Raw genomic sequence first — 110,317 nt, forward strand, 5'->3', positions numbered from 1 at the left:
TTAAAATCTCACAAATAAATTGTGCTCTGAGAGGAGAGGATATATTTCTGAGGTAAACAAAGTGCAAAGCATTTTGATGAAGCTGAAGGCTGGTGAGCACTCCTTGAGCAGAGGAGCCCTTTCAGACAAAGCCTCAGCAGCTCTCCTCTTTCTCTCCCCCCCAGTTGCTCTCCTGCATTTTTCTCCCATTAATTCCTCCTATGGACCCTCACCAACACACCACGGCTCGGGTTGTTCTCCTTGCCAGTGTCAACAGCAGAACAAGGGTGCAAGGTGGTCTGATGGTACCTGCTGCATAATGTTGGCCTAATGAAGGACCTTTGCTTATTAGATGGGAGGAGGGAGCCAGAAAAGTAAAAAGGGTTTTAATTAGCTCTCCAAGTCTCTAAGCCAAAGGAGAGCTTTCAAATCACATGCTGCATGCTGTTATTGTGAATGGTACCGTGCCTTGTTTCAGCCCTGTAGCAGCAGAGGGCATAATTGAACCAAGTCTGAATTTCCTGAGCTTTCCGATTGCTTTCAGATTTTCTTTCTGATAAGCGAAAAAATAAATTACTTTGCAAATGTAAGACAGAGAGACCCTCCCATCTCTCACGGATGATAACATCAGCCCTTTTCGTTAACTGGTAGCCCCGTGAGCTCCTCAAACAGAAAGTGCTGTGAAGGTGGCTGAGATTTGCTCTCATTAAGTCTGATCCCCTACAGAGACCCCTCAGGCTGGCAGCGCTGCCCCAAAGCATTGCAAGGCAGCTGAGGAGCTGGAACCCCTGCAGTGTCCAAGCATCTGGCTGCTGGTCCCTGAAACCATGGAGGGAAGAGAGTTGGCTGTTCCAAATGCCTTAATTTCCAGGTCAGCCTGGAAAAATGGTACAGAGAAAATCTGTGTGCACTTTCTAAAAACATCAAGGAAAAGCCCCCACTTCTGAGACAATTTTGAAAGAGATAATGGAAGGAAAAAAAAAAGGAAAAAAGGTAAATTCTTTGTTTCAAAGGGGGAGTTCTTTGCTTCTTTGCTTGCTCTCAAGCCCAGAGGAAGGCAAAGCTCCTGGGGATGCTTGGCTGGCTGGGAGCTGCACTGTGCTGATAAGAACCTCTCCAGCTCTGCTGGCAGCATGGTGTCCTTGTGCTGGGGGTCCCTGGCCCTCCTGCTCCCAGATTTGGCAAGGAGGAATGCAGGGAAAAAGAGAAAGCCAGCAGTACCACAGCACACGGGATGCTGCGACACACTGCCATTACCCGTGTCCCCTGATGAGGCAAGGAACCATGCATTGAGTCCAGCAGGTCTCACTGTCCTGACTTCTCACCTTTATTGAACTTTATGACATCATCTCCAAGTTTTCACAAGAGCCCTTTCTTAACCATCATTAATAATTTCCCTTGAGGACACCACAACTAGCAATCTGTTTATGTCCAACCCTGTTAGCTCCAGTTCCTCAGAGACTTTGGTACAAGTCACTGTTGAGTAGTTTAAAGAAATAAACTTTGGTAGAAGAAATGAGAAGTGCTTGGCTGCAAGTAGCTGACTGTGTGAGGAAGGAAAGACCCTGTTTGTCCCATGCCTAACCAGACATTGTCCCTTGGCTCAACGCTGCTGCCATCCCACCTCGTTCCTCCCCTCAGCTGCTAATTAGTTTTATTCTCCATGCTCTTCATACAAAGATAGTTCTGGTGTTATAAAAAGAGCTCTATATTTAAGCTCATATTCAGAGTTGATGCAATTTAGCACCATTCCTTTGCCTGCCAGCATCCAGCATGTTTGCACAATATAAGGGAGTTTCTTTACAGACAGCAAAGTATTAAGTCAGCAGTGTTGGCCCAGCTGGGAGGTGCGCTCTGAAAGCTACTGGGTAGCAGGTGGCAGGTTTGAAGCCTTCATCCTCAGCCAGACCATGGGCACTGACCATGGAGGCGTTCAAGGCCAAGTTGGATGGGGCCCTGGGCAGCCTGGACGGTGGGTGACAACCAGCCCACAGCATGGAGTTGGAGCTCAATGATCTTTGTGGTCCTTTCCAACCCAAGTCATTCTATGATTCTCCTGCACAGGAGCATGGAAATACCAAAATGGCGTGCAACACCAGCTCCACTCCCAGAGCCTGTACACACCACCTATGGACAAACACTTGACTCATTTCCTTTTCCTTCAAGTCTTCACAAAGTTATTCTTCATCAACAGACCATATATATGATGGTCACACACTCACCAGTTCAGCAAAGGTACTACGTTAGAGCATCTGTAGTGAAATACTGACCAATATTTCAGTGACGTATTGAAGTAATACCAGCTCAGCATCACCTCCAGCAGAAAACAAAGCGCTGAAATCACTCAAAGTGCTTCTGAACTGAGAAAATACGTCCCCAACGCTCTTAATACGTAGTGCAATGGTCTGTGGAGGTGACCAGTGGTGGAACACTAGACTGCCTGGAGGAGCTCGGTGCTGCGTGCCAGCCCTCCCTTAATAGGCACACGGCTGCTAACGACGCCCGGCGCTGGGGAGCGAGGGTCGGCTCTGCAAAAGGCGACGTGCGGCCCCATCCAGTGGCAGCTCGGCAGATTGCAGGGGACTGTGCTTCGGAAGGATGCCGAGCTATTCTGGTTACTCTTTTTTCCTATTGCAGCAGTCAGAGTGACCGGTGATAAGCTCTTTTGCAAATACAAAGCGTGCTGGCTATTTTCAGCAGCACGGATTTGAATGGTTGCATTTGCTAAGGGGGAAGCTTAGAAGATGGTAATTTTCTTTCCAACAGTGAGTTCAGTTAATTTTAAAAGTAGTGAATTGCTTTCTCTGAGAGTCACCGTTTATAATAGCAGATTTTCATGGGAAGTGTTGTCAGGTTTGTAAGATTCTGGTATAATATACATGCAATTATTGAGTGCAATGCAGAGAAATTTGGCTCAGATTGAAGTATGTGTCTGTGCCTCACACATGAGAGTACAGCTCCCTATGGGCTGCGAAGTGTGTTACAAATGATAGAGTTTGGGTGTAATGCTCAGTTTCAGCTCCAGCTGGGGGTGCAAACCAGCACATTCTCAGCCCTGCAGCTGTAACCCTCTCCCCAGAATGGTGCAACCTTGCAAATACAGTTTCTGGCTGTTGGAAGCAATGCAAAATGAAATGCAGATTATTGGATGCATTACACAAGCTACAGGCTTAGAAACTGCAAGTGCATATTTCAGCACTTGGACATTATCTCAGCAGTAAAGAGGAATGAAATCTTGCTGTTACTGGCACTGAAGTGTCGTACAGATCTTAGGACTTGCAGTGAGTTAACAAATATTTGAAATCTTGTTCTCTAATGCTGCCTATGTGGGTAGGGAAGAGTGGGGAACAGGCTCTGCTGCCAGGAAGTCCTATATCTCAGCTCAGCTCCATCTCAAGAGCTTTTAAGAAGGAGCAGACGGGACAGAAAGCAATGGGAAAGTCATGAGAAAGTCTACAAAACTTGCAGATGTGAAAAATTTCTACTGGCCCTTGCTGTTGCTCATGAGCTGTTCTTGCTCCACGTGCTGCTCTGCAGTGAGTAATGGAATGGCAGTTTGGCACTGCTCACAGGAACCTGTCCAGCTGGGAGCACTGCTCCATCACCCACCAGAGATCCCTGCTTTAACCTGAACCAACCCCAGCCCATTTGTGATTAACATCAGCACACCCCAAATCTTCCCACCAGATAGGTGCTTCCTTCCTGAGTACCTGAGAAGAGATTTGCAAGCAGTTCTGTGATTAAGTCTGCTGATTATTTTCTCTCCTCCTCACCTTCTGTTATGTTCATTTAAGGAAATATCAATCTAAAAATGACTTCTGTGCAAATGAATGCAGACACCTAAAGAAAAGACCAGCTGATCTGCATCTACCTCAGCTTGATGTATCCCACAAGGCAAAAAAGCTACAAGTGAAAATCAAAAATCTCACTTTTGCTCAAGATTGACCTCTGGATTCAGAGCACCACTTTTTGGAAGTACAGGGAGAGACCCCATATCATCACTCAGCTACAGAGACACTTGATGGAGATTAACAGAGGGCAGGTTAAACAGAGCAGGCCTGAAAGCAGTTCAGGCTCCAGCATTCCCCCAAGAAATTCAATACACTTCCAATAATCTGCTGAAAGGTCACTGAATAGTGAGTAATTCTGCAGGCAGCCGATAGCAAGATGATAGCATTGCTGGCACGCAGCCTACGCGCTCTCGCAGCTAACTCGCTAAGTGAGGCCATTTCCCCTGCAAGACAAAGCTTGGGCTAGAAATGCAGCCCTCTCACTGGGAGCTGGGATTTTTGCTTTAATTTCATGATAGAGGATCTCTGACTCCCCCAAGGCACCCAGCTGGATCCTGGAAAGAGAAAACTCACGGATGCGTAGACCTGACCACTGAGTCTCAGTGCATCTGAAATAGCAGCCAGAAAAATAATAGCATCACTGGGAAAGCCATTGGCCTGGAAGCAGAGGCCCTGTTTTGGGGTGCATTTGGGCAAAGAAAGGGGGAGGTACAGGAAGGCACTGGTGCCAGAGCACCAGACGCTGCACCCCGGAGTGCTGCATCCTCCAGTGAAGGGCTGTGGGGATGCTCTCCAACTCAGCACAGTGGATGGGCTGTATGTAAAACATTTGGGGTCAAATTCTTGGCCAGCATCAAAGACTTCTGCTCCTGAGGTCAGTTGTTGAACAAGGACCCATTTCAGTCTGAGGAAACAGCTGAGTTTTGTGTTGAGGCAGGAGAAAAAATGCAACTGCTTCTTTGCTCTAACAAACTCACTGTTCTTTACATTCCCAAGGATCTCAGACAAGACCTCTGATCTACTGTGATAAATAGAGCATGAAAATCAGGTTTGGGCTTCAATTTTATCCATGACGTTAGCTCTGCCTTCCATTTTTTCTCCTGCAGGGTAAAGTTCTAATGAAAAAGGCAAAAGTCGCTGTTAATAATCTGGGTATTATTTTTCCCTCCCTTTCTTCCAGACCTGAGTGTGGTGGATTTCAGAAAGAATGAGTCTGCAGCTTGGAGCTCTCCTGCAAGCCTTCACTGCTCTGCTGGCCAAGTCACCGCAACATCGGCATCTCCCAGCTGCAAGATCCTCCTCTTCCCAGTGCCCACACAGATCAGCCTAATGCCCAACTCCTCACCTCAAAATAAAATCCATAGGTCAAATTCTTTCCAGCCAGGAAGCTGTTTCTCAAAACAGGGGGCTTCCATGGGAATGCTCTGCCTCTGTTAGGTGAGCACTGATGTTGGAGGCCTCAGGTCTGCATCACTCACCCAGGATGCAGGTCATATCTCCCCAGCAGGGCAAGGGTTCTACAATCTTTTATATCAAGGCCAATAGGCCACGGGTATCCAGAGTGGGAGGTCATTGCAAGAAAGCACCTAGCTTTGAGTGTACTGGGAGCATTCCCAAACATACTCAACTTAGGTTAAAGCGGTAGGCAGCCTTATCCAAAGCTGCAGAAAGCCTGATGGACTTATCTTGCTGTGTGTTTTCCTGTATTCACTCATCTAAAGCAATGCGCAGCACAGGGGCGTCTCACTCTTGAAAGGGGCTGGCAGTGAGCGTGGGTGGAAGCGCGGCGTGGCTCCGATCGCGTTATCAATCATCCCACTGCGACATGGCTGTCGGTGCCACTCAAGTGGCTGCTTGACTGAGCGGCCCACATTTGCCAGGAAGACACATGGCCCAAGCAGCTGCTGAGCAGTCGGCTAAAGCAAATGCTGGGGGAAAGCAAAGCGTTCAGCCACTTTTCCTGAAGAACGACATTTAAATTTGATGACAGGCTGGGTTATTGCCCCCTAGTTTAATTGCATGGGCGTGGTGAGGTTCATCAAGGTTGGATTGCTGCCGGGTTGGGCTCCATCCTGAGGGATCATTTAGGAACATTTTTCAGAGGATTCTTTTGGAACAAATTTTGGGATCGCAGAATGGCTTGGGTTGGATAGAGACTTACGATCACCTAGTTCCAACCCCACTGCCATGGGCAGGATTGCTACCCATTAGACCAAGCCGCTGTGTGACTGCATGGTCTACTTGCCAGCTGTGGTCCTATTCATGCTCCTTTCAGCTCTGTTTTCTGTGGGAAACCTTGCTTGTTGCTAATGCTCCTCACCTCCCAAAAAGCTTTGAGATCCAGTGATGGCAAATGGTGTCTGTGAACAAGATGTTAGTGCAATTAGCCAGACTTGTTAAGTGCATCCTGGCAGGTAATGAGTACATGCCATGTGTCTGTACACTAATTCAGCAGCTTAGCAGTGTTGAAAAAAACAACAACAACAACAAAAAAAACCACTCCTGTTTTCTAAATACCTTCAGTTTTGAAGAAGGGAAGGAAGCCACGTCTGCCTTTGCAAAGAGATGCCATGTGAGCGGGAAGGTGAGAGATGCACTATTTCCATCTGTGGACATTTGGCATCCTCCACATGTAGACAGCCCAAGTGAGGGCTGTCCTGCAGCAAGCTTTGGCTCTGGAGGTACCATTCAAGTGATGAAAGCAGCCATCCTGTGGAAGCTGGGATGTCACTGGAGGCAGGTGGCAGAGCACCCATGTCCTGACCGTGGCCACAAGGACAGCAGGGCTAGAGCTGGGCTACAAAAATCCCCATGCCTGAAGGGTGAAGTGAAGTGCCCCAGCTCCTGCAGCCACCATGAGCTCCCTGCTGCCTTCTCTCACATGGCCCCTCATGGCAATGGCAGGAATCCCTCCTCTCCTTGCCTTTCTCGTTTGGGTTGAGCCCAGACGTAAATGTACAGCCCAAGTGTGAATCAACATCGTGATTCATCCTTCCTGCAATGTATCCTTTCACTGTGATTAAACAGCTATTCTGTAAGACATGAACTTCACTTAAGACTACATGGTTTATTTGGGTTTGGGAATACAGATGCGGTCCTGTTCAAACTGCCATGCCTGGGAGCCAATGACAGAATACAAAAATAGCTTATGCTGTCAGCATGGCTTTTTCTTATTTGTATTCTGAGTATCATCACTTTGGCAGGCACAGGAAGCTCTTCTTGTTTGCATTTTATTTTGCCTGCAGAAAATTTACAGTTCAAATGACTTCTCTATGCTTCATCAGACTAATCAGATGACAAATTGCTTGAGCTACAGAGAAGAGACCTCAGACAACAGAAAATATTAATGGAAGAAAAAATTAAATGCGTGCTTTTGGTAGGAGCGAAGATTTTGCTTCACAGAAATCTCGGTTTTCATGTTTTTTCATTCTATTGTAGCGCGGAGATTGGTGAAATGAAAATCAGATTATTTAATCTGATTACAAGGATCTACACGCTCATCGTCATTTTCTTCAGTGGCACAAAACCTCAAAAATGCCTTCTCTCCCTAACCAAAAGAAACAGTGATGTACTCTATTTATGCTGCACTTCCCACTTCCACTGAAGCCTTATAAAGCACTGAGAGAAACTTGTTTTGTGCTCATCTTCTTTATTGTTTTTGATGGCTTGCCGCTCCCCAGAAAGCGTGCTTTAACAAATACCCAAAGATCCATCCCCTGTTCAGCAGGGAGCGGGGAGATGGGTTGGGTTTTCTCTTCCTTGTGCTGGCTGACCTTGCCTGGAGTGACACAGAGCAAAAGCAATAGAGATACATTGCCCTAGTTTCCAATAGGAGCCTTACCACTGACTAAATGTCAGTTTTGGAGCTCTGAACTGCCCTTGAAAATAAGTTTACTCTCAGATTTCTGTGAAGAATTATTTTCTGTGCAAAGACTTTCTTCTGGTCTGGTGTTTATTTTTCAGGCAGAACTGTGGCACCATCTTCTGGATGACTCTTTAGACAATAAAAAATAACCCACCAAAGGCGAAGATGATTCTTTATCATCCCTAACAATGAGAACAGCTTGAATATTCATTGACTGCGCATTCCTGATTACGGCAGGCATTAAATCATTTAATTATGCCATCCATTTTGGAAACGCTAAGAGCTAGTCAAACTCTTGATTGCAGAATATTGTTGCAAGGGAATACAGATTTTGCTTCTCTAGGGATACTCCTGCCCAGAGTTCTGATGAGAGGTGTCCCATGGATTAAACACAGGGGCACAACTCTCCCTGATGTGAGGGAAAACCAAAGGAATAGGGCTGAAGGTTGGCTTCCATCTGACACAGTAGGTTTGAGCTTTCAGGGAAAAATCATTGATTAGGTTTCTATTCTCTCACCCCCAAATTAAACTATTAAACTCTAAAGCTGTATGGGGGGAGCACAGATCTCTGCTCCATTCCTCTCTCCTCAGAATAAAACTCAAGCTGTGTAATGGAGCACAGGAGGCAGCTGATTAAGGTCTACCTGTGCAAAGTAGCACCAAAGAAAGATTTGCATACCATGGTTATAAAATGCATCAGGGAAAACATATGCATAACATTATTAGGGAAACTGTACAATGAGCAATGAGGTCTACTTAAGCTACTCATTATCTCTGGTGTTATTTTGATGTCTTGCCTGAAACTGAAGTAAAAGGGAATTTCATTTGACATATAAGTGCTTTGCTCTTCAAAACCTCCAAAGAATGCAGGTCCAGATGTTGCACCAGTGATTAGAGAGGGACTGATAGTGTGGAAATGACATGCAGATGTATTTCAAATCTCTGTATCTTGATGATATCCAGCCATGTTTGGATCACCTCTCTCTTTCGCTTTTCTCACAAAAATGTGAATGACAGGGTCTGTCTGTAGAGATGCTGAGCAAGAAGCATTCATCTGTGCAAAATCAAGGGCTTATTCACAAAGGAGTGCATTCCTCCCACAGAACCATCTCTTCTGTCTAAGCAACCACACAGCCACCTATGGAGAAGGGAATGGAGGCCAAATAGTAAATCTGATAAATGTCCACTATGTACTAGATTTTCTGGGCAGGGCTTTCAAACAAAGCATTTTTGTACTCCATTCCTCCAGCTCCTAGCACATGACCAAGGCTGTAAATTACTCTAGAATACAAGTAATAAATTCCATCTCAGTTTTGCTCAGAGTTTAAGACAGCCAGCTTTGAAACTTGTATGCCCATGAAGATCAGGGCAAGGCTTTCCTTTATTCAGGAAGAAAAGATGAATCGTCCAACAGTGACTTTGGGTAGCATGAGAATGGCTTATCCACGTCCTGTGGAGGAGGCAGAGCAATGCTCCTGGTGAGAGCTGGGGTGCTCCACTGCCCAGGGGCTGCCCAATGGGAAAAAATAACTTTCTGCCACTGTGGCCAGCACCAGAGCTCATTATGGCAAGTGAACTGAAGTGACTGTGTTTGACTGAGTCAGGGGGCTGCTCTGTGGTGCCCACAGGTCTCAGGATTTAATCATGAGCCTTGCAGTATTTATTGTTATGGTGGCTCAAGGAACAATTCAAATAAAAAATGTTGATCCCTGCATATCCTAAATCTGACTGTCAAGCATCCTGGCTGTGTTTTAGCAAGTTGCGTTTTAATGTGCCAGATTAGTGGCTATGCATAATGAAACTGAGCTGCTGGAAAGTAAAGTAGGAGAGCAAGAAATGACAGCAGACCCCGAGGTCCCCGATGTGAAGCCAAGGTAAGTGCAAGAAGCTGATACAAAGCTGAGAAAAGGTGCAGACAGCCATGGCCTCGCTGTGCGGGAGCCATTTGTGGCTGCAGAAAATGACATCTGGTCTGGGATAATCTGCCTACGCATACAATGGCTTTATGCGAGGGAAACGCCACGGATCTCAGAGGACTTGTTCCAGATTTAGATCTGGGATCAGGAGGTTGACTGCAGCTCAGCTGAGGGCGGTTGCTCCAGAATTCCTGTCCTGGAGCACCTCAGAGCCACTGCCAGGCTCTGTGGGCAGCTGTGGGCACTGTGGACTGCTGCCTCATGCTGCACTGGGTCATACACAGCCAGGAGAACCCTCTGTTGGCTGAATGAACTGCCCCAAGGCAGAAATTTGGCTTTTTCCAACTTACTGACACACATCCATCCTACAGCAGTGAACTGCCTGGGGATGGTGCCCAAATTATAACCAATGGGATGAAAGTCATCCTCCAGAACTTGCATTTCAAAACCAGAGGTGGAAGACATCACCCTTGATCCTATAAGGGATACAGCTGTGCGGCCCCGGAATAGAGATGGCAACCATCCATGTTGTGTGTTGCCAGGCACACCGAAGCCAGGTGATGTCAATGTAAAAGAATTCTGAGGTCCCCAGACCAAGTTCCACATCTTCACCACAGCAGCAATAGGATCAGCAATTGGGGCAGCCTGGCTGCAACACATCTGAGTTAAATCTGGGAGGAGAGGAAGGGGATCGGATCAGGGAGCCTTCTGCTTTATTTACATAGCCTTCAAATCCAGATTATTGAACACTAACATGAGGATGCTCTACAGATCTGTGGGCTCATAAAGAAGTTCTGATATATACAGGTCATTGAAATGAACTACATGGACTTTATAAAGATCAAGACTGCTCTAGAAGTTGCTTCTGCCAAGGCAGATTTTGAGAAAAGCAGCGCAATGTCACTGCATTGCTTTTGCTGACAACAGCCTAAGGGAAAAGGAATCCTCTACTTTCTTCCCTATCTGCCCCTTCCTCTTCAGGCTTCCCAAATGCTCTCAGACAGCCTGAGCTCATCACTTCTCCCAGATAAGTTATTTCAGAAGCTCAAGCTCTGCTTCCCATCCCTTGACAGATTCTGCAAGAGCTGCCATAGCCCCCAGCTCCTTCCGCACCTGAAGAAATGTTCTTGCAAGACTTCAAGTGCTTCTGAAAACTACAGCAGAAAAGATAACTGAATAAAATCTAAGAGACAATAGGAAACAAAATATAAGGAGAAAGACAAAAAGAAGATGCTGGAATATTTCCTTCCGTTTTTTGTTAGGGTTTTTTTTTTTTTTTTTTTGGAAGGTCTCAAAGCTCAAGATTCTCTTATTTTTAAGAAAAAATGGCCTTCAGCAAGAAAAGAATGCAACATTCTCCTAAGAAGGACACAATAATAAATAGTACTGATGCAAGAGATGCTCAGCAAATGCAGACAGGCTTGGGGCCAACGTAGTGCCTAACTGTGCTGCTGCTTCAAGAGCATTACCTGCCTCTCCCCACAAATCCTCTGGCAGCCATTAGGGGCTATACATAGCCTTCTTCACCCAGCCGTAATTGACTTAATGATGCCTCTGGGAGGGGCTAATTCAATATAAACCTACTCTCCAGCAAAGCCCTTTATATCTCCTAATTGCAGCTCCTCAATGTTTTTGCTCTGGGCTTAGTCTTTCTAATTGGTCTTTTGCATATATTTGTATATAGGGTTTTTTAGGTTTGGGGTTTTTTTGTTTTTTTGTTTTTTTTGTAACTGTTAGCCTTCTATTTTAGTTTGCTTCTTGTTTCCTGTGCCTGGCAGTATCCCTTCACCATGTTTTTGTGTTATTGCTCCGTTCTGCAGGGCTCCCTTCCATTGCCTTTTCCAGCAAGGGAGAGGGTTTGTAAACTACAGGGTTTAGTGCTGTGCTCTTCTGTCCACCCACCACGTCCTAATGAGATTTCCCTGACAAGACCATCCAAGTAGGTCACAGACGTTACTGTCTAACACAACTGAGCTTTCACCAGTGAAACCTGCTGACTATTTCAAGCTGGCTAGGAGTATCCTGCTTGCTGCTCTGACCTTGCTGGACCTGAGTGGCAGATGATGCTTTGCCTCTCAATTTGACCTCATCTGTAGCTGAGCAGCAATTTTTGAGGAGCAGAAGCTCTTGCTGCTCTCCATAAGTGGTGGGGCATTGTCCCCCATCTCCAGGCTGTGGGTATGTGCAGAGTTACATGAATGTAACCTGGAGGGTGTTTGAGAAGTTTCCTGCCCTCTGCCTTTTCTATGACTATGTTACACAGCCAGCTGTGAAATTCCTTCCAGATTGTAGGGCTGTGCTGACGTGCATTGGGGGGTTTTAGTGAGTTTGGTTTCCTTTTTCCACTTTGTTCTTCAGGGGATTAGTATCTGCTGTGCACTGTAGGGCTTTACATCCCAGAGTAAGGAAGGGAAATAGATGCTTACCTGCTGAGAGAAGGAGAAAGGAAGTCTTTCTTGAGATGCGTGCCTACCTTATCCCTTCCCAAGGATGCAGATAGTATGTGTGTCCTTTACACCAGTACCTGGAGGCAAGGTTTCTTCATGGTATTTCTCATCCAATCATCATTCCTGGAGCTGGCAATGTGAATCCTTGGCAGCACCAAGGTGCCCTGGTGCTCCGATCCCTTGTCCTGGAAAGAGTTCTAATGTGAAACAGAGCAAGGTAGGCTCGGGGCTCCTGCTCTGTGTAATGTGGGGCTGGGGGCAGCTCAGGGTATGGTTTCTAAGCAGGGCAAGTACCTCAGAGCAGCCCTTGTTCATGGAGCCATATCTTCAAGTCAGTGCACTGACGTTTTCCCTCGTCCTTTAAGAAAGTACAGCACTTAAATCTTTTCTTTGGTATAAAGGATGCAAGGGGAAAGTAGGTCATATTTGAAGGATCCCAGCCCTGACAGTGTCCCTTTTAGAGCTCCAGACCCAGGTTTTTGGAGAGACAGGATCTGACTGCAGCGGTGCTCCTGTGTACCAAATCACTGTGAAGATGCTCAGGATAAATTGCAGTCCCATGCTTTCAAGGAAAGGGTTTGGTTGCCAGTGAAATAATTACAAAATGGAGCTATCCCTGCTCAGCTCCTCTGACACTGAGCTGGGTTTCACCAGGAAGCAGGGCTGTTTTTTACTTTTAAATAGTTTAAGCTAAATTAGCTGGAGCCTAATTACAGAATGCTTTTGATTAAAAAAGCAGACAATACTCTCTGGAAACTAGGATCAAAAATGACAAGACTTGATGTCAGTGAAGGATTAAGAAAGAAAAGAAAAATGACTGATTAATTTTTTAAAATCAGACAGAATTGCTCTTTGTGCACTGTGTGAAGGTTTCAGCACAGCAAAGCCTTTGGACTCAGCAAACCTGACTTTCAATAATGATTTTCAATCTAATTTCACATACGCAAGAGCAATCCAAAAGGAGACATCAAAGATGATTGCTATAGAGATCAGGAGAGAAGCCATGGTAAGTCTTGTGTGAGATCTAGGAATTGCATTAAGATAGTTTGATCTGTAGCCACTAATGCTTGTAAGTCAATATCAGCCATCCAACTAAACACTGGTGCTTGATTGAATCCCTATGCCTTTACGAGGTGCTCTGTAATTGCATACAATCCACACTGCAAATGACCCTTCTACCTGCTTACAGACTGTTACTGGGAAATAAAATGTTGATTCAACAAAACTAACTTCAAACAAGAATATTCTGTACTTTCAGCTTAACAGTGAGCAATGGTCAAGTTGCTTTATTAATTGGAATCCTGAAATCTTTTAATTATGTATCAGCAACATACTGAGGATGCCTTTTTCTAAACTGAAATGATGACACATGGATTTCTGTTTATGAACTTTTTTCAGGTTCTAAAGTTGGAATATACCCTAATACTGCGGCCTTTGAGTTCATTGACTTCCATGTGCTGAGAGGCATTGCTATCTGACCCTATCTGTGTGGGAATTTGAATCATAGAATCATTAAGGTTGGAAAAGACCACTAAGACCATCTAGTCCAACCATCAGCCTATCTCTACCATATCCCTCGATGCCACATCTCCATGATTCCATCATCTCTCTGAGCAGTTCGTGCCAGTTGAGAACTGAAGTTCCTTGGGAAACAAGTTTTTTAAGGATTATTAATGTGCAGGAGTGGATGCATAGAATTTGGAATCAGAGCAAGAGAGAGACCCATAGATGCTGGAAGATAGAGTAGAGCGAGCTGGCTGAAGTAGAGTGGTCTCTGCTGCTTCTCCCGCTGATCACCCATGTATGGTTTCTGGTCACTTGCATAATTCTTGGCTGTCCCAAGGCCTATAATTCATTGCCTGTTACTAAATTTTAGAGTGAAGACATCAAACAAATGAGACAAAGCCATGAAATGACTGGCAATTCCTGTTGGGATGAGTGTCTGCTCTCCCAGTGCCAGGAAAAGGTTAAAAGCTCCCCAGTGCAAAACACAGCCATGGGGGAAAATATTGTAACCTGCTCAAAGTGTCTGGTAGCTTTAAAAAATGAAGATCTAAGAGACAGTATCAAGCTCTCCCTTCCTGCAGATAACGTGTTGTGAACAAATTTGATGGAGACCCCGAGAGGATGAAATGACCCTCCAGAGTGTGGATCTTGGGAAGAGTGACAGGTAGAGTGTGAGACTGAGGCCTGGCTGGAGCTGAGAAATCTGGTGTGCTAAGCACCATATGGTCCTCCTCGCGCCTGTGTGAGACCTCATTTCCACACCCAACTGCTCACAAAAAAATGTAGTGCTGGTGCTATCACCAGTTGCCTTCAACTCCCTTCAAACCGGGTGACCCCACCGTCTGGCCTTGGCTGCTGAAGCTGGGGCAACCCGTGGCCATGGGCTCTGTGCTCCTGCATGTACAAGGAGAAATGTATTTTCAGCCTCCTGTCTTTTACACATACACATATATGTGTATTTGGCTTGCATTTAATGTCCAGCAGTCTAGCAGAATAAGAGATCATTTCCTACTGTTTCCCCACTGGCTTCAATCTTACAACCATCTGCTAAAGATGTCCCAAGCAATGATGAATACCTGCTGCATTTTTCAGTGACCTCCAATCCTTCGTGGCTTTTGCCACTCCCACCCACTGTGGTGGCAGCGGGGACAGGAGAGCATCACTAAGTCCATCCCTGGAGTTTAGCATCCCCTCTTACGATGGTCACTTCCCATGGGCAGCATTTAATCCTGAGAAGTGAGGAACTTCTACAAGAGGAGGCTCCCAGTGCAGTGAGCACACTCATGGTGTGAGGCCCTGTGCCCATAATACACTTCTGCTCTCCCCAGAGCATTTTCCATTCGCTATGATCTCTAATTGCACCTCTGTAGCATTTCTGGTAATGCATGCCAAGCACCAGCCATCCAGGTGTGAAAACAAGGAATGTGATTTAGCACAAAACCCAGCCTTGATGCATAACTTCTTGCTATTCCTCGGCTAATTGCAGATCTATCACATCTGCTGCTTTGAACATATGCTTCAGAGTTTTATTACACAGTACCAAAAAAGCGTGGATCTCTAAAACATCATTTGTAGAGCAAGGTTTGTACTGGGAGGCTCAAGAATCATCCCTGGAGGTGTTCAAGAACCACAGAGATGTGGCACTGAGGGACGTGGTCAGTGGGCATGGTGCGGGTGGGTTGGTGGTTGGACTTGGTGATTGCAGTGCTGTCTTCCAACCTTAGTGATTCTATGACTCTAACTGGAGAGGAGATGCTCTTCTAAGCTAACTGGGACTGTGTGTAGCAAGAGCAGCTGTGAAAGCCAGAGAGACACATTCTGCAGTATTGAAGTACAAATGCTAATAGCCATCTGGAAGCCTTGGTGGGCTAGGACATCGAGCGCTGGCTGTAAAATAAGGTTACTGCTGCTGTTCTGCAGGGATTTACAGCTGGGGGAGGCTGAGCACTGAGCAACCAGAACACAGCTGGAGTGGTGGAAAGGCAATGGGGAAGGCAGCACAAGGGGTTTCTTGTAGGTGCTGCAAGCTCAAGCCTATGGAGTTAGAGAGCAGCAGAAAAATCATCCAAACCCGATGGGAAAACCAACTGCAAGGAGAGTTTTCAGAGCACCTCCTATTTGTCTGAGGCTGATGATTTCTGAAAAAAAAACAAAACAAAAAAAAAACCATTAGTACTGCTAAAAACCTCATGGTTACAAGAAAACATGATTAATAGGAGGGTGAGTGAATAAGGCTTCCAGTGCTCTATGGCAGCCAATGGAGATTGTGCTTCTGTTTCTTCCAGAATATGCTTGCAATGAAATTAAGGAAAAAATCCCCACTGCTCAGTTATGCCTTTATTAGATGTTTTGGCATTCTTTTAGTCTTTGAGGAAACTTTCTGAACTATCACAGGACACCCACTGAAGCCTCCTACAGCACCAAACCACCCCCAGGCAGCAAAGAGAACTGCTGAGAAGCATTCCCAACAGAAATAATTGCTTTACTGTTTAAATAAAATAGCTGCTATAATGTTTGATAATGAAAATTCTCCATTTTTCTTTATTTTTTTTTTTTCTCCTAGAGAAAGGAGAGCTACAAGCTACAACATAAGGTAATAATATTAAATGTAACATTCTGACCCTAACCCTATTTTTGATAGGGGAAATGTTAATAATAATAATTTAAAAAGGTGAGTCCGCTCCCTGTGCCTTCACAGCCTGCAGCTGGGTTCCTTGTAGTTCTGTGGAGTCAAAGCTCCAAATTTTCTCCGTAGAATTCTAATTAAACTCACAGAACTTCATTCCCCGTCCCCCAACATACTTCTTGTTCACTCCTGGGTATATTTTTTTTTTAATAGAGCTTTATGCTGAATGAAGCTGATTGACTCATTAAGCTTCCACAGCTGCTCGGTTGATTAGGGGGAGTGAGAGCCTCAGGTGTTTCTCAGGTGATCTCTGGCCTACTTGGGTACGGCTCCTGTTGGGGTTGGGGTGGTAGAATGGGTGATGCTGTTTGCAGAACTGGGTTCTGAATCTGGCTGGATGTGTGCTGTCCCGTGGGTCTGTGCCCTCAGCACTTCCCAAAGCCTTTGCAGGATCACGACCCGGCCTCACCACGAACCTCTCACGGTGATGTTTCACAGCCACAGAGATCTGGAAGCGCTGCCAGCGTGCGGGGCCAACGCGAGCACGGATCGACACGGGGATGCGCCGCCCGGGAGTTTAGCATCGTTATTGAGGTTACGCCGTGAAACGAGGCCAGAACAGCGGCAACGCGAGACGGGAAAACGCTGCTCTGCTGTCAAGGAAATGCCACAAAAGCACGAGGGAGGGCGGGACAGCAGGCAGCTGCCGCGGGGGCCAGGGGGTGGCTGGGGGGGGGGGGGAAAGGAGGACGCGGGGCTCCAATGTGCCTAATGTTAGCAGCTCCTTGGTGGGCGGGGGGACGGGGAGGCAGGTTTTCTTTCTTTGTTTTGTTTTTTATTTATTCCCTTTTATTTTTATTTATTTTATTTATTCCCTTTATTTTATTTCCTTCATTTTATTTATTTCCATTATTTCACCCCTTCTTGTCTTTCTTCTATTTCTCCGTATCTTTAATTTAAATTCCCTATTCCCCCTTTCCCTTCCGAAGCAAATAAAAACACATCTCGAAGAACCAACTCCATCCTAAATGAACGGCGATGCTCCCGGAGCGTTCCCACGGCGCGGGGCGGCTCCGCGGGGCGGTGCGGGGGGCGCGGGGCCCCGCCCGGCTGCTCCGCCCGGCGTGCGCGGGGGCAGCGGCGCGCATCCCCGGCTGGAGGCTGGCGGGCGGCTCCGCTCCGCTCGGCTCCGCGGGGCTGCGGCGCCATGGAGGCGGTGGACCAGGTAGGACGCGCAGCTCCGCGGGTCGGGCGTAGGGGTTTGCGCGTTGCTGAGCGCTTCTCTCTGATTGCTTCTCTCTGCCCCGCAGCTCGCCTCCGCGGGGACTTTCCGCGTGGTGAAGGAGCCGCTGGCCTTCCTAAGGGTGTTGGAGTGGGTGAGTGCCGGGTGGGTCGCTGTGGGATTGGGGGCTTTTGATGGGAGAGGGGATGTTACCAAAGTGAGCCTCGCAGAACAGGTGGGAGACGGGCTGAGGATGGGGACCCGTTGTCCTGCGGTGATGGGATGGGATAGGGGGGTTGTGGGTGCCCCCCCAGCCTTGTGCAGGTTGGGAAGAAAAAAAAAAATCTCATTATGTATTTAGCAAACTTGTCTCTGGGCCGAGCGGGAAAGGAGGCAGATAATTGGTTTGCGGAGCAATGTCACTGTTTGTTGCTCTGATGCTCATTCGTAGTGAAGTCTGCAGGTCAAATGACATTCATCGCCAGTAGGTCTGCGGGAGGAGAGAGCTGCTCTGAACGGAAAGTTCAGAACATGTCATGGAGGATTAATCACATTCCCCTAACGCCGACTGGCTGGGGAATTATGTAAGCTGCATATTTTGGGGGGCACATCTGCGTGTGGGTGCCTTACCCACATACTGGCACCCGCTGTGCTCACCATAATGAAGGGCCGTTGAGGTGTGCTGGGGGTTGCTGACCCCCAGAGCCCTCTGTGTCCAGCAGAGCTGGGTGATGGGCACGTGGCTGCGGGCTTGGGATGAAGTGGTCCTGCACCTCAAGTGGAGTGACTTGTGTGCAATGCTCCCAGCATCCCAGCAGCTCTGCTCCTGCTTCCAGGAGAACTGGGGTGCTCAGGGGCTGAGCCCTGGGCTCTCCCTGCTGCTTGCTGTGAAAGCAATTGTGGAGCAGAACAGAGAGTGAAGCTATTTCCATGGCAAATCCCTGCTGGGAGTGTGGTGTCTTCACTATGTGCAGCTGTGCTGGTGGTGGCAGGGCAGTGAGCTCCAGGGGGGGCACGGGCTTTGACCTTGCAGGAAACTGTTCCCCACAGAGCATTGGCATCTCTGGGGGAGTATGCGGGAGCTCTTGGGCTCTTTCCTTGACAGTTGCACAGTTCTGTAACTTTTTCCAACTGCTGAATGTAAACCTGCCTTTACCGTGGTTGAAAACCACTTGTAAAAACTCTTCTGTTGCTCCATCTGCACATTGCTTGCTTGCATGTGTACGAATATACAGAAACAGAGCCCTCTGGCACTGCTGGGGGGGGGGGGGGGATCGATCCTTTGGAAATGGGCAAAAGATTGCAAAATGTATCAGAATTCAACATGGTCTGAGAAATGACTCCTTCAAATTTTGAATGTACATGTGAGTGGAATTAAGCATGCCTTAGTGTAAAGAGTAAGACTTTATCTATCAACTTTGTGGATTACCTGAATTCCAACTCTCCTCACTTCATCTTGCTGCTCCTATCCTTTTCCTCTCGCCATGCCTGCCAACTTTCCACCATCTCTGGTCCCAGTAAGTGTCTGTCTCTCCCTCTGACTCCTTTTTTCACTCCAGCTGTCATTTTGAACTCCAAAACAGACCCTAAGCTCTAGCAGATTCTGTGGCAGCTTTCACGTTCCCCGGCAGCATTGCAGCCTTCAGTGCACTTGATCAGAACAGTCAAATTTCACTGCTAATTGCTGGATTTACAGCTGTTTCATTTTGGGTGTTAAATGATGTGTGAGTGGGGTTTTTATGCAGAAAGTGCTGGTGACAGTGGAATTTATTAAAGCTGCTCTCGTTAACGCTGATGAGTTTCTCAGAGCTTTACAGTAATCGCCTATAGGAAGGTGTGACTGATGTTGTGTGATGACGTGACAGCTGAATCACAACACGCATGGAGCTTTAGGATATGGGAAAGCAACTGCAAGTGGTTTTACATCGTGTTCTTTTGGCTTATTTATCATCTAAAGGGAGGTGTTAATTTCTGCTTTTGGAAAACTTGTGCACTTTTTTTTTTTTTAATGCTTGTTTCCCAGAAAGCCAAATTCTGGATTTCTGAAGCTGTTAGGATGTAAGGGTGGGAAGGCTACAGTATGGGTGGCACATTGGGACCAAAAGATCCTCAGCTGGTCCAGGCAGGCCAAACCCTAACGTGTGCTCCCATCTTGTGATCTGTTTGGGTAGGTCCATGGAGGAGGTAGCACAGGGGTCTGTGTCTTTATTAATAAACCTACCTCTGCATTGTAAGCAATGCAAATACTTTCAAGTCTGGAGACAACCGGGATGGCTGTAGGTTCTCAGGCTGATAACTGCAGTCTGTCAGTGTGCAAGTTCCATGAGCTCACAGAGCTGTGTCTGGAGGAGCAGGCACTGGATTGGGTCTCTTGCAATCTTCTGCTTTGATTATTGCCAAGTGCTGTGAGAGAAGATGCTGAAATAGGGCTGATTCTTCTGAATATTCATGGTACGTTTTCATTTGTATTTCTCGCGTACTTTGCAATCTATTTCCAGGCAAGAAATTGCGTTTGGAGGCCATTAACAGACAACGTTGGCTCAGGCCCAGGAAAGGTTAGGAAAAGAAAAAAGTGACTTGTAGCAATTGAACACCAGAGTTGTGTTTTTTGGGGGAAGTTCAGAGCTCTACATTGGTTATAAATGGCGTGCTCACAGCATAGGGATCACAGTTCTGGGCTTGGAAAATTGCACACAGCTGTGCTAGATAGGCTCTGGGTGTTCCCAGTTCTGAGTCAACTCTTGTTTTGTGGCACATGTTGGGGAAAGCTGTTGAAGAGCTGATTGCTCTTCTGCCCCTTCGTCCCCCTGCTTGATCTTCACTTGAGACAAGGGGATGCTGCTGAAGTTTATTTCTCATAATTGTCTGCTGTGGCTCTGCAGTCCTCTGTGACCAGTTAACAGTGTCACAGCTTTGCCTGAGAAAGGACTCTCCTCAGTGTGCACCTGACAACAGTGACTAAGGAAAGATGAAAGAAATATATTTGCTTGTCACCCTGGATTAATTTCCATCACATGGATGTCTGGATGTGTTTGGATTGCTTTGACTGGGTCTGTGAAAAGTAAGCAGGAAAAGCAAGTTTGTCACTTGTGTTATATTTGTATCGTGGTTGTTGCTTCTCTGGAGCGAATCTACTGAAAAGCAGAACTTTGTGTGTCTACAAAGGAAGCACTTGATGTGCATGCCTCTATGGAGCCAGGGGTTACCTGCAAAAATATTTTGGTAAATGGCATCAGGCTAAGGTTTCAAGAGCCTTTCCCCTGTCTTCCTGTTGCTTACAGAACTGTACTGCTGCTCATCCCTTGTACATTGCAATGTGTGTTCCTGGGAGCCGTCTTAGAGCTGTGGTTTTCAGCTATTGTTGGTGTTGCAGGCTGAAAAGCACTTTTGGGGCTTTTCTTGAGGATGTCAACATTGGATGTTGACAATGAGATGCTTAATGAACCTGAATCTATCTGAAGAGTTGTTGTAATTCATGCTTTGTGCAGGAAAATTACATTCTGGTTTTTGCATGACTGCAGATAGTCACTGCACGTGATTTTGCTTTGGATGTACAAAAGGTTTCCAGAACAGTGCCTGGCATTTGGACAACAGATCCGCATTCATCTGTGATGGAAACTAGACATATGAACTGCCAGGAAGATTTCAAAACTATGTGCACGTGGACCAAACTAACCCTGCTCTGCTTCCTTGCCCTCATGATGTGATCTTTTGGCTCAGGAGCTAGGAAGAAAAGCCTGGCAAGAGCAAAGCTTGCTTTGTTTGCGTGGCCTCTGAAAGGGTTAGCAATCTTTCCCTGCAAACAGATGCATGCTTGGGAAGGCAAAGGAAATCTCAGTCTACAAAAACTGATGGGAAGTCTTATCTTTTGTCCTGATGCTGATTGCTCATCTGGCTGTGGTGCCCTTCTTTGGATTATATTTGCATGCATATGAATGGATGTAAGTAGCTGCATGCTTCCAATTGTGTCGTAGAAAATCTTAGATGTCATGCGTTGATGAAATAAATGATAAAACAGGTTACATGCACGAGGCATTGATTAATATTATGGTCCTGAAATTCTTTTCAAGTTGTTGGATCCACTTCATCACATTTGTTTGTGTTTGCATTTTGCCTAGCCAGAAGGTGGCTGTCTACTCTGGCATGGGCATAGAGTGGTCGGTAAGGAGTACTATAGGTGATGGAGTCGAGTGATCATGATGGAGTTTAATGCTTATGGACGGCTGGAGGGTTGGGTGTTTGCTCTTCTCTGTCCTTGGATTGAGAGAAAAGCCTTAAAATAATTTTTTTCCTGCCTACTGATGTTGCTTGTGTAACCTCAGGACCGCGTTCTGTTTTGGATCTGTTCATCTTGATGTGTAGGATATGCAAATATGTCAAGAAATGTATTGTTGATTTTTTTGATGTCGTCTTTGTGAAACAAGTACCTGATTGTTTTTGAAAACCTCATGCCAGCTACTATGTCAGGAATCTTGTATCCACAGCATCAGGTCAATACAAACGTGTGCTACTTAATGAAAAAATGTAAATCTGTTTATATGGTATTTTAGTACTACAAAGGTAATTACCATGTAACTAACCCTTGATGGGATGATTTTTTATAGGCAGCTTAGCTTAGCAGAGAAACACTCTGCATTTCACCACTCTGGAACAAGGGGATGTGAGCACCCAACTGAATGGACCCCCATGAGCTGGCTCCGTTGGTCCCTGTGGTTGGAGATACAACTTCTGGACACTTAGCAGGGCATCACTTGCTGCAGCCTCACTGAAGACAGATGTGAACCCATATCTCACCACTGGTGGGATTGGGGTGAAGGCGGCAGAAGCCCTCAGTGCGTGCACAGTATTTTACCTTGTGGTTTTAAAGTCTCAGCTTCTGGGAGTTTTGTGATTCTGAAACCTTTGGCTCTGATAAGCCATATGCTACCATATGGTCGTTGAAGAGAGATGGAAGCCCTGAAGACTGAAAACCCAGCAGACAAGCAAAGGAGCAGAAAATCTGTTCTGTGATCCCCTGTTTCCATGCAGACTGCATAGAGCTGGCTGTTCTGCACACTGCTCACATGCATGTTTTTTGTGCATGGTACAAATTCAGGAACAGGCAAAGAAGGAAGGAGAAAAGGTCAGTGATGCCCGACCACATTGCAAATAAAGAGTATCTTTCATCTGAGGCGTGCTTGCCATCTCTGCTTGGGCTCAAGCTATAATCATAGCAGAATCAATTTTAAAAGGTCACTTAACAACTCATTGAAGGCTTGATGATTCTTAGGCCAAGTCCAGGCTGAGTGGGACTGGGTATGCAGGAGTTACACTGGATTAGTGTGGCTGAGAAAGTGTGCTTTGGGAAGTGGGGGTTCTTTGGAGTGAGGAGCTCCATGGGCATCTCTGAGTGAACCTGAAGAAATCTCTTTATGGTAAGCCACCTTCCTGATGGCAGACTCAGCTGCTGTTATCTGAGTATGGCTGTTCCAAGCTGTAGGAATAAAGGATGAGAAGAGAAACTCATTAATGCTAAATTTGATTATATATGCAAACCAGGTTTCTATGAAAGGAAGAACAAAAATGATCTGACTTTCAAACTAGCAAGGAGATGCATGGAGATAGAGGGCTGTGTCATTAGACGTACACAGTTACAGGATCCTTGCCAGTTTTTATGAGGGAGAAGTTTCAGTCATCACTCCTGTAAATCAGCATCTGCATAATTGAAGCCCGGGGTGAAAGCCCTGCCTGTTGACATCTCTGGATTCCAGTGTTGCAGTCAGGGAGGAATGTGCTCATGACAAAGAGCTGCCATCCTTTGGATCTTGCAGTCCTCATGTGAACCTGGGCTCGTGTACCAGCTTCTCCTTGGGACCGAGTGAAAGCAATCAAGTGTTATGCTCCAGGAATACAGAGCAGCAAAGAGCATTTGTCTGTCTGCCCACCCAGCCTGGTATTTGGCCAGAGGGGTCTTTAAGGATGGTGATGGGTTGATGGTTGGATTGGATGGTATTAAGTGGTCTTTTCCAGCCTTAATGATTCTATGATTCTCTGATAATGGCTTTTGCTCTTGGGGGATCCAGCAGGTGCTGCAAAGAACATAGTAGAAAGGAACATGTGGAGGTGCTGCTTTTGAGGTGTTGGATCAAAGTGGCACATGTACTGCAAAGACACAGTTGCTAAGGTGACAGCTTGCTTTCTTTTTGGCAAAAGGAAAAGAATACTGAATATAGACCAACTGCCAGCTTTTGTACTATTTAATTTGCAGTTTCATCTTCTGGCTATTGCAGAAACTTCTGGAGTTGGTCTTTGGAAACTGTTTTCCCACTCAGAATACTGCACTTGCTCAGCTGGAAAAGCCAATAGTGCTGCTCGTTCTCAGTGAAATGCATAAGCCATGTAAAGTGATGGTGATTTCAATGAATATAACTACAGACACAAATCATGGCATTAAAAAAAGTTTGGCAATGGCATTCAGTCAGAGAAGTATTTTCAAAGAGCCATTTATAAAGACCAAAAATGTTGTGTTGCTTTATTAGCAGTCTGTGCTCATGTATGCATTCGCATCCCTGAGTGCACAGAGGATTGCTGCATCTGTGCATTTGCAAGTAGCTCAAAGCTAATCTTAGAGCACAGAGGGGTGAGAACCGGTGGTCACACTCAGGGTTGTGACTGTGATGGGAGGACCAAAATGCAGGCAGCAGACAGCTCAGTTACTGCCAGGGCTGAGTATTTTTATAATACTTCTTGGGGAGGAAGCTCAGCAAAGGATCGGACAAATGTGGACACTTGTCTACAGGGACTCTCTGTAGGAGCAGCCTTGTGCAGCATGGCTCAGTGCTGTGTCCCAGCAGTGGAGAGGAAAGCAGAAAGGTCCTACAATTGGGATTGGGGTCATCTCTTCACTAAGAGGTCCCAGTGGGCATGCCATTCACTCACAAGTACTAGAAGGCAGCACGTAGCCTCCCACATCTCTGTGCTAAGGAAGCAGGTGAAAAACTGTAGAGCTGCAAGATTTCACCAGCATTTTACAAATAATCAGATGATAACAGCCTTACTTTGTGCCAGCGGAGGTTCAGGTTGGATATTAGGAAAAATGTCTTCTCAGAAAGAGTGGTGAGGCACTGGCATAGGCTGCTCAGGGAGAGTGTAGAATCACTGATCCTGGAGGTGTTAAAGAACTGTGGAGATGTGGCACTGAAGGTAAAATAAATATATCTGACTGTCCTGCAAAACTCCTGCCTTGTCAACCCAATCCTTCTTCCTTGAGAAATACCAGAGTCTATTGCAAACAGCCTGAGTGAATATCTGTGGGAAGTGAATAGGCAGCTGTGTGCCTCTGCCACCTCAGCTGGTGGCTCTGGGTAACTGCTCTTCACGGTTCCATGAATTTCCAGCAGAAGTTTGTGATGTCTGCCCTCAGCTGATGTATGTGCTCTGCCCTCTGGTGTTACTCCTCAGGTGATGCGAATCCAAAGTATCCGGTTTGAAATGGTAATCCTCGGCTCCAGCCCTCTGACATTTGCGTGTTGGGTGCTCATATTGGCACCCCATACTTGGTATTGTAGAATCAGAGGATTGTAGAAACGTTAAGATTGGAAAGAACCTGAACAATCATCAAGTCCAACCGTCGACCCCTCACCACTGTGTCCACTAACCATGTCCTAAGTGCCACCTTCCTGATGCTGGATGAAATGTCTCCCTTGCCCATCTCGATGGAGTTAAGTTGGTTACTGAAAATGGTTTTTCAAAACCTCTTCAGTGCCAAATGCTGCAGCCGTAAGCCTGCAGCGCTTTGTGGATTGCTATCTCCCAGGGCAGCCTGCATGCTGGAGCAGAATTAGGTCCCACTTTGCAAGAACATGCCTGCCAGACGAATTAAACAATGGATGCTTTCCTAGTTAATTTTAACATTTTAATTAAATTCTTTGCTGCTGCGTGCCTTTGATCTCAGCAGGCTGATATACGTAGTGTCTTTTGTTGCATCCTAGCTGCATTTTATACCAAACTTACACATAGCTGCTGGGATGTATTTGAGTATGAATAAAAGTACAAAATCACATGCTGTTAGGTGAAGTGTGCATCACAACTCTCTTTGCTAATTGGCTACCAAAGGCATTACAGACTATGAGATTTTGTGGGCATTATTGGCGGTAGATGGATGGCTGCACCAGATGATCTTAGAGGTCTTTTCCAACCTTAATGGTTCTGTGATTATTGAGGAGTATTTTAGTGATGTCTCAGTAGAGCTTCTTTTTGAATGTAGCCTCTCTCTCTCTCTTTTTTTTTTTTTTTTTTTTTAAATATACTTCTGTAAATGGTAGTGCAAGAAATGGGTAGGAACATACAATGATTGAATGGCCAAGGTATTAAAGTCAGCTTCCTTCTGTTTTATAGCCTGGGGGCAGTGACTGAGGAGCTGTGGAGTAGTTGGGCTGTACCCAGGTGTCAGGCAAGCCTAGTCATCACTGCATCAAAGTTGTTTGTAGAGCTGGTTGGAGAACACGGTTTCATTTCAGGGGAGGAAAATCACTTCATATAAGGTTCCATTGGAAACTCCATATTTCTAGTGAGATCGTGAGAGAAGAAATATTTTTGCCAGAAGCCACAGTCTTTCAACTCAAAGCTCAATTGGAGGTTCAGGTTGGATATCAGGAAAAGGTTCTTTGCTGAGATGGTGGTTGGGCACTGGAACAGGCTTCTCTGGGAAGTGGTCATGGCACTGAACTTTCCAGAATTCAAAAGCATCTGGACAATGCTCTCAGACACATGGTCTGATTTTTGGATGGTCCTTTGTGGAGCCAGGAGTTGAATTTGATGATCCTTATGGGTCCCTCCCAACTCTTTCCTTTAAGAAGCGGTGACCAGGTCCTTGTTCTCCTCCTGCATCATGTTGTTATGCACCAGGCTTGCTTCTGGAGGAGCCAGAGCCACTTGCACCCTTGGCATTGGGACTTGCAGGGGAGGGTTAACATTTATGGAGCAGAGACGATAAATTTTTGGAAAAAAGTGAGCAAGTAAAAAGTGTAGAAAATCCTTTTGGTGGAAAACCTTCAGCTGTCAAGCACTGATTTTTCAGACAGCGTGCATATTGGCATTGTAGTTTATGCTTATACTTTGTGCAAGTGGCAGGAGGCTCTGTGCAATCAGAATCCATCCCAGTACCAGATCCATGCTGTCCCAGATTGTGGGGCCTTGGCAGGAAGCTGAGGCTGTGTCTCAGTGCCTGACATATGTGGGGACTCAGGATGGGTGCAGCAGAAGGTTGCCTGCCGCCACCAAGCATGATGCTGCAGTGCACTGTAAATGAGCTGCTTGCCTGTGCTGCTCCCTGCTTCTGGACCAGAGTATTTTTTTACTGAGGGAACCAAGTGCTGGCATGACTAGCTTTTTCTATTTTTTTTTTTTCTTCCCCCTTTCTTTCTTTTTCCTGTTTTCCCCATTTTTTTTCCATCCCTTCCATCATGATTTTCACAGTAGACTGACAGCAACAGGAGAGCAAGGACAGGCTTGGGGCAGAACTGCGCCAGCACAGCTTGTGCTGCTCAGCAGTGAAATAGAGAAGCTCTTTCTGCCACAGCATCCAAATGTTTCTTTAAAAAAAAAACAACTACAACAAAAAAAAAAAAACAACCCAACAACCACTTTTCCATCTTTTTGTTTCTGTGCTCATTAGCACTGGCCACCCGTGGATGTTGTATGGGTTGTTAATGCAGCTGAAGAAGCTCTGACAAAGCGCATAAATATTGTTTCCGCAGCTTAGCACCTAAAAAGTAGTGACTCAGCAATGATCTCATGGGACAAACAGTTCCCAGCTCTTCCCAGCTTGCAATGAGATCTGCACATCCCTGGGCTGCCGGAGGCAGGGTGCTGGGTACCCCACATCTGCATCTCTCCTGCACAGAGGCTGCTGGGTGTGAGGAGAAGAGGGCTCTCTTCAAAGAGATTTTCTGGGGGATTTTTACGCTCCATCCCGTGATGCGCTTTGGGATGCATTCAGCTTTCTCTTCTGAATAGGGCTCCAGATGATGGAAATAAATTATCATAAATTAGAATAGATTGCACTCTTCAGCATCTCTACATCTGTCATTATGTTTCTTTAACAGCTCAGTTTAACATTTATACACACTCTGACAGCAGCTACTGGTGTGTATGCTATAAATATTGGCTTGCATAAGACATTAATGGAGTTTAGGTAAACGTTTGATGACGCTGAGATTCTGTTCCATATGGTGGCATGAAGCAAAATCGAATTCAGTGTGCCATGTATAGCATGCTTGTGTTCCGTATGCACTGTCCTCCTGGCATTTTTATCCGTGTTCTGCACTACTAAGAAGTGCAGGTGCTTTCAAAGAGGAAAGTGGGTTTCTTGCAGTTGGTTCTGTTGTTTATCACCTGTGCTATTTGTGATGCTTGTTGGAAAAGACATCCATGATTGTCCATCCATCACCGCCATGCCCACTGTGTCCTTCTATGGATGGGAAGGAGCCAGGAAAAAGAGGTGTCTCAGAGAAGCAGCAGGCTGGAATTGGGCAAAGAGCTGTGGGATTCCTCTGCATTCAATGTGGGGAAGAAAACCTGTGGGATTTCCTGGCCAAGACAGAGTTTCATTAGTATTGCAATGGATCCCAAAGGCAGGGCACGGTCTTTGTGTGAAGGTTGATCATGACTGCTGAATGTGAAATTTGTGAATCTCAACAAAACTGTCACCAAAACCACGCTTGGCAGGAGGGTCTGCTGTGTGTTCTACTGACTACAGGAGGACAAATAGCTCAGACATCATAGCAAGAGGTAGGAAAAACTATATTCTGGTCCCTCTGGTGTGCCTTGCCATCATCCGATAGAGTTAGGATGTCTCCTGCAACTCCCTTTTTTCTTAAAACTTTTTTTGCTAATTGCAATACCTTCATTAGTGCAGCCTGATGATGTGGCTGTCTCCTTTACAGCATTTCTCTGATGTATCCTAGTTTTGAATTGGCGCTAAGGTATGCAGTGTTTTTTTGGCTCTGTTCTGCAAAGGGGCAGCTGCAGTACAGGAGCTGGACAGTCCAGATGTGGGATCCAGGAGAACATCTGGCTCAGACTGGCTCCCGGGCATGGCCACTTCGTTTGCTCCTGTGTAATGCAATGTAAGTAATGAAGCAACCTCAATGTACAAAGCAGGGTGATCTGAAGAATGCTCTTCACACTGTAAATTGCTGAAGGTCTTTATGATGCCAGTGAATTAAAAGTCCGAGTAGGAAAAAAACCCTGCAGTGCTGTAAGTTCAAGTCACTTCTTTCACAAGCTGCGAGTGGAGAGGGGAAGAGATCTGAATGGAAATGTATTTAAATTCTGTCTCTGGCAGAGTGCTGGGTTATTGCACAGAAAACAGTGTGCTCCCTGGCACGTAGAGAACTGGAGACATTTTTGTACAGACCAAATGGGTTTCCCTTGGTGGCATTGCCCCTTGTGATTGGGATTGTTAGGGAAATTTTCAGACCCTTGTAGGTTGCTTCTTTTAGAAGACTTTGCTTCAGGTGTTTCAGTGATGCACCTGTGTTTATTTGCATAGAGATGCTGCTCCCTCCCTGCTGGCTGGGCACCAAGCCCTCTTTCTTACCTTCTCTCAGGTTTCCAGGTTTTAGCATTGTTCTGCCTGGTTGCCTTGTCCTCCTGCCTCAGCCTTCCTGCTCTTGCTGCCTCCTGCAGAAAGAAATGTGTTTACAAAACTGTTCCCTGCCAAAGCAGCCTTGCCTGTGATTTTCCTCTGGGCAGCTAATTGTGTCTGAGCTCGGGGCTTGCATTTATGTCTCTTGAATGATGCCATAAAGAACTAAATAGTATTTAAAGAAAGGCAGTGTTTACGTTTGCTTGCTCTTAAAGACATTTTAACCCAGGCAACGTGATTTCATGGTGAGCTTTGCTCCATTGAGCCTTCTCCAAGCTGCAGGAGAAGATGAAGTCGGGGGGGCAGATTTAAAATGCTGAAATCTCCTTTTCTTTCTATTTCTTGTGTTTCTTTTCTGGGTCTTTTAGCTCTCTGAGATGTGTAATTTCAAACCTGGAGGCTCTCGGTGCAGCCCTTATCATGTAGTGATGGCAGGTTTCTCTGTGATGCCCTCATACGGAGGGTGGATTTGAGGAGGGGTGTTCTGTAGGTGGAAGTTCATGGAAATGAGACACATCCATCTTGAGAATATCTCCTTCTGGGGTTTATTTAATTAATTGCAATGTTTTGTTTCGCTCCGAACCAAGCTGTAGGGATACTCTTGGGTAGAAGGGAGGGAAAAGTGAGGCAGGGGCACAGGCTGCCTAGAGAAGTTGTGGGTTCCCTATCCCTGGAGGTGTTCAAGGCCAGGTTAGATGAGCAACCTGATCTGGTGTCTGATTTAGTGGTTGGGGGTTGGAGCTAGATAATTTTTGAGGTCACTTCCAATCCAAGCCATTTTATGATTCTGTGAAAGGAGCCCTTGTTCTGGATGGATTATTTGTTTTCAAATATACATGGTGTTCTCATAGAAAATGAGTCTATGTGCTGCTTTAATTAATCTGTCAAGTTTTATTTTTCACATATGACTGATGTTCATAAATCCTCAAACTATTTCTTTTAGGCTTTCTGTCCCCATTGTATAATGGAGATGACCCATTCCCAGCTCCAGCTGTCCTCCATATCTGGCCATAAGCCCCATTAGGGTAGGATGGGAGAAATGTTGCACTGTTTGCACTCAATCAGTGCTGGATCTCAAAGTTTAAAAATATCACAAGTGAAAAACATAAATGTGAGTCATACAGAAAACACCATTTCCAAGGAAGTATAAATATCAGAGAAACACAATCTTCAGATGTTTCCTCCTCCAAACAGGTATTCACATCCAAGATTTCTGTTTGAAGTGTTCAAAGACATTGGCTCCCTGCTGTCAGAGTGACCATTAGGTACAAGAGATGCCTATCAAGTATTGATAGCTAACATCTTCCTGGAGCTAAAATAGTCACAAAGGACTGGGTGAGCTTTGAATGAAGGGGGGAAAGTAGGGAAAGCTGCAGTTTCCCTTCTTGTGGCAGGATACTCCAGTGATCTCCATAAACACCCCTTCTGCAAAGGTTGGTCCTCACTTTGGACCTGAATGCTCAACTGCATCTCACACATTGAGTACTGCCCTCCAGGGCAGCACATCTGCATACTTTTGGGGAGCAAGTGTCCCACTTGCCTCTCAGCAGCTGGGAAATGAGGGTTTTGTATCAGCCAGGCTTGCTCTGATGCCAGCATGTGTTAAAGTGCATGTGCGTTTCCTTGTGTTTTTACAGGATTAATATTTTCAAGGCTTTTTGATAGAAAATTGCTGAAAATTATTTAAATCTAAGACATGCTGCAGAGATCAGAGAACTCTTATAAACTCTTGAATTAGTAATGTTGAATTAGACATGAGAAAATCCTTTTTGGCTTAAGTGGCGAATAGGCTTTTCTCAGAACTTTTTACGAGTTTAATATCTTCATTCATCCTTCTAATAAGTGTTACAGCTTTGGCTTTCCCTGTGTGTACATGCTCAGTGGATGCAGTTTAGCCAAACTGTACATCCCTAGGGCTACCAGGGAGCTCTAGAAACTTGTAACTTTTGTGGGGTCCCCCTCCATAGCAAGCTGCTGTGATAACTTGGTAAAGCAGTGCTCACCTTGGATGCACCAGCTGGATCCCATTTGCGTTGCCTTTCAGAGTCTAATCGGCAGCACGTGGAGCAGAGCCCAAGGCAGTGCTTTGCTGCCTGAGGTTGGTGCCTGAGGAACTGAAGGGATAAATACAGCGAGAATCTGCCTTTCCCTGTTCCCTTTGAGTGTGCACGTAAGTGTAAAGTGAGCCATGTTTGAAGAGACATCATGAAGTGAGCTTTCAAATATTTCCTTGAAGTTCTGTTAATTATTTCGCTGTAACGGTAAGGAACAAAGCAGAAGAATCAATATGCCTAATTATTACATCTAAATGCAAGAGAAATTAGCCAGCAAACTCTCCCTTCTCTGGGGAGGATTAATCTTCCTATGCTCTATTTCAAATGTCTTCCAGAAAAATGAAAGGCTTATCACCTAGGAAACATGCGGACCTAATCGCCCAGGTCTGGCACTTGGGTTTACAGCTGGTGAGGGGACTGGTACTGAGTTGGTCTTCTGACGTGCAAAATTAGATTGTTTTCTTGTGTTTAGCTGTTGTAGTAGGAGTTCTGAAGCTGAGCGATTTGAATGACAGATGCTAGTAGTGTGTGCGTTGTATTTAATCTGGAGATGTCCCCTGGCTCTGGATGCAGTGGTGGGCCCACTTGTCACCAAGGGGTGCCACAGGAAGGGTTGGGTTGGTCCTGGACCTGGCCCTGCTGATTAGCAGAGTTTTTCAGCACCAAAGTGCTGTATTGATGGAATCTTGTTTCTTCCTCCTTGAATTGGTCACCGAAATGAAATGACAAAAGTTTTTTCTGCTTACAAGGTTCAGTACTGCAGTGTATTCTGGTTCTAACTCCTTACGGTTGATGCGTACCAAGCCAATAATACTTGTGATATTTCTGTTCGGTTGATTACAATAATTTTAAGCTCTTACACAGATGTAAGATGATTTCAGATGGAGCATTTAAATGAATAAATTCATCTTGATGTAAAATATGTTCACCTCTGTCAGCCAGTAGAGTCTGATTTTCTTTTGACTTGTCTTTTGTCGTTTATTGTCTTGCTGTTCTGGTGGAAATCCTAGGCTGGAAGTACTAAGATGCATTTCCCTAGAATATGATCACATTCTTATATATGCAGATCATGTCTAGGAAGAGAAGGGTTAGGTTTATTCCTCGTTTGAAAACCCACCTCAGTTGAAAGAATGTTCAGCAGTTAAATGAAGTCTAAATAAATAAAAAATAATTTCAAAAGGGCAATTTCTTTTCATAACACTGAGGAAATCAGCCTTACAGTTCACAAGCTGAGATGGCAGCTGGCTGTAGGGAAATACTTCAGTCCATCAATTATTTTACATTTTTGTATTGCATTACTCATGGCAGTTTATTAATTAGTTTCTCTTTTGCACTCTTCCTTAAAAGGAAAAGATTTCAACCCATTACGTATCTCTGTGCACCATTCTCCCTTCCCAAATTGCTCTTTGAGTTGTGGGCAGTTCCCATCTTTCCTGGCTGTTGAGTGGATCAGCTGGGTGATGCTGACTGGAGGGCATGGGATGGGCCACTGATGCACCACCTGATCATGGGGTCATGGAAACCCTCTGAGGTAGGACCTATGTTACCAAAATAAATTGGGATTTTCTGCCAACTAATGGTTGGTGAGGCTTGCGCTAATGCTAGATCCTGCAGGATGATGCACTATGGAAGCCAATTAGCCTTTGCTGTGATAAGCTAGGCTTTGATTAAGCTTTTCAGGCTTTCTCATTGCAAGAAACACGTATTACTCATTGAACATGCAAGTGCATTTGCAGTGTGTAATTACAAAATTTTCTAAAAGAGCGACCTGTTTTAAACAGGGCTTTCATTTCATGCTTGTTCCTCAGTTGCACTTACCCACTCGTTCACACAGACTAATTCAGCAAATGTAATTGACTGGCTTTAGGAGTTAAAATATCCTGTTGTTAAGTGTTTTCTGCTTCAAATACCAAATATAATGAAGACCATTGTGGTGGATATGTAAGCTATCTGCAGCTGCTCAGAACACCTTACTCTGTGCAAGGAGCCTTTGGGGAGCAGTGGGCTGGCAGTGCTGACTTCTATTGATAGCATTGCCTATATTGGTTTGAGCCAATATAGGAGTGATCCTGCCCTGACAATGTTGAGAACAAATGCTTTTTCTGTAGCCATGGATAGGGATAGCTTTTATCCAGCTGAACGTGCGTCATGTTCCACTTGATGAGAATTAATTATCGATCCAGTTAGCCCCCAACCTGTTTAGATGAAACACAGATCACAGATGAAACAATGGAGTTAAAATTACTTTTGGCTGTGTATCATGTCTATAAACTTTGACACTTGGGATTTGGATTTTATGGTGTGCCTTCTGTCAGTGATAATGGATTGCAAAGAGCACCAGGAGGTTAACATATTTTCACACTCATAAGGAATACATTTTCTGTTTTACTTTCTTATATATGGCGTTGTTATCTGCGTGACAGGGTCGTGTTTCATACCTGGTCATACAAATTATGATAGCTCTTGTCAGGTCACCTTAGAGATTATACAAGCTTCTGTGTCTACATCTATGTTTGTATGTTGCAGCTTTAGAAAAATGTTTAGGAAATGGATTTTTTTCTTCCAGATCTAATTAATTGTTATGGTCTTCATGTGTAACATGAGCATTTCTATAGGCAAGTGTCTATGCTTCCCATTCGTGGTGCCTTTAGTTTGCTGCCTGACTAACCTGTGAAATTCCTACACAGAGTTATATACTGTGGCATGCTGATATGACCTAAGTTTGGCCTGCCTGGCATCTTCTGAAGTGAGTAATGGCCTTGTTCCTGCTTTTCGTTGTTGCTGAGGGAACCAAGAGCTGGTGGGTTCAAGAAGGGCATGGTGGGAAGGCAGCAGCACATCTTTCACTTGTGGGGCTTTGCTCTCTCAGCCCATCAGTTCTTCCTGCTCGTCTTCTGGATGCTTCCAGGGTTCCAGCTAATGGTCACAGAACAGGCTTCTCTTCTGGCTCAGAAATCACGTGTCTACCCTTCTCCAAATTAGCAGTTTTCAGGTGTCCCGCAGGACACTCAGCCTAAAATAATCTGAACGTTTCTCCTGCTTTATTTTGCTTGCCAGCTTTCGTGCAGGCTCCAGTGAGGCATCAATCTGAACATTACTGTCCTTCATTTAAACGAAATTCCATCTGTGGTAGAAATTTTTCTAAGTGAAGGTTCCAGGATTGATGTTTGATTGTTAATTGTCTGAATTGTGATTTGAATTCTGCAGCATTTGGCTGCAGAATTTTGTTGTTTTTTTTTTAATCTTAGGAATTGTTTTTTTTGTGGTTTTTTTTTTTTTCATTCTATCAATAGTAACTGCAAACTTGAGCATATGCTGCAAAAAGCACGGAGGCAAAGCATTCAGATACAGAGAGAACACAAGTGCCTTTTTAATCTGAGAAAATTAGCAGAAGGAATTCAACTTCCAGCAAACTGTGGCTTCCGATCCGCAAGCTAAAATCTGCATATTAGTCACCAGTTATTTTTCCAGATTTCCAGTTCATTCTGTTTTCTTATTTAAAGATGCTGCAATTCTCTTTCAGCCCTTTCAGACTCTGTTTCATAACTAGTTTACTTGGTGCAGGGGGAGGGAGGAGGAAACCAGCATCGTCACCACCACCGTTATTATAGCTCACATCTGGCAGGTCGTGGTTTGTATCTGCCTCTGACCAACAAAGATGCCAAACTGCTTTTTAGTCAGGAGGAAGTCTAAGGAAGAATACATTGTTCTTTTGTGACCAAATTCTGTAGAAGTGAGATTTTGCCTCAAGGGGAGATGTTGTCTTATGATACATACACACACCAAACAACCAAGATGAAGTTATTAAATCCAAACCCACCATCATGTGTGTTTTTTTTTTTACTCAGCGCCATCCTAAATTTACCTGAAAAGTTCTTTGCCTCCGTAACAAAGAGGAAAGGGTAGGCTGGGAGCAGAAGACAGCTTCAGCATGGGGCATTTTGATGTATGCAGTGCCTATTTCCCCATTGATTTAGCTGGTGAGCAGAAAACTGTCCCGCTATATTATCTATTTTTTTCCACCCAAAGGATCATCCATGCTTGTGTTATCCAGTGTCCATTTTTCTTCCTTATGCTGCTCTCCTTTGTCCCATTTTTCCCCGCTGTGGACCTGATCAAGGCCTGGAGATGTATGTGCATAGGTCCATCACTCATGGGAAAGACTTCTCTGGCTGGAACAAGACTCCCTACCAAGCATGAACCAGGGCTCTTATTTTGTCCTTCAACCTGTTACAGAGAAACTTAGGGATTTTCCCACCTATGCTGGCTGATGCAGGAGTGGAAGAGAGTCTGTGCTTTTAGGTTAACCACTGAAAACCGTTTTTTATCCCCATGAAATACGATAGGGCCGTTAAAGCAGAACGTTTGCTGTAATTTTATATGTGTACACATAAAGACCATAAAGCGAAACAAACCTTATCAATTTGATGGTACTCATTATTCCAGAGCAATATCTTTTACGGAGTCCTTCTACCCCATTGCTAGATCATTTGTATTTTCTCTTTAAATTTGCTTGAACGTGTTCTGTCTTTTGGAGGGACATTTTCTCCACTTAAAACACTGTCTGTTGTCTGATATTTTTCTTGTTGTGGCAAATGCTTAGAAGTGAAATGCTGACCTCGTGGTGGATGAGGATAAATGTCTGATTGCATTGCCTTTGATGACGTAGTTCTGTATGGAAAATGTATTCTGCTTATTTTCTGTCAGGACCAAGTGATATGCTCATTCAAAAATTTTCCTTCTCAATGCCATGCCATTAATAAAGACTGTTTTATAATACCTAGAGCATTGTCTGCTTTGTGTTTATTCTTTTTTTTTTTTTTTTTCAGCATGACCTTCATATTGGATTTATCTGTTATTAGGCTGACAGCGTTCTATGGTGTTGTACTGCTGTATGTGCTAACAGTGTTTGGCTGTAAATTGACAGTTGCTGTGATGCATTTATGTGGAGGCAGTGGGTGATTTCCTTATTCCAAGACACCATTCTTCTAAAAAGAACTTAACAAGTGGGAGCTGACCTAAACTCAGCTAATGTGCCAGTGGATGCACCTGCAAAAAGTTGTGGTGATGAGGTGGCACTCAGTCACAGCATCACCGTAGATTGCTGTGACCATCGTCCTGATTTTGCAGCAGAGCACACATAAAAAAAAGTGATTTTTGTGTGGATAAATGTTGACATTTCTTGACATCGATGAGACAATGATAGACTGTACATGTGCGTCACCTGAACAGGATAATTAAGTTCTGGAGCAGGCATAGCTGTGATACTGCCGTGCTGATGCATCTCTGGGAAATAGTTGGGTGCTATAGAAGTTGGACCCTGTTCAAAAATAAGCTCAGAGTTGTTTCTCTAGGTAAGGATGACACGTGTTTCCATCTGCTCACTGATTGTTACCATCGCAGCAAAGGCCGTGATTGCAGTCTGTGTTCCTCCAGGAACATGTTTAGTGCAGATATACCCTCTGAAGATTTATCTATCAGAAATATTTTCCTCTCGTTTCACTGTTATTTTTTATTATTTTTTTTTAAGTGAAAGCTTGTAAAACATGGGCAAAATGTAGAGCTGAAAGGAAGAGAAGCCAGGAATACTAAAGAGAGAGAGAGAGCTTGCTTGAAAGTGTTGGCCAAGCAGCTGTTCGTGCCTCCTATTTAGCATGAATGGAAGACATAGCCCTGATTAAAAATGGTAGGTAGCAGCTGCACAGCCTGGGCTAAGGATTACCAGATGGTTAACTGTGATTGACTTGTCTCCATGGAGCTCAGTGGGGAGGGAGGAATGGAATATCTGAAATGTGATGAACATGCTAGGTACACAATTTTTTTTTTAACTTTTTTTTTTTTTATAATGAATGTGCCAGATTTGTTTACATGCTTCTTGAATAAAATATGGCTGCTAGTTTGACTCAAGACAGACATCTTTAGTACATGCTATGTTGCAAAACCTTGCTCTTTTGATTGTAGGTGTGATGATTTCCCCCCTCCTTCCCCACCCCCCCGGTGCTGTGATACAGCATAAAATAATTGGTTGACAGAATGTTGATTCTGCAGCACGGGGAGGATTTGCACAGATGGGAGTCAAAATATGTCTCCTTGCCTTATGCTAATGCCACCACAAAGGTTAGAGAGAAGTTCAGAGCTGAATGTGGAATCCTTGTGCTTGAGCTGTTGCAAAGTGTTTGAAGTCGGTACCTGAAGAAAGAAGATCTGAGTCCAAATGCTCTCGCTGTCTGCTCCCTGTGTTTTCAGGAGGACAGTGTATTCATTGCACAGTGATATTAACTCAGCTGCTTTTCTTTGATGTGCGCCCATTATGGTCAAAGTGGAATATTTTCAAGCCTGGGGAGGGCTGGTGCTCAGCAGAAAGGCAGGAAAACACAGATAGCTCTAAAAATACTGTGGCGAAGGGATGACACATCCGCACGACTCCAAACAGCATCTCCTAATGGGGCTTGGCCAAATTTCTTCCAACTGCCAAACAATTGGCACTTGTGTGAGCAATATGTTCCGCAGAGGCTGTAGCCATATGCATGGTGATGTATTCATCCCACAACCCATTCGTTGGGATGGGGGGAAAAGCAAGCAGTGGTCAGGGCGATGGCCAGCACACCTCTCCCAGCTCTCCAGGGCAATCCTAGCATCCTGTGACTCAGTTTCTCATCCTGTGAGCTCCTTGGCAGCTCTCATAGTGGGGTCTTGGAGGTGTTCTGGAGCCCTGGTGTCCCTGCTGCCCCCAGGGCTTGCTCAGTCAGAGCATCCCTTATGCTTCCAACCTTCTGCTCTGAGCGGCTGCTGGGACTTGGCTGGCAGGCAGGAGCTGCAGCTACCCCAAAATAGAAACCGGTTGTGTTGGGAATAATACCTTGTTTATAGGGGAAAAAAAAAATAATAATAACAGCAAATACTTTAGAAATGCAGAGCTAAATACTGTGTTTAAGGGAATGTATTGCCTCAGGCTGAGGGGAGTGGGAGGCTTGGGTTGTGTGTTTCTTTATCCTCTATTGTGAGTGTTTTTACTTTGCCTGCATTAATTTTTAAGTCAAATTACAAATATGTCAAAAAGATGGAGCTGACACTTATGCCAACTCTTTCCCTCGGATTTGAGTATGAATGAAATTGTGATGCGGATTTGTCTTTGTAAATGCTTTGTTACCTAGAAAACATTGCTTTTGAGCTTGTGACTACTGGCGTGTGCAGTGGTCTTACCTGAATGTCATCAGTGTATGTAAACACAAATAAAATAATGGTTAAAGCTTTTGATATTGAGAGTCAGATGATTTATTTCATCTTTGCTGTGTTTTTTGTGCTTTGGCAATACCATAGCCACCTTCTCTCCATTAAACTTAAAACCAAACCAAGGCCTCATCTGATTTATAAAAACAAGCGACAGTCTCCTGAAAGCAGTGGCAGAAACCCATCCTGTCCTCACGTCGCACCCGTAAGTACCAAAGGGAGGAGGTGGTGGCAGCCAGGGCCCTCCCTCAATGTGGAATGAAATGTTTGGCTGCAGTTTCCATGGTACTGTTCTGAGCATCCATGGCTGCAGCAGGACTCCTGCGTGTGTCCCATGCAGAAGGAGAAACTCCGGGTGACACCATGACTGTGTGGGCCGTGCTGAGCCTGAAACCCATCACGTTGGTGGTGCCCCATGAGTAGGTTTTGTCTCCTCCCACGTATTGCAGCCTATGGATGCCAGCTGGGATGGGTGCCCATGGCCAGCTCCCTGCATTGCTGCCCTCATATGGGGCTTGTTTCTTCTTCAGTGCTGCTTGGCAAAGCCGCAAGTGAAGCAGCCTTCACGTCTTACCAAAGAAAAGGCAAAGCTGCCAAAATGTTGTCTGTTTCAAGTCAGGAAGAAATGTTGAAATTTTGAAAGTGTGTTTGCCTTGAAAATGATACCAACACCTCCAGCCTCAGATCTGGTCAATTGATGGGTTTTGATTTTGATCCATTATACTTTCTTTTTTACATGTGTTAAAGTTTTGTAACACAATATTTTTCCACTGAAACTGTTCATTTTGAAAGCTTCAGAAGGAGAATTTTGACAATGTCAAAAATTTCAGTACAGAACATGTCATCCTGCCTGTCAACAACTATTTGTGACAAATCAAAGTTTTAAAGGGGAAAGTGTTCTTTGGGAAATTTGTCTCCAGTTGCATCGTTCAGTGCATTATTTGAACTAAAAAATGGTAAGTTTAGACCCATAGTGTGTTGTGTGAATTGAGAGCAACTCCTCTTGAGGCTCATAGGAGCACTCAAGCTGCCTTGAAAGGCAGGTGTGTATGACCATGCTTCTCGTGTTGCTTACTGCTATTGTAAATACTGACAAATGTGAAAGGAAGGATTTATATTATATTGCTTTTGCACAGCATTATCTTCTACTGGTGCAAGGATGCTATTCAACATGTTCATCATAAAGTATTCCCATCTGATTGAGCTGCATGTCAGTAAGTGCTTGATAGCAACCAAAAAATATCTGACTGCCTTTGTAAGCAAAACAGATGCAAGTGATTTTTCCTTCTGGTGTTTTGTGCTGAACTCCAGGCTTTGGAAAACATCATCCAACCCCATCTACATTCTGTGTTAACCCCACCTACGCTCTGTTCTGCCATTTTCCTCTCAGCATAAACCCATGGTCTCCATGTCATTCCATCACTGTGACATTTTCCTGGCGATATTTCTGGGCAGACCTTTTGTCCCCAGCAGCATAAACACTGCAGACCAGGATTTCTGTATTGTAGCTCAAGGCCTGGAGCTCTGCATTGAGAACAGAATTTTGCAGCGAATAAAATCTTGGTGTTAAAATGCCAGGTGACTCTGGCATCGTGCCTCATGCACTGCTCAGCGTGTCTCAGAAGGGCTGTGATGAATTAGTCCTTTGGCTAATTGCTTCTGTATGCATAGCCTGCTTTATGGGTGCTTGGGTGGCTCACTTGTACTCAGGCAAATGTATCTCCTGCTGTCTGAGTGCTGCCTGGGATGGAAATGGTAAATTCAGAAACTGCTTTTTTTTTTATGAACTGCTCTGTTTATCAGCTTAAATTAACTGCTAAAATGAACAATTTGCATCGATACAGAAAACTGTGGACAACTGATCCGGTTTAAGAGAAGCGTTTTGTGTAAACTTATTCCATGTTTTGCAAGTACAAAGCAATAGAAAATTGGCTTGAAAGAGGTTGCATCTATAATGTGTGATTTTTCCTTAACTGCTTTAACTGAAGTTGTGATGTTGACCTACTGCAATGTAGTGTCTAAATATGTATAAAATACAGAAATTACATATATGTAACGAGAGCACATATATTTGCACACACATCTGTATGTACATATATATTATATATACATAAGAGAAATTGAGAGTGACTACGTGGTTGGTCATAGGAGTCTGGATTTCAAGCATCACCTGAGCGTGAAATGTGTCCCAAACCTTGATGGGGCAACCCATCACTCTGCTGCAGTTGGATCTGCGATGTGCTGTGCAGAGCAGGCTGTGCTAAGTGAGGCCAGATGAACCTCATCTGTGCTGCACAGGCCATGAACAACATGGGTTGTCCCTTGCTCCCTCTCCTCACCCCGGTACCCACAGCTCCTTTCAGTTGGATGCTTCTGTGTAATCATCCTTAAGAATAATCTACGGATGGAAAATGAAGACTGTTTCTGAGCTGGCTTTTATTTAGAACCTGGATAGCTTGGGGAAGCCACAGATATGTGCCTTGCATGCCTGCATTTTTGTTTATAAAAGCAGCACTGCCTCTGTTAACTCTGCCTGCAGCCTCCAATGGTGCTGGCCTCTAATTGTGGCCCTGGGGGCTCTGTGCTGTTTGCACCCATGGAGAGGTGCTCAAGACTTTGCTGCCCAGATGCAGCATCTCCTCTCGTGGTACTCGTGGTGTTCACACAGCACAAAAATCTCATCACAGAGGATTAGAGGGTTTAGTTCTGCATTGTGCAGTTGAACTGGTTAAGCTGCACTTGGTTTATCCATGTGCCTGCATACCTTGATGAGTTCATCCTGCCCTGCAGCACATGCATATTCTGCTGAGAATGAGATTTATGATTCTAAATTTGTGGGAAAATAAAATCTAAATAAACTACCAGAGTTGAGCAATTGATCTGGATTAATGGGGGCTGACACTATTAGCCTAATACAATGCTAATCTGATTCCAAACTGTTAACATATTAAAGCTGCTTAATTATGTGTTTGTTTGACACAACGTGGTAATCCTGTATGGTTTGGGGTATATTGTCACAGCTCTTGACTTGTGGTGGGTCACCACTGATAAAAACACAATTATAGCCCTTCAGTGTGGGGTAGGCATTCACTTCCCCCTTTGCTGGATTGGAGTCTGGTTGGGGGTAGGTGCTGCCAGGCATCCTCCTGGCTTTTATAGCCAACAAACCTGGGCTTCATCATACTGCAATAAATACAAAAAACAATACTGGAGGAGATCCGAAATTACTTCTGGATTAAGCAGGAGGTCAAGGGATAAGAGGATATAGCACACTGATGTATCTGGGAGGCTGTCTGGTGTTGTGCAGTGCTTTCGACCCAGTCTGGAGATAGCAAAGCTCCAAAAAGTGAAAAGCTGCCTCATATCTGCTCACTGTAAAGAGTGGGATAATGAAATGCAGAATCAAAGTGGAGTGCAAGGCCTCTTGGCTTGTTAGAGCTGGGCTATGCCAGAGGAGGAGATACTTTCAGTGGGAAGATTACTTGGCCACGGGCACAGGTTGCCCGGGGCCCATCAACCAGCAGGGAAGGTCTGTTCCCAGTTAGTGCAATCTGTATCCATAGCAGCCCAAATCAGAGTGCTGAGTCCCTCCAGGAGTGCCTTCTACGTGACAAGGCAGCAGCAAGATGCTGCAAGAATATTTCCTCATTGATCATCTTCGAACCATAGCACTGTCTGTGAGCACTGAGCACGGTGGCAGTGCTCCAGCTGGGGCTGTGTCAGCATGCCCCCTCCTCTCCTTCTCCTTTCCTGGCATTGCAGTGGGGTTCTGGGGTACAGTACCCCCTCTGAGCCCCCATTTGAGCTGTTTGTTTTCCATTGCTCCCACTTCTGTGTTATTTCTGATTGATGGAGGAACTCTGTCCCAGCACCATGTACTCCGGGATGGTTAACTGTGCACTTTGCAGCTAGCACTGACCTTGTTCTAAGGTAAAATCGGATGAAAATCGTCCCCTCGAATAAGAAATCTCCTGATAAAGGCACATTTTCCGATCCGAGCTGCGTTAATCAAGAAGTTAGTGACACCTGGTGGCAGGATCCCATGGAAATCAAGCGCTTTTCTGGTGACCCAAATTCAGCAGCTCCCTCCCTCCATCCCTTTCTCCCTCCCTCCCTTCGTCCCTCCCTCCCTTCCTCTCCTCCTCTCTCCCAGCGTGCTGCTGCAGTGTGCTGCTGTTTACTAACGAGGGCAAACTGCTCCCAATTAGAGCTCTTGTTTTGCAGGGTTTTGCAGAGGTAAAGTCTGGTAGGTAATTGTGTGCAGCGATGGGAGCATCCCGTGCTGTTCCTTGGCTGTGCAGGCATGTTTATGTCCCTGAGCTGTCCCTCCATCCTTCTGTCTGCTTGCATTCCACTGGTCCCCTCCTCTCCTGCCTCCCTGAGTGCTTCTTTAAAAGGTGAGGAATTCAGTAGGCTATAGGGGGGGGGTTAAGCTCAGCTGATTTCTTATTCAGTATATTTTTGGGTTAACTAAATGCATACATCACACGATGCTTTTTTTTTTTCTTTTTTTTTTTTCTTTTTTTTTTCTTTCTTTTTTTTCCTCTCTTATATCTGGCTCATCTTGTAGAGACATAAGGGAAAAAGTTATAAACAAAATAATTGTGTGCTGGCACTTTTCCACACGTGCTAAACTTGCCGTTGCCTAACTTGGCGGAATATTTCTGCCTGGTTCTGGGAATTTTGGAGTTACTGACTGTATTGGTGCACGCACCTCCATGCACAGGGATGTGTGAGTGGGGAGCAGCAGTTTGGGGCTGGTTCTGGGTGATGCTGGCTGCTGCAGGGCCAAAAGTACAGCCTCAACAAGTGAGGGTTAGACTGGATATAAGGAAAAAGTTTTTTACAATAGGGGTGGTAAAGCAGTGGCACAGGTTGCCCGGATGGGTGTTGAGTACCCCATCCCTGGAGGCACCCAAGGTCAGGCTGGATGGGCTCTGAGCACCTGATGGAGCTGTGGGTGTCTCTGCATTGCAGAGGAGCTGGACCAGATGGCCTGTAAGGGTCCCTTCCAGCTCAAATGATTCTGTGGTTCTGTGAAGTATTTTACACTTTCTGTTTAATTAGTTTCCTCTGGATACGTTTAGATTTTGTATATTGACTAAGTGGTTCTTCTCCAAGCTGCCTGAGATGTCCATTTGATCTTGACAGAAATGCTGAAGTAAACATTATTATTTGGTCGCTGTGGCCGTTCAGAGCTGCATGGCTGGTCCCGAGCTGTTAGTGGCTGTGACAGCTCATTATCTCCCTGCCTTCCCAGGCACCATGGGATCAAAGTCACTCTATCCATGCTCTTAGGAAACCTTTTCCTTTATCCTGGTGGGCTGAAAATAGAGTTGTGTGAGATTTTGCACGTAGTGCTGTTTGTGCAGTAAAGTAACTGTATTTATTAAGTGTGCAGCATCTTACTTGCAGAGTCTTATTGGTGCTGGTGCTAATGGGGAGTTGTGTGCTGGCATTAATTTGTTTTGTGAAGTCCAGTGTGTTATTTTTCTATATGTATTTATGTATTGTAATACATACATTTCCTTTATTACTTATATTATCTTCAGAATAGTGTCTGAGAGTGGATGAAGTGATTGTTATTTCCAGCTGTTCTGTGTGCACCTCCTAGAAACAGTCAATAAAGAGCTTTCAAAATCTAAAGTACTGAGCAATGTCTTTGTGAGCTTATCTGGCTTTTGCAAATGGACAAAGGCTGTCGTGTTAACCACTCTGGAAAAGTGGAATCACAATTACAGAGACTTTTCCAGGTCAAAAAAGCTGTGATTGGGGTTATTTATGGGAATGGAGGATCTCAGCAGCTACCATTTCAGACTTCAAGTACAGGATATATTTTGGATATATAACATCTCAACTTGAGAAGCTGCTACAGCATCACCAGATTGAAAACTGTCACTAATTTTCATTATTTTACTGTTTTTTTTTAAGGAAAGACATTACCTATTTTGATGCCCCGAGACAAACTTGTGTTACTGACCTTTTGACCAAGTAAGAAGCCACATTTTCATGTACACAGAGCCTGTAATATGCGTTATATGTGTCAGCAGATCGTGACATATTAGAAACAAAAAACCCACAGATATCAGTCCTCATCTATACAACAAACTTGGAGGCTTGTCTGCTACTCCTTAACTGTTTTCCTTCATTTCTTTTCTTTCCAATACATTTCATCAGTGAAGGAACCAGTGAACAGTTTTCTGAAGCTGCTGACAGTCACAGTATTTTGTCCCTAGATTTTTCTAATTTCCTCATAAATGCTTACCTTTTTCTTCAGTGGGATGGATTCATTGCATTATGTATGTATCTGTTGTCATGAAAGTGCTGACAAAAGAAGCTGCCAAAAAGGCCTTTGTCCGTGTACGTCTATCATAGAAGAATCTACTTGTGATGGACTCAAATCCATGGAAAAGCTATGGTAGCAGTTCTCATTTGCTGTGCCATAGGTTGTAGATTTGGTATCAGATACAGCTATAGGGAATAATTCCATAGGAAGAGAATGCATCGTGCTGTCCTTGGCGGGGTCTGAGTGACTGCTGCTCCCCTGCAGCAGTGTGCTGTAACTCACTTAGGAGTCTCCCATGGCTTTTAATAGACTTCCTGTGCTTCTTGATGCTCCCAATTATTAAATTATCCTGTTGTCTGCAGCCCCAGAGGGAGCATGGAACAAAAGCTGCCTTGTGGGTGCCTGAAGCACCTCAATCCGTGTGCGTGCAGAGAGTTACAGAGCTCTGTGGGTTGGAAAGGACCTTAAAGCCCATCCAGTTCCACTCCTACCTTAGACAAGGACCCCCACCAGCTCAGGCTGCCCAGGGCTCCATCCTTGTCTGCCCGCATGGTTTTGTTTCAGCAATCTCTGTAATTACGACACACATTCTAGTATGTGTGTTTCTTTCAGTGAGTGCACAAATGCTTCTCTCTTCCAATAAAAATTAAAGCAAAACATCTGTTTTCTGTTGTACCTTTCTTTAATCAACTGTGACAAGCCCCCTGTCCTTACGAGTGCACTTCCTGCTTTCTGTGCTATGGTGGATGAGTCTCCTTCTCGTTGCTGCTCATCAGAAAGTTCCTGTTCCTCTCCCAAGCACTGTGCTCCTGGCCCTGCCGTGAGCCTGGCAGGGAGACAGATGCTGGAGCAGCCTGGCCCCATGGGGTGGTTGGGTTGGATGGCAAATCTACATTTGTGAAAGTAGAGCATGAGTACAAACTGATACACTGACAAAAGAGGCATTGGGATTGTAAAGGATTTTTGGTTCAGTGTGTTAATTAACCTTTAGTTCTTCCCTGCAGGTCAAGCTAGAATTCCCCGCTGTTAGGTTAAGGTGAGGTTTCGTGCACATTGCTCTTTCAGGCTGTTTCCTGTGCATGGATGTTGAACCTACCTGGCACGTGGCAGGAGTGGTTTCCCTTCCTTCCTTCTCCTCCCTAAGGGTTTGTAGGTGTCTTTCCTTAATTAACACATTGCTTGAACTTAATAACTGGCTCATTTTTGGTTTCTGGCTGCTATATTCTTCCACAGTCTTCTGAGGATGCACAGTAGATCATAAATGTGAGATATTAAATGAATGGTTTTCCTAATAGATTTGTAACTACTCTTCCTCTGTGAATGTTCTGTAAGAGCAAGTATATGACACAGAAAGTGAATTTGGGAAAAGGAAGCTCAAAAACAAGCAATTCTTTCCACAGCAAAATTATTATGTTCTTTCCAAAGCCAAGACCATTCTTGGCCTTAGAGAATCTCTTGTTGTTTAGGGAAATATAAAGACAATCAATTAATTACTCACTTTGTCCATCTCATGAGTAATGTTTATTCCGTTTAACGCAGCTATTTCTCATCCTTTTCTCCAAGAGTTCATTGGATTCATCCTCCTACTCCAACACAGGATCAGCATAAACTCTTACTGATGGTTTTATCCAACTTATTCCTAATATGTGCCATGCTGGAAAGGCATCACCTCCCTAAAAAGTAAATAGTGCTTCAGTACTCCCAAGTACTTCCTTCCATTTGCTTCTTAGGAATGCCATGCTCCAAAGAGGATAGAAGCTTGCAACTGAAGACTGTCAGCCTTAGGACAGTGTGCTTTGACATGAACAAAGCCAAGTATCTTTTGATATTGTGCATAAAAAGTGCACGATAGAGTATGTAAAAATAATTAAAACTATTCACTTAGAGCCGTAACCCTTTAACAGTGCTACTGCACTTGTTCTGCAGCTTTTAATGTACAAGCTTTCAAATGATATGGAAAATGATTGTTCCTGCTTCTAAATTGAAATATGTGACATGGGCGTAACTGGATATGTAATAGCGGGCAGCAGTGATGTTAGTGAGACAAGACAAACCCCTCTGACCTGTAGTAACAGATTTCATAGACGTGGAAGAATATATTCTTAATTAGGTGGGAATAATTTCTATGTACAGATTTCCACTGCCAGGGCATTTCTTCTAAGACACATTCATGCTGCTGAGGAACCAGGGCTTCGTTCCTGGCTGGGGTCAGGCTTTCTGCAAGGGTCTGGCAAGCAATTCCTTCCTGTGCTTGGCTGTAAATGAGGAGTGCTCCTTTTCATCTATAGGGATCTCAAGGCTGTTCCTTCTGATGACGCACCGGCCCCATTGCTGTGATATAAATAGGGCTTTCTCTTCAATATGTCTGTGCAGCAGCTCAGTTCATCGCTTCAAAAGTTACCTTGAGATTTTTCACTGTTTACTGAGCAGTGTTATCCCACCTCACGTTTTCATTTGCCTTTGCCTAACGCTGTGGTCAGGAGAGGCCGGGGTGGCACAGTGCAGCTGCTGCTGTTCCCCTGGCAGAGAAGGCTGAACAGAAGAGCTTATCTGTTACATCCCTCTGCTGTAATCCTGCCATGTTGGTTGGAGTGCAGAAACGACAGCATTCAGCTCGTGAATATTTGTGCTTCATCACCACATCCACCAAAATCTGGAAGGCTGCTCCACGCAGACAGCTCTATCTTCAGTGACAATAATATTTTAATTGCTTTTTTACTTCTGGTGCTTATTAACCCAAATGCAGTGTCTGCTTTCATGTCGAGTTCAAGGGGAAATGAAATCCTTTTCAAAATTCTGGAAAGAAATTGCTTAAATAGGGGCCTGGGTTTGTGATGAGTTTTTTTCAAGACAATTTTTTTTTCCCTGCTCTTTGCAGAAGAAAAACCTCCCACTGCCTTTATCCATCCCCTTAGTTCAGCCAGCTTGTTTACAAGGGCTGAGCTCTAAAATCAAAGCCCCATAAGGCCTCAGCTGTGACTTTGCTTGGATTATAGCAATGACGAGATTGCTAAATACTGGTATTATGTTCTTATGTGCCGTAAGCTCTGGGGAAGATGCAGCTCTCGCTCTTTCCTTTGCATTCTACCTTCTCCAAAACACCCTGTGCTGACCTGGGAAACACCAAAATTCTCTGATCATCTTTTGGGCTCCCTGAGGCTCACAAATACCCCAAATGTGACCTGGGCTTCCATATGCCTTTTACTATGGAGTGGCTTCCACGTGCCTTTATCATTTCTTAACACACTTCTGAACACATGGGGGCCTTGAAATAGCACCGAACTGCAGAACCTGCTGAATTTAGTCCAGGAGCAGTTGCTCACCCCAAGGCACGGGTTAGTGATGTCTCCGTTCACAGAACAGACTTGGTGCTCCCATGGGAAGCTCTGCCCTAATGCTTTCTCCATAGGCACCAAACTCAAAACAAGGTTAGCAAAGCGTTGTTTTACCCTAATAACAGTGGAAAGTGCTAAAACACATGAGATGGAACCCAGGACAAGCCAGATCTGTAGAACAGGTGACTGATGTGCAAACTGGGATGTGTTGGAGAGCATTGCTCAGCACTGCTCAGCATCGTGGCTGTTGGTGGATCTGGGTCACCAGTGGAATGGAGAACTGAAGAATGGAGAAGAAATAGCTTAATTTCTTTTCTGACAAGAAGTTTCTTTGAAGAGTTGGCTAAGAACTGCATCTTTTGGTAGAATGTGATATTTCTGAATGAATTGCTCTTTGCCAGATGCCCCTTGGGCTGCTGCTGCTGAGCCAGCACCCAACTAATCAGGACTGGTAGCAGAGGCAGCCTGGCAGAAGGAGTTGGGTTGTGGTTGGACTTGATGATCTTGAAGATCTTTTTCAACCTGAGCAGTTCTATGATTCTGTGAGTCCTGAACATGACAGTCTCAAAGCTTCTCTGCTCTCTTGGGTCCAAGCCTCAGATAGAAGGAGCAAAATTGCTCTGCTGTGTTTCTTTAAGCAGCTAAAATCTTGAAGACTCAATACAGCCATCCCGAATTGGGGGGGATCCTGAATGAACTCTCCCTGGATAATCATGCTGTGGAGAAAGAAGTTAAAAATAATTGCAGAAGCCAGAGATTTCTTCCAGGGTGTGAATTCATGGCAGAAGATTGGCCACGTGAGACACCTCCTGTGTGAGCCACATCTTGCTGCCTGTGCTAATGTGGGAATGTACTGTCAGCAGCTGGTATAGCAATGGGCTATGGAAACGGTACGCTCAGTTTGTAATTGTGCCCTATAAATACATAGGTTGCTCCAAAAGTAATGCATCCTATTTATCTCCATGGAAACTATAACTGATACAAAGCACAATAACACTGTTTGATAGAGCAAGTTCTCAGCTACAAAATACAGTCACTACAATTAGCTGTGCATTTTTGCCAGCTATGAACAAGAACCTGCATGCCACATTCGTAAAAATCTAAATGGCTATCCAAAACGTGGCTTGTCTTTCATGTCACTGTTGCTGAAATGCACCATCCACCATCTCACTGTGCTCACATCCACTGTTTAGCCTCCATAAATGTTCAGCAAGGGTCAATGAATGTCAATGGATCCCACTTCTTCCTCATGGAGGGATTCAGTGAACACCCTTTGCTTCACGTGCACTTCCATGTCAGATGCCATTTTGTCAGATTGCTCCTCTGTTGCCATAAGATGCTCAGGAACAAAATTTAATGGAATGTTGATGGGAAGGTTCAACCTCTACTGCCATCCCACCAACATCTGCTTCTGATGTTGTGGAGCAACTGAATAAAAGAGGCAGCATTACTTTTGGATCGGCCTGTGTCATACCCTGCTTCCCCCATCCACTCCCAGCTCTTCATGGATGTGAAGGTGAGGGGAGAGTCTGACTTCTGTTTTATTTTGATTCAACTCATTTATCCACAAGTGGATTTCTCACACAGAGGCTGGAGAGGCACTGGAACAGGTTGCCCAAGGAGGCTGTGGATGCCTCATCCCTGGAGGCATTCAAGGCCAGGCTGGATGTGGCTCTGGGCAGCCTGGTCTGCACATAGCAGGGGGTTGAAACTGGATGATCACTGTGGTCCTTTTCAACCCAGCCCCTTCTATGATTCTGTGATTCTATGAAATGGTACCGATGACCCCAAAAGCTGAGTGAATGGATTTGGTTTGACATGTCTCAGTAACAATGCCCACAACGCCTCACTTCAACCTGCCTACATCTGAAGTCACATACTGCTTATATTGCCAGACTTTGTCTGATAATCCTTTTACAGCAAACTCCAGTTAGAAACAATGAAAAGAACATTAAAGAAAATTACTGTAGACCACGTGACTGGGTCAAATAAGCATGGCACCAGTGATTTTTCATTTTCCTATTTCCCACTCATCCCTTCCTGAGGTACAGAGAAGCGTTTGCAGTTTCAGCTAACCCAAGCCACGGGTCCTGGTGTCATCTGCTTTAAGTGACCTGGCTGACACGTATCCAAGTGAGCCCCAGATTGCCTGCTGCAAACAGGAACATGTTGCCTCCAAGCTGGGTGCTAAAATCACAGCTCAGGTAAGGAGCAGCCATCCTCTTATGGCTGCGGTTATTAATTGTAACAGGAACTGGCAGGCTGGAAATATAAAGATCTTTCCTGCATTAAAACATCTTCAGGCAACGGTACAACTTTGCAGAGCTCTATAAAACCTATCAGCTCTAATGAAATCACTCGCTTTGATCCCAGTCTTCATTTTGGTGTCCTGCAAAATTAAACAAAACGATGCAAATGCTGTAAAAGAGAATCAAATTGCTATATTACAAATAAAGAGGCTTTTTTCTTTCTTATGGAGCATGTTTTTAATAAAGCTGGTACGGCCAAAATTAAAAATACAGCTGCACACAACAAAAGGAGGAGGAGATGAGCATGTTCATTTGCAGCTTCAAGGTGATTCTCAGTTTTTAAATGTCACATCAGATATTCTTCAGTCCTTTTCTCTTCCTCCCCCCACCCCCCAAAAAAAAAAAGAACCTGAATAGCTGTGTAGCCTCCATATGTGCTGCTACAAACGCATGCCAGCAGGTTGGGCATGAATGTGAAGGCTGAAGCCACAAATCACTGCACGCCGAGACCTGGGGGTGTCAGACCTTGTCTTGCTTCATTTCATTGCACGCAGGGGTGCTGGTATGTTGCATTCTTGGTAGTGAAGCCCATCCTCTCGTATTGTCTGTGAATTTATTGCTTGTAATTTATGAGTTCTGATTTTCACAAGTTGTGTTTTGTTTTGTTTTTTTTTGCCTGAGTGAGCTGTAATTCAGAACCAGTTTCTGTGAGAAGAGGAAGGAATTTTAGACATGGTTGCAAGACTGCAGCAGGCCTGGAGATAACGTGTGAGCTAAATGAGCCCAGCACAGGGCTTGAATTCCACTGCACACAATAAGCACCGTCACAGCCTGAGAATAACCACACAGCCAGGGAAGAAGTGTATTACTATTAGTATAACACTGCTCCTTCCAGCAGTAATTTGTTACCAATTGTTTGGGGAACTGGAGCTATATCCTTCTTAATGTTCTGCCCAGCTCTGTTGGAAGATGATAACAGCATGCCAAGCTGTTCAACACACAGTAAGGGGTAAAGTTCAGCTGCAGATCTGAGCCACCAAAGGCTGATGGCCTAACTCAGTGCAGATGGGCTCAGGCCAACCAGGCTGACAGGTTCAGGATCCATCAGCAGTTGCATCTGCAGAGACTTCATTAGCAGTTGCTTATAAGGGAGGAAGGCAGAACAGGCAGTGTTGTTGGCCAGGTGGCTGATGTAGATCCAAGCTGTGTAGGTGATGTGCTTGTGTAAATCAGCCTTAAATCTGGTCCTTGTTGGTGGCTGCTGCTTCTTTGGCTTGTGAGTAAATCGATGGGCAGGGTGGGATTGAAAGGGTGCTTGAGGCAAGCCGAAATGACCACTAAGTGAGGGCATCAGGTGCTCTTAAAGGTAAATAAACTGTGGTGTGTGGCTTGATGCAATATAGTATTTCCTAGGTTGGAATTAATAGAAAAGCCAAATAGTTGTGGGGATACAGCAGGCTGAGGGCTGCCTAATGGGGAGAAGCGTTCCTTCCTGCGTTGTTTCTTGCTGGGTAGACCTTGGAAAAGCATCCTGTTTTGGGGTTATTTTCTCTTGAGGAAGAGGTGCTGGGGAAACACAACTTAGAAAAGCACAGCAAAAATGAGCTGAGAACAAAAGCTTTAGGGAGAAAAAAGCTGTAGGGCTAAGGCTGCTTGGTCTGAAGGAGAGGAAATGCAACGAGAAGAGATAATTGAGCCTGAGTCCACCAGGACTGCTGTAGAAAGGAAGGGAATGGGCAGCTCTCTGTCTGTGGAGGAGGGGATGGGCAGAAGTGACATTAAGATATGTAACTTGAATATGAGGGTTGAGAAGCACTGGGATAGATGTGCCCTGGGAAGCTGTGGAGTTGCTGTTGCTGGGAGTCAGAAGTCAGACAAACATCTGCCAGAAATAGGCCTTCTGACCCTGCCCCAGGCTCTCTGCCTCTGCTCGAGGCTCCTCTCAACCCTCACTGCTATGGTGACATTAACAGCGAGTTCTGCATAAACAGAAGTCAATATATTGTCTTTCCTCTGCAAGGAAGGAGGGGCAGGTTGTGCCCTGAAGGAAGAGATGTGGGATAAAACAGCTGTGACAAGGGGCAAAATGTGACTGAGACCAGAAATCAATGGAACTACTGTTTCCTTCCTTCTCTTTAAGTATTAATAATAGATTTATTTTTTCTAGTCTACCAAGATAGCCAGAATGATTCTACACTATGAAGCCCTTAATGCACTGTGCTCCAAGATGTATTCTGCAGGCCTTTACTTTCCTTTCTCAGGAGAGATTTTCTTATGAAGTGCCATTGTAGGAAGCGGAGCCAGGTGCTCCATAACAGTGCTGTGCAGCTTTTCGTAAGCAAATTCCTCAGCTTCTGAAACAGTGAATTTCTAACATGAGGCTCCTCTGCTTCCTTTCCAGCAGCAGGCAGATCTGTAGAATGACTGACTGTGATGATAATAAAGAAAAGCACGCTGTGTGCACTAGGGAAATAATAAGAAGAGGATTTGCCAGTGGTTTGGTGTGAGGTTTGTTGGCCCTCCATGCTCATCCACTGCTCTGTTGGTATACAGCAGCCAGGTGTATCTGCAGGCAGTCAGCACCAGGAGAGCATCAGCCAAGTGCAATAAGTTGGAAAATGTATACCAGCCAAAAGCCTTTGCCATAGGGTAAGAGGGCTGGGGGATTGTGATCCCCCTGGGCAGGATGCTGAGCTGGTAGTGGTTGGCAGTGGAGTTGCTCTGCATGGGTTCTGTGTGGTTGGGGTGGGTGTAACTGTGCTGCTGGTCTGGCTGTGGGCTCCCATGGGCTGTGGCTGGCTGCTCAAAGTCAGAGCTCAATAAAGCCTGGAACATCATGTCTGCTTGGAAGCATTTCTCATCTGTGGAGAGGCTTAGCAGTGAGCCCGGGCAGCGGAGTATCAGTGTGCTGTGTTGGCTCAAGCCTGATCAAAGCTTGCTGGTTAGAAAGGCCTCTTCCTCAAAGTTAGTGATAGGGAAAACCTGCTTTCTTCCCATCTGGCTGTTGTGGAGGTTATTCAGAGCTGCCCTGTGCATCCTTGATGGTGAGGAGCCCGGGCTGGCAGGACTGCTGTACCAGCAAAAGGCAGTCCTGCACGTGGATGCTCTGTAGAGGCCCTCAGAATAAGGGAACGAGGCGTGTTCCCGTGCCTTGTGCTAACTGAGAATACGTTGGGTGGTATTTGCATGTTAGCAGGCTTGTGTATTGGGCAGTACTGTGAAGAATTCGGATACTGCGTACAAATCGTTACCTTGAATCAGAGATGCCGATGGTAAACAACTCTGCCCTCTAGTGCCGTTCAGCGATCCCGTGAGATCCCAGCTAGCGGCGATCCTGGGAAGGTGCTGACCTAGAGCATCCCTTCATGCATGCAGCCGCGTGTGCTGCGCTGGCGCTGGAAGCTGGGGTTGGGCAGGCAGCTCAGCACACGATGGTGCGCCCTCTACATGTCTCTATTTCCACTTGAGCAGCCCAGTTGAGCCTGGTATTTGCTTTCCCGTAATGTTTATTATGCCTCTGAGAGACATGCAGAGGAGCCAAATGATGAACAGCCGTTTGAGGAGCTTTGCTCTTTCGGCTCCATAAATAATGAATTCATTGGGGTGAGAAAACGCACACCCAGACACAAACACATGCAAAGCCCTGCAGAGGAAAGGGAATAAAAGCATGGAAGCTGGAGATACAAATGCAAAGTCCTGTGCCAGTAAAATGGGAACTGCTTTTTGGAGATAGAAGCTGTCAGAGAGCTAGGAGTTAATTGCCTCGAGGGGAGACAAGGAGCACTTAAAGATGCGGGTGAGTGCTAGCTGAGGTTTGAAGTGATAGCTTGCTACCTGCCTGACTGTTGGGGAGGGCAATTAGTTTGAGCAGGATGTTTGTTTGCAAGTCCTGTCTTTAAGCATCAGCTGAAATAACTCAGCTGTGAGTCAGCTTGTGTGGTAGCTGCCTGCCCAACCTCAACAAGGTACAGGGATATGTTTGAGTCTGTTGGCTATCTTCAGCTCGTTTAGGTGGCACTGTGTGGTTTCAAAGAGACTGTTTTCCTTCTGGAAGTTTTCTTTTCTTTAAAAAGGGGAGAAGAAAAAAGAAAAAAGACAACCTATACTGCCTATGCTGAGAGTACTTGCAGAAGTAGCATGCTTTTGTGAACAGCAGGAATCCATAGTGAGGAGCACTGAAAGGCAGATCTACAGGGCTTGGGTAGCACCAGTGCTCACCAACAGGTCACTGGTCTGACTGCCAAGCTGTGCCTTGCACTGGGACACAGCACTTCCTCAGGGGTTAAAATGGGTTTACTCTGCTTTACTGGCAATTAAAACGGAAGCATACTGCTTTGCAATTAGTCCTTCAAAGATGAATGCTTGCGGACAGCCAGTGGGAGCACACAGCAGTGGTTTGATTTATGAAAAGCTGAGATTTCAGTTCTCTGATCTGTCTTGGCTTGATTTGCCCTGATAAGAGCTGGGGCATTTTCATAACGTTTGAACATCAGCTTGCCTCAAATGTTTCCCAAGTCCATCACATCCTGGGTGCTGTCTTCTTGTGGAGCTGGGAACTTGATTGTCCAGCTCTGCCCAAAGCATTTTGGAGGAGCTTTACCTCTCAGCAATAGTGATGATTGTGTTGGGGCCAGAAAGAGAATCACAGAACCATTAAGGCTGAAAAAGACCACTGAGATCATTTAGTCCAATCGGCAACCATCATCACTATGCCCACTACTTGACTGTTGCGTAAATACCCCACATGTGGGATTGGCTGTTTTTTATCAGTCAGCATAGCAATATTGTCCTTATAGCAAACTGTTTGTTTGTTTTTAATTGATTTCTGAAGCAAATAAACCCTGCAAGTTCATGTTGTTTGATCTTCTTTCTCCCTATACCTTTTGGAATGGTTAACTTGTCTTACCCAAACTTGACCCAGGTGGTTGGGCAGAGACCTGATGGTGCCCTCATAGGGGGAGAGGCTGCTGCAGAGGTTTGTGCCAAAGGTGACAAATGGAAGTGGGGGAGGGGAAAAAAAAAAAAAAGAATTAGTAATTTTCAAGCCTGGGAAAAGTTCAGCTAGAGCTTTCTCCTGATAACTGTCAGATTGCTTCTCATCCCCCTTTATCTATTCTGTGTAATGATAAAAGCTCAAATGTTAATGCAAATACAAGGTAATTTTGCAGAGCATCGTTCCTATAAGCGCTACATTCATTATGGCATGAAATAATGTAATTAGAGGGATAATAGCGGAGAGAGAGAGGAAAATGGAGAGGTGTGAGCAAAAGAGAGCAAATATATTTTCAGCAAAGTTTAGGAAAGAAACGGAGAGCTAATGAGGTGGAGCTCATCTAGATGGCAGCAGCAAGCATTGCTTTTCCTACCAGGGCAAGTGTCTGGAGACATGTGTCTGGAGAATAAAAGAGAATTAATAAATTGTCAGACTAATGGATGAGGGTAGAAGGAGCTACAAAGAAACACCAGTATTAGCCTGAAGCAATTAGGGTGCAATGGATTTATATATACTCCAGTTTGTTCAGAATGAGCGCTCAGTGCTGGGCAGCTCCACTGCCTCTTTTTTCTTTTCTGGGGACAAATCCTGACTGAGGAAGCTAACAGCTCCATCAGCTGTATAATTAGTATGAGTAAGTCCCTTATTTTCACGGGGTGTTGGTTGGAGGCTGCTGCTGCCCAGCAGACACTCCATGAAGGTGGACACGGGTGGGCTGCTGCTGGTGATGGGAAAGAATGAGGAGAGCATTAGGTTTAGGCTGAAATAAATGGGTTGTCCAGCTGTAGCTGCTTTAGAGAGGAAGTTGAATGTTAATTAGATGCCACCAGTAATTACGGTGATTATGTATTTTTTTGAGTGGCTGTTGGGAATAGTTCAATTCACATCCAAAGGCGAGCATGAATGACATTTCTAATCACTTTAAGGAGAAGGGAAGGTACTTTTTAAATGAGGAAAATTGCTGTAAAACAATTTAAGCTACAGTAGATGCAAAGAACTGCAACTGCTTTGATGTCACTGTCAGGAAAAGTGGATGTTGGATGAAGCAAGAGAAAACGCAGTAAAAGCATCCTGCTTCCCTGCCTTCTGACTTCAGAAACTCAGTCACTGGGCAGAAAGTCTTTTTCAACTCTGAATATGGGCTGTCATGATTAAAAAAGAAAGGAATAGTAGTAAGGGAAAGGAGGGAGGGTTTGTTGGGTTTAACAATGTCCATAAACAGATGATGGCAAAAATGGGACCTATGCTATTCTTCCACATGTCAGTGCATTTTCTTGACTGTGAGCTAAGCAGTCCTCTTGAAAATGCTCTGAAATTATTTTTCTCTCTGTCAGGTCTTTTTTGTTGTTGTTGTTGTTGTTGTTGTTGTTGTTGTTGTTGTTGTTGTTGTTGTTGTTCCAGAAAACCAAATTCAGTAGGCTTATCCATACAGTGGGCTGTTCCAAAACTGTTGTGCTGTTGCATATTTCTGTAGGCACTGGCATAAAATAAGTGCATGAATGAGAAACTACTCAGAAATACCTGTTGTGCTCTGAACTCCATTTTTCTTTCAGCTGTAGATAAAACCTCTCACTTATAGCCACTAGTTCAGAACTCATTAACATGCCACCCACTGAGTCTGATAACCTAACACCTTTGATCTCAGTCTCAGCTCAAATTCACCCTTTGCAATATTTGTCAAGGTTTTGAATGAACTTGCATACATTCCCACCAAGCATGTACTGGACCCTCAGACTTTTGTGAGATGCTGTACTGGAAATGGCAGGCGCAGACTGATTAGATGAGAGCATACGTGCCCTTCAGTGCAAACCCACTGAGTGCTTCTAGGGGTCCCTCGTGTCTAAAAATAATGACAAATGCTTGAATTTCATATATATGAACATCTAAGGACAGTGAGCTGATTTGCACAGAATCCTTCTGATGCTTGGACAAGGACAGTCTCCTACAACCCACAGGAATGTTCCACCTACAGGACATTTGCAGCTGCCCAATGTGAAACTTAAAAAAACTGCATCATTCCCCTTCATTCACAGGAGAAATTCAGTACTTCACCACCCAGCCCTCCTGAAGCTGATATTTGGAAGGCCTCTGCATGTGATGATTCTGGTAAGATATTTTTTCTTTGCATCTGCTGTATAACTTTTGTCTTGGACATGACTGACTTAATTCAGCATTGGCACCATACAAGATAGATGCCCTTATGACTTTCAGTGGTCAGTGTGTCTTAATTAAGCAGATGTCCAGCGTAATGGCACAGCCACTTGGTCCTGCATTCCCCTGTCTGCTTGGGCGTTGCATCCAAATGACAAACCCACTGCTTTCTCCATGTGGAGATCCTTCAGTGTCCCCTGCCCCTGTCCATGGGACCACCTACTCCTTTGGGTGTGACTAGAAGTGCCTCCATCACAGGAGCTGAGTGCAGGTGTCACTTCAGATGACACCATCATGAGATGGGCGCATGGCTCTACTCCTAAGCATGCAGGTGTGTTCGTTGCAAGGTGGGGGGGCCATCAGAAGGTGCTGTATTTTACTTCTGTGATGGATCCCTGCTGTTGCAGATCAGAGGGAAATGGAGCAGTGAGAGACTGACTGCTGGAGCAGTGGGAGCGAGACCTTGCACAACCTTTATTGCATGCTCAGAGTAGAGTTCAGATTTAAAAGCTGCACTTGCAAAATTTGCTTGGCTTTGCTTTACCTTGTGTTTATGTGACCTGTGCTCTCCTCTTCCAGATTGCTCCTGAAGGACCTACTGCAGATTGACAGGAGGCTGCCAAAACACATTGTACCACATCAGGAGGAGCAGAGGACAGCTTGAGACTCTCATTCCTTCTTGTCTCTGGGGATGAGGAGGTGACAAAACTAAAGGGACACCCCACAAGTCTGGGGAAATACAGGAAGAATACAGGAAGCCTCTGGCTTCAGTGTTTGAGATGCTGAGTACCCCTGGATCTGATGGCTTTGGTTGCCTTTTACTCTCCTCCTCTCGTCTTGTACTTGGACACTGTTAGTGAAAGACCTGATACGGGGCTCTCCATGCTGGTTTGTGTGAGAGCATCAGGGCTGTGCAATGGCATAAACTTTGCATCCTCTTATCTCAAGCAGTAAAGTGAAGATGTTGGTACTGCAGCTTGGTGGCTCTGTCAAAAGTGAAAGCAGTGAGACAAAACTATCTCCTATGTGTCCCCTACAGACACAGGGATACTAGGAGAGTTCTGTGTGTCCACCACAGCCAAGCCAGGGGCTCCTCCAGCAGCAAGGTGGAGGAAAGAGCAGTAACTGCAGAGCTGGTTCAGGAGCATGTGGAAACTCCAAGGAGAGGGGTTTAATGTTAACTTATATTCTCTGCAGCTCTCCCTGAGGTGAGAGCTGGGGCCCTGGGCTCCATGCGGAGGTGGCTGGGCACAGCCTGGTGCTGGCCCCATTCCTGTGTGTGCAGCTGCTTTGGGAAACGTGTCCTTTCCTTTCAGCTCTCAGCAGTTTCTGTGCGTGCCCACCAGAGAGCAACCCTGGCACAGGGCTGGTGTCTCCAGAGACAGAGATGGGAGCAGTTGGGCTGGGGGCGAGGCCAAACCCAATTTCCTTCACCCTTTCCAGCCCTGTCATCTTGCCCAAACCGGAGCTGGAGGGAGGGTGTGACCCTGCTGTGTGCCCCATGTCCTGGGCAAGAGGAGCATCCTGCTGGGCACAAGGACATGGCATCAAGAGAGAAGAGACTGGCTGTCCTGAAGCTGTTGTAGGGAAGGACCATGCTGGGACAGCAGGGAGAGTCTCTCCCATGCATAAAGAGCAAGTTCAGACAGCCAAAACCTCCAGAATTCAGATGGGTAACAGCCCAGTGCTTTATGGCAGTCTCACAAGTAAATGTGCAGATGAATTTTGTTTTTTCTATTTTTGTTACTTTTTGACAGTTGTCTCAATTAATGTCTTTGGTACTTGAATATGGAGTTTGGTGTTATGGTGTGTTCTGGTATATGAGGTACAATCTCGTACTTGCTGTTCAGAGAAGGAAGAAAGCTGTACTTGACATGCAGGTTTTATAAGCAACAGTGCTCAGTGCTGGCCTGAGGTCCTCAGTGGGCCAAAAGGTTTAGGTTAAGAGATGAGGGCTCAGCCATGCTGCATGAACTATCTCACTGCAGCTCCCCCTGTGTGGGGAGGAGATGGGCAGGGTTTGTTCTCCCCACAGATGTGCAGAGCAGGTGGTAGTCACCTTGCTCTCTGCTCCATGCTGGATCTGTGTTCCCATGGGCAGCAGCAGGTGGGATGGCTGTGACCCCTGTGAACTGCAGCCCCAGGGCTCACGCAGAGGGCTTTGATGGAAAGCTGAGGGAAGAAACAACACTGCTATTTTTATCCTTGCACCAGCCCGGGGATTTGGATTGGCAGGGTTAGTTATGAAGCCAATATTATGAGTTTAACTATGAGTGAAATAACACAACTTCTGTGGGAAGCAGAGTAAAAGAGGCAATTATGCAGTAGCTTAATAACAGCACTCTGGCTGGGTAGCTGAAAATATACAGTTGATAGTAATTAGATTTTTTTTTTCATTCTTCCTGTTAAATAGCTACAAAAATTACAATATATATTCATCTGATTCACTCTTACACGCTGTCTTCATCACTGGGTCCATACCCATTTGGCCTTCAGACTATTTTTGTTTTGTAATTTTCTACTGTCTGGTATTTCAGAGGCATGGAACTCGATGTTCTAATGTTGGGGACACAAAGCAAGATGAAAAAGGCAGGTGGGGGAGCGGGCAGAACCCCATCAGAAATGCAGGGCATGTCTGGATGGACAGCAAGGACTTTTCAAGTGGGCTCCCCCCGACTCACTGTCCTCTTTCCAAGCACTCGCCTCTTCTTTTTCATGTATAGACAGCAGTAAGTTTTCCCTTATGCCACACAACCTCACATTACCTTAGCAACTGTGTGCTTTCCAGCTTGCAGGGTAGAACTTGATGAGCCAGCAAGTGCGTGGCACTTGGGCTGCTTCTGATCATAGCTTGAAAGCTCTGCGCAGCATGAAGGAAAGAGCTCTCAGGTTTGCTCTTGTTGCTGAAGGCTTAGGATGGGATATATGCTTGGAGGCTGAAAGTAATCTTCCTCTTGCTGTTTTATTATGTAAAAGAGCCAAGTGTGATTAATGATACCATGGTCCTGTTGTTGTGATGTGACACAGGACTGTGAGGTTGTGTTTTGTGGCTCTGATGCCCAGTGGTGTCTCTGACACGTGCAATAAATATTCTCTGCAGCAGCATTCCTGACCTCCCAGCAGAGCATCTCATTGCCTTTCTTCCGCTGTGGCAGGAGCAGCACAGTTCAGCCTCACACCTGTGTTTTAGTTTTAAAGCACACTGGAGATCTCCGGTGCCATTAGCAGGGTAGAGGCTACCTCCAGGTATGCTGCTGCCCCATTTGCTTCTGGTTTTCAACAGAAATACACTGTGCTCTTGCCAAGTGCAGATGCTCCAGATGGTGCTGGGAAAAGTGCAAATGAGAGCTCTGATTCCAGCCCTTCTTCCCTTTAATGAATCCCATCCAGCTCTCTAGTACAATGGGTTTTGTTGGTTGGGTCTATTTTTCATTTTTTTTTGTTTGTTTTTAAAGGGGCTTTTAAAATGCATCCCACTTCTTTCTGCTACCCTTGACTCTGTGAGTTTATGACCTTCAGCTCATTCCTCCCTCACTGGGAAGCATGCTGTAGGGTTTTGCCGTCTTGTGCCTCTGCCTTCCACGTCTCTGTGCTCTCTCATAGCCTGCAGAAGTTGGATGTGATCCATCCATGGGATGTCCAGCTGCCCGGTGCTGGGGTCAGCTGCCAGTTTGGGGACCTCATGGTGGACGAGGTGGCTCATGGAGTGTGCCATGTCCTCCTGCAAAGCTGTGGTGGAAGAGCATGGAGGATGGAAGGAGATCCTTGTGGACACTGCCTGGACCAGAATTTAGTTGGTGAGGCTGGGAGAGGAGAGCTGCCATCTCCTCCTTTATCTCATCTGGAGTGGTGTATGTGCTCCTATTGTAGGCTGGCTGTGCTGCTGCTTGCACAGTGCCCCAGCCACCACCCTGCATTAGCTTATCCCAGTGTATTCCCATCTTACAAAATTAGATCAATTTTGCAAATTGCTGCTGCACTAGTAATTGAATTGAAGGGTGGTTTTTTTTTGCTGGTTGCTGTTCTTTCTCTCTTTTTTTTTTTTTTTTTTTTTTTTTTTTTTTTTGCACTGGAGTAAATCAGGAAGAAGTCAACAGAATCAAGCCCTGAGCGCTTTCAGCAACATGCTCATTTAAATTGGATGCAAGAGGGTGTCTGTGTTTACATTTGGCCTGCCAAGAATCTCTGTTTCAGAAACTGGCTTACATAATATGTCAAAATTGGTTTACTCATTAGCATTGCAAACGGTGTGAAACAAGCCCCAGATTGATAAACTCTCAGCAATATTTGCATCCCGAGCCGAGTGGCACAGGGGGAGGGGAGGTTCATTAGGAAGCATTCCATTTCCACCAGGAAAGCAAACGGTTTCCAGTTATAACTCAGACTTCGTTAATTTTCTGTCTTCCCAAATTTAAATAAAGATTGAGAGGGAAATGTGAAAATCTCTGTTGGCAAGCAGACAGCCTGTGTGTGTGTGTGCTGCTGGGTGGGCAGGCTTTGCACAGTAGTGTTCCAGGTGGCTGCAGCCCCTCTGCCAGGCTCCAACCTCCTTGCACAATCCTTTACAGCATGGCTGGGATGGATGTTCTGGTATTGCTCATCAGCTCCTCCAAATGGTGCATGGGCACTAATGGAGCTGCCTGCTTCTACACAGCACAGCCTCAGAGCTGGGGAGTGTGGAGCTGTGTGCTGCAGGTCTTCCAGCTTGTGGTGGGATGGGAAAAACATCCATCTCCACCATGCTGCTTGGGGTTTAGCAGGCATCTATAAAACTGGAAGCACATGTGAGTGTGGACAGAGCTGCTGAGGTGGGGTGAGCAATGGACAGAGTAAAGCAGCCCAGCATTAACAGATGCTGAGTGTAACTTGCATTACTCCATCCTTTCTGGCTACCCCTGAATCTCTTGAGCCCTTGGGTGATGTGGCAAAGCTGGCAGGAATCTGCTGGATGTGTGCAGCTTTCAGTGGTATCTAAGGGATTTGGGAGCTTAAATTCCATGAAGCTCTTAAGTCTGCTGTGAAACTCCCAACTTAATCAGAAGCAGAAAGCTCTGATGCAGCACAAAGTGTCCAAGCAGTGCTGGCATTGGTGGAGTCAGTTTTTATGCTATAAGTGATAATGCACCATCCCATATTTCAGAACAAGTTTTGCAAGGGGATCTGCTACAGCCAATGAAAGCACCTGCTGCAGGTCCTGCAGCATCCTGATGGGATGAGTTTGGCACCGTCAGCCAACACCGACACATCCATCATCAGCAGTGTTCATGGCATTTGTGGCATGTCACTGTTGCAGGAAGAAAAATAAGTTTGGAGCTCTCTGTGGTCCCAAAGTCTGCAGTACAGTGTTGATTGAAAGCACTATGGTACAAGATAGGTCATCACTTATTGCAGCCCCCTGTGCTCCTGCTGGACCTGTGTCCTGCACCTCACATCTCAAGTGGGCACGTGGTTTGGAAAACCAAGGATTGGCAGTTGGCAGAGCAACCTCTGCACAACCATTGTAACGATGCTTTTCAATGCTTCCAAAAACTTCAGTGAGGTTTTTGAGCAGTAGCAACCGCGTAGCTGATGATAATGCAGATGTGGGGTGGGAAGGGGTGATAAAATGATCTCACTGAAAAATGAGGGTGAGAGATGCTGGCACACTGCTTACTGTCACACCTCACCGTGAGAGGCTGTTCTGTGTGAGATGCAGCCACAGACCTGAATACAGTGCAAAAAATCTGAGAGCAATGGGAGCCAACTGCTGCCCAGATCTGCAGAGCAAAGGCACCAAGTAGCTTGTTTCGTTTCCAGGGCTGGCACTTGGGTAGGCAGCAGTAGGCAGATGTTTTCACCTACGCTCAAACACACCAAGCAGAGAGCAGTGCTTCCACATCTCTCCTTGGAGAAGTCAGCACTGTGACATCTCATTGCAGCACTGGCAGAGGGCTGTATCTGCTGGGAAGGGCCACATCATCAAGAGTGACACATGGCAGAGTTACTCCCACCCATGGGAAAGAGATGCAGAGGTTTGGTGCTCGTTGGGCTGAGTATGAGCATCCTCTGTGCCCAGAGCCAGGAGCAGTGGCCCTAAATGGACAAACTGGGCTGAAATTCGATAATTTGGACTTCGCCTTGACATTTTTCCTATGTTTTTAGTTCTTCTCATGCAATCATAATTCCAAATCACTAAGGAAAAGTAAATGCGCTCACATCTTGCTTTGCAGAGAACTGTTGTTGCCCAGCAGGTGTTTCTGTATGCCAGCATGTAACTTCTGTCTGCAAATAAAAAGAGAAAGTTGGCATTGTGTTTCATCTATTAAGTCATGTTTATTTGCATATATTTGTTGCAGAGCATGGAAAAGAGGGAAGAACAGTGCTAAGCCCAGTAAAATAATAAAACAGCATAGAGTGTGAATCGTGGTCTCAGTTACACAAAACACCACTGGGGTGATGGGAGCTCTTGTGAAAAGGCAGAGCTTTGTGTCTGAAGACAGAGAGGGGCCCACAGCCCTCCTTGGCAGCAGTGTGGCTCTGTGCTGGGGGCAGCAGCTCTACATAGCCTGGGGTGTGGTGCTGCTGCTGAGAGCTGCTGGCTGGCAGATGTGGGAGGCAATGAGCTGTGCTGCTGCTGAGTCCCCCAGCAAACAGGGATGGGGAAGATTTCTTTGGGATACATGGACAGCATGAAACTTTTCCTTAATAGGTGGGAGGGGGTTTTCCATAATTGTCTCTGATGTGCAAAAAGTGAAAAAAGCTCGTGTTCAAGGCAAACCGTCTGGAGGTCCACTCCTGTGAGAATGCAGGAGATGTTCAGTGCACATTACTGTAAATAAGAGCTGAAAGATCATCTCCTCTATTCCTGATGGGCTCCGTGCCGGGCAGCTCTCTGAGGTGGGCAGGTCTACCCTGTACAGCAAGGCGCCCCAAAAGCTCCGAGCCAGCCCTGCAACGAAGAGGCACTGCTCTGATGGCACTCTGCAGGTGTCAGATGTGGAGGCTCTTTCAGCTCAGCACAACTTTAGCCCAGAACCGTGGAGTGTTTCTTTCCTACAGAGCGTGCATTCAGAACAAAGCGATGCTGTGTCGGTGGTGGGGAGGACGGGGCTGCACCTTCAGCACGCCGTTGTGCTACCTGCACCACAGCAATGCAATCAGCCCCTCACCACGGGGAAAGTGTTCCGTCTCTTTACTTAGGCTGTGTGTAGTCGCTGTCTGATAATATGACCATTTTGCCATCCCTCTGCAAATAAGGCTGAGGCTGCTGCCTGATTGGTATATCATCTCACTTTCTCTCAGCATTGATTTTCTTGCTCTCCTTATTTGCTTCATAAAAAGAGAGACGAGGAGCTGGTGCTTGTTCCCTCCCTCCCTCCCTCTCTCTCTCCCTCTCCACTGTGAGAAGCTTTTGGGAGCCTTTATTTTTAGTATGAGACAAACCTTGCTTTATTTCAGGAGACGCAAGTTGGATTATAAACCCTTTTGTAAATGTGTATGGTGATATTTGCTCCGGTAAGTTCTTCTATGATTATCTATTTATTTGTGTAGCCGTGCTGGTCTGGGGAAGAAGTGAGGTTTTAAAGGAATGGCAAAGCCCACCAAATTGTTTTGCAGGTTGGGTTTCTTTGTGCTCCCATGCTGAGCCCAACTGTTCTGTGGTTTTTAGGTACATGGAAAATATTTTTGGTCTGTGTTTTGCATTGCAGAGGGGGGTGCCTGCTTTGAAAACTTGTTTTGCGCTTCATTTTACGGCAGAAATGTGGAAAGTGGGGATTAAAGGGAAAAGGGATTCCAATTTGTCGTGTTTCTTCCAGCATTTTTTTTAATCAAAGGCTCCTCAAAAATAACACAGAAACGTTTGCTACAAAAGAGCAGTGAGAGCTGTTTAATATTGATCATCCTGAAGTACGAACATCAGACTGCCTATTTCCTTAGGAAGATTAAAGTACGGCAGGTGGGCAGCAACATGCTCCTCATCAAAATGCATTGCTGAAATAAAGAAAATCTTTAAAGTAATTAAGGACGTGGAGTTCTTTTCGGAGTGTTACACCATTAATACAGGTCAATGTACTGTTGCTCTGACTCTGCTGTGCACGGCTCTGCAGCCTCGTAGCTCCGCGCTCTCAGCTAACTTGGAGACCTCTTTGTTACCTGTAAATAACAGCAAGGTGCGGTGATTTATCTCCCCCCCTTGCAGCTCCTGGTGTGCTTCCCAGGCAGCGCAAGGCAGCCCTTGGAACAATGTGGCTGAGGAAAGCAAGATGTGTATCTGCAGCACATCCAGGCTGCCTGATAAATATTTGCATTTGATGCGTTATATTCATTAATTTATTGGCACTTTCATTCTTTTGTGGTTGAGTCTGATCCATGGGAGTCAATCACGTTGGTGCTTCAGAAGTCTTTCAGAACTCTAGCTGTAGCTGCTTTGAGAACATGAAAATTCACGTATCAAACCCAGAATAATCCACCTACACTCATGATGCCGGGCCATGCTAATAGATATGAGGTGTGCTCCAGTAGGGCTGCAACTGGCTTTATTAAACCCGTCAGAGAAGGTGAGGATGTTGTGCTGGCAGAGCAGGCTGAACTCATCCAGAGAGAAATTTCAGATTGGTAATAACTGCTTAGTCATTTTAAGCTGCTTTTGGACCAGCTTAATTGTTCCAGTGTTGTTTCAATCTAGAGGAGCTGAACTTGGCTTCCCAGCTGTGCGCGGAGCAGCTCAGGACCACGCTGGGCTCCTAAGGACTGCATGGTGGTTGGGTGCGGCTGTGCTGAGCGTTGCATGGGAAGCCCACACCTCAGGTTCTGCTGCCTGAAACTGGATTCATACGTGCCCAGTTCTGTGGCTTTTCAATTTTCACATCGTTGCTATCTCATAAAACCATGTATATTTATCCCATTTATATGCATTCCTGTGAATATATGTGTGTAACAGTGGTTGCCTTTTCCCAATCATTTGATTTCTCAGGTGTGGAGAGCGTGAGTGTCTGAGCAGCACGCTTTCTAAGCATAATCCTGCTTGCCTGAGGATTGCTTTAAATATTTCCAGCTTTGGTGCATGGCTCAGTGTGGTAACCTTCAGGTGAGCAGAGTGATGGGTAAAGAGCATATTTGGTGACCCTGGAGGGGCAGCATTGGCTGCAATGAAGTGAGGACGTGGCTTCTGCTTCCAGCCCTGCAAAACGAAGGGCTGGGGTTTCTGTACCATGTTACTTCTCATAGCAGGGGTGCCAGACTTCCCTGAAAGCTGGGCATGCTGTGGTTTATTAAGAAGACAATTCAGCTTGTCTATATAGATTGGAAGCAGGAAAAGTGTCCAAGCTGGTGAGACTCCTGGTGTCATCCTGCTCCTGGAAGGCAGCTCATTGGAGGCCAAGGGACTGTAAGGCACTGCACGAGCCATGTGGCTGAGTCCATCACTGCAAACCTTTCGTTGGCAGAGGAGCTTGTGGTGAAGCAGAAATGATCCTTTTGGCTCCAAATGCTGTTCCTACAGTATAAGGCCAAGACAAACTTGGGGTAGCAGGAAAGCTTGCCTCACTCCCTATGTTGTGCATGCAAAAGTCTTCCATGCTTGTGGTTTTCCACCAGTCACCTTCTGCCCATGCTAATGCTGCAATGCTATCTCTTTGTAGCAGGTGCATTAGGATCTGGAAGATGTTAGAAATGTTATTTTAGGGCTGTGTGGATCCTGGGGAGCTGCTTCTCTGCCTCATCGGCTGTGGCATCTAGCAGCTCCAGCAGTTCCTAGAGAAATTCCTCAAGCACTTAGAAGATTGATTTCTTAAATACCTCCTTCTGAATGCCAGATACATTTTTTTAGCCAAGTCCTTGGAAGACTTAATGAATGCTTTCCTCACCTCTGTTAATCCTGTTCAGACCGATAGGTGCCCCATGGGGAGAAAGGTATTTGTGTTGGTACTGGATAGCAGCTGCCTGTCACTGCCCGTGGTGGCAGGTGGTGTTTTATTTTTCGTGTCATTCTTGATTAGGAGTTCCTGTATAACTATATGGCCATTTTTTTTTCAGGGAACATTTCCCTGTATGGAGAGTGGCAGATGGCAACTTGACCCAGAGGTTGGTCTTTCTTGGTTTTGCCTTTGGGTTCCCTATCCTTCAGCAAGCTGAGCACAAATCCTTCTTAACAGCAGTGTGGACTGTGAGCTCAGACCCTGCTCCTTGACATGGGCTGTGACAAGTGCCACGTGCCTGCCCCTGTGTGAGCAACTATGGGCACTGGGCACTGTCCCTGGTGCCAGCTCCAGGGAAGTGGAAGGGAGAAGCGGTGCTGGGCTGCACAGTAGGCTGGGCATTGATGGCAGAACAGTGCAGAACTTGCTCAGTTGGTGTTCAATTAGGTGTCCAGTACAAGTGGGGGTCTGGCTCTGCTTGTCTGTGGTTTGCAAAGGTAATCATGACCCTGGGCCCAAGGGGATATTCAGAGTCCTTGAACTTGCAATGAAACTCTTTGTTTTGTATTTGGGGCCAGAATACTGAATACCATCAAAGTCTTCAGCCTTTCTCTCCTGTCATGTCCAACCTATTATTTTGTAAGGGGAAAGAAAAAAAAAAAAGGTAAGGATAGAAAGGAAAACAAGATGTGCTGAGCCCTTCTGTACAGACAAGGGAGGAGACAGGTGGTCAGCATGAGGTGTGGGATTTGCTGCGCTGCTCCTGTCCTTTCCCAGGCACGGTGGTGGAGCTGTCTGTCTGTCTGTGCCACACACGGGCTGTCTGTCTGGGTGGAAGGGGTCCTGCCACCTGGATGGCTGTGCAGTGCTCATCTGTCACCAAACTTCCCTGGCACCCTGGCAAAGCAAATATGCTGCAGCAGGCTTGAAAGCTGTAAACATATGGGCACTAACAACAGATTAACTGAGTGATTTAGTTTAAGGGGCTTGGTAGATTACCATAAAATGTATCTTAATTAGAAAAGCAATCAAACTTGCACAGAGTCAATGAGGACAAAACGTCCCTGTTGGCAGCAGCACTACATCCCCCAGGCCAAGGGATGGAGGTGTCAATGGATGGGACTTGTGCCCACAGTGGGAGGCTTGGGGGTTTTGCTGCTGTTTGCCCACTGTGGCTATGGGCATAGGATGCCTTCATGCTGAATTATTTGTTCTTTGACCACGAGGTCATCCAGCAAACTGCTCAGAATGAGGCTGATGGTGAACTTGGATGCCTTCAGCAGCATCAACGAACCAGAAACTGCTGAAGGTGAAAGAGTAGAGCATTTTCACATTTTCCTTGAAAATGTGTGCAATTACCTAAAGACATATTTGAGTGTTTGCCATGTATAGCACAGCTGGTCCCAGATAAAGAACTGGGGCTTCTAAGTGCTACCATAACACAAATAATTAATAAGTCTATTTCCCTCACTGTGTTCTCTTGTTTTTAGTGAACATGACCATAATTAGCTTTTACCTGATTCTGAATTTATACCATGTTCAAAAGCTATCTTTTCATTCTGCATGTGTTTTCTTTGCTTCCTTATTTTATTGGCCCCAGTTTTACTCCACAGGCCTGAATCTGCTGATGTAAAAGCTGGATAATCATCTTCAGCAGCACAGGTATAAAGACTGCAAAAGTCTAAAAGATATTGATGCATTATTGGTTTGGAACAAGTGCTTGCTTTTCTCCTGGCTCTGGAAGGATGTGAAGTACACTGGGAAGTGGCACAGAAGATGCACAGCAGCTGCTGGCAGTTGAGAGAAAGGAAAAGATGCCTGATTATTTTAGAATTGGCAGTATTTTAAAACATGGGGGAAGTGGGGAACATTCAGGCCAGGGGTTGCCAAGTTTCTTTTGTTACCTCTTTCTGTGCTTAGAAACAGATTTCAGGGAACATCAGTGAAAGGGCATGAGAAGAAAAAGGGAGAAGGTGTGGAGGAACATGGGATGGGGGAGGATGGAGAGGAAACTGGGATAACTTAAAACAAGCAGATGGAGTGTATCAAGAGCCAGTGAGATAAGAAAGCATTGTTGGTTTTTGGCTTTTCAATTTAAGGATACTTTTATTACTGTTTCCTAAAGATGTTCATGTTAAGGTGTTACTCTTTATTATTTAGCCCTAGGAAGGAGAGCAATGCCACCTCTAGGGACGGAGTAAGAGGAGAAAAGGAAAAGAAGAGGAAAGGGAGGTTTTAATTTTGAAAATGTTTCTTGCTCAAAATGTTCCCCATGAATTCCCAGAGCTCAACAAGGCAAGCATTCATTTGTTGCCCCATCGTTTTAATTATTAGAAACGAAATTATTTTCACCATGTGTGCTGCTAGCTAGCCAGGAGCAAATTCTTCTTTCAGCCCTTTGCACAGAGCTGGGTGCTGAGGTCAGAGCCAGCACCAATGGAATTTTCCATCCAAAACTGCTTTGAGAGAAAAGGATGGGTCGTGTGTGGGATGCTGAGCGCAGCCCAGGCCTTCCTCCATCACAGGAGTGCCATGGAAAAGTGAGGTCTGGAGCAAGAGGGGCACATCTGCCATGGTCAGGACAACCACCATGGTTAGGACAGCCACCATGGGTCTTGGTGGCCAGGACTGGCTGTACATATGCTTTCTGGAAAAGCAGCCATGTTCTCCAAAAGGAGAGCCTGGATACCCAGCGTTGCTGCTTGTAAAGATGTTGAGATACTGGAAAATGGGAAAGCACAGCCAGCTGTCCTATCAAAGAGCACTGCTGGGGGTATGGGAAGGAAGCGAGGCCTCATTGCTTAGCAATTTGAAAGCACTCTCAAATCCTCACGGGACAAAGCTGTTGTGCTGGTTTATTCATCCCAAGGGCTCTCTGGATGCCTTCCCAACCTAAATAATTTTCACCCATTTCCTTAATTCAGCTTGAGAAATGAGAACTGAGTGCCGGCATGCTTGCTCAGGGAGCAGATGACACTGGGTAGTGGCACAGCAGCACTGGGGCTGAGAGGAAGCTGCTAATGGCCTCTGATGAGCACCAACGTGATAATAATGAGGGTGGTGCCCTTTCACTCACCCAGAGAATCTTAGCAAAAGTATAATCCCTGCTAGTCAATGGGCGATCATTAGGTCATAAATAATAGAGTGTGATTGAAAGACAGCACCTTTCCTGTAATAAATCACGCAGAGATGCTCCTGGCCTGGGGCGGGGGGGGAGGAGAGGGGGTGTTCTTGCTGCAGCCCCATGCTGAAGTGTGCTGCATCTCCCAGCTGTTAGCATGGTCTGTGATTTACTGTACTCCCAAATCTTATTGCTGCATTTGGCTGCACTCACAGCAGGAGGATGCTCCACCACCACGGAGGTCTGCCAGCACTGAGGAAGATGGAAGGAATGATGATGGACGTTGGATAACATTTTTGTGGGCATGGTGGGGATGGGTTAACGATTGGACTAGATGATCTTGGTGGTCTCATCCAACCTTAAGGATTCTATGATTCTACGACAGAGGGAGGTGCTTTGTCCCAGTACCAGCCCAGTGCAAGGCAGGCAGTGTGTGTACGTGTGCAACATGTTGTAGGTTTTTTTATAAGCTGCATTTGTATTCTGCTGGCCTCCATTGCTGCCAGACATATGGGACAGTTGTGGTTCTTGCTGAGGCCCTAGGGCTGCAGCAGCCATCGTGGGATTTAGTAACATTAAGTTTTGGGGCACTTTCCTTTTTCAGAGTGTTTCACATGTGGAAGCTGCTCAGCCTTAAGGTAAATCCCTGTGTTTATTGGAGGGAGTAAATCCTACTTAGCACTGGTTTGTATCACACTCTGTACATGGTTATGTTACATGGTTGGGCCATTTTAAACCCAGACATTTCTAAACCCACCCAGTAGATAAGGAAACAAGCAACTGTCGAACTGCTTTAATTTTATAATTAAATCTGTGTACTCATACCACAGTAATTCTTGTATGATCAGTCTCTCAAGCCTGCACAAAACCTGTGTTTTCATCAGGGAGCAGGAGCAGAACTGGATTTACACGTGAACCTTCTCAGCGCAGGGCTGGGTGAGCATCCCTATCAAGGGCATGGCAGCTGCCTCTGTGTGCCAGCAGGCTGGAAAAGTCTTCAGGCCCAAAAAGGAGTTCATTTCCCTGCTGAAGTGGCATGTGTCACAGCATGAGTTATTCAGGGATCGTATGCAGAAATGAAACAAATCTGTGTCACTTGTGTTCTCATCTCCTTAAAGAAGAGGGTACGAATGTGGAGATACGAAGGCTGCAGGTCCTCGTAAATGTCTTCAATTATCTCAGATCTTTGGCCAGTGGTTGGAGGGGCTGAAGCAGCTTAACATCTCTCCTCACTTGTGTGAGTGGCTTTGTTCACTGACGACTTTTCGTTTCACTGAGTCCAAGAGATGTTGACATACATCTTTATTTTCTGCCTGTTAACTCTTCCGTGCAAGCTGCCAACCTTAGCATTAGCTTTCAACTTTATGGCTGACCCATTAAACATTGGATGAAACATCTCATCAGCTTGCATTACATTTTGAACTTAATAAATAGGAAAGGCATTACACAGATTCTGTCTGGCCATCTGGAGGAACAATGTTCCTTAGCTCAACGAATGGCTGTCTAATCCTCTCATATACAGTTTGGTTTTATTCCATTAAAATATAATGAGAAAAGACTACCATACCATTATGTGGTGGGACTAAATGGGATTTTTAGAGTAATCAATGAAAATGAGTAAAAAAGATAAAGATTTTCTTCAAAGAAAAATAGAGAAAATTGTCTCCTTGGGATTAAAGTATTGTAGAACCAAATTATTATAGCACAATCTTTACTCACTAAAAATACCCCAGTTTCATTTCCATAAATCTTTCCATTAAGAATCAAATGAAGTATTTTTTTTTGTTTTAAAAATGCAAAGTATTACATGAAATACTCTGCTTTAAGCTGAGGATGCCACAGGGCTGCTCTCTGATGGTCTGGAGGATTTTCTCTCCCACCTCCAATAGTGACCCCAGAAACTCTCCCAGAGGATATAGGAGAGCCACTTGAATGGCCTCAGGGCTGTCCAGCCTGCCCTTGGATGTCTCCAAGGACAGGGAATCCACCAGTTCTCTGCGCAAGCTGTGCCACTGCTTCACTGCCCTTACTGTAAAAAACTTCTTTATATCCAATCTAAATCTCCCCTCTTACTCTGGAACCATTTCCCCTTGTCCGATCACAACAGACCCTGCTACAGACTCTGTTCTCCTTTTTCTTATAGCCCCCCTTTAGCAGGTTTGCTTCTTGCAATGCTGCTGTTTATTTCTAAGGAGGCACACTAAATCCTGGCAATTAGTGGACAATTGCTCTAGGCTTTCTTTTTCAGCAGAAGGAGAATATATTTCAGCTTGCTCCCTGGACAGTTGTTGGAGGAAAATGAGTCCTGCTAGTCATCGCCTCCCCCCAGCACTGCTGCCCACCCAATTCATCAACCAGTCAAGCTGATATAATTAGGAATCCCAAAGTCAATAATCTGATAATCTCCAGCGAACAAGGCTTGTATGTAGGAGAAGTGATTCCAGGAAGTCTGCAGCTCAGATCCTTGGAGGAAAGATGCCAGATTTTAAAAAGGAAACAGGCAGAAAGCCGGAGGGGAGAGTGCTCCCTAATTTTCACTGGTGACTTACTTTGGACTATCGGCTCTACACTAAATGTTTTCCCGTAGAGTCCTTTAGTGCCTTTGAATCTTCTCTTTACAGCCTTAATAATGACGTTTGGCTGCTGGTTGCATTCCATAAATAAATGATTGGAGCACTGCAAGGCTGTGCAGGGAGCGATGCTGGCTGCAGGGCAGGGGATGCTTCTCAGGTGTAAGCCTGGCCTTAGTGAGCAAGGAGGAGCTGTAAAGCCACGCCGTGTTTGGCACATGCTACTTTGGGATGGAGATCCAAAGAAGGAGAAGACTTATATCCAAAAGCCGTGCCAGGAAGCTTTGGCTTTGTGAAACACTTCCAATGTGTAAGGTGACTGATGGAAGAGTAGGTGTCTAAGTATTGCACCTTGCTTTTCCAAAGCATCAGATGTTCCCTTTGGCTTTTCATTGCTGAGGAAGGACTGGGCCTAGGATCTCTCCTGGAAGGGAAAAGCAAGTGGCTTATGTAAAAGTTTCATCAATTTTAAGTGACAGTGTTATCTTACTAACACAATGTTTTAACTGCAGTGCTTCTATGTAAGCCTTTTAGCTTGCCATGTTCTGCCTTCCTGTGGCTCTCATGGCCAACCTGTTGCTCAGCAGGCATTGAGGGGAATGCTCTGAAGGCCAAGCATGGAGAAATGGTAGGAAATTGTCCCATTTGTCATTCCTGTGGCAGGAGGAGTAATGTATGGGGCTGCTGCTGCCTGCCTGGAGCACAGGCGGAACATGGGTTCCTTGGGGACCCTTGTGCCCCTAACCCAGGGTGCAGGAGGGATCAGCACTGGGGCTGAAATGATGTTTATTATTGCACGGTGCCATAATAAATATAATTTCTATTGGTTAAGCTAGGTCATAGGACTTACCTGTCTTTCATACAAAAATATACTGGTTTGGTGGTGATGTTGATAGTTGGACCTTATGATCTCCAAGGTCTTTTCCAACCTTAACGATTCTATGATTTCATGAGACAGTAGCACAGGGTAAGGCTGCACAGTCGTAGAGAGACTATCACCATTATAAAGTAGGGGATGGGGTGTTCGTCGGCATACACAAAGGAACCACCATCTTCAGAGACATGCTGCCTTGCTGGAGAAAGTCTTGTGGCAGGTGGGGAGCATACATAGGAGCAATATGATGCCCCAAGGGCACTGTGCTGCTCCTGGCTGCTCCTTGGAGAACTGCCTTCATATATAATAAGAGGCAGAGGCTGACCATATGCTGAGATAGATCTAGTATAAAGGGGAAAAGCCATAGACATGCAGGGTGCAGATGGGATGAGCGCTGAGTGTGGATTTATAGGCAAAGAGTAACTAGGAACATAGGGAAATGCTTTCCCTTTCTCCATAAACTTTTCAATTTCAGAGAGATGAGGTTCAATAAAATTATCTTGCAGATGGAAGTTTTATTGAATCTGGCCCATAAAGCTCCCATTATGGGGTTTACAACTTCTATTTACACAAATCCTGCTATAATAAAATACAACGGTGTTTACAGCATTCCTGCAACTGCCACAGAATTACAGCACGCACAAAACCCACCCAGTAAATCTTGGCTTAATTCACTGACGACAGAAAGCAGCAAAACTTGGGAGGAAAAAAAAAAAAGAAAAAGAAAAATGCAGAGCTGGGAGAGAGAAGGTTGTTTGGGTGAGAGGAGTTATGCTGCTTGGCCAAAATTCGCTGGAGAAAGGATTCATGGTCCTTGCCCTGCAAGGCACGATGTAAAGGTGCTTCCAAGCAGTGCTGAGCGGTGCCCAGCTGCAGGGACCAGTGATGAGATTGCAGCCAGAGCAGGGAGCCAGGCTGGGGCTGGGTTGGCTATAAAAGCCTCCAGCTGGCTCCTTGCTGCTTTCTCACCTGCTGCCTGGGTGCTGCCTGGGTGCCTGCAGTGTGGCATGTGCTGAGCAAGGATAGAAAGTGGTGGGCAGCCCTGGTGGGATGTGGCTGGAGAGAGAGAGGGCTGAGGGTTTGCTGGGTGTGGAAGCATCTGGAAAGCCTCTGGCTGAGAGCTGAGTATGGGGCTCAAGGTGGGTGAAGCTGGATCTGAGGCTGCAGCCTGAGATGCTCTCGGCTTTTCTGACAAGGAGCAGCCTGAGCTGAATTTTTGGGGCTGGCTCCTTGGCCGTTGTGTCACAGGCTTATGTTAATTCCCAACCCTTCATTATTTGCATGAATTGTGTGTCTTTCCCCTCCTTGTCCCTGTTCTGAGAGCTGCAGTTGGCAGGTGATGCTGTTCATTTATGGCAGGTTTATCTCATGCTGCAGCCCTTCACTCCCCCCTTTATTTTTTGCATGCCATTAATCTTTGTGGCTCCCAACACATCTGTAAAACACCTGCATTTGCAACTCCATTAATTAGGCCAGAATGCAGGTCAGCCCTAATCTCTCCGGCGCTCCTTAATGTATTGTTTTTTGACATTGCCTCACAAATTAAGCTGAGATGATTAATAGTGATTTTCAGTGCTGTTGCACATGTAAAGGCAGAACAACTTCGAGGAAACGTCTCATTTAGGATTAAGGAGTGCTGTTCAAATTTATTATGAGCATTTATTTCAAATTAACCAACAAGCCAATTCATGGGAAAGTTCAGCTTTCTTTTGTTTTTTGGTCAGAGCCAGGTATAAAGAATTGAGTCAGTCACTGTTTCTATCAACTTGCCTTATTGCTAGGCTTCTAAATCCCTTTGCAAATCTGCCCATAAGCAATGGGCAAAAGGGGAGCCCAGATTAACAGCACATTTCAATGGAGCCTTGTGCAGCAGGGATGGATCTACTTACTTTTTTTTTTTTTTGGCATTTCCATGTTGCCCATAGAGAATCATTCAGTCCCTTATTTTGCCATTACATTTGCTTGTTGTATGATTTTTCCAGTGTCCAAATACAATTTTTTTCTCTTCTAGATGCACACAGCCTGTTCTCTTTGGGTTCTTGGCCTTTAGTTTATTCAGTTGTGATTTGGGTTGTGAGTTTACCTGTCACTTCCCATATCTGCCTCGCTTCAGATCTGAGCTGCTAAAGTGGGTAGAGTAACTTTACACCTATTGTGTTGCAATAGGAACAACATCGAGCCTGGTCTTTAATTTAGATTACAACTGCACTGTAAGGCTCTCCCCACTTTTGCTCCAGTTCTTCCAAGGCAGGCAATGTCAATGAAGTTCCCTGTGTTTGAACACCTGGCATAAATACAAATGCTGATGTGTCTGTGGCCCTCCCCATCCCCCTAACCCCCTTCTCCTGGAATGTGAAGGTGTGATATGGGTTTGTGCCAGAAAGAACCAAACTTTTTCTTCCTATCCAGTTTGCTTAAGCTTATCCTATATCTTACTTTTTTTTTTTTCTGTTTTGCAAAATGTTGGTTGACTGCCCCACTGTTGGGTTATGGTATAAATTTAGGATAAATAATGAAAAAAAAAAGATCTTTTTTCTTCCCAGATCTTATATAAAATGGAAAAAGGGTGGTGTGATGCTGCGTTTTGTCATGTGATGGGATGATAGCTGCATGGACTGCCTTGGTCTACTACTGCTACCCTTTTCTGCTCCTTATAAATATTTCTGCCAGTGTTTTATTTGTGCAAAGACTGGCTCATTATGCTCAGTCAATATTCATCCTTCCCTTCCAACCCGAGCTTGCCCATCAGTTGGGTGATTTAAATAGCTGCCTGCGCAGTGAATCCCAAGTGGGCTCTGAGACGGGGGGGAGGGATGAAATGCTTGACACAGACAAATGGTGATGGTTCTGTCTATGTGAAGCAGCACGGCTTCAAATCTTCTGGTTCCCTGTATTGACATTTGGGAAGGGTGCAGGAGTAATGTATGGCAATGCTTTGAGTGCGTGGAGTGATGGATAACCTGACCCGAGGGGACTGGTGCTGCTGTTGCACAGATCTGCTCGTGGTGTGGGTGCTGAAACGAAATAAAATTAAAATGTTGTTTGTTTTTGACAGCTTTTTGCAATCTTTGCATTTGCAACATGCGGTGGGTACTCTGGAGGACTGCGCCTCAGTGTGGACTGTGCAAACAAGTCAGAGAGTGACCTCAACATTGACATAGCCTTTGCCTACCCGTTCAGGTAATGCATTTTGGTTCATGGTGATTGGTTTGCAGGGAGGCAGGTGCACGGGGTCTGGTGGAAAACCCCCAGTGAAAATGGGTTTCCAGTCACTTGGAACAGCTTCTGATGAAGCGGCAGCTCCTGGGGCTCCTGAATTCTGCTCACAACGCGGGTTGGACTCTGGAAGGGAAGGAGGAATAGATTTGGCTGGATCTGATGTGGATGGGGCTGTGGGAACCGTGGGGAAACTGGAGCTCAGCGCAGAGCAGCTGTGGGCATGCAGAGCCCCATAAGGGCCAGGACAGCTCAGGGAGCCAAACTGGCTCTAGGAGAAAAGGGGATAAAGGAGCCATTAATGCAGTGTAGCCATTAATTAAGCTGGAAATAAGGAAAAATTTAATGGTAGTTCTGAAATTCCTTTGAAAATTGTACTGGTTGCCTGTCTGCATTTCTCAGTGCATGAATTGTTTAAGTGCTGGACCACTGGTGACTTAGGAGAGCCACAGCGAAGTTAAAAATACACATTAAACGCTCCTGCAATGTAAGATCCTGCTTCAGAAGAACACCCACAGTCTTCTGTTTTTAAAGATACCAGGTCGACTCCAGAAACCTTTCACTTCTGAATAAATGATATCTTTAAGGAATTGAGACGATTAAGGAAAGAATACATAATCCAGTCTCAGGCCCAGTATACTATGACTGAAATTATTTTGCTTCCTTGGGAAATCGTGTGCTGTTTTGCTTACGATTGCTATGCACAGACCAGATGTAATAGTATCTATTACTTTAACTTGTTCTAAAATGAAGCATTTTCCAAACAGTGGAAACTAAATTTGATTCCTTGAACTATCGTTGTCACTTGACACACATTTATTACTCCAGAAGTCCCATTTCCCGCTATTACAAATGTTTATGTTTTTGTCTTGTACTTGTCTGTGTTTTCTTTCATTTCTGCTTAGTATGCATGAGATGGATCCTGAAAATTGAGTTACATGAATTTGTAATGCGATTCACTTCCAAATAGGTCATTTCTCCAGCATTCATTATAAAATACACCCTACAGTAAAGTGGTTTTAATTTACATGATTATTAAGTAGCACTTTATGTGAAAAGTTAATAAAACTGAGAAGAGTAGTCAGCAAGTATTTCTTAATATTGTATCAGGCACGTTGACCATTGCTTGTAGAGGGAAGAGACCAGATCTGCAATTTCCTAGTCTTGCTTATTAGGAAACTAGAAGCATTGCTGAGTAATTGCAGCACGTGCTGCAAACCTGGAGGTATTTGCAGAAGGGATCCAGCTGGGATTGCAGCTGTAGGTGGCCCTTGAACTGCTGGAATGGCTCAGCTGTGGCTGGTGTGGTCTGAGCAGGAATGTCAAACATGCTCAAGACTACAATGCCCGTGCTACCTAACAGGTATGGAAGTCCTCTCCAAACCTCTCCCAGAAGGCCTATTCATCCTAATGATCAGCATCTCCTCACTTCCCAGCTGAAACAGATGTTTAATCTATTAGTGAAAATGCTTTTCATTGAATTTTGAAGCAAGCAGGGATCATAGGCTCAGGGAATTAGGGGATTCTAAATATCACCTAGTTCTGACCCAATGCTGTGGGTTGGTTGCCACTCACCAGATCAGGCTGCCCAGAACCGCATCCAACCTGGTCTTGAGCACCCCCAAAGATGGGGTAGTGATGGTGGTGTGTGGCATGTACAGTTGGATGGATATACCTGCAATCTGTGAGTGAGAAGGAAGATACTTTCATGATTTCTTCATGAATTTGATCTTTCTACTCGTCTCCAGTGCTCCTTTCACTGATTGAAGAGGGGATGTTCTGAACGCAGAAGTGGCCTTGGTTGGGAAAGGCAGTGTCTCTTGTCAGAGCAGTTGATGCCCTTGGCAAAAAGCAGACAGGCTTTAAGCTCAGCCTCCCTCATCAGGACTGTGATCCTGAAACCTGTCTTCCTGCATGGACACGCAGGCTTTGTGTAGGTTTGATGAATTTCCCACAGTTGTCTGAATCAGTCTGTGTTCACGTGGCATTTCCTTTTTCAATGCCTTCAGTTCTCTGGTTACCGGCTGACAACTGGAGCAGGTGTGGGAGGAAGAAGGGATGTGCTGAGCAGCTGACACGGCCATGCTGTCACAGCAGTCAGCAGTGGCACCGAAGCAGCAAAATACTTGAGTGCTGCTTTTAGAGCTGCACCTTCCAGCAGGGTTTGGGATGTAGAGGAGCATCCAGCTGCATGAGCAGCTGCTCTCCTTCCACTGCCATGAGTGTGAGGACATTGGTTTCCTTCTCCTAGGAGGTGCACAGCCAGACCTTGGCTAGCTGGTAAGTGCTGAGAGCCTTAAGCAACTAAACATCAATATGTAGGGCTCAACAGGACAGCTTAGCAAGTTTCCACTGATTGGCATGGATGGATTCCATGCTGTTTAGTTCCAACAGACAGGGAGCTTGGAAAGATTCAGAAGAGCACTGTGGCAAAGTGTCTGTACTGAAGACTTTTGCTACATAAAGCTTCATGTCACGTACTTAGCATGGTTAGGGTATACACGTATACATGTGTATATGTGCTGGGAGGGCTGAGCACATAGGTCAATGGGACAGAGTGGTGGTGCTCATAGAAAAACTTGATGAAGTGAGATGCCTGTACATGCCTTTGCTCTGCAGCACTGAGCAAAACAAATGCTGCTTTGCCTTTTATTTTAAATCACCAGTTATGTTTCCAGCATGCTACTAAAGCTGTCTCTGGAAGTAATCCCTATGTCTGAAGGAAAAGGAAATTGTGTTTTGTGGAAGCTTTTCATTCACTCTCTGAGAATCTCTTTTGAATGAAGATATTTCCATTGAGTACCCTTGAAAGTGTACACCTCATCTGCATGCAGTGGGCAGGCTTATCCTTCTGAGATATGACAACCAGACCAAAATTGCCTACTTAGAAGCTACAGATGACTACTAAGGAGAAAGTAGCTAACTCTGTGCTTTGCAGCAATCTTTCTTTGGAAAAAGCCTCTGTTAATGTTAGCACACTTTTTTGCCAGAACGTACCAGTCTTCAATTTTCTTTATGCATTTGCAGTAAATCTTGCTTCGGAATTCAATGAAAAGCATTTTCACTAAAAGATTAAACATTTTTTTCAGGTGGGAAGTGAGGAGCTGCTGATCATTGGGATGAATAGGACTCCTGCTTTCTGGGAGAGGTTTGGAGAGGACTTCCATCCTGTTAGGTAGCACGGACATTGTGGTCTTGAGTATGTTTGACATTTCAGGGACTGCATTACCAGTGTAGGGTGAGAAACAGGAAGGGATAAAGTCATCTCACTTCCTATTTCATTTTGAGTGTGTTCAATACACAAAAGATGCTCCTGCGAAACCAAGTGAGGTTTCCTAGCACTTCTTGCTACTATCTACCCATGGAAGTTGTACCAGCTTTAGGTGAACTCAGTGCCAAAATGCAGATGCCCTGGTTTCCAGGTGGGTTTTGTTGAGCTGCCAGGAACAGATCAGAGTTGGTTCAACTGTATGTGACCCATTCCGACCTGGAATGGAGCAGTCTCCTTCCTTCAGCTCCTGGTAGCCCTGGAAAGCTGTGTGCCTTTAGCTCAAATGAACTGAGGAGATTATCGAGTGCAGTTCACTGGCTAGGAGGCTGAGCAGCACAACTGCAGTGGTCCCTTCTGACTCTGCAATCGATCCATCTATGAACACTGCATTAACTGAGATGTTTAAGGAATGGCCCTGGCTTGTGGATCCCTAGTGGTTGAGCATGCAAGACCTTGGTCAGGTGTCTGCAGGGATCAGGTCCATAATCAGGCTGAGCTCTGAACTCTACCAGGTGAACCTTGGCTTTGTTAGAGTTTTTTGCTTTTACATTGTCTGCCAGCCCTGGGAAAAGGTGATCCAGGTGTGTTCAACAAATACATTTCTCTTCAACTTTCAATGAATTTTTAATAGGGAAAAATTCAGATGGAGAAGGAAAGTGGAAGCAACTTTCTGGAGAAGGTGTCTGCTGCAGAAGAGGGAGAATGGTGCTGCTTAAATCTTCATTAAGTCGTAGAAGCTTTTATTTTGGCACACAAAGCAATTGGAGTCTTGATGAATGTGGATGGTATTGATCCAGACTGGCTTATTTGGCTTCATAGATGCTGTATTTTATGCTTAACACTGTTTTGGTGTCAGAAAAATTCTTTAATACTTCAACCATAATTTGATCTTAAAGTGGAAGTCATTCTTTGGTTTCTTAATATATGCAGCTTCTTCCCAATTTGAATTTTTAATATATATTCATGAATAGCCTCTACAGCATTGTATGGTGATGTCATTTTATCTGTGCATGTCACAAAAGCCTTTTCTGTAAGCCAGGCTTTTTACAACTTCCCTCGCAATTTTCTTTTCACCCATTTTCATGCTGCCAGTGCAGAAGCAACCAAAGTAGAAACCCTTTGGCTCTCCTCTGTTTGCCATCTGATCCCATGCCCACGTGGCAGCCATCAAATGCACATCCTCCCCCTGCTCCCAAATCTGCATGCGCTGTGCAGCAGCCCTGAAGGTTTACCTGGGACCGTAGGGTCCCTCAGAAAAGTGCTTGGAATGAAAATGCCTTGGCTGGGAGTTCTGCTGGAGATGTGCTGTAAAACTCTACGGAGGAAAGAATTTGATTGCCTCAAGTGCCTTAAGACAACATGCTTGGGAAAATTATAGTTAAAATACAGCGTTGGTGTGAAAATACAGTACGAAGGAATGGATGCTGCTGCTGCTTCTGTAATTGCTCTTGTGTGTGTATTTATCTCAGCTGGCCCTGAAGACGAAACTTCTGCTTTCAGGACTTACAGACATAGATTAAACTGTACGTGAACCTTACTTCTCACAGGGCAAAGGGCAGCAGCAGCAGAGTGTGTTGGCTCCTGTGTTGCTCCAAAAGAATACCCACAGGGTTGGTGCACCCTCTGCCCACGAATCATCAGATCTGCAACCCTACCGGTCTGTGCCACAAAGCCCAGTGTGAGGAGATGTTTGGGTTGGCACAGTCTGGTGGAGGATGTCTGAGTGCTGTGCTCTGTTTGCATGGGAAGGAGAAGCATGTGCTTGAGGAGAGCTGTGAAAGTATCTTGGGAAATAAATCTGGGTCTGGATGTAGGCTTGGAATTGGGGCTGGGATCACCCACTCAGCGTTGTGAGTACTTGCAGCAGTGTGTGTTCTATAATGAGACACTATTTCCTTTTTGGTGTTACGATGGAGTAGTAGGGCTTGAATTCCTGTTACGGGTGCAGTCTGGGGAGGTGCACTGCTGTGTCTCCCTGCGGGAGCATGGGACAATGCTACTCTGTGAGATGTTTTCCAAGAGATTTCATAGAATCATAGAATGGTTGGATTGAAGGGAACTTAAAGCCCACCCATTTTTAGCCCCTGCTGGGGACAGGCCTGCCCCCCAATAGCTCAGGCTGCCCAGGGCCCTATCCAGCCTGGCCTTGAATGCCTCCTGGATGGGCACCCATAGCTCTGGGCAGCTGTGCCACTGCCTCACCACTGTCCAAGTAAAGAACTTCTTCCTAACATCTAACCTAAATCTCTCTTTTAGCTTAAAGCCATCCTCCCTTGCCCTACTATTAGTAGACTGTGTTAAAAGGCACTTCCCTTCCTGTTTGAAAGCTCCCCTCAAGTTCTGGAAGGATGCAGTGAAGTCTCCCCAGAGCCTTCTCCGGGCTGAATGAACACAACTCCCTCAACCTTTCTTCGTAGGAACCACTCTAACAGCTCCTCATCCCTCCTGTACTGCGAGCCTCATAAGGGCAGAGCAGAAGGGGACAATCCCCGTCCCTTCCCTCTCCTTTCTGGCTGCCCCTCTGTCGATGCAGCCTAGGATACAGTTGACCTTCCAGACGTGCTACCTGCAGGGACAGGGCTCTGTTGTACTAGGGTTCTCCCTGCGCCCAAGCCTTTATACCCCATCCTCCACACAGTTCTGGTCTTTTGCTTCGTGGAGACCTGAACACTTGCAGAACCTCACTGTGCTAATGAGAGAAGAGGTAGGAGGTGAAGAATGGAGATGGAAGGAGCAGAGGATGTGAATGCCATGCTGCTCTGGGTAGGCAGCAGCATGCTGTGTTGAGACAGCAACTGTGGCTGACAGCTTGTCCTATTAAAAACAGCACTCCAGCAAAACAGCACTGGCCAAATGTTTGCACGACAGCTATGTGTGAGAGAGGGCTGGGAGCCTGACAACTTAGATTGAAAACAGAGAGGGGTGAATGTTTTCCAGTATTTTAACTGGACATAAACCAGAAAAGAATGTAGGTCGGTGGAGTTTTACTGGTTGGCTTCCTGGTAGCATCATCTGGGTTTTGAGCAGTGCCTGCTCTAGACTTACATCTAGGTGGGTGTAAGTCACTGAAGAGAGCTGTGACAAATGGGGGATCATTAGAATGTTCAGCTATCAGGGGAAAAGTTAGGGATAAATGTGTTCAGGATGTGTGTGAAACCTCCTGGCAATGCCAGGCAGGGCTGGGATGTCTGTTGTGGCAGGTGAGCATTCTGTACCTCATGTTTTCCCCTGCCCAAGCGCAAGCCTATTCTTCTCAGACAGATTTCTACTGTTGTCTGAATAGTAAACATCACTTTGTATCCCAGAGCAAAACAAAAATCCCCGTCACGTTCATGTCTCACAAGAGCTGCTGGGCCCTGCGCATTTCAGCTTTTCCCTACTGTATTCTGAAACCTCATTTGTCCCTTGTTTTGGAGATTATCAGCCAAGATAAACATTTCACAACAGATCCCTCCACAGTCACTACTTGCAGTAACTCATTTCCAGTAATGTATTTCTCTGATTGCTTTTCAGACAGTAAATACAGTGGACAGTGTGACTCCTAGAAACAAGCGAGGGGGAAATAAAGCCCAATGCAAGGATAATGGATCTTTGCATTTTTGCAAGTGCGTGTGTGGGTGTTACAGATTTTGTTCAAGTGTGTCATGGACGAGTCGGGGGGTGGATTACAAGATGCTATTTGGAGAAAATAGGACAATCTGCCAAAACTTGATTTTTTTTACTTGTATTTCTTTCACCACATCCTAGTAAAGGAATGGAGAAACAGTAACCCCCATTGAGAATTTTCAGAAGCAGAACTTTATCTGGTCTTTATTAATCCAGGCACTGATCAAACCTCAGGAGGGGAAATCTGTGCCTGTTCATCAATAATACTTGAGCACGTACTTACCATTAATTGCATGTTCTGTTGGCTTCAAGGCTAAGCACTGCTAAAAGAGATTTCTTCAGTCAGGGGAGATTGGAATGCTCAGTGTGTGCTCTCCTGCTTTGGCTCTCATCCTGTGCCTGTTGGTAAAGCTAGATGGCTCTGGAAAAGAGGGGGACCATAATTAAAAGCAAATTCCCATGAGACTTGCACTGAGGAAGTTCAGGAAGGAAAGACAACCTCACGCTGGTACAGAGAGAGCACAGCTCATGCTCCCCCACGCACACGTTCCAGCTGTAGCATTGTTCAGTGTGCCTGGCTTCATGCATTGTCTTCAGCTCACAGGTAATTAGTGTCTGAGAGCCAACCCACTCTTTGCTGTAGTGGAACAATGTAAAAATCCTTTTTTTCCCCACAGTAAAATATTCCTACCCTCTTTTGGTCTTGTCAAGCCAGACAATACAGTTGTCTTGTCATATTTCCCACAGCAGCAGAAAGTTTGCCAAGTGATAGAATAGATCTCATAAGCCCTTAGTTACCAGGACTTCATCAGTGCAACTCAACAGCCTCTGGTGGACTTTGCTTCAGATTCATGTGGATCTGGGGGAATTCAGGCCTGGAAAGCCTGGCATTGGTGGCTGTTGTTGACAGAGAGACCCAGCAGGTGAAGGGTTGGTATCAATGGTGAGCAGCAAGGATGGCTTCTGTGCTGCTCTGCTCTGTGCAGGCTGCAAGGTCACATTCCTGAATTATCAGCTTCATTTCTGAATTAATAGCAACACAGCACAGGGCAGATAGCACTGTCCAGCAGTTTTGGGAGAATTTGCAAAGGGGGAAAGGATTTCATTACTTTTTCCCCTAAATAGATAAATACATTACTGTAGTGCTCTTTATTTGCCTAACTTGTCAATCGATAACAATCACTTCTGCTAACACAGCCCAACAGTATTGCTCAGATGTTAATGAAGAGCAGAGAGTGTGATTGCAAAGAGTCGTTCTGAGGGCTCCCAGTATTGCCCAGGAAATGGGGAGGTGAGAATGAAATGCAGGGGTGGTACTGGAGGCAGAAAAGCAGCAGAAGGAGGACGCTGGCCAAGGATGGCTCTGAGGAGAAGGTGGGTTGTGAAGAATTGGAGATGAGAGAAAATGAATGAAGATTAAGTCAGAGGATATGAGAGGCAGAAGAAGGAGAAAGTGGGAGGCAAAGATGTAGATGCAATTAATTTTTTGTGAGTCACCACCAGGCGATCGTGCCCCCATAGAGGTTGACTCAGCAGCTTTGGTGGGAAAATTGGAGCTTCCCCTCTGGGATGCCATTCCAGATCAAAGCAGGCATGATTACTAAAACTGGAATTTCTATCACTGATCCTCCCCAGTCTGAAAGGAACTTCTCAAATGCGTCTTGAAAGCCAGCATCCTCTCTTCCCAGGTCTATGTCACAGCCTATTTTGGGGCCCTTTGCTCAGTTGAGATCTCGGTTGTTTGGGCAGAGGTGCAGTGGCCACAAGAGGCACCAATTACTGCACATCCTCTCAGAGGCTGAAGAAATCTAAAAGGGAAAAGCTAGTGAACAAAAATAACTTGACGGAAGAAGGCTTCTGTGATCACAGGCTATCTGATATCACTGACAGATGCTTGGCCAGAAAAACAGTGCTGGGAAGATAAGAGTAAGATGTTAATAGAATATGATTCAGAAATGAGATGCAATCCAGAAAATAGGGAATAGGAAAGTGGTGCCACGGCCTCTGTGCATGGTGTTGCGTTTCCCTGAGGAATGAGGCTGGGGTTTTGTACTGATTCACTCCCCACGCTGTTGATTTCACAGGTTTTGGGCCAGGTTCCCATCTCCCAGTTTCATTCAGTGTCCATACAGCACCCACACGGCTGTAGGTGAGGAAAGCACAGAGCTTTCTTTTTGGGCTACGAACATCTTGCATTCAGAAGCTTTCTGTAATGCTGGTGATGGTTAAAACAAAGCCACCTCTCTCCAGGCTGCAGAACCGGTACAGCACCACTAGGAAATCTTCCTCTTCCCCTTTCTGCCTTTAGGAAAAGGCAGTAAGACCCAACTAATGCCAGGAAGCCCTGAATCTAAGCCAAGAAGCTATCTGTATGTCCAGAGGCATTAGTCTCTCTCTCTTGTTCAGCTCTCAGTGGGCTTTGCTGTATTTGTGTTGAGGAGGGAATCAACTGCTGCTCGTCTGCGATCTGAGCAGACACATCTCACGTTTTCGTCCCACCTCAATCACAGCAGCAGAAGCTGGGGGAAGGCAGTGCCTGTGGCAGACAGCTGCTGTTGTGCATGGACTGCTGATCAAAAAGCTCTGCCTACGCTTTGGATGTGCTTAGTTTGGACCAGGAAAGGCAGAAGGTTGAGCGATGCTCTGGTGTCCATTAATCTATCTTCGTTTCTCTCAAGGGACCCAGCTTTTTATTTAGTCATATATTCATGGCTGCTGTTGGCTCGCTGCTGCTCACATAAACTGCCCTTGAGCAGAGGAATGTCTCCCAGAAGGCCTCACCCTTTCTCAGCACCAGATCATAACTTCTTTAATTGCTGTTAACTTTCTGCTGGCTTCATCCCCTCTGCTGTCCCAGTGCAGAGCAGAACAGCATAAGCCTTCGTCAGGTCCCATGTCCCCACTGAAGCTAATCTGGGGCAACGCAATGCTACCAGCCAAAGCACCTCCCCAGGGATCCTACTTCTCTTTCAGAATCAGAAATTAAAATTATTAAAGCAAAAAAGTGTCTGACAGGAGCTGCCAGACAGAACCACAAAACTATTAGCTCGGTGGCTGAATGCAGTGTGAGAGCATGAGAGTAGGGCTTTGACTGCTAAAACCAAGGCTTGCAGGCTGTTTCTTTGACACAAATTGTGTATTTCTGCTGCAGCTTGGCTTTAAAAGCCTTTGGTATAGAAGCCAACAGCTGCAGTAGCCATGCACTAAGCAGGGTTACACAAGGAAGATGCAAGCTTACAAATGTAGATGACCAATAACCACGACAGAGAGATAAGCCCTGTTTTCTTCCTTCTTGATTGTAAGAATTCAAGAACCAAATCACTTCATTTCTCATGTTACACTTTTTTTCAGTTGTTGTCATGGCAAAACCTCAGTAAAGGGGGGCAGTTGTACCAAACCAGAGGAACATCAGATCTTCTCTCTGATTGATTGAAAGATTGATGAAAAGATGTGCTCGGAATCTTACTAAGAATTAACCCCATGTGTGCGAGCAGCTTCAAGGAGTAACAGCCCACACAATTCAAGCAGGAGATCAATGCACATCGGGAATGAGGCAGGGAGACAGCAAATATGTTTATATCTTCATTCAGATAATGGTTTTCTATGCTTCACCTACTGCTCCTTGGGATGTTTTCCAGGTTGCATCAAGTGAATTTCGATGCTCCCACTTGTGAAGGCAAGCGCCGAGAAACGCTCTCCTTGATAGGGGACTTCTCCTCATCAGCAGAGTTCTTTGTCACCATTGCAGTCTTCGCCTTCCTCTACTCGCTGGCTGCCACCGTGGTTTATATCTTCTTCCAGAACAAGTACCGTGAAAACAACAGGGGACCTCTAATTGTAAGTGTGCATTTGCAGTGTTTTTCAAGAGCATTTTTGGTGGTTGAGGCTGTGGTGCAGTCCAGGAGATCCAGAAGTCCAACATCTAAAGCATCTTTGTTCACCTTTCTCAATATTGTAATGGGGATTTAAGCTTATAGCACCAAGGGTTGTAGAGATTATGTGAAGGTGGGGCTTAGTGACGGTTCTGTGTGTGTTTCTGGGGTTCTGTGTGTGTTTGTGGGGTTCTGTGCTTCCCCACTACCTCCTGCAGTGATGATGTCCATGTGGACAGTGAATGTGGAGCTGGGTGGTTACATGTGGTTTGGGTTCAGGGCTGCAGAGCTCCATCGATAGGAAGGAAGGGAAGAGGAGGAATTAGATATCATCCTAGCAGAAAGATGAAAGCATGCCCAGCCAGGGAGATTGCTTTCTGCTAATTACTGCAGAGTGCAGCCAAGTGACTTTGATTTGGAGAATTACATGACTGGTTTTCCAGAATTACCTGCAGCTCCCGGAACATTTATGTCTCCACACTGACTTTTGAACATCCTTGCCCTTCAGTTATCATTACATGCACCCAGCAACCCGTGTCAATTTGTGTCATTATTTTTCTTTTTAGTGATTCCTAAAGGTGCCCAATAAAAAGCAAGTGCTGCGGTGTATTCTTTTTCTTATAAATCAAGGCTGTAAAACCCAGGAGAGCTGTTTTGTTCTAGATGTCCATTACCCACCAGAGTATCACACCCGGGCAGGGACAAGTGCATGATGTTAGACCAGACCTCTGCATCCGCAGATTGTAGGGATGCATCACGCTGCCAACAGGGACCACTCTCCTTCATTCTCCTCTAGAGAATAAATAGTGCCTTGCTTTGCTTGATGTGGTTGGTATCAAGCAATACCTCGTTTCAAACTGTCTGTGCAGAGGATTAGTTGCAGAGATCTGCCATTTTAATTTTCTTGTGGAAAATAATTCTTTTTTTCTGACTAACTCCATTATCCTGCATGATGGAAAAAGGAATGACAATAGCAATGCTAATGTGTCAGTTTATGATGTTGACATTTGTCATTGTCTGGGACTTTGCTGACAGCTGCTGCAGTTGTTTGTTGCAGGATGCACATTGCAATCCACTACAGCATCAGCATGGTGTTGATTTAATTTGTTCTGTGTAATGGACTGTAATTGAATCTACAAGTTAAATTTAACCGGTGCCTGTTACCAAAGCTGCTGTTTGCAGTTTTCCAGTCTTTAAAGCGAGCCTACGTGACCTTATTTGTTCTGAATATAAGATTCTTCTATGTGTCCTACAGCTGAGCTGCTCCTGCCAGGGGGTGGTGCTGGTCAGTGGCTCAGGGTTACTTATAACTGCCAGAAGTGGGGTTCTATGTGCTCCAGGATGGGGTGCGAGGCAGCTTCCCAGGCTGCAGGGCCCTCCTGAGGGATGCAATGAATTGTGTGGGGGATAAAAGCAGTGTCGGGGGTTTGTCTCTTAGTGATGACTGGGAGATGATGATTTTGCCCTTTCCTCTGCTGCCGTGCCTGATCACAATTTCATATTTAAAACCAGTCCTGTGTTAAGCCTCGCGTTTTCTCCTGGCTTGGGAGCTGCTCAGTCTGGGATGACATCTGCCTTTAAGCTGAGCCTTCTCAGAACTGGCTGCTTTCCTCCTGATGGATTTGAAAAATGAGTGGATAGAGGAAAAAAATTTTTACTTGAAATTTTAAGAGACTTTTTCAAAACTCTCTTGCACAGGCAGTAAAGCAGTGTATTGCATCCCAAATTGTATCAGGCCTATCTGAGTGAAGACATTACAATTATAAAGAACATAATGGCCATGGTTCCAGGAGATTCCTGGAGAAGACTTCTATGTCTTGAATGTTTTGAATTCACCTTGTTGACACAAACATGGGGAAGGCCAACTGCTTGTGCTGAGAGCCACACTGGGCACCACTTGAATGGATGGAAGTGTGGGAAAATATTTTAACATTCAGTGTGAAGTGAGATATTGTGGCAGGAAATATTTTCAGCTTGATGAATGGAAGGTTATCCTGGACAGATGAGCCTGGGAGAGGACCATATACTGGGTTTTGTTAAATTCATGCATTGGGTTTGATTAAACTTATGCACTAGATTTGGTCAGACTCACATGTTGGGTTTGGTTGAACTCACGTGTTGTGTTTGGCTTTGGGAAGTTATAGAGCATCTGTGAACAATCACATGCATTCACTTGTAAATGTATATCGCTTTATTCCAGTCAATTAACATAAATGCATTACTTGGCTTAGGCAAAAAGTGTTGATAAAACTCTGGAAAGAGAGATTTCATTTTTCTAGTGATTATTTGATAATCTCGTTATTGAAGCGCATGAAGATGCTTACATGTAAGGAGGTTTTTCCTTTACATTTGGAGTCCTGTAAGTAATCACATTAAGAAGAAAGTTGTTTGGTTCTTTACATATGTTGTGGCCCACATGAGTTAAGTATACTGCTCATTCTGTCTTTGGAGATCTCTTTGGTAAAACATTTTATTTCTTTCACTTTGCCTTTTAAAAAAAAAAAAAAAAAAAAGACCAAATAATTTTCAGTTACAAAAAATGATGAATAACCCAAATGGTTCTTTGCATTTCAAAGAACGATTTCAGCCCATTTCTGCCACCTCCCTTGGATGCACTGTGCCCTTGCTGCAGATGTTGGTGCCTCCCAAAGGGCTTTGCTGGCAGCGAGCTCCTAAGGCCGTAGCTGGATGTATGACTGTAACTCATTCAGAGCTTGAAGTAGGCATTTTTTGGCAAAGCTGGTAGCAGCAAGATTCAACTTGAAAAAGACAGCAAGGATTTTTTTTGGCTATGCATACTCCAAGCTCTTAAAAACTCCTTCCTTGGATATCCTGTGTGTTTTAAATTTTGGTTTTTTGCTTTCTCCTACGTGTTCCTATTTTGTCTCCTTCTCAAAGGCACCTGTAGGCAGACCAGAGCATCTCAGCTGAGATCTGAAAATGGAACCTTGCAATTCAGAGTATGGTGTAACCATACAACAGTACACACTGAAAAGATCTGTAAGCACAATTTCAAGAGGGCAACTACAAAAATTACCTTGTTCCAAAGACAAAAAGGAAAAAAAAAACCCACAAAAGAAGACATAGCCATGCTATGGGGATATTAAACATTCAAATGCAAGATTTGTTTTAGTATGCAGACACTCTGGCTTTAATTACCAAGGAGAAATTCCCCAGATAGACATTAAACCACAGAACAGCTTAGCTTGAGATTCACTTTTATTTTCAGCATGTCATTAACTCGTAACTCTGTTCCACCCAGAGTTGTGAAAATGTTCAGCCAGGAATCCAAAACTGCTTGCAAACAAGAGCAGTTCAAGCTCCAGCCTAAGCTTGAAGGCTAGCAAAGATTCAAAATAAATAGGAAGGCACAAGTTTGTGCTCCAGTCACATATTTTGTTGTATTTTTTTTTTTTTTTAAGGCCAGGCTGGATGGGGCCCTGGGCATCATGATGTAGTGGGTGGCAGCCCTGCCTATGGGAGGGGAGATGGTAGTCCTTCAACCTACGTCATTCTATGATGATTTTATGGTTTTGCTCCTTGCACAGAATGGATGAGATGTCTGCACCCCTCTGCTGTACATGGGGAGCTTCGTTTGCTTTTATAACTGTCCTCTTTATCTTCCTATATTGTGTTAGTTTTGGTCTGTTTGCCTCAGATTTCTACCCGCTGTTCATTTATTTTGTTGTTAAGGCACTGATTCCTGAGCTTGGCTTTGTTTACAAAAATATAACAGTGTGGCAACAGTGAGAGAGAATTATTATCATTTAACAAAGATATTCCCCACACCTCTGGTGCATCCCAGCCTACTGGGTTGGTGGGAACCCCTATGCGAGTTGGAGCCTGGTTGGTAATATGTCAAGCCTCATAGGAAGAAAAAAGCATACACCATCATAGTTCATAGCTTAGCAAGAATCTGGCATTTCTACCAGCTGGAATTTTTCAGAAAATACTTTCAATTGAGCTGTTGCCTCTAGGAGTTCATTTCTCATTCAGTTACTGCTAAGGCATAAAGTGTACAATAATTCCTTCTGCTGGAAATCTCCCTGAGAAGAAAATGCGCTGCCAGGCTCTGTGCTTCTGTCTGCACTGCTCCCATTGAGTGCTAAGATGGTTGTCAGCTCCCGGCCTGCACAGCGTGCTCTTCAGGAGAGCCCATTTGGGCAGCACGAAGAGAGATCAGAGGAACTCAAAGCCCACAGAAAATAAATGGTGGTGCTGTTAAAAAGAAGGACGTGTCCTTTGGGAAGCATCCAAGCACAGTTAATGTGATCCCATCTGCGTGAGCAGAGCAGCCCTTTGTTTGTGACGTGCCTGGTGCCTCCTCCATCCATCCTCTCTTGGTGCCACAAACAGCTCGTTCCCCAACGCTGGCGGTGCTGGGAGTAGAGGAGAACCATGTTTCTGGGGACGGTTTGCTCCTCCTTTGCCATATAGCTTTACTTTAAAGGGGAGAGGGGAAGCAGCCCCTCAGGGAGGGGGTATCAAGACGTGATGCAGTCAGTGGGATGTCAGACTTTGGCACCTCCGCCATCTGCTGTGTGCTGACAGATGGCATGGGAGATGACAGCAGAAAGGCTCTTCTGTTTTAGCAAGACACGGGAAAGCTCGAAAAATCACATCTCCTCCCCCAGCTCCCCCCAAACCCACACAGCAACAGTGGCACTTGGCCACTTCTTCTGGCCAAGATGAGGAGAAGTTGATGCTCCAGAGAGCCATTTAGAGAAAAGTGAGCTTCAGAGCAGAGCTGTGGGGAATGGCTGTAGCCCACAGGACCACTGCACCTCTTCTCTATTTTCTCATGGATGGGAATTGGGAGCACTGCTGGAACGGAGGAGCTGAGCAGTCTCTGTGCTTGGCAAATTGTTCTGTTTGTTTGTTTGCTGGGGATAATTAGAGGCTGCATGGTGCGTGCAATGGGGACATTTGGCCTTACCTGCAGCTGGTGAGAAAGCATCTCAGCTGGTGGCTGGGGATTAGGCAGTTCCAGGTTCTGCCTGAGATGGAAATGCTTCCCATTGGAAACCTGTGCCAGGGACAGCCCTCAGCAGGGCCCAGCTCCTGCCCAAGCACCTGAGTGTTTCAATTGCCCCAGCTCCCGGGCCAGGGCCAGGCACCGGGAGCAGCCAAGCTCCCAGGGCAGCTCAGCACCCCATGCACCAGCCATCTGCCTGCAGGGATCTGCCCTTAGGCTGGAGGTGCTGATGGCAGCCTGAAAACCCTGGAAATTAGCACCATAGGTGATGGCAGTAGTCCCGACTCATTGTGAAATAACAGTCTTGTTTTTTCTCTCTGATGTTTTTTTAAATTTTTTCTTCTCAATGGACACGCCAGTATAATGCTCCCAACTGATCTGTCTTTTAGGATTTCATTGTGACAGTGGTCTTCTCCTTCTTGTGGCTGGTGGGCTCATCTGCTTGGGCTAAAGGACTGTCCGATGTAAAGATTGCCACCGACCCAGACGAAGTGCTCTTGCTGATGTCAGCCTGCAAACAGCAGTCCAACAAATGCTTGCCCGTTCGCAGTCCTGTTATGTCAAGCCTGAACACTTCTGTTGTAAGCACATTTCATGACTTACACCATTACCCCACGAATGTATTTTCATTCGTTTTGCCTGTGCATTGACCTAAGTCAGCGGGTATAAACCTGTTAGTGGAAGGCATGTATCTGGAAGCAGAAGCTTGCTGAAGGGAAAGATAGAGCCTGGCTCAGAGCACCTGAGGGTGTGATGGGTGTGGAGGGCAGGGATCTTTTGCTTGTAACCTTCCTCAGCTGCAGTGCTTTAGAAAAAGGGGTTGTGCCTGACAGATTCCTTTAAAAACCCTTGAAAAGAGCACTACAAAATTGGTCTTTATGTTTCAGTGAGATGTTTAAATGTCATTCCAATGTTTAAAATATGTTTAAAGAACAAAATAAATGACTTCAAGCAAACTGGGCAATTCATTTCTCTGTTTTTAAAATATTTTCTTCCAATTTTATCTTCCCGTTGTTTCTTTAAGCTTGATTATATTCTCAAAAAAAGCGTTTTGGGCTAAAATCCCAGACTTACTAAAACAGCAGGGAGAGTAGACGCTTAACCTTGCAAATTCACCTCAGGAGGTCAATAGGGATGTTTGCTCCATGCCTTAGAGATCTTTCTGTCAGGTCTGGGGAGAAAGATTGATCGGGGCACCTTGGTTCTCCAAGGACCATGGGGGGTCCAAGCCATCAGGCTGTGTGACACCACGTTGTGGGTAACGAGCTCCTTTTCTCCCCATCCAGGTCTTTGGATTCTTGAACTTTATCCTCTGGGCAGGCAACATTTGGTTTGTGTTTAAGGAGACGGGCTGGCATTCCTCGGGCCAGCGGCACGCCGCAGACACCATGGAGAAGCAGTCCAGTGGCTACAACCAGGGCGGCTACAACCAGGACAGCTACGGGCCAGCTGGGGGCTACAACCAGCCAGGCTCCTACGGGCAGGTGGGTGACTACGGCCAGCCCCAGAGCTACGGCCAGAGTGGGCCGACCTCCTTCTCTAATCAGATTTAAGGTTCACGTGGTGTGAGCTCTTACATCCCTCACACATAGAGCATTTAGCAGGTCTCAAGTTTCCGTGGCACCAGGTTTTTAAGGGTTTTACACAAATTAATACTACGACGCAGCGTTCAATGTCGGTTGACGATCTAATTCTACCTCCTGAGGTGGATGGGAGGTGGCCCGTGGCTGGAGCTGGCATGTTGAGCCCCTGATAGGCATATACAGGGGTGTGTGCATCACAGGTGGTGACCTGGAGTCCGTGTTGTAGTGCGTACTGTAGAGATAACTTTATGGTAGTTTTGTATGTGTTAAGATGGTAGAAACATTTTGTAGCCTCAAGTCTGTAGTATTTAATATGCATAATATAATTGAATTTCCTTCTGCATTTTGGTGAGAAACAGAAGTGTTTTACTATTATTTCTACTGAATATTCTGTATATCCATGCATGTAACGGTTTCAAAACTGCCTGTCTGTGACTCTTCAGAGCCTTTGTTTTGATTACATCTTTTGTTTCAGAAGATTTTACTATTATTTCAATTAATCATCTGTAACTTAGTGCATGGATAAGCGGTTTCATACTACCAAATGTCTGGACTGTGTAAATGGAACTTCTCAACTTCTGCCACTACATTTTGTTAAATGTATGTTTAAAAGAAGTATGCATCTTTTATATATTTTGCAGAGTTCAATATATGGCTTACCCAAGTTCTGAATGCTTTGTAACAAAAATGTTTTTTCCTTGAAATGGCATTCAGTAGCATATATATGGTACCTGACCAATGTTTATTCCATCTAACCGAGCTAAGTATTCATTCTATAAATCACTATTTCTATGGATGTTTTGTGAATCTTTATATGTGAGCTGTGGAGAATAAGGACCAAGTAACTGTGTTATATGTTTACAAAGGTATTTATTTAACTAAGATAACAGAGGTGCAGATATCAGCATATAAATCCACCTGAAGATGCCCTGTTTCTCAGTACAGTAAAACACGAAAAATGCATGTACTGTTGTGACCTTATGAAGCGTGAGCATTCCTTTATACCCTCTTATTGTGAGAAAGTCTGTCTACCTGTGCTGTTCAAAGATTGTTAGATTTCCCTGTGTTCTGTTGCCGCTCTGAGCATGAGCTTGGTGCTACTGGAGAATGTAACTGGATTGACCAAATAGCCCAGGTTCAGAGGAACTCATGCTAAAATAGCCAGTGCCTGGCTCTTAGCCCACTGGGATTTCTCCCTGGAAGATTCCTCACTGCAGAGTATTGGATGCGTTGACATGAAGTAAAGCCTGAAACACGATATGATAATCAAAACTGATCATCTGCATTTCTAAATAAAAGTGTATCAGTATATAATCTTGTATGAGCTGTAATGTTGAAAGCATCTTAGCTTAAAACAGCTTAGTTTCTTCTATGATTGTTGTAACCAATTTATGGCTACTTGGTGGATGAATCTATATTGTGATATCTATTTGACCCTAATAAAGTTATTGCATACAATGCACTTTTTTCAGAGTATGATAATATTAAAATGTCACTGCAAAATAACTAAGAAGATGGACAGAATATCATCTCTGTGCTTGACCTTATTGGTCATATTGTTTTCAAACACCTTTAAGAGCACTGTTTCAATGTGCAGTGGAGTACGAGATGATTTTATGGATACTTGTCTTTAACGGTCACTATCACAAGTTAAAAAATATATATATTAAACTGTGCGATTTAATATCTGCCCACCTCTATGCCTCTCTTTCCATCTATCAATAGGACTAGCACAGTGCTGTGCTAACTATCCCAGTTCTGTAGATTGCTGGACAAGCCATTTCTCCAGCTGTAGAAAAGACAGGCTTGAATAACTAAATGGGAGCAAAATCTAATTTTCTGGGTCAGTGAAAATTTTTATTTTGGCTTTCTGTTCTTTTGTTCCTTCTTTTATACATTTGGAAAAAGCTAAATACAGGCAAGTCAGAAGAGAATGAAATCCGTGCTTGTGGGGAGGGATGGCTGTGTCATGACAACAGTTCGTGTCTCATTTACTATCCTCTCCTTCACTCATTATCCTTGTGTTGTTTGTTGTTTTTCTTTTTTAAATCTGCTTTGTATTAGTTGATCAGAAATGCTCTAAACTGTGTCCTCCAGGTTTCTCTCTGAGACGATTTTTTCTTGCAATCCAACTTCATCAGCTTTTCCTTACACGAGGGACCCATTTCCCATCTTCTCTATGCAATGCTGAGGGTCAGAAACTTGAGTTTTGCTTAGATTCGTTCCCCATTTCAAACAAGCTGAAGTGCTTTTAACCATGTGAACACAGGAACTGTGGCTGTCCAGACCTTATGGGTTAACCCTGAAAAAGGGCAGATCCTAATACAAGACCAGGGTTGGAAGTTGGGGTATTATTTATGTAACACCTAATCTAAGCAAAGGTTGTCTCATAAAAGGCAGAGCTGGTGGAAAAGTTGAGAAGAGTAGTGACAGAGGCTCACGTTCTCATGGAAGAATTGCCCCTTTCCCTCTTGGGTTGGCCACAGGTTGGCTATTTCCTTGCTGCCATGCAGAACAGATGAGCTGGTTGTTGTCCCATACATCCCCCAGGGATTTCTTTGCTGTGAATTAGAAGGGATGAAAAAGCTTTTCATCTACGTCTTCTCAGATTAATGCACTATGGCAGCAGCAAAAGTGAAAACAAAAAAGATACACGTACTCGTTTGTGTTACATAAGAATGTATTTCTGAGTGCTTCCCCTCTGTTCCTGTGGGTTCAAGGCTTATCACATCCTTCAGCAAGCATTGAGGAATTTGAATTTATTTGAACTGAGAATAGTGGCTGCATAGCAGAATGTTAAGCAGCAAGACAGAAAAGACTTCATCTAATGTTTCCCTTTTTTAAGATAAACAGCTAAGTAAACTCAAGCATCCTCTGCTGCTGGCAGACCAAGTGCTTTCCTTCTTCATCATTAGTGAGTATCTCTGCCAGTTAGTTAAATAACTAGGTCAGCCTGGGAAGAAAACATGTTCTGTGGTCTCCTGTGTTGTCCCTCCTGTTTTCTCATGTGTTTCTCTTTTTAAACCATTTCTCAGCTACCCTAGACAGGAGCAAATTTATGCTTTCCTGATTGACAAAATCTCCTTCATCACAGCCATCGAGCTGCCCATAGCAGAGCCTCCGTGACAGCTGGGACTTGGGGAAATTTCCTGCTCCTGTTGCATGGATTCACATTGCAATTGCCTGATGGGATTATTATTTCTAGTCTGCAGGTGTTCTCAATGCAGTCATGCCACATGCATTTAGTCTTCTGTCTACTAGCTTGGAGCCAGACTTGAATGACCTCTGTATTGACCTCTGTATGTGTGAATGGACAGCTATAGCTTATGCTCTCCCTAACTTAGTCATTCTTTTTCAGGATTGCCTTCCATTCCCTCCGCTACTAAAACCAAGAACTTCTCCTCCTGAAATTTTCTAAGAGCAGCAATAATTTGCATTTCAGTATTAATACATGGTGCTGATTGCCCTATCATCCATCAATGCCATACATCTCTAGTGTAAAAATTTGGATTTTGTGAGTGTTTTGGTATGAAGTTTTAATAGTTGAGCAAGTGGAGCATCCCTTTAGTTCCATTTAGCAACCAGTTTCTTTTCTTACATTTTTATCGTTGTGACTTTAATATTATTTTTTTTTTTAATGAGTATTGTTGCCTTTTTAAAGCCTAATCTTCCTATAACGAAACGTGTCTCAGAAGGAAAATTATTTGGTAATAATATTTGCAGGCTCCACTCTGAAAATGAATGCAATGCCCAAACTGCTGGGATTGTCCCTTATGTGTCAGATCTTCAAAGGCAGCAGGGAACAGGGTGCCTGCACCCAGGGAACCCTGCAGCCCTCTGCTCCTAAGCAGCCCCATGGGGCAGCGTGAGCAGATTTTGACCAACGTTGCATGCCATATCTGAAGAGTGCCTGGATGTGCAATGACAAAGGATGTTTCCTTGCAGACAGCCTATTTCTAATAGCTTTGCTTAAATGGCATTTCACCAGCAGTGGGATTCATTACAATATTTTATTCATCCCTGATCCCAGAGCTCAATCCCAGGCTCACCTAGGAGCTACACACATGGTGAGGAGATGGGCTGAGGTGCTCGTGCCTCCTCCTCAGCTGCACTGAAGGTCAGGTTTGGCAGTGGCTCAAGGTTTAGTTTTCTTCAGGACGCTTAGCAGCAGGTGAGCTCAATGAAGGCAATCAGGAAGCCTCAGCAGGAGGCTGGCATTGGCTTCACCCTCCCTCTATTGAGCTCCCCTTTTTGTTAGTGTCCCTGTTTCTAAGTAAAACCTCCACTTGGAAATGTCCCCATGTAAGACAGCAAGGAACTAAGAGTTTACGGAAGGAATGACAGCTGAGTGCATGATGGTGTGGGTGCACCTATGGCTTCAGGCACACCCCCCATCTCTTGTCTGTTCCAGTGCAGGCAAGTCCACACCTGCCTCTGGCTGCTGTTGTAGGGGCATTGCCAAGAGCGCTGCCCCACTGACTTGTAACGTGTCATCTTGAATGGCAGAAAGTACACGGATGGGAGGGGAAGACTGGCAAAGTACCAAGAAGGAAGTGGGGGCAATAAGCCTGCGAAAGCTGAACTGAACTGCACACAACGATCCCGTAGAGGTAGGTATCAGGTTGCGTATTTTATGCAGACAATATTGTTAACATGTGAAACGTGCTAAAAGTTGTCTGATAGGATCACCTGGGTATCTCACACATAAACAGAGTGTATCGAGATAGAAGAAGAACAGATGGCCCCGCTCCCTGCACACCTTGCTGACCATCAACACGTACAGCCAAAATCTCACTCTCTTCAAAGCTGATCATCTGCAAAGGCAAGGGTTAGCCTTGTGCTACCTGGTACCTGTAGTGCACTAACACTCTTGGTGCACTAATTAATATATCCTGGAGAGAGAGCAGAGCCCAGGCTTGCCTGAACTTGTTAATGCCCCAGCAGAGCAAATCACCTGTTGTAGAGCTCAGCTCTCCAAATCAGTTAAATTACAAAGAAAAAAACCTGAGCTGAAGTCTGATTGACAGTGGAAAGAGCCCAAAACCTGGGAGCTGGCTCTGCCTAGAGCTGATAAACATGCAACAGGGTCTGCTCCTCGCTCTTGTTTCTACCTTGGATGCTGCTGAGCCCAAGCGTTGCTGCTCTATGGATTAACCAGGATTGTAAGGCTTTTCATGCCTTCTTGTAGGGTTCAACAGATGTAAAGGGGAATTATCACTTCAACATGATATCGAGACTTTTTTTTTTTTTTTAAGCTGATGGCAGATTACTAAGGCTGTATTCTTGTTTAATTTTAGTGTGTTAATTGATGGGATAATGAGCATTGATTATATGTGTTTTGGCTGCGTCATTGCAATTACAGGCTCTGTTTTATTCATGAGCCAGTCCTAAAGAATGCGCTAGAGATCTAAGACAGCTTAAACCTCTCAGAAAAAGGCTCTGAATTGTTTGAGTAATGACACTCTTAGATGGAAAATTAAAGGTTCTCTTTTCCCATGCTTTTTAAGATAATTAAAATCCACGAACAGTAAGGTGGTGAACATCCTTATTCATTAGCCTTCGGTAATTTAGCTTCTACTAAATGAGGAAAACATTTTAATTCTCTAGGCCATCTGTTGCAGTCTCCTTTATGTGTCCTATTACATAAGGACTCATTCTGGGAAGTTTTGACATCACCCCATATCCTTTCCCTGAAGGATGTGCTGGATGAGGTGGCTGCGATTGCTGCCTTTTACCAGCCACCACGGGATGAAAACAGCTGCTCAGTGCTTTAGGTGAGTGTTCCCTGCCTGGACACTTCTAGGAAAGGATCCACAGCAAGGAAGTGGGCAGTGTGACACACAGTCTGTTTTCTAATAGCAAGATTTGTGCTAATAAATAAAATAAAACAGACCCCCTCAGCACTACCTTGCAGAGGCTGCTTTAATCCCAAGCATTTAGTGATCCTGTGATCACCAGGTATTGCTTCCATTATTTATGGGGCACGGCTGTGGGCAGGCTGCTTGTACAGAGCTGAGCTTGCAACCACCTGTTTGCTGTTGCTCGAGTTGCTTAGAGATCACAAACTCTGATCACAAGAGCAATGTGCGGCTGCAGAGCCAGCATCCCCAGCACCAAGCATTACTCTGTCAACCCTGCGCCCACCACGAAGAGCCCTCCAGCTACAGCAGGCATGCCCAAGCGGTGAGTGATGGCTTTGCTCTTTGCATCTCTAGTGATTTCTGCCTGTAAGTCATTATCTGAGTGTGTATTTCTGCAATTAGCTTTCTGGGACTTAACAGAGGTTGCCATGCCTCTCTCTGGCAATTTAATGAGCATCTATACAGCCCCAGCATTTTCAGTCTGTCCTTGCAGGGGAGGGGTTCCATCCCTGAGCATCCCTGGGATGTTGGTCTCCCTCCTGTGAAGGAAAGCTGTTCTCCCTTGGGAAGTCCTGGAATTCTGGGGGATTAAATACAGTAGAAATGAGCAAGGTCATCCAGGAGAAACTATACACATGCATCAGGTGATAACAATGCCTCTTTTCTCTCTTCCTTTAGCATACCTATAGCCAAGCAGCTGGCATCAATAAAAGGTAAGGGGCTCTACCCCCAGCGTTCATGGTGTCTCCTCTCCTGCTCACCTTTCCCTTAAAATCACAGTCAAACCACATCCAGGATCTGACAGTAACTGTGAGCAGAGAGTGTGTGGTTTTCAAGGTGTGGTTTAGGAGCAAGGAGAGAAACCCAGCCAAATATTTCAGCAAAAATTCTAAATACATCACAAAACTAGTGTGAAGCTCTGCTGCTGATGCTTACTAGTTGGGCCATGTTTCCCTGCCAGAGGTCCTGGGAGCCAGCACCTACCCAGGAGGTGGCTGGCAGGTCCCTTTGGGATAACCAGACAGGCCTCACCCTAACCCCTATCCCCTACCCAGCATACCCCAGCTGTGATAAAACCTGCACTCAGCTATGGGACAGGAGGCATGGGGCTGGCCCACTCCATATAAAATCTAGGCTAGGTCCTCTGTGAGTATAGACACTTTCAGGCTCATTAACTTTAATGAAATGACACTGATTCCTACCCACTCAGGATGCTTCTGACAGATTCCTTTCAATTATATCACAAACACTGCTTTTTCTGATAGGCTGGTAACTTTTTTTCCCCCCTAGCTCTAGAAAAAGGCTCAGACCTTGAAAAAGCTTTTGCTACTGCTGCGCTGGTGTATAACAACTCTGCTGACCCTGAGGGCAAACTCAGCAAAGCTGAAACCAAGAGCCTGCTGCAAACCCAGTTTTCAAGATTCATACAGGTGAGAGAGTTTGAGCACCTTGGGCTCTGTTCCACTGCTGTGTGTGCATCCATCCGTGGGTAATCCCAGGTGAGATGCCACTAGGCTTGGTGCAAACATCTTTAGTTGATTAGACATGGTCTCAATATAAAGTGAGAACATGGAGCTTGGTGAGGAGTGACAACAATAAACCACTGTTGTTGCACCTGCTTGAGCTCTTGCTAATAAGGTACCGTGATCACAAACCAACAAGGAAACAAACCCTTGGATGATGACAAGTCCTTGTGCATTTATGGGATAAGAAACCTATCGCAATTGATTAGGTGGTTGGTGGTTTGCCAGAGCACTGGCCTGATACCAGGAGTGTTGTCCCCATGCTGCAGAGGTACGTATCCCAGCAGTGAGCAGCAGGGCGTGGAAAGCTCCTCCATCCATCTCTCAAAACCAAAAAGAACAGGAGTTTTATCCAAGTGGTAAAAATACATTTGTAAAACTTTTTTGGTTTGGGTTGAGGGTTTGAGTGTGTGTGCGTATTTTGTTTGTTTGTTTGTTGTTTGTTTGTTTGTTTTTAATCAATTAAGTAAGTGAGAGAGATATTTAGGACTAAAAATGTTCCTGATGATACCTTTATTTCCAAGAATAACAAAATCACATGGCAAGTTGGGAAGTGAGAATTGGTGCTAAATTAGAAAATAGGCACTTTGATGGAAAAGGAAGGACTTTATGATAACAGCAGCCAATTGAATTGGACATAATGAGGTTTTTTGAAGATTATTAATCTCAAAAAATATTCAACAGCATTTTTTCATAAGCAATTATTAAAAAACATGTGTACCATATGAAGATGAAACATCTTCCATAGCAACAGCAATATCCAGCAGGGCAGAGAACGGCATCCATTGAATTGATGTGTCTTAAAATCCATAGTTCCTATGAACTCAGTCAAGGACCTGTCTTGATCATTAGGGTTGGGTGTTTTTTATTTCTTTACCCCTGTTTTACTGAGGCACAGGTCTCCATTGCTTCCCAGCAGAGCTGTTGGCACACTGCTGCAGTTACCAGCTGCACGCATCACTGCCTGGTTTTCGGTTGTCATTGGGCATCTTCTGAAGGATGTGTTCCGGACTCAGATGATTGTTCAATATTTCTGATGGAGTTTCTTGGGATAATTTTAGAAAAGGTAGTGTGAGTGTGGACTTGAAAATCTGAATAGGAAGATAGAAAATACGTTAATTGTTACATAGGTGTCTTGCTTTGTTGTGGGGTTTGTGTTTTTGTGTTTGGTCAGTTGGTTTTTTAACAGGTGATGCAATAAAAAAGGAGCTTTGTGTTTAACGTTGTTTTTCTCACTGATGATTCTCCACAGGGCCAGGAAAACAAGCCAAAGTACCAGGAAATTATTTCTGCCCTGGATGAGGAGCCAGAGAAGAAAATTGATTTTGAAGATTTCATGATCTCACTGGTCAGCCTTGCTCTGCTGTCTGACCTACTGCAGGAGATCAAAAACGTGAAATCCACGAAATGATGAGTGCTTTGTAAGGAAAGCAGGGGTGAAATGCACACAGAGATAACACTGAGTGCTGCATCCCTTCTGCTCTTGCCTTTGAAATGGAATAAAGCCTTGCCCAAAGCAGCTACCTGTAGGTGATGTGCTGGTTGGGGCTTTTGCTGCTCCGGGAGCTGCAGCCCTGAGCTCTGAGCCCCAGTGGAGCGGTACCAATGGGGCTCCCGGTTGGCAGCCAGGGGAAAATCTGCTGCAGGTTTTGGTAAACGTTGTCTTGAGTCCGTGTGCTTGGCAACCCTCCGCTAAGCCTTCTGAATGGAGCTTTATTTATTGATGCATTTGTTTTTATTTCCTCCTCCGGCGACCGCTATGGGAGGAATTTCAAGTCCAGTGTTTGCAGTGGTGTGCTTGTGTGACCGAGGGGTGAGCTAGGGCCACGTATCAACTGAGTCCATGGTTTCATGAAAATGTGAGGAGAAGAAAGCAGATAAGGGATAGTCAAGAGAAGGGATGATGGGCAAAGGGCACCTAACGAAGCACTGGTTTGTTAACAGAGCCAACAAAACAGTGCAACCCCTTTCATTTCCTTTTCTTCCTAGGAAAGAAGACAATGACAACTATTTAGCTTTGGTACATAATTTTTTAAACAGGAAGGGATCAAATGCTTAGGTGCTAAAAGGGGGGAAATTAGTGTCAGCTGAGTAACAAGCTTTAACTCCTTGACATGAAAAGGGTCTTAGTGTTCTCAGAGCTAAGAGGATGACTTGTAATGGATTTTGGTGCGAAGAAAGATGAGCTGCAGCAGGGGGTTGGAAGCCAGCTGTTTTGGGAGGACATCTGCATCATCATGCAGCATGGGATGGAGCTGAGAGGAGTGTGAATGGGTTTCAGAAGGCAGCTCAGCAGGCAAGGTGTTGCTCCATGGGGCTGATCCCAGGGCAAAGATGTCGTCTGGAGGTGGAATATTCGCAGATTAAAGTGAAGATTTAATCTGGTAGCTTCACCTCCAGGAGTATCATGGCTTCGTGTTGGTAATGTGCCCTCAGCCTCTTCCTCCAGCCCCTTGTTTTCAGTCCAGGCAGAAGATCTGTGGAATCATACAAAATAAGCAGGTAGGAGATGGATTGAATGTGAGTCCCTAGAAGGCTTTTCCAATTACTGGAGTACTGAAGACATAGCACTGCTTTGAAAAGTTTGTTTGAGAGACACTGACAACTTTGAAATAAGGAATTTCTTAATATCCCTCTGTTACAACAAAAGGCAAAAAGAACAATACTGTGAAGCCAATTAAGAAGGTGTTCTTTGAAGTCGCTAAGGCCCTAACACAGTTTCTGTTATTGGTGAAACATTTCTTAATCTTGCATGACTTGAGTTAATGACTTAAGAGCCTTTTATCAGATCAGCTCACTCTGTCATCTCATCACGTGCAAACCCTTCATATTCTAATGCAGCTGGTGTTATGCACTAGTGTTCAGAGTGCCTGGACTCTATCCAAAGCCTTTGTGCAAAGTGCAGCAGGAATCCAGAGTTGGAAGCATAACTCGATATTGAAATGGTCAGGAGGGAATCAGAGGTGCAGAGAAACTGTGTGCATGTAGCAGAGCTGGAGCTGGGTGCCAGAGCTTCACAGGAGTGCAGTGATTGTTTCTGAACAGCATGAATGGGATGTGCAAGTCTTGATCTGCATTTGTCTTTGACAGCCCTGCCTGATGCTCTAAAGCAGGGGGATGCAGGAAGATATTAGGCTGGATAATAGGAGAAAGTTCTTTCTCAGAAAGAGTGCTGAGGGACTGGCATAGGCTGCTCAGGGAAATAGTCATCATCCCTGGAGGTGTTCAAGAGCTGTGGAGATGTGACACTGAAGGATGTGGTTGGTGAGAGTGGTGGGGGTGAGCGATGGTTGGGTTAGATGATCTTAGTGGTCTCTTCCAACCTTAATGATTCTATAATTCTAAGAGCCCCAGCATCTCCTTATAGATTGCAGTAGGCAGAAGTTTGCAGCTCGGCTGTGGAAGATGCTCTTTTATTAGCTCAGACTATTTGCGGCTGCCCCGAGCACTCTCAGCTGACGGCTTTGAAGCTGATCTGGCACAGACAGCGTGTCTGGCTGCATCCTTGGGGAGCTGGCTAAAAGCTTGCTTAAAAGGCTACCGTTGTGCTTTATTTCGTTCCTAGCTTGCTCCTATTGGAAGTGATGGGAGTTCATCATCGATTTCTCATAGCAGAGCCCACGCAAGTGCTAAGGAGTAGGCAGCTAAATTGATGAGATGCTAAATTGCATCTCCTCTGTAAGTGTGAACATCCCATAGCTGATGTTCAATAGCTGATTTTCCCCCCCTTGAAGTGAAGGCAGCTTGAAGAGCAGCTACGCAACATCTGACCTCTGTGGGCTTGGGCTTGGGAAGCTCTGCAGGCTTTGGATCTCAGTTTTAAGTTCTGTTCTGAAAGCTCTGAGTCATACTTGCAGGTCTGTGTGCTTCCAAATGACTGCCAGAGGAGAAATGGGGGTCAAGGAGAGCTGGGCTGAAAGCTTCATCCTCAGATCTTTGGCTCAGGAGGATAGAGTCATTCTCATACTCCAATTAGCAAACTCAGGTCAATAGGTTCTTACTTTATGTTTGGCCTTAAATCTGGAGCCTGCTAGACTTGGAAGGCTGGGACAATCTGACTCTAGCCCAGTCTCTGCCAGGAACCTGAGGCCATGTGCACTGGGTTTGCAAACTTTCACAAAACTTTTAGTGAAAAGAAACATGTTTCCCAGCTGGCTCACTGTTCTTGTACCCTCAGCAAGACCTGGCTGGGACCCTGGGGCTGAAACCTTACAGTCTGAGGGATGTGTTGCACTGTGCCTCCTTGCCTCAAGGTGTTTGTCACTTTTTTTTGTGTTGAATAGAACTTCTTATTCCACCACAACAGCAGATAACTCCCCTCCAGCCTTGGGAGCTCACTTCAGAGCAGATGACAAGCTTTGTCCCAGAATTATGTACTCTCCAAAGTGCTGCAGTTTGTGAGCAACAAAGGAGCACTCAAACACCAATGGAGGAAAGAAAATCTCTTTGTTTTGGGTTCAGTCAGGGAAGCTAGATAAAGAAGAAATGGTGTTTTTTATGGCGCTCTGAACCGACAGCTTATAATTCCTGTACTGACGTTTACTGCAGCCAGTAGTTCACATGGTTTCTGGTGAAGCTACATCTTCTCTCCTTGCCTGTCTGCTGCTCCCTCATCCCACAAGTGTTTATAGCTCTAGCTCTAAGTCTTCCTCCAGCAAAGGCAAACAGTGCACTGCGTTCAGCAGCCAGATACATCAGGCTGTCTTTCTAATCCCCAACTGCACAAATCAGCCATTAGACTCAGATAGATTCAGAGCCACAGGACTTATCTTTTACTCATTGTTATTGTAGGAGTGAGTTTATGTTATACACATCCATAACAAGAGCCAGTCTCAATCTCTGACATGTAACAAGGAAGTGAAAATGTGTTCCCCAAAATAAAAATAAAGGAATTCATGGGAGCAGCCCTAGGGCTAGCCCTAGTGCTGGGTGTCTGCAGCAGAATCTCCCTGGAGGTGTTCAAGCAAAGAATAGACATGGCACTGAGGGACATGGTTTTGTGGGGATGGGTTGATGGTTTGGCTTTGTGATTTTAGTGGACTTTTCTAACCTCAGTGATTCTATGCTCGTTGTGCAAAGTTGGTGTAGTGCCCTTTTCATTCTTCCTCCCATTCAAAGGTTCTAAAAAAGCCAATTTGGGCAGTGGCAATCACTTCTGGGCCAAAACACAAGTTGGGTTGAGCCCAACTTCTTTCTCCTTCCCCTTTCTCCATGGTCTGCTCTCCTCAGCTGCTGTTTTCTAGATATTATTTTTTTGTCTGGGGATGCACAAGGCGCATCACACACTGCTGAAATCAATGAGTGGTCAGGATCCTCGGGCAGACTTGTTTCAGGCCCTCCAGCCCAAATGGATGCAGCAGCTCATCAGTAGGTGAAATCAAGCCCTGTTTGACCTGTGGTGATCAATAAATGCAGGATCCCAGAAGCTCTTCCACCCTCACAACCCCCCAGCAGCAAGCAGCAGCTGCTCAGCCTCAGAGCACCCTCATGTCACCGGAGCAGAAGACAGCAAGTCACAGCGAGCGATCTATGCACAAGTCTTGCCTTACTGCTCACGATTTCTGTAGGGCTCAGTAAAGGTCAGTCAATGCTACCAAACAGCGAGCTCTCTGGGAAGGCAGCTAAAGCTAACATAACTTTTAGCTGGATAATTTCATGAGCGTTCAGTCTCTGCTTCAGTCTGAAGAATGAAGCTGGGCAGTACTGGAAACAAACCAAGTATTGCTACGTTGGAGACAAGCAGAAAGATCTACAGCCCAGTGCTGAGATCTTTCCTTCTCCAAAGGTGTCCCAGGGCCCTCCATCTATTCCTCTGATTCTTGTTTCCAGGAATACATGCTGGTCTATTTTCACTTCTGTGCTGTTGGGAGAAGTCTGTGTACAAATGCCAACCCACTTTCCACATCTGCTAGTGGATGTTCCTTGATTTAGTTCTGTATTTGTGTCCAGCTTCCACCTGATTCTCTTTTGGGTTTGTTTGGAAACAGCATACGCTAATAGTCACTCAGGTTAAGCCTCATATAGTAGGTTGCTCCTGATAAGGTGGAAATACCACTGTACTCAGCAAGTGTGACTCTACACCAAGGAAAGACCTCTAACAGGTGATCTCCTTTTCCAAGACACTGCAGCTAGTGCCAGATTTTGCTTGGGTTCATGACCCCACTCTGAGGGTTTTATAGGATTTTGCCTAATTAATTTAAGAAAACAAATTGCAAAATTACCTTCTTATTAAAACTGCTCTCACTGCAGAAATAAGGCTGATTACCTCCCTGGCAAACCTTAATTAGGCAGCTACAATAAGCTGTAATAAAGACCACAAATTAAAAACAGATTGTATTAGAGGTGGCTTTGTCAAATCCTGTATTAACACTGGGCAACATACACAGTGATTAAATGATACGGAGAAGCCCTTCTTTTCTCCTCTGATAAAAATCTCTCATTCCTGGAGGATGTTTCTGGAGTTTGTAGGAAAACCTCATGTTAATAGCCAACACAACAGGGAGTGTTTATCAGTAGTTTGTTTCTATCAGCAGCTCATAGCCTGTGTTTTTGGGAGATTCAGCCTTCACAATCCTCTTTATCTCTTCTCTAAATTCATGCTTGTACTACACATGACCCAAGGTTACCCGGAGCCTCCAAGGAACAGAAAAGCTTTATTACCTCTACATTCACTCTCCAATTTGTCTTTCCTCTTCTGGCATTTCAGTGCTTAGATTCAACTCAGCTTAAAACAGAGCATGATTTGAGGGTAATTTGCATGAGAATTTTAAGCAGAGGCCCACACAAATTAGGCATTAATTAATGAGCACCTGAAGTCTTCAGCTGAATGCACCCTGAGGAGGAGCAATGCTGGCAGCACTTAAGTATATGCAACAGAAGGGGTAGGTAAGCATAACAAATGAAAGACCAACAATTAATTCTTTTCAAATATTTATTGTAGTCCTTGAAAGCAGTGGGGGAACTGTCGGGTTTTCTTTATCCTTGCTAGAGCAATGCAAGAGCTGCCCTTGCAGCAGGGCTAGGCTAGAGGGAAAGTGCTTGTGTGGCAGCTGGCATCATCCTTAGATGCTCTAATGAGGAGCTCCCAGCTGCAGAGCGTCTTAAATCAGCTTGAAAATGTTGATGGAAAGGAAATGCCTTTCTTCCACAGAGCCCTGGCAAAGAGGAGAGATGTGCTCCTTTACGGGTATGTGTGCACATGTAGAAAATCTCCAATTTTGCTATACTGATCTGTCTCCCTTATAAATTCTTGCCATCAAATGACTTTATAGATGATGACTATGGAGAGCAGCCTGGCTTTCTTCCTCATCTGGGGCTTATTCCTACCCTTGATTTTTTTTTTTTAATCCTTCTCATTATTAATGCATTAAAGGATACTCACTCTTATCCTGTGACACTAGCAGCTTTAAGTGCCTTGGAGTGGGGCTTTATCAAAAGCCTTTTGGAATTAAAACGTTGCTAAGTGGAGTGGGCAATCATCCCACTACTGGGCCCTTCTTGCCCATGATGCTCTTCTTGACAAAGCTTTTCCCCTGGTTTTTTGGGTGCTGAAGGCAAGAAGTATCCATGCCCTTGCTCCTATCGCAGAGTTCTCTCCTGAAGTTTGGTACTGTGCCAGTCCTCATCTCTGTAGTGCTGATCTAAATGAGAAAGAGGTCATCCACTCTGGGTAGTTGTGGATACCATCTTGGAAAAATGCTTGTTGTGAGCTGAGACCTAACTAACTGGTGGTAAGACCGTAAAGAACACAAAACCATAAAACCATGTTGTTGGTTTTTATGTTTTTTTGTTTGTTTGTTTTCGTAACTTAATCTCTCTCTTCTTTCCTTCTCCTCGCTATAGCCAGAATCCCAAATATATCAAATATTTCATGAGAGTTGTAATTTTGTTGTTGTTATCTTGCCGTGGGTCTCTGCTTTGTTGTTCAGAAACTCCTACACTTTAATACAGCCTGTTAATTTTTAGGCAGCCTTAATAATAGCAGAGACCTGCTGCTTTGCCATTTCCTCTGTAATACTCCACTGCATCTTCCCAAAGGTAATTACCATACAAGTCACCATCTCTCTCTCAAGAGACCCTTTCACAGGTGTGCGTGGTGGGAGCCAAGCCCTGGTCCAACGTGATGTGTGCTCAAGTGAGCTCTGAGATACTGCTCTGAAATAGGTCTCTCAATTACTCATTAGTTAATGGTTCCTCGGGGAGGGAGAGGCTGGGACTGGGGACCCTGCCTAAAAATACAGGGCCCATGATCCAAGTGATTTCCATGAGTTGCACTAACAGCCTGTTGGCTATGGTGCTGCACCCAGTGCTTTGCTTGTAGGTGCTTGCTGCATTAATGGTGCTGCTAACAGCCACCAGTTGGAGCAACCACCCCAACACCAGGTGTAGCATCTCACCTGAACCTCCCTCAGCTGAGGGCAGGAGCCCAGCTCCTGGCTGGCTGTGACCATGGTGCTGGGAAGCCCACCTGCCCAGTCCTTGCCCATCAGTGCCATTTTGTACCTGCTGCTCTGCTGGTCAAAGCATCCAACACAAAGCTGCATGCAATCCTTAATTTATTTTCCAAGTTTTCTCTTTTTTCCCCACAGGGTTCTTAATTTGATGAGTTAATGTAAGACATGCTAATAGAGCAGCAAAGTTGAAGATCTGTCTGCTGATACCAGACACAAC

At 45.1% G+C, this 110,317-nt stretch overlaps 2 protein-coding genes across 3 annotated transcripts; both read left to right on the plus strand.

Annotated features, from left to right (window-relative positions):
* The first annotated feature begins 17,157 nt into the window (after positions 1-17,157).
* SYNPR (synaptoporin) lies at positions 17,158-95,884 on the plus strand. 2 transcript variants are annotated; one of them, XM_085236007.1, is made up of 6 exons: positions 17,158-17,355; positions 17,441-17,506; positions 76,796-76,920; positions 87,472-87,670; positions 93,070-93,261; positions 93,967-95,883. In XM_085236007.1, the coding sequence occupies exons 1-6, from the start codon at positions 17,338-17,340 to the stop codon at positions 94,231-94,233; spliced, it is 867 nt and encodes a 288-aa protein (XP_085092133.1). In that variant the 5' UTR covers positions 17,158-17,337; the 3' UTR covers positions 94,234-95,883. The 2 variants fall into 2 exon arrangements, with proteins under 2 accessions (XP_085092133.1, XP_003210211.1); XM_003210163.5 differs by lacking the exons at positions 17,158-17,355; positions 17,441-17,506 and adding an exon at positions 64,647-64,773 and having other exon boundaries at positions 93,967-95,884.
* Positions 95,885-100,259: 4,375 nt separating this feature from the next.
* Positions 100,260-103,166, plus strand: SNTN (sentan, cilia apical structure protein). Its single transcript, XM_019619986.2, has 4 exons — positions 100,260-100,446; positions 100,803-100,837; positions 101,415-101,554; positions 102,900-103,166. Exons 1-4 carry the CDS (start codon positions 100,346-100,348, stop codon positions 103,056-103,058), a joined length of 435 nt encoding a protein of 144 aa, XP_019475531.1. The 5' UTR covers positions 100,260-100,345; the 3' UTR covers positions 103,059-103,166.
* Positions 103,167-110,317: the final 7,151 nt, after the last annotated feature.

This window comes from Meleagris gallopavo, chromosome 14, assembly GCF_905368555.1.
Source record: "Meleagris gallopavo chromosome 14, MGAL_WU_HG_1.1, whole genome shotgun sequence".
Taxonomy (NCBI): Eukaryota; Metazoa; Chordata; class Aves; order Galliformes; family Phasianidae; genus Meleagris; species Meleagris gallopavo.

What these genes read in the sequence shown, in the direction of transcription:
- SYNPR (XM_085236007.1), top strand. An exon ending in GCCTTTGCCTACCCGTTCAG is followed by an intron (nt 76,921 to 87,471) that starts GTAATGCATTTT and finishes GATGTTTTCCAG; the next exon opens with GTTGCATCAAGTGAATTTCG. An exon ending in CAAGCCTGAACACTTCTGTT is followed by an intron (nt 93,262 to 93,966) that starts GTAAGCACATTT and finishes CTCCCCATCCAG; the next exon opens with GTCTTTGGATTCTTGAACTT.
- SNTN (XM_019619986.2), top strand. Translation starts at nt 100,346, where the DNA reads ATGTGCGGCTGCAGAGCCAGCATCCCCAGCACCAAGCATTACTCTGTC. An exon ending in ACAGCAGGCATGCCCAAGCG is followed by an intron (nt 100,447 to 100,802) that starts GTGAGTGATGGC and finishes CTCTTCCTTTAG; the next exon opens with CATACCTATAGCCAAGCAGC. An exon ending in GCAGCTGGCATCAATAAAAG is followed by an intron (nt 100,838 to 101,414) that starts GTAAGGGGCTCT and finishes TTTCCCCCCTAG; the next exon opens with CTCTAGAAAAAGGCTCAGAC.